Source organism: Mytilus trossulus, chromosome 11 (genome assembly GCF_036588685.1).
Source record: "Mytilus trossulus isolate FHL-02 chromosome 11, PNRI_Mtr1.1.1.hap1, whole genome shotgun sequence".
Classification (NCBI taxonomy): domain Eukaryota; kingdom Metazoa; phylum Mollusca; class Bivalvia; order Mytilida; family Mytilidae; genus Mytilus; species Mytilus trossulus.
In genome coordinates, this window is record NC_086383.1 from 52,101,912 (window position 1) to 52,246,090 (window position 144,179).

At 33.4% G+C, this 144,179-nt stretch overlaps 1 protein-coding gene and 1 long non-coding RNA gene across 2 annotated transcripts; both read left to right on the forward strand.

The window, feature by feature from the left end:
- The first annotated feature begins 28,109 nt into the window (after nt 1–28,109).
- LOC134690152 (uncharacterized) lies at nt 28,110–91,082 on the forward strand. Its single transcript, XM_063550129.1, has 16 exons — nt 28,110–28,125; nt 30,247–30,269; nt 32,031–32,111; nt 39,794–39,892; nt 40,229–40,330; nt 41,211–41,318; nt 43,422–43,493; nt 55,112–55,133; nt 55,592–55,903; nt 58,709–59,401; nt 61,884–62,065; nt 64,337–65,575; nt 75,966–76,052; nt 88,528–88,608; nt 89,474–89,927; nt 90,650–91,082. Exons 1-16 carry the CDS (start codon nt 28,110–28,112, stop codon nt 90,679–90,681), a joined length of 3,603 nt encoding a protein of 1,200 aa, XP_063406199.1. The 3' UTR covers nt 90,682–91,082.
- A 27,481-nt stretch (nt 91,083–118,563) lies between these two features.
- On the forward strand, nt 118,564–135,655 carry LOC134691301 (uncharacterized). Its single transcript, XR_010102110.1, has 6 exons — nt 118,564–118,630; nt 119,341–119,416; nt 120,719–121,019; nt 121,734–121,798; nt 134,470–134,492; nt 135,572–135,655. It is a non-coding gene; the product is annotated as an uncharacterized LOC134691301 (long non-coding RNA).
- Nucleotides 135,656–144,179: the final 8,524 nt, after the last annotated feature.

The window sequence follows — 144,179 nt, forward strand, 5'->3', positions numbered from 1 at the left end:
AGACGTGGTTCCTGACTCCCCCTTTTTTTATCTCGATTAGTGGACGGGTAATACGACGAACGTTTAACTTTAAAGTAACAGTTAGAAAAAGATACACAAATCAGTTACCATCATCAAACTTTTATGGATGCCATAAATTTATATAATAGGTATTGAACATATTTTATCTTCTTTGTTTTTAATGGAATATCGTGTTCGGAAGACTGGGTTATACCAAGGAGGTTATATTAGATTTAACCTCCTTGTGGTTATACTGATTTCGAATAAAACTTCTTTTCATTGGACTCGAAATGATGGTACTTAAATGAATTATTCAAAATACAGCTTTTAATACTTGCAAATTTAGGACGGGTGATATCTTTTTAAACTCTACATGCATAGATTTCATGATTCGGGACAGTCAAATGTACAAAAATCAGACAGTGTAGCCACCATAAAATGGTCTTGAATTTTGTTATCACGCAGATCACTAAATAAATAGTACTATACGTTTTTACCAATTACTCCTCATTGAACTAATAAAAGACTGACTCTGCCTGAAAAATTAGTTTACCAACATACTGCATTTGGTTTTCTAATAGTTTCTTAAGGATGAAATGTTATTTCGTGTGAAAATTCTTGAAACTCCATCAAACCTATTTTCTGGTTCTGTTCTTCTATAACCATAGTCTAAAATTCGTGTTTATTAAAGAATGTCTGTTTTTTCAGTCAGCATGTAGTGTCAAATATTGCGGATATTTTCTCTCTTTTCCTTTTATTTTCATTTCTAATAGACTTGTATTTGTGGGGAATAACTTTAGCGACATTTTACTCACTTTTATTTCGGGTCGTAAGTCACTTGTAGTTTTGAAGAAAGAAAAAAACGACCACAGAATTGAAAAATAATGAAAAAGTGGAATAAAAAAAAATAACGTAGTATTATAAAATACAAGATTCTGGGGTTCTGTTTCTTTGCTATAAGTCTTTCTATCTGGAACGAACCATCAATGATTTGTCTGTTTACTACTTCATTCTTGTCACTACGAGGCTGGCAAAGGTTCACCAAAGCATAGACTTTTCCAGTCAAGATCATTCATCACGGCGACAAAGATTATGTGCAGATGTCAGTTTTTTTTTTATAAAGATAGCTTTTATTATCGAGTCTGCAATAGTTCAAATATTCGTGTGCAGCAATTTATTTAATTGCCTTCATTTTATTGGTTTGGTAAAATTAAGAATATTCCAGGTGACCAGCGCCTGCTGGGGACACTTCAGGTAACACACTATCATGTCATAATTCACGTGTACATGATTTACGTAGATGTCAAGTGACTTAATAACGATTTCTTAAATAAGTTTTCATCTGATTAACATATAAACTCAATTCAATGAAGGAATGTATAAACAAACATAATAATAATATTATGCCTTATAATTAAAGCACATCCATCATTATTTTCATTTTCTGTAAGTTATATGTTGTAAGTAATTAAAAGACAAAACACTATCCATGCATTATTCTGTGAAACATGATCTATAACATATTATACACACAGACTACTTACTGTCTTGCTGAAATTATATCAACAAATAAATAGTACCTCTGATGCGATAGTGTGCAAAAATACCCATTTTTTAAATATTAAACAAAATTACGGGGGTTATCATTAGGATATTTTGAAATAAAAAGTACCATAATATTCCTCATTTCCCCCCGTTTTTCATGATCTAAGGGAAAACTTTACATTCCTAATGCAAGTTATATTAATTTATTTTTTAAAAAGTGCCATATACAAATAATCCAACAATGTCTCTATATGGACAGTCATTTTTTTCATGACTGCATTACTTATTTTCAAATAAAAAAATACGGGTCAGTCATTAACTTTATTTTAAATTTGAAAACATTTTTTGAAAGACAATAGAATTGTTTTGTTCACTATCACAGGGAAACTGATGAAAAGTGTACTGGAATCATGCTACAACCATTAAAAGAAATATATCCTTAATAATCTATATGAATTTTTCATTTTCCTTATTGACTGATACTAATTAAATGTAACGCATGCGCGGCAGGGGAGGGACACATTCTTGGACAGTAAATGTTATTTTTCAAATATTTCATTATTTGTACATACATTATTAGGGCCGTAAATTGCCTGCCCTGTAAGATCCTGTAAGGGGAGGCAGTTTATTATTGCTGAGTGGAACGAGGCAAAAAAAATTTGGACCCATTTCATGCAGAAAAGAATATTTTTTCAGGCCTTTTCCTTGTATGCAATGTACCGTGGGTCCCAAGAAAACACGACTTGTTAATTTTTTTTTACATTTCAATAAATATGTGCCTGGAATATATTAAAAATAGTTGTAAACCAGAGTTAGATTACGTGTCCCGGTAGAGTAAGATTTGTTTTCGCTTTATCCTGCTTTATGACTACAAGCTTTACTTAAGTTTAGGGAAAATTTTGCAAAGACTTAAAATGAAAGCCCTCTGAAGTTAGGCATTTTTTGTGGTTTATCCGGCTTATTTGGCTGTCCAAATCGAACTAATTTTGACTTCGTTTCAAAGACACAATTTTTAAACCTTAAAATGAAAATGCCAGGGCCGTAACTACATTGAGGCTAATGAGGCAAATGCCTCATGTTTGAAATTAAAAAAAAAAAACCAAAAAAAAAACCAAAAGATTGTCTTCATATCAAATTGTTTCCACGGAAAGTGTCTTGCAAGAAGCAAGTTCTCTTCACTCTCTGGTGTCGCCCCTGCATGTTTTACATAATCCATGTTTCATTTTACTTTTGGTTTTGAGAGTTGATGGTCTTTTGTTTTTACTTCTGTGTCCCGGATTTGTCTTTTGTTCATTTATTGTCCTACTTAATGACTAGTGTTGATTTTCATTTGTAAACGTGTCACACTGTGTAATGTTGCATGATCACCGATGTCCAGGCATTATGCGAGAACATATTTTCAGAATATACGATGCTACTGGACACAGAAAAAAATGGTCGTTTCTACATGGAGAATCAATTGAACTTGATATCAAAGAATACAAAACTGCCTTTTTTGTATATAAAACCACAGGCGCTTGGGTATATGATACAGATATTTTTTTTTATTTTTTGTTTTTGCTTAAAATATTCAATTTTCTATAATTATAATACATATCTATCACTTCTGTGCATGTCTCACCTAGTTCCGAGTGTTTAAAACGACTCGGAGAAAATATCCAATTTTTCTTGGTAAGGATTGTAAAATTGGGTATTTTCTCTGAGTCGTTTAAATCACTCGAAACTAGGTGAGATATGCACAGAAGTGATAGATATGTATTATAAATATAGAAAATTGAATTTTTTTTTATTTTTTTATCTGTATCATATACCTAAGCGCCTGTGGATAAAACTAGATATGTGACATGGTTTAAATTAAAGTAAGTCCACAAATTTCCCGGTATCAAATTATTTTTGGAAAAAAACATCAATGTATTGCCATATAACCTTTAATTTTACATCAAGGGTTAAATTTGCATTAAGTCGGGTTCAGACCTTTTAACAGAAATAAAGGAATATGCAGTACACGTGCACGGGAGCTAATCGCACACTATGTCAATGTATTGAGAGAAAAAACTGATCAATGGTCAAAGTGTTTATTCCTGTTCTTCATCTTGATAGTTGCTGGAGGGTCTTCAATAATGAAAGAATCATAAATACCGTAAAACAAAGTCAATATGGTCCCTATAGTGTAGACTTAAGCAGTACTAGTACTTAAAGTATATTACTCAGACTGCACTGTCACTATATCTAAATCTAGTCATAAAAAAATCACAAGTCAGTACAATACAAGACCAGAACAGATAGACAGATCCGGTATTAATGATTATGAGAATTACGATTTTTGCTTTATCCTACATATCGCCGGTCTTTTAATGTTTTCCCTAAAACCTTAAAGTCTTATATAACAATGAAGCTATGTTTTTTTTAAGACCAGAATATTGTCGAAAAAATAGCTAAAAATTATTTGCGTTTCTATGTAAAAAAGAGTCCGGGAAACGCTCAGAATGCACGATTTTGTGTTATTTTTCTCAGAGCTTCTGGGGGCCTTGAGCGCCGGCCCCCAGACCCCTCGCCAAAATTTTTTCGCCTCGCTACGCTCGGCGAATATAGTTTTCCTCACTATTAAAAGAGGCTAGTTACGGCCCTGAATGCATACTCAATAACTCATAATTTTATCTATCAAGTTCAAATTATTAAAACGTAACAATGTTTGTATACACCGAAAAGTTTTATTCTGGCTTTGTCAAATGCTAAGGTGATTTTTTCTGACTGGACGAATCCCATCTTTTTAGCACTTCTATGCATTCAATATTGCCAACATTGTCACTTCTATCAGAGACATAAAATTGTAGTATATGTCTCTGCTTCTATTTATGCAGATGCAATAGTATTTGGTGGGAAAATTTATGTATGCAAAGGATTTGAGTTGGGTACCGACCGTTCAGATCCAAATATTGAACACACCTGCATGCCATTATGATTAACCACCTTGTTGATTTAACTTACAACCAGTGCTATAAAAATAATGCATGATTTTAACCAATTTTTTCTTTTCAGTGTTTTTTTACTCCATTTTTTTTCTTTTTTTTGTCAGCCCACAATAGGAGGCAACTGCCTACATGCCTCTATGTAATTTACGGCCCTGATTATATATATATTTTGATTTTTGGTTTTGTTTGAATTTTTTCTTGTTACCTTGTAATTATATAAATTTGTATAGTCGACACCCGGCGATTAATCTTCAATAATTAAAGGATCGCTAGAAACTGAAAGAAGAAGACTGTCATATCGTTAGTCTCGATCATCCAGCCGCTTTTTTTTTTTAAGTAGAGCGTCTGGATGACAAGTGATATAAAAATGGTAATTTATGACATTCGGAATAGTATCGGATTTTTTAGCTTGTATTTAAAGATAATGTCCAAGACGAATAACCAAGAAGTTGGTTATTGACTTCGGAAGAAATTATATTACGATAATACTATTGAAAATCCCGAGTGTACCGATTATTGTTTAAAGCTATTTATATTTTTCTGTGACGACATACAAGTCGTGGAAAACACCAGACAGCATGGCTTCCATCACCGCAAAGGAAAATAACAGCACATCAAACTTTGGTAAGATATAATCATGATATGACAACACAAACTGTTGCATACATTTTAATACAACCTGAAACACCGAGTAGTTATATTCTTTCATGCATGTCCGTGCTACGCAAGCAAGTTAATAATATATATAATAAATGGCATTTTTTGTATTGACTGGGACCACTCGAATAGTCGTGTGTACGCTATAAATACATTTTGTGGTTGATTTGTATTATCTTTAACTTTATAAATACTTTATTGAAAGTGGTATGAAATATGAACTTCACCCAGGATAAGTTTGTTGTATCTGTCTGCATTTTATAATGGAGTTCGCCTTTTGATATGTGTAAAAAAAAAGGGGGGGTATGATGCGCAATGTTGTACACATTTAAAAGAGGGAACGCAATCCAAAACCATTAGCAGAAGAAAACCAAACAAAGTATATCTAGAAGATGCCAATTTGAACATACACCAAACGGTGTAAATGATTTGTGCTCGATTTTTTTTTAAACAAATGCATTAGCTTATACAAACATAGAAGAAGTGGGACACGTTGTTATAAAAAGTAGTTTAAATATACTGTAAGTAAACAAAGTCTGGACTGGTCAACTGGACAATACTTTTTTTGCACTTTTAAAAGGCATTTTTTCCACACTAAAAAAAATCATATAAGAATACATGCAATGTTGTCGGTTAATATATACCAATTGGCTTTCTAAACCTTAAAATAAAACCATGGCATGAGGAAAACACTGAAAATTCGATTTTATGCAAAACAATAGATCCAGCATCAATGAAAGGAGGTCTCAATGAGGCAACAACCGGTGACTGATCCCAGTGATATACATTAACAAAAGTAGACATCAACATAATTAAGAGGATATACTGTTGACTTAAACAAAAATTGAGAATAAAAGTACCAAAAGGTCAACATTATACAAATAAGAAGATGTGGTATGAATACCAATGAAACAGTTATCCACCCCAAGTTCAAACAAGGTGGATGTGAGCACTTATAGGCAACGGTATGGCCTTCAATAATGATAAAAGTTCATGCATGGTTTTAATAGAGAATACAAACAGGGAATGTGTCAATGAGACATCAACCCGACAAAAGAACAAGAAACAACCCAATGCCACCAATGGGTTGTGTCATCAACACAGCGAGATAATCTTGCATGCCGTAGCGGAATTCAGCTTGCACAAAGACATTTTAAAATGTATTTTTATATATGATGTTTTTTCCAAACATTTTGTTTTTCATATATGCTATGCTGGTGACCAAAAATTAATATGATTTTAACATTTACTTTCTTTTGTAGACAAACCAATGAAGATTTCTGGACACAGATATTATGTGTAAAATGTGAAGAATTAAAACAAAATCTATAATACTTGAATTTTCATTGTCTCATAAACAGCTCCAATTTTATAAGAAAAAAAGATTTTATAAGAAAAAAAGATTTGCCAGCAATCATTATAATCACAGTATAAACATTATTCTGACAGCAACCATAAAGCCGAAAAAAGGTACACAGACATTCATTAAGTAAATAAAACAAAAACCAAGAATCACATTGTTGTCAGATATGTCAGAGAAATTAAACATGTCTGACCCTTCTCAGTTATTTATATGGTATGGAGTTTTCTTAATATTGATGGCCCAGCAGTGATTATATTTGCGAACATCCATGTCATTTGAACTTTGCTAGGTTGTTGCCTCATCAGCAATTATACCAATCTACTAATTTTATATAAAGGTTCACATGTACAGGAGAATTTTTTTGAAGCTGCCCATTAATACATGATGGATATTGGAATCAAATTCGTATTACCTGTGAACTCAACATAATAGTTTGTAGTAGGAGAATACACTTTTCAGTTATTTTTTTTACAAGTTATGCAGTATGGGACAAATCCCATTCCATCTTTTCCATGTGATTGATTCAAACATGTATTCAAAGGGTATTAAATTGGGTTTCATGAATGACTGGTTAACTTATGTATTTCTTCATGGACACAGAGACTGACAAAGTGGTATTGTGTGAAGATTGGTCCCTACATGTTTTCTTCCCTGAAGGATTAGGCGACATAGATTATTGTGAAACATTCAGACTATTCTGTCGTTTGCAATTTTAAGATCAGTAAATTTTGTAAATAAAAAGTTGTATGATCTCACTGATCTGCCAGTGATAAGTTGTTATGGAGGATTTTTTACATTGAAATCTTAGTATTTGTATAAGTTGTTTTTCTTTCCATAAACGTAACTTGATGTGTGCTTTTCGAGTTAGGTAAGTGCGTCAGATATCTGAAAGATTATATAAAAAGGAAAGCATAAATTATAACAAGGATTTACAGAAATAAGAATAACGAGACATAACTAAGAAAAAAGGGGGAAAATAAAGAATACAGACTAATGTTGATACAATATAGATTAATATACCGACTGTTGGTTGCTTGTAACGTCAAGTGGAAAATATTTCATAGAATAGAGAGTGTATGCTATAATACAAAAATATAGAAAATTGACATTTTATCGAGCATTTTATAGTATGAAGATAAGAGAATATTAAACGTGGTGTGTTATAATATACAAAAAGATTGATTTTGGGTTGCTTGGTTATCGTCTTGTGGTAAATATTGGTATTAAATGTTCAGGACTGAAAAAAGGACAAGAAATATAAAGATGAGGTCCTAGATTATAGGGCGTTCGGGATACATGTCGGAGAAACTATAACTCACCAGAAAATTAGGGTACATTGTATGGCTTTATGTACAACGGTCCACCTATACGGATCCCTGGGCTCTCTTAGCGCATAGCGGAGTATGATGCCCCCTATACACAAACAGTGGCTGATCCAGACCTTGTTATAATGAGGACACTCTACAGTCATGCTACATTGTTTCTTTATATAATCAACCAAATTTTTCCCACGAAAAAAAATTCTGTCTTAATTCTTAAATATTTTTTTTACATGTGTCACAAAATTCAGGAAAAAAGACCATCGCTATTAATTACAGTTTTCGATCGTTCTTTTAAATTTGCCCATCTGCAAGTTGGGCAAAATAGGGTCAACTACAAAATGTCAGTTTTAATAATCACATAACTTTTATACATGTAACGTTACACTGTTTACTTATAAATAGAATGGGGATACCGGAAGTGCTATTTATAGATATGTTCTATATTTAATTATTTGTTACGCCCCCTATAAATATCTGACCAGTCCGGTTAATCACCCCAGACGCTATATTTAAATATGCGTCTGGGTTATCGAGACTATCATATCGTAAGAATTTCCGGAAACAAGTCCCGAAACGAGCTGTATATTATGCGCATTAGTTTTCGCGCCCCCTGTCATAAATATGTTTCCTGTTACAAAACACGAAAGAAAGGACAACAACAGACGGTTTGGTCAAATATACTCAAAGACATAACCAAGATATTGCGACAACTCTAAGAAGTATGTTTAAATAAGACGTGTATTTTGAAAATTGTCCCAGTAACAGTGGCGGATCCAGGAATTTTCACAAGTGGGGGCCCGCTCCAGTCACGCATCAGTGTTTCCCTATATAAGCAACCAAATTTTTTCCCAAAAAGGGGGGCCCGGTCCCCCTGGCCCCCCATAAATCCGCCTCTGAGCAAGGATTTGTAGATCTTACTTCCAGGGGTTGTCCCACACAAGTGTGGATAGGCCCCTTTACGGTTTAAATAGTGCAGCCATGTTGAATAAGGGGTAGATTTTCATAAGATAAATAGAGAAAAAAATGATTTGGAAAAAAAGGAAAACATCATTTAAACTGAACAGTTGGTTGAAAACATGCATAGGATTTTCTGTACTTCCATCTCAGGCTGTCAGACTTGGGCATCTGAACTATTATGGTTCATCATAACAAATGGACAAAAATAGCTGTATTTATCGTCGTGTCATATGTTTTCGTATGTCATATGTTTTCGTATCAACCACATTTCGTCGGTTTCGACTGCATACGCATACATTGTGGCGTGTTTTTCGGTTTCTATATTTAGAACAACAACACCACTACAACTTGACATATTTTAAACATATTCAACGTCGCTTTTTAAAGACGTTTGAACAAATTTGATAAAACCGACCTATTTAACCAGTTTTATTTAATGTCAAAAATATGCATCACTAGAATAGTTGTGGAAAAAAATCCTGAAGAGTTTAAATAAAGTCCAGATATGTTTTTTGACTGTCAGACACCGTATCTTCAAGTCATGTGACTGTCATGTGTTTGTTTGACCGTTTTAATTACAAACCAGCGAGTTAAAATTAACAGGGTTCTTATATAAAATGGTTGTTCAAAATCTAATAATTATTCAATATTTTATTGACAATTCTTTTTATACATCCTTGATATATGAAGATGAAAACAGTCTTAACTTTTTAGCTCACCTGGCCCAAAGGGCCAAGTGAGCTTTTCTCATTACTTTGCGTCCGTCGTCCGGCGTTAGCTTTTACAAAAATCTTCTCCTCTGAAACTACTGGGCCAAATCAAACCAAACTTGGCCACAATCATCATTGGGGTATCTAGTTTAAAAAATGTGTGGCGTGACCCGGTCAACCAACCAAGATGGCCGCCACGGCTAAAAATAGAACATAGGGGTAAAATGCAGTTTTTGGCTTATAACTCAAAAACCAAAGCATTAAGAGCAAATCGGACATGGGGTAAAAATGTTTATCAGGTCAAGATCTATCTGCCCTGAAATTTTCAGATGAATCGGTCAATCGGTTGTTGGGTTGCTGCCCCTGAATTGGTAATTTTGAGGAAATTTTGCTGTTTTTGGTTATTATCTTGAATATTATTATAGATAGAGATAAACTGTAAACAGCAATAATGTTCAGCAAAGTAAGATCTACAAATAAGTCAACATGACCAAAATGGTCAGTTGACCCGTTTAGGAGTTATTGCCCTTTATAGTCAATTTTTAACCATTTTTCGTAAATTAAAGTAATCTTTTACAAAAATCTTCTCCTCTGAAACTACTGGGCCAAATCAAACCAAACTTGGCCACAATCATCATTGGGGTATTTAGTTTTAAAAATGTGTGGCGTGACCCGGTCAACCAACCAAGATGGCCACCACGGCTAAAAATAGAACATAGGGGTAAAATGCAGTTTTTGGCTTATAACTCAAAAATCAAAGCATTTAGAGCAAATCTGACATGGGTAAAAATGTTTATCAGGTCAAGATCTATCTGCCCATAAATTTTCAGATGAATCGGTCAATCGGTTGTTGGTATGCTGCCCCTGAATTGGTAATTTTGAGGAAATTTTGCTGTTTTTGGTTATTATCTTGAATATTATTATAGATAGAGATAAACTGTAAACAGCAATAATGTTCAGCAAAGTAAGATCTACAAATAAGTCAACATGACCAAAATAGTCAGTTGACCCGTTTAGGAGTTATTGCCCTTTATAGTCAATTTTTAACCATTTTTCGTAAATTAAAGTAATCTTTTACAAAAATCTTCTCCTCTGAAACTACTGGGCCAAATTAATCCAAACTTGGCCACAATCATCTTTGGGGTATCTAGTTTAAATAATGTGTGGCGTGACCTGTTCAACCAACCAAGATGGCCGCCACGGCTAAAAATAGAACATAGGGGTAAAATGCAGTTATTGGCTTATAACTCAAAAACCAAAGCATTTTGAGGAAATCTGACATGGGGTAAAAATGTTTATCAGGTCAAGATCTATCTGCCCTGAAATTTTCAGTTGTATCAGTCAACCCGTTGTTGGGTTGCTGCCCCTGAATTGGTAATTTTGAGGAAATTTTGCTGTTTTTGGTTATTATCTTGAATATTATTATAGATAGAGATAAACTGTAAACATCAATAATGTTCAGCAAAGTTAGTTTTACAAATAAGTCAACATGACCGAAATGGTCAGTTGACCCCTTTAGGAGTTAATGCCCTTTATAGTCATTTTTAACCATTTTTCATAAATGTAAGTCATCTTTTACAAAAATCTCCACTGAAACTACTAGGCCACAATCATCTTTGGGGTATCTAGTTTGAAAAATGTGTCCGGTGATCTGGCCATTCAACCAAGATGGCCACCATGGCTAAAAATAGAACATAGGGTAAAATGCAGTTTTTGGCTTATAACTATGAAAGCAAAGCATTTAGAGCAAATCTGACAAGAAGTTAAATTGTTAATCAAGTCAATATCTATCTGCCCTGAATTTTTCAGATGAATTGGACAACTGGTTGTTGGGTTGCTGCCCTCCAATTGGAAATTTTTAAAGGAATTTTGCCGTTTTTGGTTATCTTGAATACTATTATAGATAGCGATAAACTGTAAACAGCAATAATGTTCAGCAAAGTAAGATCTACAAATAAGTCAACATGACCTAAATGGTCAATTGACCGCTCTTAAGGAGTTATTGCCCTTTATAGTCAATTTTTTAACAATTTTCATTAATTTGGTAAATTTATGTAAATTTTTACCAAATATAGTTCTCTGTTACTAACGGGCAAAGTTCATTATAGATATAATTGTAAGAAGCAAAATCGTTCAGTAAAGTAAGAACTTCAAACACATCACCATCACCAAAATACAATTTTGTCATGAATCCGTTTGTGTCCTTTGTTTAATATGCACATAGACCAAGGTGAGAGACACAGGCTCTTTAGAGCCTCTAGTTATATTTAATCCTAAATTTTGAAAACAAGATTTTATTTTAGAAAAAATAATGTATTTTGTACAAACCAGGTGCCAATCTGAATTAATCAAAATCGAACAATTTCAGCACGTCATGAAACACCAACCTAAAACTATTTTCTAGTAATTTTTAGTACTGAAAAGTTTTAAACAACTTTTTTTATGATTGAAGCAATCACCAGAACCACGAGTTTAAAAAATATTAATTTCCGGATTTTATAGTCATGTCCTGTCCGTGTGCTGATCCAATTTTTATTTCATACGAAAACATATGACGCCTTTTCTGGCATACAAAAATCGCAAAGTAATCAGAAACAGTAAAAAAAATTGTAGTAAGCCTTGACAAAAAGACTAGATACCTAAAATCAAGCTACAGGACATGCTTTTTAAATTTGAGTAAAACATCTGAATAAAAACTCAACAGTGAAAACCGTAAGCAGTGAAAATTGTTATTAGTACGAAAAACCCATGACACGATGATACACCTCGAAAAATACTCTTGAGTGCAGACTAACCTGTCCAGTTGGAAAAGTTGTAAGGCCTAGGCCAAGTAAAATAATATGATATGTGTGTTTCCTGTTGCATCTTTGAAAAAAATAGGGTGCAAATGGAAAATTAGTATGGCGTTCGTTATCACTGAACTAGTATAAATTTGTTTAGGGGCCAGCTGAAGGACGCCTCCTGGTGCGAGAATTTCTCGCTACATTGAAGACCTGTTGGTGACCTTCTGCTGTTGTTTTTTTCTATGGTCGGGTTGTTGTCTCTTTGACACATTCCCCATTTCCATTCTCAATTTTACATTGTAGGTACATGAAGTTGGGAAATTTTTTTATGTTACACATTTTTTTTGCATTTGAGTCTATGGGAGAGAAATTCTAACCTTAACAGTGGTTATTGAAAAATAACCCAAAAAACATGTTTAATGTAAGCTTAAATAAAGGGTAGGTAGGGAAATAGGAAACACACATATTTTTTTATTTGGCCCTAGCATCCACTAGATATTCCAGTGGTGGATCCAGAACTTTTCATAAGGGGGGGGGGGGCCGACTGACCTAAAGGGGGGCCATTTCAATTAAAAGTTTTTAGAAGTTTTATGAATCATACTTTTTTTTACAGCGTCCCCCTACTTTTATCATCCTGAAAATATTTCAACCTTTACATGTCATTTTTAACACAAAGCGGGATTTTGGTGATTAATAACAACAGTCAAAGATCGAGGTATCTTTTATCATAATATCATAATGGCAACCGTGTTTACAGAAAGGATTATCTTTTAAAAAAAACTATATAAACAAATTACAGAAATTATCAGGGATGATTCCACTATATAGTTTAGGGCCACTTGGCGTCCCTAAAATCGGCCAGCGGCCCCCCAAAAATATTTGTGAATACAGTGTCTTCCCTAGAAAATTCTTGATGCATGGTGGGTCTAAGATGAATTTGCAACGCGGCGTGAGGCGTTGTTTAGTAGAATTATTTTTATTACACTAGTGACATGAATTGTGCATGTTAGTTTAAAAACTTCACATAAATCTGCAATACACTCAGGAACAATACTTAACATTTTCTCCCAAGGCCAACCTGGTTCCAAAAGTTTTTTTTCAAGGATCCTGTAGATTTTTTTTATGCTCTACCAGGTTTGTTTTTTACTAAAGGTACATACATTTTTATAGTATGGAATGTTCTTACATAAAAGCCAAAAATATATGTTTGAAATACCTTATACATGTAGCTTGTTTCTGATTATGATGGAAATAATAAAGGAATTTATAAATAAACATGAGTTTTTCAGATTAAAATCTATTTAACCATGTATTTTAAAACTGGTGAACTTTATATATTTGTAATATTATTGAAAAAAAAACAAAAAAAAACAGCCCCCCTTTCCATACCCCTAGATGTAAATTATTTAAAAAAAAAAGTATTATCAGTTTCACTCCAAGAAATTATTAATTTTTCATGAATAAATCTTAGCAGTTAATCAAAATGATTTTCAAATGAAATTCCTACTGCCTATAAATAACAATGAAATGTAACTGTTTCCTGTTAATAAGGGGTTTCCCGAATTTTCCCCGCCAAAAAGCACATGGCTTTCAACAATTGTTAACAAATCATTCGATTTGTGATCATGGATTACAGCTTTAATTAATTTAATTTGGATATAGATATTCAACTTAAGGTAGAGTCAATCAATGTTTTTACTTTCTTCTGGATTAAAACTAGTTTGAGGGATCAGTTTGAAAAATAAAATAATTTTTGACATCAAAACAAAAACGATCTAAATTGTTAATATTCAGTGACCCATAAATTTTTTGAACTCTGCTACGAAGGTCAAAGTTACATCATGTTTCAATCCAATGATGTTTATTCTATGTTGCAACTAATCAACTGCATTTGATATAAATATAGACTTATGATTTCTAAACGTAAAATTTATACTGCAAAAAGATTACTTTTTATTTTTTCACGAAAGGATATTTGGAAGCTGTATCAGGCTATAATATTTATCATTAAAACAATTTGAACTCCCGATTTCTATTATGCAATCGAAGTCTTGAATGTTGTTCTATCTAATCAACGTGGTTGTAAAATCAGAGTGTTGCATCTAATTATGATCAATTATCAGTCAAGTGAGATTGAAACACCTGTAGAGTTTTGTCAATTGTCACTGTATATAATAAGATAATACAAATTTCACACATAGCGGGATGCATAGCGGGTATGATGAATGCATGACGGCCGAAATTTTATGCGTAGCGGTACCGCAATGCATGAAGAGCCTAGAGAAAACACTGGAATATAAATTCCCAATTCATGAAAATAGAATAAAAAAGTTTCGGACTTTATACGTTCTTAGGGTTGAAAAATATAGGCAAAGTATAGATGTTTATGGAGTGTCCTTTATTTTGACTTTTTCAATATATAAGACATCTTATGTAAATGAAATTATCACATATTTGTTATGAATACCTTAGGTTTTGCATATGCAGTTACCTCAAAATTGCCCGGGGCAAAAAACAGTATACCGGTATTGATATTGTGCCCTCATTCCAAGTGACCTCATGTCATTGCATCCTTAACGACAATTGATAACACTTTTTTGATGAAATGATTTTACCTGACTGTTATGTTTCATTTTTCTCTTTTTGGCAGAACTTAAACATTTTGTTAAATATGTGATGAAAAGATTATAACATGTCTTTTCCATATTGTCCCTGGTATCATCCCTCGACCCATATCGGACCTCGGCTAAAGCCTCGAGGCCGATATGGGAGTCTCGGGATGAAACCAGGGCCAATATGGAAAAGGGCATTTTATAATCTATACTTATAGAAGATATCTTATATACTAAATCAGATATCTTATATATTACATGAGATATCTTGACATTTGATTAAATAGTAAAACGGCTTGCCATAGATTAATGTTAGCTGGTATATATATATGTTTATGTATATGTAATATGCCTAGGTTACTTCGAAGTAAGGCGTCAAAAAAATAAATAAATATATAATAGCCTTTCAAGACGTCATAATTATTTGGACTAGTGCATCATGTGCAATGATATTCATGTAATACAACTTCCCTGGTCTCAATCCAATAACTTTCAAGTAATCTGGTGATCTTATCTATGAGATCAGAACCATATATATCATTATCCGTAGCCCATCCATAATTATTCAAAATGTTACAACTTCTTAAATCAGTGTAGAAGTTAAACTTAATATACATTTTCCGTTTTTACAGGAAAATGATATGATTGCGTCTTAGATTTTATGCATAAAAAATTCCCAATAGGGATAAAAATTCCCAATTTGATGTTCAAGAGACCCATTTGAAAACACCTGGAATCATTCCTGATTATACAATCAAGGCAAGCTGTCACTGTCAAAACAATATGGCAGATCAACAAATCTCGCACAGGTAATCATGTCTTGTTCTAACAGTAAACGGACTGAAAGTCACAGGACAAAAAGTCACAGGTTATAAAGTCACAAATTTGATAGGACAAAAAGTCACAGGACAAAAAGTCACAGGACAAAAAGTCACAAATAATTTGTTGACAATCATTTGAATATATAGAGAAATGTATTGAAATGTTTACTTTTTAATACATATATTCATATTAAAGTTTAGGAAATGTGTCATTATACTTGAAAAATGATTATTTATTTCATTTTGATCATGGAAAACATATATTTCTTGGCACCATGAAGCCATTAAAGTGCCTAGCCACTTTGACATTTTGTTTTTTTAACATTTATTTGATCAACTTTGATATTTTTTTGATAAATTTTGTCATGTTTGTTGACCAAGTTTGTTTATGTACATGTACAATAGTTTAAGAAAATTACAAAAATGTTTGTGTAAAAATAATTGTTTTCTTATTCAAAGAAAATAATCATAAAAAATTAACTGTGACTTTTTGTCCTGTGACTTTTTGTCCGTGACTTTTTGTCTGTGACTTTTTGTCCTGTGACTTTTTGTCCGTGACTTTTTGTCCTGTGACTTTTTGTCCTGTGACTTTTTGTCCGTGACTTTTTGTCTGTGACTTTTTGTCCTGTGACTTTCTGTCCTACATTCGTTCTAACGACCCGTCACTGTAATGTTGAGTATAATTACAGATTGGTGTAATGGCTTCCAGTCCTGTAAGTATAATAGTCTCAGCTTCCATACCATTTCCATCTCTATCCAGAAAATCTGCCCTTATTCAATATGGCTGAAATAACCGTGAAGTGGCCCTCGCGGTAAGTGCAGCCATTACATTGAATAGGGGGCAGATTTTCATAATGGAGATAAAAATGGTTTGAAAAATACAGGAAACCATCATTAAAAGAGAACAGTTGCTTTGAAACATATTTAGGCATGGATTTTTCTAGCATTCCACAGGGTCCGGTTTTCGTACCCATTCCCAACGGCAAAAACCCTACATTTTTCCCAATTTTGGGAGCAAAATTCCCAAATGATCACAAAATTCATTTCCATCTTTATTATTAATGACAGAGATGATTATTTTATTCAACTGCTAGCTTTATGTCAAAAATCGCCAACAAGTAATGTGTAAATCCAAGTTGAAACATATTGAACATTTTTGACAAACAATGGCTGCCATAAATAAACAGGAAGTGTGGGTAACTAAAACCAGATCAAATCCGGAAACGGACAAGTATATAATTCCGGGTTTGTCCATCAAATACAGTAAATAAAAAAATTAAAATAACCAAACATGTGACAGCTGACTTAGCAACACTAAAATTGAAAACTAAAAGATATATAAAAAAAGAACATAGAAACAGGATATATTTTATACAGAACTCAAAATATTTCAGTTTACAAATTTTCATGTCAAAATCAAAAAAATGTAACAATCCTTAAGAAGTTAGAACTCATTATTTTGATACTCAAATGTCATGTTGATATATTTAAAAACAAAGAAGTTGTAGTCCTTACTTTATTTTCACCAACAAAAAAATGTTTAATGAATTAAACGCACTAAAACTAACATCTGGTATATTGGTTGTTTTTCCCAATCTCATTGAAAACCGTGTTAAAAAATTCCCAAAACTGGCCAGGGTCCTTTTTCTTAAAATACCCAGATAAACCCCTGTTAGGATTCCCTGTACTTTCATACCATTTCCACCTCTATCCAGAAAATCTGCCCCTATACAATATCATGGTAGAAATAAATTGAAGCTGCCTATTGTAAAGAAGAGGGAAATTTACATGTAAAATCATCATAATTTATACCAGTATATAACGACCTATTAGCGATGGTAGTATAATAAAGAAGCTAGTTTTGTTTACTTAATCTCTGAATCTCAAATTGTAGAGAACAGAAGAGACTTAATGAGTTTTTTTCCCGTAACTTACACAACTATTTAAAAAAAAATCACAATCTGGGTTCTTACTATATTAATATCATAAATATGTGACAAGAAGATGACAAGAAAACAAATTTAGAGAAAACGAACTATTTAGTCTATGAATTATTTTAAATAAATTTATATAGGTTTCGATAGACCTTATTGCTTTTTCTCATCACTTGGCATCCATCGTTGTGGTCCTTTAACTTTTACAAAAATCTTCTCCTTTGAAACCACTGGGCCAAATAAAACCAAACTTGGCTTTAATTATCCTTGGGTATCTAGATTAAAATATGTATCTGATCAACCCATCAACCAAGATGGCCACCATGGCTTAAGATAGAACATGGGGGTAAAATGCAGTCTTTATACGACTCCAAAAACAAATTGTGTTCGTATAATGGTATGATGTCGTCTGCATCGTCCGAAGACACATTTGGTTTCTGGACAATAACTTAAGTTTAAATGAATTGATAACTAAAGGAAGGTTGGAATTGATTTTGGGGGTTATGGTACTAACAGTTTAGGAATTAGCGGCCAAAAACTAGCATTTTTGTAGTTTCCGGACAATTACTTCTGTGTAAGTATATGGATCTCTCTGAAATTATACCGCAAGGTTCCATATCACAAAGGGAAGGCTGGGATTGAGTTTGGGGGTATTTGCCCCAAATGTTCAGGAATTAGGGGCCAAAAAGGGGAAAAAACCAGCATTTTTGTAGTTTCCAGACAATAACTTGTGTTAATGTGTATGGATCTCTCTGAAATTGTACTTAAAGGTACCATACCTCAAAGGGAAGGCTGGGATTGAGTTTGTGGGTAATTACTCCTAGGGTAGGGGGGGGGGGGTTAAAAAAAAAAATTGGGGAGGGATTTTTTTATGGCCCCGCAACGAAGTTGTCAGTGCCATATTGTTTTATCCTTGACCGATATTCCGTAATTCCGATATTTCGAAATTCTGAAACTCCATAATTCTGTAATTCTGTAATTCCGTCATACAGCAACAAACCATTTTACAGAGTTTTTTTCTAAACGCCTTCAGATAATGGGCTGATTTTTGGTATGTGAGTTAACCATGATGAGTTACAGATCAAGTTTAAGTTTCGTTCTGCTCCACTAATTTTTGTTGAAATTACGGGCATCGAACTTTGAGAAATTGTTGAAAATCGTAGTTATACAGACTTTTTTCTAAGCGCCTTAAGATGTTATACAGATTTTTTTCTATATACCTCCAGATTTTGACCTGATTTTTGATATGTGAGACGACCATCATGTTTGTGTCCACATGTGTTATTGAAATTGCAGATTTTTCAACTTTTTGGGACGGGGCCATACGTGTCGCTTTGACATATCTAGTTTTCATAATTTTTGGTTTTTTTTTTTATTTTTTCTTTCATTGATTTTAATTTTTGATTTATATATAAAAGTAACAAATACTGATATGGCAGGAGATACACACCAAACAAGATGTGTAAATTATTATATTTATAACAGATTAACTAAGTATTGTGCAACAGCACAGTATTGCACAATAGCAAGAAATCTTCAATTGCGCAATAGCAAGAAATCTTCAATTGCGCAATACAAAGAAATCTTCAAATGCACAGTATTGCGCAATAGCGAGAAATTTTCACTTGCATAGTATTGCGCAATAGCACAGTATTATGCAATAGCTAGAAATCTTCATTTGCACAGTATTGCACAATAGCAAGAAATCCTCAATTCCACAGTATTGCACAATAGCAAGAAATCTTCAATTGCACAATAGCAAGAAACTTCAATTGCACAGTATTGCGCAATACATTGTAGCAAGAAATCGCACAATAACTTTAGTATACTAAATGGTATAAGTAAATAGAAATCTGTGAAATTTAAACACAAGGTTTATGACCACAAAATGGAGGTCAGAATTGATTTTGGGGGTTATCATGGTTATGGTCCCAACAGTTTAGGAATTAAGGACCAAAAAATAACCATTTTCTAGTTTCCAGACAATAACTTGTGGAATGGTGTATGGATCTCTCTGAAATTATACCACAAGTTTCCATACCTCAAAGGGATGGTAAAATTGGCTTGAAATGTAATAAAACAGATTGTAAACTAAAAGCAAATATTTTCAGCAAACTGAAATCCACAAATAAGTCAACATCCACAAAGCATCAATTAACCCCTTTTATCAGTGTTCCAACTGTCTTATATCACCTTCCTCAGCTGAGCTCTTCATAAAATTGCTTATCGCGGCATTGTGACGTCAAAACCTTTAACCCAGCCTTTATAACTTTGACTGACATATAATTGAATCGTTTTTGTATCATTCTATTGAATGTATATCAGTATACTTCTCCTTTTTGTCCTTGTGGTTGAAATATTGATATTTTTAGGTCTGACCTTTGACCTTAATTTTACAAAATTGTGACCACTCTGGATTTTTACAACCCAACTTTTCTTATTGTACATGTTTTCCTCTTTCCATGATGGCATCGATATAAAATTTAGGTGTGTGTTCTTCCGGACCATTAAAGTTTAAAAAAATGAACTCTGGTTGCAGTACTATATGAAAGGTTATACTTTTCTTTTTTCATCCATGACAAGTAAATACAATTTCAGGAAATTTTAGCAATGCTATATAATCATGATAATTAAGTTACATGTATTTTATATTTTCAGTTTGAAGATCTGCAATTGATATTTATTTGATTCAAGGTCCATATAATTAATTACTATACATTTTATCTAGGTGAGTGAACATTATATTTATATATTGGACATTGAATGATTTATTTTATCAATTGAAGCTGGGAAATATATTGAAATTTTAAATGTAAAATTTTTTAAATGGGAGATAATCCAGAGCTAGCGAATTCATTCTAAGTAGCATTACACCAGTGTTTTTAATGTTGTTGGAACAAGATTAACACAAGTTGTATTCAGCAGCTTTTGTATAAGGGGAGACAAAAAATAAAATGACATAATTCCGAAATTAATTGCATTTGGATGTCGAAACTAATTAAACATTGCAAACATTACAAATAGAGTTATTAACTAAGAAATCAAATTGTGCTTTATGAATGCAAGATTGGAGGTCTATGTCAATGAGACAGCAACCAATCAACAAAAGAGGTCAACATGGTATTTAACAATGCAATAGACAAGTGTCTCTATAAAGTGTTGTTTTTATTGCATTTATATTTTCAGTTTCAACATCTATAATGTCTATTATTGATATTTATTTGTTCATTGTCCAGTCCCTGTGATCATTGTCCAGTCCTTGGGATCATTGTCCAGTCAATGTGATCCTTGTCCAGTCAATGTGATCCTTGTCCAGTCGATGTGATCCTTGTCTAGTTGAGTTACTATTGTAGGTAAGTGAACTATATATGATCATTTACTACTGAAATTAATTAGGGCCCGCCTTTAGGCTGGTCGCCCTATAGTGATCAGTCCGTCCGTCTGTCCGTAACACTTTGTGTCCGCTCCATATCTAGAGAACCATTATGATTTCATACTTTATAATTTACATGTTTATTAACCACTACCAGAGGGCGTGTCATGATGTATGTACAACTTCCTAGGTCAAAGGTCAAGGTCAAAAAACTTTGGTTTCAGTTGAAAACCCTGTGTCTTGTGGTGAAGATCGTGTCCGCTCTATATCTTGAGAAACGTTATGATTTCAAAGTTTATACTTGACATCCATTTTAACCAACACCAGAGGGTGTGTCATGATGTATGTACAACTTCCTAGGTCAAAGGTCAAGGTCAAAAACTTTGGTTTCAGTTGACAACCCCGTGTCCTGTGGTGAAGATCGTGTCCGCTCCATATCTAGATAACCGTTATGATTTCAAAGTTTATACTTGACATCCATTTTAACCACCACCACAGGGCGTGTCATGATGTATGTACAACTTCCTAGGTCAAAGGTCTGTCTGTCTGTTGGTCTGTCCATCGCTAACAAATTTGATCCACACTATAATTTGAGAGGACAGCTGTTATTATTTCATACTTTATACCTGACAAACATTTTCAACTTAACATATATATTAACCAACACCAGAGAATGTGTCATAATGTATGCATCCTAGGTCAAAGGTCAATATGTCGGTCTGTCCATCCGTTCGTTGTTCTTGACAAATTGTGTCCGCTCTACCTCTCGAGAACCGTTAATATTTCATATTTTATACTTGACCGTCTGTCTGTCGGTTTGTACATGACACCAGAGTGTGTGTTACCAGAGTGTGTGTCAAAGGTCCGTCCGTCGGTCTGTTTCATCCGTTTGTTGTTCTTAACAAATTAAGGAAGTTGAGAATATTTATCAGTTTTAACTTAAAATCTTAGAAAGTAAGTATCAGTTTTAACTTAAAATCTTAGAATAAAATCACACATGAGACTATGTAATAACTTCAAATAATGCTTCATATCAGATTAACCATACAACTTATTTATCCCACGTTATTGACAGCGGGGCCCACAGAGATGGCTCCCATCTCAATGGTATCTAGTTTCAAAAGAGAGGTGAATATAGAATTAAAACTCTAATAGGGGGAGATAATTAACAGATACATTTCACATTCAAAATATCACAACACCTGTGTTTTTATGTAGTAAACAAGACACAAAAAACAAAGAATGCATCTTGTAAAAGTAAAGATTTAGAGGTCTATATCAATGAGACAGCAACCAATCAATGAAAGAGGTCAAAATGGTTTCAAACAATACACAAGCATCTTTATAACATGTGATTATTATTTCAACCTGAAATAGAAACATTTATATTCTCATTTTACACATCTATTATTAGTATTTATTTGATCCCTGTCCAGTCAAGTTGATCCCTGTCCTGTCAAGTTGATACCTGTCCAGTCAAGTTGATCCCTCTCCAGTCAAGTGGATCATTGGCCAGTTTATTGGATCCCAGTCCAGTCAAACTGTTGTTATAGGTAAGTGTATATTTGTATGTGAACTATATTTTCATATAGGATCATTTTCTACTGAAATTTGTTTCAAAAGAGTGGCAAATGTAGAATTTTAACTCTAACAAGGGAAGATATTAATTGACAGATATATTTTACATTCAAATATCACAACACCTGTGATTTTAGCTCACCTGGCCCAAAGGGCCAAGTGAGCTTTACTCATCACTTGGTGTCCGTCATCCGTCGTCATCCGTTAACTTTTACAAAAATCTTCTCCTCTGAAACTACTAGTCCAAATTTAAACAAACTTGGCCTGAATCTTCCTTAGAGTATCTAGTTTAAAAAATGTATCCGATGAACCCACCCATCAACCAAGATGGCCGCCATGGCTAAAAATAGAACATGGGGGTAAAATGCAGTTTTGGCTGAAATCTCTGAAACTAAAGCATTTAGAGCAAATCTGAAAAGGGGTATACATGTTCATCAGGTCAAGATCTATCTGCCCTGAAATTTTCAGGCACATCAGACAACTCCTTGTTGGGTTGCAGCCCATGAATTGGTGAGTTTAGAGAAATTTTGAAGTTTTTAGTTATTATCTTGAGTTTTATAATAGATAAAGATAAACTGTAAGATAAACTGTGACAGCAAAATTATTCAGCTAAGTAAGATCTACAAATTAGTCAATAGGACCAAAATTGTTTATTGACCCCTTAAAGAGTTATTGCTCTTTAATGTCAATTTTTGACAATTTTTCTACGCATTTGTCTACAGGAGAGTTGTCAGTGGATCTTATGGATATATAACGGCCGTCTTTTTGTGTGAGGTTACAAGAACTTACCAAACATATAACTAAATATTGCCTGTTGTTGTTAGCTTGCTGCTTAAGTTTGCTTTCAGCCAGTCGTAACGGTTTTGAAAAGTTTCACCACCTTTGCACCACCATTGAATATGTTGAGTAACAGGATGGTCCAAAAATACTTTATTTTTTAATTTAATTCCTTTACTATCTGATAAAACCACTGGAGTATAAGCTCTTGTATTTGATGGGGATATTTCTGGCTTGCTAAGCTGTTTGTGAAGTTTATTGAGTGACATATGTTAGGCAGAAGTTAGTGATTCTGGATTTGTTCAATGTTAGATATAATATATATATATATATATGTCAAGCACTATATTGATATAATTATGGCACTATATATACTACTCTATATGCAAGCTAAATATTGTATATAAGCACTGGAAGCAGTAATTCTTATATTAATTTTGGGCAATCTCTGTGAAATGGGGTCAGCCTTAAATACAATTTAGAAATTTAATATATATCGGTATATTACAAGAGTTTATTTGCAATTACGTATATAATATAACTGAAAAAGTTTAATAAAATCTTTTTATGTTTAAGACTGTTTGAATTTCGCGCCTCTGTGAAAAAAAATGGCTTCAAGATTTTCTGACAAGTATCGTCAGTTGATTTTCACTAAAACACTATTTAATTGTGGGCTTTTTAAATAAATATTAATGCTAGGATATAATGACTTTGTATGTACAAAAATATCACAATGTAACACAATGTAACTAAAGGTAAACACAAAAAACTTTCAAATATTCGCTCCAAGTCAGATTCACGTCTTCACTCTTCAATCACACAATCACTTCCTATAGTGTTTAAATTTTCGTGTTTGCCTGTGTTTTTAATAAAAATGCCCCAGGACTTGAAACTCAATTGTCACGTATTTTACATTGCATGTATAAATGATCTGTATGGAAAAACTTGGCGATTTTACTGCCAAATATTCTCCACTTTACACACCTTTGGTTCATGTCAGATATAAATAATATTTCAATGCTGTTCGAAGGCATCGTTAACATAATCATCCTGATCTATTGATCACCAAAGGCCATTCCTACATAGGATACAACGTCCGTTTACAAAATAGATTGTACACAAATTGATATTGATTGTATTGGACGAACTTTAAAAAAAAAAAAAACCTGCTCTTCAAGTATAAAGACACAGAAACGATCATATCATGATTACAAGCTTTCCACATAAATTTCAAACAAATGCTTTGAAACTCTAAATGCAAGTGTTCATGTCAAACGCTCACGTGATACCAAACGGACTAGACCATATACGGGAAAGATAAAACCTGAGAATTCGGCTAAAAAAGTTTTGAGCGGGAAATACAAATATAAGATTTTTGGTAGGAACGAAAAATTAAATAAAGTAAAATCTTGCTGGTAAATACAAATAAAAGATTTTCAGGCGGAACGAATTTATATGGTCGGTCAGTAAAGGGCAAACAAACAATATTTTAATTTAAGCCTCATGACAAGTAAATACAATTTCAGGAAATTTTAGCAATGCTATATATAATCATGATAATTAAGTTACATGTATTTTATATTTTCAGTTTGAAGATCTGCTATTGATATTTATTTGATTCAAGGTCCATATAATTAATTACTATACATTCTATAGGTGAGTGAACATTATATTTATATATTGGACATTTAATGATTTATTTTATCAATTGAAACTCGGAAATACATGAAATATGTTGAAATTTTAAATGTAAATTTTTTCAAATGGGAGATAATCCAGAGCTAGCGAATTCATTCTAAGTAGCATTACACCAGTGTTTTTAATGTTGTTGGAACAAGATAAACAAAAGTTTTATTCAGCAGCTTTTGTATAAGGGGAGACAAAAAATAAAATGACATACTTCCGAAATTATTTGCATTTGGATGTCGAAACTAATTAAACATTGCAAACATTACAAATAGAGTTGTTCACTAAGAAATAAAATTGTGCTGTAAGAATGTAAGATGGGAAGTCTATGTCAATGAGACAGCAAACAATCAACAAAAGAAGTCAACATGGTATTTAACAATAGACAAGTGTATCTATAACATGTTTTTATTTCATTTATATTTTCAGTTTGAACATCTATTATGTCTAAAATCAATATTTATTTGAGAATTGTCCAGTCCTTGTGATCATTGTCCAGTCAATGCGATCCTTGTGCAGTCAATTTTTAATCCTTGTCCAGTTGAGTTGCTATTATAGGTAAGTGTACATTATATGTGAACTATATAGGATCATTTACTACTGAAATTTTATTTCAAAAGAGAGGCAAATGTAGAATTTTAACTCTAACAAGGGGAGATATTAATTAACAGATATATTTCACATTTAAAATATCACAACACCTGTGTTTTTGTATAGTAAAGAAAACACTAAAAACAAAGAATGCATCCTGTATGATTGAAGGTTTAGGGGTATATATCAGCGAGACAGCAACCAATCAATGAAAGAGGTCAAAATGGTATCAAACAATAAATACACAAGCATCTTCATAGCATGTTATCATTATTTCAACCTGATATAACTCTCATTTTGTCTTGTCACTGCTGACAGCTGAATATTTGGGGTCCCTTTTTAGCCCCAAACACATGTTATTTTGTTTTCTCAGCGACTTGCGGTAGACCTACATTCAGAACAATATATATGTGAGACACGCCTTTAATAGATTTTATTTAGCTATGGGACCAGGGTTCTTTCCTTTCCAGGCAATTGATTGAGTTAAGCTATTTCAATTGATATTTTATAGTTTGTCTTTATATGTTTGGATGTTTATACACTATTGTTTCAAGTGAGGCTGAAGGTTGGCGCCTATTAAATCGTTTAAACCGGCTGCATGTGTCTGTACCTGTCCTAAGTCAGATGTTCAGGATGTGTTGTTTGTTGATGTGGTTCATTAATGTTTCTCGTTTCTTGTGTTTTATATAGATTAGACTGTTGGTTTTCCTGTTTGAATAGTTTTACACTTGTCACTTTTTGGGCCCTTTATACCTTGCTGTTCGGTGTGAGCTAAGTGGGCTCCATGTTGAAGGCCGCTCTTTGACCTATAATGGTTTACTTTTACAAATTGTGACTTGGATGGAGAGTTGTCTCATTGGCACTCATACCACATCTTCTTATATATAATGAATGTCTTATCTGACACTGACTGTCTTTGTTTAAATTTAGTACTACTTTCATCAAAGAAAGAAAGGACACCGTCGATGGTTTCGTCTAAAATGTGACATATATAGTTTTTTTCTTCATAAACGAATTAATAATGTGACTTGCTTACTTTCTTGCTTCTGCACAGCGGTCTGTTGTCAAATAGATCATTCAGAGCTCAGACATAAATAAGTCTGAATCTGCTTTAACTCATAGAGGTCTAAATTTGTAAGTTTTAGGATTTTTCTCCCTTAAATGCAAGACAAAATACGACTTTAATAAGTCAAATATTGTTAAGCAAGAAATAATTGACCAGAATCAAAAAGTTGCAAATATCAACTCCTACAAGTCGATAAGTTATCCAAATTGGTTCACTTCAAGACCCACGCATATTTATAAAAAGGTCATACATCTAAATCAAATAATGACAACATTGAAAGACAATGCTTTGTCTTCTAAGGAAAAATATAAATGAGAGTCTAAAAAATCGGAGATAATGTTAATTAACTTTACAATGCAACCACCTGGAACCACACTTAATGAGGTAAAACATCTGTGTTTAGTAAGGATGTTCAATTAGATAATTAAATATATATAGATGGCTCAAGTCCTTGTGAACTCTCAAACAGGTGTTTGCTGTCATAGGTGGTGTACTTTGGCCACCAAGTAAAATTTAGTTTTTTCAACAAGATAAATAGAACTAAACAAGTCTGTCATTTTCTGACTTAGATAAGTCTAAAATTGAAAACACATTTTTATAATAAATACATGTTTTGACTTCTTTAAGTCAAAAACAAAAATCGACTTGTTTATGTCTGAGCTCTGACTGTAGATCAACAAAATATACGACTTTGTTACTTGGCAATGATTTTTCCCTGCCCCTCAGACTCATGGTCTGCTAAAGAAAATTTTATAAACTGGCTCCTTATGTTTATCAGGGATACAGCTTTGGGTAACTGATAATTTCTTCTAACAAAGACCTAGATCAGACATTTGATGTAAACATACTCAGGAGTCTATTTCTAGAACGAAAGAAGCACGACTAATATCATGAATATTACAAAAATAGATTTACGCACAACAATTTATAGATAATGGTAAATAACACTCACAATAGCAACACATAGGGTTGAGAACACATAGTTTTGACATATAATTGGGTTTTCCTTTGCATGAATTGGGTTTTTGAACCATGCAATTGTCAGTTGAATTGGGGTTTCAATTGTTTTCATTGCTTAATCGTGCAAATATGCAGCTTATCTAGAGCTCTGAATAGTGAAGGTTTAGGGGTCTATATCAATGAGACAGCAACCAATCAATAAAAGAGGTCAAAATAGAATCAACCAATAAACAAGCATCTTTATAACATATTCTTATTTAAACCTGAAATAGCAACATTTATATTCTCATTTAAAGCATCTGTCATCAGTATTTATTTGATCCCTGTCCAGTCAAGTTGTTCCCTTTCCTGTCAAGGTGGTGTTATAGGTAAGTGTCCAGTGCATTTGATCTCTGTCAAGTCATGGCTGTTATTATAGGTAAGTGTAAATCATATGTGAACTATATAGGATCATTTAATTACTACTGAAATTGGTTTCTGAAATTAGTTTCAACTGTAAAATATTCAAACTCTTAAAGGGCAGATAAGGCCATAGTTGTTTTTTTATTTGTTTTGCGTCCGCGTGCGGGTAGATTTTCGGCCAATTTGTGTCAAAAACAAACACAAACTTTTTTTTGTTCGTCAGTAGAAAATCCGTATTTTCCGGGTTTTTCCAGCCGTGTTTTTGTGTATTCTTATACTCAAATCTATTTTGCGCATTAAATAACAAGTACGCTCCTTATTTAAAGCGTTTAAGCGATCTTGACTTCGATACATGTGACAGCAGAAATGGCCAGTATAAATGTGCCGGCGAGCGAGATCGTTTGTGTTTCACTTTTCAAAGATAAAAGGATCGTTCTGGCTCCATATGCCTTTCCGCTCGCCGGCACAGAAACTTTTTCTCAGATCCTAGAGAGCCTTTACGTAGCCAGCATAAGAGACACGTTAAATACAAGATTCAATGAACCTATCACCATAGGGGATAAAACTCTGATAAAATGTTATGTTTCATCTAGCTCTAACGGGGAAAAAATTGAAATGAATACATCTCTCAAGGCTATAGATGCTGTTAAAATGTTTGGTGCATATGTAAGCTTTGAGCTGACTGACAAATTTTGTGAAAAAACTAATTCAAATCAACAAAAGAGTGCCTTTGATGTGCTTATGTCTTCAAAAACACCTTTATACTTTAGTTCTCATGTTAAGTTTTGATTTATTTGTTTTAAATTTTGTTTTAAGAATTGTTTTCAATTAATAAAACATTTGAATGTATCAGAGCTTTTATTTAATATTAAGATTCACTAAATTTGATATTGAAAAGATCAACCAATTTCACTGTAATGGTTCTTCCTTGGTACAGGTCTTACAGTAGGCGTTCCTTACTTGCTTGAAGAAAGAGTTACCTCCAATTTGCAAAGTTATCTTATTTTATAATTGAAATAAATTTTTATACTTTTTTAAATGAAAAATAGTAGTTTTTGCAAATATTTCTAATAAATTTCTTTAAATGATATCTACTGTCTGATAGGATAGGATAAATTAGTATGTACATTTTTAATTCCACAAGATATTAAGATATAAAACATAATTTCATTAGTTTATTTTCTGAAAAAAAGGTATGCAGAACAAAATATTAATATATTGCCAAAAAGTTTACATAAAGTATTTAAATTATAGGAAGATAACTCTGCAAATGGGAGATAATTCATGCTTAAAGCATTATTGATTTGATACAGGGAATTATTGATTATACATAGGTTTTAACACAACATGACACATCTCAGATCAAAACATGTCTCTTCTCAAAGGCTTCAGTATAAATGGGAAATGTTTGAAATACCAAGGCCATGATTTCTCAGAATATAGTCATATCAAGTTTGTACATTGCTAAATTTCCTGTTTGTCATGTTTGCTCTTTCACTTAGATATGACAGTATTGATCTAAAGTCACTGTTAATCAGTCCAGAACTTAAGCAGACTCTTGTGTTATTTTCTTTGTGTGTGTTTTTTTTCCTTGCTGTCTGGTAGGTTTTCTCAGAATCAGTTGACGCAAAACAAAGAAAAAAACAGACACGGCCTAATCAACAAAATACCCAAGACCAATACTTTATAGTAAACAAGACACACACATCAGAGAACATTATGACATCATTGCAAAATTATTTTCCTTCAAAAAAAGATTGGTATAACTTACGTGTAAACTTGGGGTAAAGGATAACAATACATGTGAGGTATCTGCTGGAGCTAAATCAGCTATAAACGTAATATAGAAAGCAGAACACAGTCATACTGTTAAACGTTTACTTCATCTAAATTGAGTGCTAAGGCTACATCCCACACTGACATCAAGCCTATATAAAATAGGTAAAACACATCATAATTCCCACAATATTGCCAACAGTATTAAGTCAATGAGCACTAAACACAGGTGAGGCTCAGTATCACTCATTTCAGTATTTACCATTTCAGAGTTGTGGTTAGTGATAATTTTCAATTAGCAGAAACAATTCGCCTGGCAATTATTACTCAACAGATTTATATATTAATTTTTCTATTTTAGGAACTATGGAAGATTGGAATGAGGTAAGATGTTTTCATCTTTAATGTCAAACAGTCGAGTGATTTTTTTTAGCCTGCAACATTTATGTCGTGAAAGCGACACAATGTGATCCTAGATTTCCTTGACGGTGTCAACATTAAGGTTAATTCTGTTGTTAAATTTTTTTTTAGACATCAATTTTTTTTGTCAAACCTTCATGGAATTTTAAGAAACTTGGACAGAAGCTTTTTTATGAACAAAATACTGTAACCATTATAACTCGTGCAATACAGCCAGTGTTCCAGCTAGGCCGTTTTCAGAGGGCACAGCGCCCGCCCTTTTCCGAGTGGCGCCCTGTGCCCTTTTTACAGTTTCCAGGGCGCCCTGCCTTTTTTGAAGATCGATTGCATATTAATTTGCGTTTTGATATGATACGCTTATTACGAAATTTTACCTAGGGAAAAGTTTATGACTTATTATCTTTGAAGAAATGTGCATACAACAACTTGGGCACAATTTGCGATGATTACTGTAGTTTCATGGAAGAAACGTAATGACAGAAAGTTGGAAAACCATTATAAACTCGTTGAAGGCATTGTTTTACTTGTTTTCTGAAAAAATAAACAGAAAATTCAGACGTATTTGTCATTGACTGCCTTCATTTTTGATACGAAAATAACAAAATCGGCCGCCATATTGTGATCATATTTACATCATATTTACGTACTGTTTATAATCCTCCAAAGAAGGAGCACACCCGAATAAAGAAAGATAACTCAATCTGATTTTTTTCCTAGCATTGAGTAACCCATTTACATATTCTAAAATGTGTCTCCATACTTCTTGCTTAAGAATATATATGTTTAGGTATTTATTTTGAGTTATGGGAAAAGTTAAAGAGGGTCTTAGTAGCAGTGTTGGTAGGGTGCCTTGGTCATCTTTTTCTGTATTCTTTATTTTTGATACTATTTTTCACTGTTGCTTTATATCCTAAAATTGTGAATTTACTGAGTACAGCTGTTTTGTGCTGTATTGCCATCAAGCACAGCAGGGGTAGAAAGGTGAAACTGGTAAAATGTGGTAGACCATAGAAACAGTATGAAACAGATCTCCTTTCAAAACACACTGCATATAAAGTTCAACTGTGCCAAGCAATAATCAAAAACTTGTGTGACAAGCTGCTTGACCAGTTTTTCAGCCTTAAAAGTAGAAAGATAGAGTTCTATATGGGCTAAAGATGTTGTTCTTGTATAACCTGTGATTCAACGAATAAACACAAATGTTTGATTAACATCTTTTATTAAAATATGCCCTTTTGATATTATCATATCGCGTGTTAAATGCCCTTTTTCAGGATTGGCACCCTGCCCTTTTGAAAACCTAGCTGGAACACTGCTGGCAGCATTATATTTTTTGACTTTTTTATTGAAAATATTGAAACACAATTTTCACTCAGATTAACTTTTTTATGTGAGAATGAAATGTTTTTAAAAAATAATTTTTCTTCTTCAAAACTTAGGAACAGTATACAATGTAATCATAAGCAGGGTTTCCCCTGGGTCTATTTTCTTTTTCACTACCTCTTTTGACAAAACTATATTTTTCGCCACTTTCAATTCCCCCCCTCCCCCCAACTATTATTTGTCACATTATTGTATACCAAAGACTACAATGTCTCCCTTGTATTAAGCAATCAAAATCAGGCATTCTAAAGTATAGTTATTTTCTGGCATTAGCTAGAAAAACATTTCAGTTACTACACTCTTTACATTCTGTTAAATATAAACTCTGTTTCTTACTTACAGCAACTCATTGAAGCTGCTAAAAATGGAAGAGTAGAAGAATTGAAGCTTTGCCTATCAAATGGAGCAAACATTGATTTTAAAGTAGGTAAACTTGTAACATTGAATATCAAATAGGTAAACTTGTAACATTGAATATGAAATAGGTAAACTTGTAACATTGAATATCAAATAGGTAAACTTGTAACATTGAATATCAAGTAGGTAAATTTGTAACATAGTAGGTAAACTTATCATGACACAACAATGGTGTTCAACACAAAACATGATACATTATGACTTAACACTGATTTTCAACACAGAACATGAGACACATCATGACACAACACTGGTGTAAAACACAGAACATGTAACATAACAGGACACTACAGTTATGTTCAACACAAAACGTGAGTCACATCATGACACAACACTGGTGTTCAACACAATACATGAGACACATCTTGACACAACACTGGTGTTCGACACAAAATATGATACATTATGACTTAACACTGATTTTCAACACAGAACATGAGACACATCATGACACAACACTGGTGTAAAACAAAGAACATGTAACACATCAGGACACTACAGTTATGTTCAACACAAAACGTGAGTCACATCATGACACAACACTGGTGTTCAACACAATACATGAGACACATCTTGACACAACAATGGTGTTCAACACAAAACATGATACATTATGACTTAACACTGATTTTCAACACAGAACATGAGACACATCATGACACAACACTGGTGTAAAACAAAGAACATGTAACACATCAGGACACTACAGTTATGTTCAACACAAAACGTGAGTCACATCATGACACAACACTGGTGTTCAACACAATACATGAGACACATCTTGACACAACACTGGTGTTCGACACAAAATATGACATCTTGACACAACACTGCTGTTCAACCCAAACATGAGTCTCATCATGACACAACACTGATGTTCAACACAATACATGAGACACATCTTGACACAACACTGGTGTTCATCACATAACATGAGACACATCTTGACACAACACTGGTGTTCATCACATAACATGAGACACATCATTATACAACATTGGTGTTCATCACATAACATGAGACACATCGTGACACAACATTGGTGTTCATCACAGAACATGAGACACATCGTGACACAACATTGGTGTTCATCACAGAACATGAGACACATCGTGACACAACATTGGTGTTCATCACAGAACATGAGACACATCATGACACAACATTGGTGTTCATCACAGAACATAAGACACATCATGACACAACTTTTGTGTTCATCACATAACATGAGACACAGCATGATACAACATTAATAATCAAACACATAACATGAGACACATCATGACACAACATTAATAATCAAACACAGAACATGAGACACATCATGACACAACATTGGTGTTCATCACAGAACAAGAGCCACATAATTACAGAACATTAAAGATCAACTTGGAACACGAGCTACATCATAACATAACTGTTGTTCATCACAACAAATGAGCCACATCATGATACAACCATGGTCTTCAACACAGAACATGAGACACATCATGACACAACAATGGTGTTCAACACAGAACATGAGACACATTGTGACACTACACTGATGTTCAACACAGAACATGAGACACATCATGACACAACACTGATGTTCAACACTAGACACATCATGACACAACACTGATGTTCAACACAGAAAATGAGACATATCATGACACAACACTGATGTTCAACACATAACATGAGATACATCATGACACAACACTGATGTTCAACACTAGACACATCATGACACAACACTGATGTTCAACACAGAAAATGAGACATATCATGACACAACACTGATGTTCAACACATAACATGAGACACATCATGACACAACACTGATGTTCAACACAAAAAATCAGAAATATCATGATGCAACACTTGTTTTCAATGCAAAATAGGAGACACATCATTAAACAACATGCATTTAAAGATAACATGTGACATATTATGACACAACACTGATGTTTAACATGGAGCATGACACAACACTGGTGTTCAACACAGGACATGAATCATATGACAGAACATTGATGTTCAACACAGAACATGAGAGACAACAGGACACAACACTTATGTTCAACACAGAACAAGACACATATTAGGACACAACAATGATGTTCAACACGGAACATGAATCACATGACACAACACTGGTGTTCAACACAGAACATGAGACACAACATGACACAACACTGATGTTCAACACAGAAAATGAGACAAATCAGGACACAACACTGATGTTCAACACAGAAAATGAGACAAATCAGGACACAACACTGATGTTCAACACAGAACATGACACAAATCAGGACACACCATTGATGTTCAACACAGAACAGGAATCACATGACACAACACTGATGTTCAACACAGAAAATGAGACACAACACTGAGACATACATGTAACCAGATTACTGCACTAAATGTGAAACCTACCATTTTTTAAAGCATAACACTGTCATAATAATACTAACATATGTTCTGCACCTGACTACTCAGAGTAAATAGACAAACAAATATTACAACACACAACACATAGTCTGGACCTTACCTGACTACTCAGAGTAAATAGACAAACAAATATAACAACACACAACACATGGTCTGGACCTGACTACTCAGAGTAAATAGACAAACAAATACCGTATAGCGGGTTATTTTCGCGGGTGTAAATTTTCGCTTATTTTCGTGGATAGAACAAAACCGCCAAAATAAATTTCGCCAATTTAAAAGTGTACATGCAAAGGTAATGTTAAAAATGTTGAATCCGCCAATATAATAACCGCGAAAATATTTCGTATACCTTATTCAATGAAAATCGCGACATTTTACACCCGCGAAAATAACCCGCTATACAGTATAACAACACACAACACATGGTCTGGGCCTGACCTGACTACTCAGAGTAAATAGACAAACAAATACAACAACTAACAACACATGGTCTGGACCTGACTACTCAGAGTAAATAGACACACAAATACAACAACTAACAACACATGGTTTGGACCTGACTACTCAGAGTAAATAGACAAACAAATACAACAACTAACAACACATGGTCTGGACCTGACTACTCAGAGTAAATAGACAAACAAATATTACAACACAACACATAGTCTGGACCTGACCTGACTACTCAGAGTAAATAGACAAACAAATATAACAACACACAACACATGGTCTGGACCTGACTACTCAGAGTAAATAGACAAACAAATACCGTATAGCGGGTTATTTTCGCGGGTGTAAATTTTCGCTTATTTTCGTGGATAGAACAAAACCGCCAAAATAAATTTCGCCAATTTAAAAGTGTACATGCAAAGGTAATGTTAAAAATGTTGAATCCGCCAATATAATAACCGCCAAAATATTTCGTATACCTTATTCAATGAAAATCGCGACATTTTACACCCGCGAAAATAACCCGCTATACGGTATAACAACACACAACACATGGTCTGGGCCTGACCTGACTACTCAGAGTAAATAGACAAACAAATACAACAACTAACAACACATGGTCTGGACCTGACTACTCAGAGTAAATAGACACACAAATACAACAACTAACAACACATGGTTTGGACCTGACTACTCAGAGTAAATAGACAAACAAATACAACAACTAACAACACATGGTCTGGACCTGACTACTCAGAGTAAATAGACTAACAAGTATAACAACACACAACACATGGTCTGGACCTGACTACTCAGAGTAAATAGACAAAACAAATATAAAAACACACAACACATGGTCTGGACCTGACTACTCAGAGTAAATAGACAAACAAATATAACAACACACAACACATGGTCTGGACCTGACCTGACTACTCAGAGTAAATAGGCAAACAAATATAACAACAAACAACATATGGTCTGGACCTGACCTGACTACTCAAAGTAAATAGACAAACAAATATAACAACACACAACACATGGTCTGGACCTGACCTGACTACTCAGAGTAAATACACAAACAAATATAACAACAAACAACACATGGTCTGGACCTGACCTGACTACTCAGAGTAAATAGACAAACAAGTATAACAACACACAACACATGGTCTGGACCTGACCTGACTACTCAGAGTAAATAGACAAAACAAATATGTATAACAACACACAACACATGGTCTGGGCCTGACCTGACTACTCAGAGTAAATACACAAACAAATATAACAACAAACAACACATGGTCTGGACCTGACCTGACTACTCAGAGTAAATAGACAAACAAGTATAACAACACACAACACATGGTCTGGACCTGACCTGACTACTCAGAGTAAATAGACAAAACAAATATAACAACACACAACACATGGTCTGGACCTGACTACTCAGAGTAAATAGACAAAACAAATATAACAACACACAACACATGGTCTGGACCTGACCTGACTACTCAGAGTAAATAGGCAAACAAATATAACAACAAACAACACATGGTCTGGACCTGACCTGACTACTCATAGTAAATAGACAAACAAATATAACAACACACAACACATGGTCTGGACCTGACCTGACTTCTCAGAGTAAATACACAAACAAATATAACAACAAACAACACATGGTCTGGACCTGACCTGACTACTCAGAGTAAATAGACAAACAAGTATAACAACACACAACACATGGTCTGGACCTGATCTGACTACTCAGAGTAAAAAGACAAAACAAATATGTATAACAACACACAACACATGGTCTGGACCTGACCTGACTACTCAGAGTAAATACACAAACAAATATAACAACAAACAACACATGGTCTGGACCTGACCTGACTAATCAGAGTAAATACACAAACAAGTATAACAACACACAACACATGGTCTGGACCTGACCTGACTACTCAAAGTAAATAGACAAAACAAATATAACAACACACAACACATGGTCTGGACCTGACTACTCAGAGTAAATAGACAAAACAAATATAACAACACACAACACATGGTCTGGACCTGACCTGACTACTCAGAGTAAATACACAAACAAATATAACAACAAACAACACATGGTCTGGACCTGACCTGACTACTCAGAGTAAATACACAAACAAGTATAACAACACACAACACATGGTCTGGACCTGACCTGACTACTCAAAGTAAATAGACAAAACAAATATAACAACACACAACACATGGTCTGGACCTGACTACTCAGAGTAAATAGGCAAACAAATATAACAACAAACAACACATGGTCTGGACCTGACCTGACTACTCAGAGTAAATAGACAAAACAAATATAACAACACACAACACATGGTCTGGACCTGACTACTCAGAGTAAATAGACAAACAAATATAACAACACACAACACATGGTCTGGACCTGACTACTCAGAGTAAATAGACAAAACAAATATAACAACACACAACACATGGTCTGGACCTGACCTGACTACTCAGAGTAAATAGGCAAACAAATATAACAACAAACAACACATGGTCTGGACCTGACCTGACTACTCATAGTAAATAGACAAACAAATATAACAACACACAACACATGGTCTGGACCTGACCTGACTTCTCAGAGTAAATACACAAACAAATATAACAACAAACAACACATGGTCTGGACCTGACCTGACTACTCAGAGTAAATAGACAAACAAGTATAACAACACACAACACATGGTCTGGACCTGACCTGACTACTCAGAGTAAAAAGACAAAACAAATATGTATAACAACACACAACACATGGTCTGGACCTGACCTGACTACTCAGAGTAAATACACAAACAAATATAACAACAAACAACACATGGTCTAGACCTGACCTGACTACTCAGAGTAAATACACAAACAAGTATAACAACACACAACACATGGTCTGGACCTGACCTGACTACTCAAAGTAAATAGACAAAACAAATATAACAACACACAACACATGGTCTGGACCTGACTACTCAGAGTAAATAGACAAAACAAATATAACAACACACAACACATGGTCTGGACCTGACCTGACTACTCAGAGTAAATACACAAACAAATATAACAACAAACAACACATGGTCTGGACCTGACCTGACTACTCCGAGTAAATAGACAAACAAGTATAACAACACACAACACATGGTCTGGACCTGACCTGACTACTCAGAGTAAATAGACAAAACAAATATAACAACACACAACACATGGTCTGGACCTGACTACTCAGAGTAAATAGACAAAACAAATATAACAACACACAACACATGGTCTGGACCTGACTACTCAGAGTTGATAGACAAACAAATATAACAACACACAACACATGGTCTGGACCTGACTACTCAGAGTAAATAGACAAACAAATATAACAACACACAACACATTGTCTGGGCCTGACTACTGAGAGTAAATAGACAAACAAATACAACAACTAACAACACATTGTCTGGGCCTGACTAATGAGAGTAAATAGACATACAAATATAACAACTAACAATACATGGTCTGGACCTGACTACTGTGAGTATATAGACAAACAAATATAACAACACACAACACATGGTCTGGACCTGACTACTCAGAGTAAATAGACAAAACAAATACAACTAACAACACATGGTCTGGACCTGACTACTCAGAGTAAATAGATATATATAACAACAAACAATACATGGTCTGATTTGGTACAGGCATAAAATATGGAGGGGTTAAACCATATTTGTTTTTGTACGATTCCCCCTTGGTCTATCTAGGCCATTGGTATTGAAAAAAAAACACAATAATAAAACCTGCACTGTTCCAATACCATTGGTCTGTATTGAAACTGATACTTAATCATTATACTGAATCAACATTAAATCAAAATTCTGAATTTAATTAGACAGTTTTAATGGAAAAAAATGCATGCAGGGTTTAATTTTAAAATATTTGTCTTTTTGTTTGAGTTATGGATGGTGAAGTTCTTATTTTGCTTCTTGACAAGAAACATTTGTTTACACTGAGGTTTCACTTGATGTTGTGGTAACAACTTTGGTCAGATAGTGATATGTATAAAGATCTAATGTAGAAACATCTTGTAAAAAGGACAAATAGTCGTTAGATTTATATAAAATGTAATTCCGTTTCACTCATATAATTGTTCTGTAACAGAAAATACTACTCTTTTTCACTTTTCTTTGATTTTTTTTAATGAGTATACTGAATATGCACTAAATCCTGTTGTTAATTAGACATGTTTAATGGACAACAAATACTTGTATGAATAATAATAATAATAATAATAATAATATTTATTTAAAGAGGGTCTCATTTTCTTTTTGTTGTACTAACTCAGGAAATAAAACTTTTTCATGCTTTTTTGAATGATTTATTTTATTAAAATTAATGATTAAATGGAATCTACACCTAACATGCCTAATCCTTTTAACACACAAAATCATGTTGTTAATTATACAGGTTTAATGGACAACACATATTTGTCAGAGTTATATAAAGTGGGGTCTCATTTAACTCATAGTATTGTTCTGAATCAGAAAATATATCTTTTTTCATTTTTCTAAAAAAAAAATGATTTTATTAAAATTAATGATCATACTGAATCTACACTAAATCCTGTTGTGAATCAGACAGTTTTAATTGATGTAACTACTTATTTCTGTTTATATTTATTACACAACATTGTCCAGTTTATCAGACAAGTTTTGATGTCAGTTGTATTATTCCAGGTTGGTGGATGGACAGCATTAATGTTGGCTGCCTTTAGTGGACATGTGGAAGTGTGTCAACTTCTCCTGGAGAACAGATGTAACAAAGATATCACAAATGTATGTTATCTACTAAATCTGATCACATTTCTTTTAATCAACACAAAATCATGTTGTTAATTAGACAGGTTTAATGGACAACTAATGTTTGTAATAATCATATAAAGTGGGGTCTCATTTTACTCATATTATTGTTCTGAATCAGAAAATAAAACTTTTTTTCATTTTTCTTTAAAAAAACTTTTTTTTTAAATTTATGATTATACTGAATCTTCAATAAATCCTGTTGTTAATCAGACAGTTTTAATTAATGTGACTGGTCATTTCTGTTTATATTTATTACACAACATTGTCCAGTTTATCAGACAAGTTTTGATGTCAGTTGTATTATTCTAGTATAGTGGATGGACAGCATTAATGTTGGCTGCCATTACTGGACATGTGGAAGTGTGTCGACTTCTCCTGGAGAACAGATGTAACAAAGATATCACATCAAAAGTATGTTATCTACTAAATCTGATCACATTACTTTTAATCAACACAAAATCATGTTAATTATATAGGTTTAATGGACAAATATTGTTAGTAATAATTATATAAAGTGGGGTCTCATTTTACTCATAGTATTGTTCTGAATCAGAAAATATAACTTTTTTTCATTTTTCTTTAAAAAAAAAAAATTCTTAAAATTTATGATTCTACTACTGGATCTACACTAAATCCTGTTGTTAATTAGACAGTTTTAATGTATGTTATCTTCTAAATCTGATCACATTACTTTTAACCAACATAAAGTTGTTAATTAGACAGGTTTAATGGACAACTATTGTTTGTAATAATTACATAAAGTGGGGTCTCATTTTACTTGTCTCCTCGTACTTAATCAGGAAATGTAACTATTTTTCATATTTCTTTGAAAAAGTTTTTTTTTTTAAATTGATCATTTTTCTGAACCATGTTAATCAGACATATTTCATTATTATATCAACAAATACTTGCTAGAATTATATAAAGTGAGATCTCATTTATCTCAGTACATTGCACTGAATCAATTGATATAAATATTTTATGCATTTCTTGAAAAAACATTTTTTTTGTTAACATGACATTTCTGATGGAAGTTCTGACATCCCACAAAAAAACTTGTTGTTTATTTGTTGTTTATGTAAAATATGAAAACAAGTGTGACTGGTCATTTTGTTCAGTTTTGACCACTGATTCATGTGATATACATTTTGTTTTTATTTATTACACAACAACATCTAGTTTATCAGACAAGTTGTATATCAGTTGTAGGATATGTTGTATACTATTTATATTGGTAACACTAATCAAAGTAGTATCCATGATATTTACATGTTATTTGGTTATATTATAGAGAGATGAAAGAACAGCTTTACATCTGGCTGCTCAGTGGGGACATCTACAGGTCACAAGATGTCTTGTAGAACAAGGAGGTAGCAGTCCCTTGGTTAAAACACATCAGGTAATATTATATAGTTAATGCTCAGTATTCAACTAGTAAATAATGCATCACTAAAATGATGTTTAAGATATTTTTGGTCAAATGGACTTTTTTCTCAAGGTTAAAGTTAGTCATATGTCATATGATCCTTAAAATTGAACTAAAAATATGAAAGTGTTTTATAGACTTAGATGGCTAAATTTTATTATAAAACACATGCACATAGACAATCATATAAAAGAAATCATTTTTTTCAAAATCTTCTAAAATAAAATGACTGTGTTTATAGACAACTAACACATTTTGGGTGATTAGTTAAACTAAAAGGGGAGAATTTTATTATTCCATAATTCCATAATTTGTTAGCCAAATTATATGAATATCTCAGTTTTAGGGAAAATAAGCAATAGTAATAACCTATAAGTAAATGGATAAAATAATTTTTGATATCAAAAATAATAATTTGTATTTATTCAAAATTAGACCTGGCAATATCCTGAATATGGTACTTGTTGTTATTAAACAAACTGTAAACAAACAATCTGTCAAAAGACCCATACACCAATCTGTTGTCGTGACAATGATAACAAAATTATTAGATCGTATCAAAATAGTCTTAAGGATGTTCGCTGCTCAGTTTCAAAATAAATAACTTTTCATAAAACTAGTATGTATTGATAGGGAATAAATTGAGGAATGCAAACAGCAAAAAAAATTTAGGGGTCAATGTGCTTGTTTTCGAGATATTAGCCATTGTAATTTTAGCGGGAAAATGTTTTCTCTTGATTTTTCATAGCTTTATCATTGACCAGTTAAAGATCTCAAATACTATTAAAAAATAAATAATATTTTATAAGACTTTTACAAATGACTTATAATTATACACGTAAAAGATTTATAAAAAGAAAAATGGGGTTCATGGGCCAAATATTTTAAGGTATTCAAATGGTTTAAACCAGGGGATTCCGAAAATTTTACGAAAATCCAAAACATGACAAGCAGACATCCTTAAGCAATACATTAAATAAAGGCAACAGTAGTATACCGCTGTTTGAAATTCATCAATCGATAGAGAAAAAAACAAATCCGGGTGACAAACTAAAACTGGAGGAAACGCATCAAATATAACGCATCAAATATAAGAGGAGAACAATGACACAATAGAAACACAACCTTAAAATGTAACACACACAGAAACGAACTATAATATAACAATGGCAATTTCCCTGACTTGTTACAGGGCATTTTATAATAAAAATGGTGGGTTGAACCTGATTTTGTGGCATGCCAAACCTCCCACTTTAATGGCGATGTTAATTACAACATTGAACTGACAACATTACTTGACAGGACTACAATACAAAAATATTGGAGAAAATATAGGAGAGAGAAACAAATAAATAATAGCCAACAAAAGGTACCAGGTTACAAATTTAATACGTCAGACGTACAAGTTCATAATATATTTAAAATTAAATTGTTAAAAAAATATTCTATTGTAAAAGTTACTTTATCTAAGTTATCTCTCCTTATATCGAAGTTATCTCCCCTTATATGGCAAAGTTTAAAAAAAATAATAAATCTGTTTTGTTGTAAAATATAGCAGTAAATATGATAAATCACATTATTCTCTATATTAACATGAAAAGTCTTACACATAAATTACATACAACTTTCGAAATTTGCACATTTTATTAAAGATCTCAACTGTTTGTTGTCCGTTTTTTTTCAAAATCCAATATGGAGGAAGACACCGCAGCCTCCTCAAGACTGCAAATTTCTTCAAATTCTTGTTTTTAAAAGCTATATAGTTGGAATAGTTGCAGAAAAAACTCTCAACTGTGCTATAATTTATGTATTTCCTTATTTATACGATGTCAGTGATAACACTAAAAACTATGAAATCTGTAAAATAACAATAAAGGCTACAGAAAAAGTTATAAAAATATTCAGAATGTTCATGACTTATATTTTATAATTGAAAATAATATGGTTAGCACCTGTAAAAAGAAAATAACACACCACTCAGCTGCTACTGGTCTTGTTTATTGTATGATATGTGTTACAAAAGTCTTCTTTGTAATTAACAGATGAAGGCAATATAAAGATTTGTCTATATTTCAGGGTAAGACTCCATACGATCTAGCAGCAGCAGGAAAAAATGGGCAGTATAAAGAAGTGATGGAATACTTACAGGTACATATACTTTTGAATTACATATGCTTACACTTAGAACAAATCAGGTACAAAACACAGTCTGTTAGGTAGAGGATACACTTACCAGCAGTAAAACTAAACACTGTTGGGTTCCAGATAGCGGGTTATTTTCGCAGGGTGTTTATTTTCGTTTATTTTTGGCAGATAAATGAAATTAGCAAACAATGTATGCATATGCTTGTTAATTTCAAATAGTTAAAAGAGTTTTTTGAACGATCTTTTTTTTCTGGTCAGCAGGTCAATAACTATATATGGTCGTTTTAACAACATAAATGCAAAAGGGCATTGTACTCACTTGTATTTTTTTGAAATGAGGTTGTGAAGCTTAATTAAACTGTATACCCTTTTTGATTATATTTCTTGTGTCAAACAATTAAATTAGGCCCCGCCAAATGGCAGACCCCCTATAGTGATCAGTCTGTCCGTCCGTCTGTAACAAATTGTGTCTGCTCTATATCTAGAGAACCGGATTGATTTCAAAGTTTATACTTGAAATGTATATTAACCAACACCAGAGGGTGTGTCATAATGTATGTACAACTTCCTAGGTCAAAGGTCAAGGTCAAAAACTTTGGTTTCAGTTGACAACCCCATGTCCAATGGTAAAAATACAATTTTTTACCACACATTATTCACAGTGGGGCCTACAGAGATGGCTCCCATCTCAGTGATGTCTAGTTAATTGGTAGATACTCTGTTGGGTATTTTTGTCACCTGCGTAATGTTTTGCTGGGACCATGGAAATACCAGGCGTCTGTCCGTCCGTTTGGTCTTGTTAGCACTTTCACAGGTACAATTCTTGCCAGATTTTTATAAAACTTATACTATAGGTTAACATCAGCAATATTTCAGAAAAAGTTATATAATGATGTCCGATCGACTTTTTTTAAATATATGTAGTATCTCGGACAAGTTCTATAATGGTGTCCAATCAACTTTTTTGAAAAGAGTTATGTTTCTTGGAAATATTAAATTTATTGAGAATGGCCTTGTAAGCCCTCTTCCTGGTACCAATATTGCCATATTTGTTATAAAATTTATACTATAGGTTAATGTCAGCAATATCTCAGACAAGTTATATAATGATATCCGATCGACTATTTTTATGCCATCACTTGGCGTCCGTCGTCATCTGTCGTCTGTCGTCCGTCGTCTGTCGTCGTAAACTATTTCAAGAATCTTCTCTGAAACTACTGGGCCAAATACTTTCAAACTTTAACTGAATGTTCCTTAGGGTATCTAATTTATAAATTGTATCCGAAGTTTTGATCTATCAACAAACATGGTCGCCATTGCTAAAAATAGAACATAGGGTCAAATGCAGTTTTTGGCTTATAACTCAAAAACCAAAGCATTTAGAGCAAATCTGACATGGGTTAATATTGTTTATCAGGTCAAGATCTATCTGCCCTGAAATTTTCAGATGAATCAGACAACCCGTGGTTGGGTTGCTGCCCCTGAATTGGTAATTTTAAGGAAATTTTGCTGTTTTTGGTTATTATCTTGAATATTATTATCGATAGAGATAAACTGTAAACAGGAATAATGTTCAGCAAAGTAAGATTTACAAATAAGTCAACATGACGGAAATGGTCAGTTGACTTCTTTAGGAGTTATTGCCCTTTATAGTCAATTTTTAACCATTTTTCGTAAATCTTAGTAATCTTTTACAAAAATCTTCTCCTCTGAAACTACTGGGCAAAATACTTTCAAACTTTAACTGAATGTTCCTTATGGTATCTTGTTTGTAAATTGTATCCGAAGTTATGATCTATCAACAAACATGGTCGCCATTGCTAAAAATATAACATAGGGGTCAAATGCAGTTTTTGGCTTATAAATCAAAAACCAAAGCATTTAGAGCAAATCTGGCCTGGGGTTATATAGTTTATCAGGTCAAGATCTATCTGCCCTTAAATTTTCAGATGAATCAGACAACCTGTTGTTGGGTTGCTGCCCCTGAATTGATAATTTTAAGGAAATTTTGCTGTTTTTGGTTATTATCTTGAATATTATTATAGATAGAGATAAACTGTAAACAGCAATAATGTTCAGCAAAGTAAGATTTACAAATAATTCAAATGACAGAAATGGTCAGTTGACCCCTTTAGGAGTTATTGCTCTTTATAGTCAATTTTTAACCATTTTTCGTAAATCTTAAAAATCTTTTACAAAATTCTTCTCCTCTGAAACTACTGGGCCAAATACTCCCAAACTTTAACTGAATGTTCCTTAGGGTATCTAGTTTGTAAATTGTATCCGAAGTTATGATCTATCAACAAACATGGTCGCCATGGCTAAAAATAGAACATAGGGGTCAAATGCAGTTTTTGGCTTATAACTCAAAAACCAAAGCATTTAGAGCAAATCTGACCTGGGGTTATATAGTTTATCAGGTCAAGATCTATCTGCCCTGAAATTTTCAGATGAATCAGACAACCTGTTGTTGGGTTGCTGCCCCTGAATTGATAATTTTAAGGAAATTTTGCTGTTTTTGTTTATTATCTTGAATATAATTATAGAAAGAAATAAACTGTAAACAGCAATGATGTTCAGCAAAGTAAGATCTTCAATTAAGTCAATTTGACCAAAATTGTCAATTGACCCCTTAAGGAGTTATTGCCCTTTAAGGACTTTTTTTGCAATTTGTTCATCATGTTGACTTACTTTAAAAAATCTTCTCCTTTGAAACTGCTGTATCAATTTCAGCCAAACTTAGGCTAAATGAGTTTCAGAGTATTTAGTATAAATTTTATATTTTATTTCCTTGTATGTCAAGAAACATAGCTATTATGGCTAAAATAGAACATAGGAGAAAATGATTATTTTTTTTGGCTTTTGAAGAAAATAGGACGATCCAAAAAACATTTAAATAAATTGAAAAGCCAAAATAATCATTGATGAGAGATTTAACCAAAAGAATTAAGGTGAGCGATTCAGGCTCTTGAGAGCCTCTTGTTTAAAAGAGTTATGCCCCATGGAAATATTAAATTTATTGAAAATGGCCTTGTTAGCGCTCTTACGGGTACCATTATTGCCAGATTTTAATAAAAACTTATACTATAGGTTAATATCAGTAGTATCTCGGACAAGTTCTATAATGGTGTCCGATCAACTTTTTTTAAAAGAGTTATGTCTCTTGGAAATATTAAATTCATGATAAATGGCCTCCTAAGTGCTCTCCCGGGTATAATTTTTGCCAGATTTTTTTATAAAACTTATACAATAGGTACATATCAACACTATCTCAGAAAAGTTATATAATTGTGGACAATCGACTTTTTATAAAGAGTGTATGCCTCTTGGAAATATTAAATTTATGGTAGATGGCCTCGTCAGTATTCTCATGGGAACAATTCTTGACAGATTTTTATAAAACTTATACTATAGGTTAATATCAGCAATATTTATTAATGATTGACTTTTTTTAAAAGAGTTATGCCATTTGGAAATATTAAATTTATGGAAAATGGCTTCGTTAGTGCCAGATATTTATCAAACTTATACTTTAAGTTACAATCAGCAATATCTCAGACAAATTCTATAAGGGTGGACGATAGACTTTTTTAAACATAGATATGACCCTTGAAAATGTAAAGTATGTGCAACGCGGGGGACATAGGAACTCTGTTCTTTTATATCTTTATTAATCATGTTAATTAGTGCCAAATTTCTAAATAATTTTACAACCTAGTTAGTACATCAAAGGTCCGCTTAATTTCGAAACTAAGCAACTGTAGTTTGTACACCTGTGACAAATATTGAAGATACTGGTATTCTTTTGATTAACTGCATCAAGATATAATCAATAACTAAGGTGTCATTAAAGTGAATAAAACCAAAAAAAACAACAATTAAATCACAACAATCATTGACAATGGTCAATTGTTTGATTGACATTTTTAACTGCAACCTTTTCAGTCAAAATATTGAATGGAGAATTATGAATCCGCCAAAACCGTTCGTATACATGGTTGCCCCTTGATCAAGATGTTTTACACCCGTGAAAAAAACCCGCTATACAGTATATAATACCCTTACCTACATTGGTACTTCATATTGTCAAGAAGATGGGGGCCTTACCAGCAGTGATACTAAACACAGTATGTTAGGTAGATGATACCCGTACCAACAGTGGTACTTAACACTGTATGTTAGGTAGATGATACCCTTACCAGTAGTGGTACTAAACACTGTATGTTAGGTAGATGATACCCTTACCAGTAGTAGTACTAAACACAGTCTGTTAGGTAGATGATACCCTTACCAGTAGTGGTACTAAACACTGTCTGTTATGTAGATGATACCCTTACCAGTAGTGGTACTAAACACAGTCTGTTAGGTAGATGATACCCTTTCCGTAGTGGTACTAAACACTGTCTGTTATGTAGATGATACCCTTACCAGTAGTGGTACTAAACACAGTCTGTTAGGTAGATGATACCCTTTCCGTAGTGGTACTAAACACTGTCTGTTATGTAGATGATACCCTTACCAGTAGTGGTACTAAACATAGTCTGTTATGTAGATGATACCCTTACCAGTAGTGGTACTAAACACAGTATGTTAGGTAGATGATACCCTTGCCAGCAGTGATACTAAACACTATTTGTTAGATAGATGATACCCTTACCAGTAGTGGTACTAAACACTGTATGTTAGGTAGATAATACCTTTACCAGCAGTGGCACTAAGCACTGTCTGTTAGGTAGATGATACCTTTACCAGCAGTAGTACTAAACACTGTATGTTAGGTAGATAATACCATTACCAGCAGTGGCACTAAGCACTGTCTGTTAGGTAGATGATACCCTTACCAGGAGTGGTACTAAACACAGTCTGTTAGGTAGATGATACCCTTACCAGTAGTGGTACTAAACACTGTCTGTTAGGTAGATGATACCCTTACAAGTAGTGGTACTAAACACTGTATGTTAGGTAGATGATACCCTTACCAGTAGTGGTACTAAACACAGTCTGTTAGGTAGATGATACCCTTACAAGTAGTGGTACTAAACACTGTCTGTTAGGTAGATGATACCCTTACCAGTAGTGGTACTAAACACAGTCTGTTAGGTAGATGATACCCTTACCAGTAGTGGTACTAAACACAGTCTGTTAGGTAGATGATACCCTTACAAGTAGTGGTACTAAACACAGTCTGTTAGGTAGATGATACCCTTACCAGTAGTGGTACTAAACACAGTCTGTTAGGTAGATGATACCCTTACAAGTAGTGGTACTAAACACTGTATGTTAGGTAGATGATACCCTTGCCAGCAGTGGTACTAAACACTGTATGTTAGGTAGATGATACCCTTACCAGCAATTGTACTAAACACAGTCTGTTAGGTAGATGATACCCTTACAAGTAGTGGTACTAAACACTGTATGTTAGGTAGATGATACCCTTGCCAGCAGTGGTACTAAACACTGTATGTTAGGTAGATGATACCCTTACCAGCAATTGTACTAAACACAGTCTGTTAGGTAGATGATACCCTTGCCAGCAGTGGTACTAAACACTGTATGTTAGGTAGATGATACCCTTACCAGCAATTGTACTAAACACAGTCTGTTAGGTAGATGATACCCTTACCAGTAGTGGTACTAAACACTGTCTGTTAGGTAGATGATACCCTTACAAGTAGTGGTACTAAACACAGTCTGTTAGGTAGATGATACCCTTACCAGTAGTGGTACTAAACACTGTCTGTTAGGTAGATGATACCCTTACAAGTAGTGGTACTAAACACAGTCTGTTAGGTAGATGATACCCTTACCAGTAGTGGTACTAAACACAGTCTGTTAGGTAGATGATACCCTTACAAGTAGTGGTACTAAACACTGTATGTTAGGTAGATGATACCCTTGCCAGCAGTGGTACTAAACACTGTATGTTAGGTAGATGATACCCTTACCAGCAATTGTACTAAACACAGTCTGTTAGGTAGATGATACCCTTGCCAGCAGTGGTACTAAACACAGTCTGTTAGGTAGATGATACCCTTGCCAGCAGTGGTACTAAACACTGTATGTTAGGTAGATGATATCATTACCAGCAGTGGCACTAAATACAGTCTGTCAGTTAGATGCTCACATTACCAACAGTAGCACTAAACACAGTCTGTTAGGTAGATGATACCCTTACCAGTAGTGTTACTAAACACTGTCTGTTAGGTAGATGATACCCTTGCCAGCAGTGGTACTAAACACGATCTGTTAGGAAGACGATACCATTACCAGTATTGGTACTAAACACAGTCTGTTAGGTAGATGATACCATTACCAGTAGTGGTACTAAACACTGTCTGTTAGGTAGATGATACCCTTGCCAGCAGTGGTACTAAACACGATCTGTTAGGAAGACGATACCATTACCAGTATTGGTACTAAACACAGTCTGTTAGGTAGATGATACCATTACCAGTAGTGGTACTAAACACTGTCTGTTAGGTAGATGATACCCTTGCCAGCAGTGGTACTAAACACGATCTGTTAGGAAGACGATACCATTACCAGTATTGGTAATAAACACTGTATGTTAGGTATGTGATACCCTTACCAGTGATGGTACTGAACACAGTCTGTTAGGTAGATGATACCATTTCGAGTAGTGGTACTAAACACTGTTTGTTAAGAAGATGATACCATTGCCAGTAGTGGTACTAAACACTGTCTGTTAGGTAGATTATTCCATAACCAGTAGTGGTACTAATTTCTAAACAAAGTCTGCTAGGTAGATGATACCATTAACCAGTAGTGGTAGTTGACGCAGTCTGTTAGGTAGATGATACCCTAACTAGCAGTGAAACTTCACACTGTTATGTTCCATATAGCGGGTTATTTTCGCAGGGTGTTTATTTTCGCCTTTTTAGGCGGATAAATGAAAATAGCGGAAAATGTATGCATACCTTTGTTAATTTTAAATAGTTAAAGCGTTTTTTGAATGATCTTTTTTTGTCAGCAGGTAAATAACGATACAATGGTAGCTTTTACAACATAAATGCAAATGGGCATTGTACTCACTTGTCTTTTATAAAATGATGTTGCCAGGTCTTAAACTGTATATCTTATTCAAAAGTGTCAAAATATTTAATTGTTAGATACTCAGTCGGGTATGTGTGTCCCCTGCGCAATGTGCTTCAGGTGACATGGAAATACTGGCGTCTGTCTGTCCTTTTTGGTCATTTTAGCAGTTTCACAGGTACAATTCTTGCCAGATTTTAATAAAACTTCTTCTATAGCATGTATAGGTTAATATGAGCAATATCTCAAACAAGTTCTATAATGGTGTCCGACCAACTTGTACAAGTGTAATTTATTTACTTGAAGAAGTGAAAAAAAATATACACATATAAGTAAAAAATAATGTTTCAATAATCTCCCCTTAATTTTCTGAAAAATTTACTTGTATAAGTAAATTTTTCTTACAATCCCACAAAAATTTTGAGATGTAAAATCATGGCTTTAATGATTTTTTCCAGGTTTGCTGAAATTTTTTCATTACAGTTCAATGTTTCATCTTATTAATTCATCAAAGAAACTGATTGAGCAAAGATCTTGTATATTTGCGCAAGGCAATCAAAAATTGCTCCTTTGGGGCTTGTAAATGAGCAGTGTTAAGAAGATAACAGCCAAATGGGACTTTCATTGTCCATGAAATTACACTTAAATGATTAGTAAAGACATCTGCAAAGGGTACACAATTTAAAATTCTATTAGAGCAAAAAAATCTTCAGAATTCAAGAAAAGAAGAAAGGATGATTTTTTTACCTATACAAGTAAAAAAATCTGATTGCTGCAAGGGACATAACTAAGTCAATTTTTTTTACCTATACAAGTAAATAAAATTCACTTGTATAAGTATCCTACAAATTTACTTATATGTTTATTTTTTTTTTTACTTCTTCAAATAAATAAAATACACTTGTACAAGTAGTACCCCTGACTGACAATGAGATAAGATATATCACAACGCTAAAAACAGACATAGGGAGCTACATTGTACATTGTACCAATTGATATTCCAGGGGAGGGGCTCAGATAAAATTTTAAAAAGAAAGAACAGAAAAAGATCCAAAAAAATCCGGATGAGGAACCTCAACTTTGCAAAGATGACTGACAATGTATGAAAAAAAAAAACCAGTCCAGGGTTACAAACGAAAAAAAAATCCTGAACAAAATTCTTCATCCAAGGGACACGCCCCCACCAACTTCCAAACCCACCCTTAAAAAAATAAATAGATGACCCCTTCTGACAGGGGTGGATCATGCCATTTTAAAAAGAGGCAGGGTGCCCAACCTAGGACGAAAGGGGGAGGGTCAAACCATATGTCCCCATTCAAATGCATTGATCGCCTAAAAAGGGGGGTCAACCCCCCCCCCCCCCCCTGATCCACCACTGCCCTTTCACAAATTTCATTATAAATTAAAAATTGTTTGAAAATGAATTTTTTTGCGAGTAATGAAAAATTAAAAAAGATAATGTAAAAATTAAAATACCTCTATTCTTTTTCTCTTTCTGACCGCTCCCGATTGCCGAACATTCTTTCTCTTTTATCTTCTGCTGACACTGACAGTGTTGTGTCATGTAGCTTTTTGGGGGAAGAAAAGTCAAAAATAGTCGGCACTGCGTCTGATTTTAACTGTATTTTTAAAAATTTGTATCCAATTGAAGCTGCAAATAGTGGATTTACCACAAACTGATCATTGCTAAAATGTTTAGCGCACAATCCGGATCAATCAGCAATATCTCAGACACATTCTATAATGGTGGACGATCGACTTTAAAAAAAAAGAGTTTTAGAAATATGAAATATGTGCAACACAGAGGACATTGATACTCTGTTCTTTATTATCTTTATTAATTAGTGTCAAAGTTATAAAAATAAATTTACAACCTAATTAGTATATCAAATGTCCGCCTGTTTCCTAACTAATCAATTGTAGTTTTTACACCTTTTACAAGATCGAAAATACTGGTATTCAATGGATTACCAGCAGTGAAAGTAAACACTGTTCCATATAGCGGGTATAATATGTATAGACGCTTTAAGAACATTTTGAATTTGAGAATTATTTCAACATCATAAAGGGCCGAGATTTATATAAACTTTGTAATTTCCGAACATCAAATCATTCACTGCCAATAGAAAAATGGAGATTGCATAACATTGAAAAAGATGAAAGAAGAAGATTTATTCCAAATGAGCTAATACTCAGTTGTCTCATTGGCACTAACACCACATCTTCCTTAATCTAATACTCAGACACATTATCAAATTTAACACACTGTTTATTTTCAAAACAACCAAAGACAATAAGAAATCTCTGCAATTTTATATGATGTATTAATACTAAGCTTACTCCTTCCTAACAAGCATAATTTATTTATCATACTTAGGCCACACCAATTTGATTCCATGTTCGACGGACCCGCCCGCACCTCTTTTTTTCAAAACAGATTTTTTTTTTTTAAATTTATATTCCCGCTTCCCGCATCCGGAAAAGTAATCATGTCCATTTCCCGCACCGGTTTTTTTGTTTGTAAATATTATAAAAAGATATCAACATTTGTTTTTAAAAACACAGTCTAACCTGTATATAACAATTTAAAACATAAAAGCACCCCACCACACTGTAAATCTGTGAGAATATTTGTTTCAGCATGAAACCTATTTATCCAAAGTGGGAGTGCTTCGATATAAATTTATAACAGCGGAAATACATGGAAAGAACAAAAAACTTGTTTCTTTCCCCTTACTTATATTCCCTATCAAAAAATGTTTGTTGTTAGAATAAAGTACAAAGAACTTCTGAAGGATTTGCCTTCAACTGCAATGATATTGTATGCTGGCGAAACAAAACTATCCATAACTGCTGCATGTTTATGCACCTGTGTTGATTGATTCAGAGGCCTGTCGTTCAGCAGTTATCGTTTGTTGATGTTGTTGGTATTTTCCCGTTTCGATATATAAATTAGATCGTTGATTTTCCTGTTCGAATTGTGTACGCTAATAATTTTGGGGTATTTTATAGCTTGCTGTTTGGCCTGTATCAAAGCCCTGTGTAAAAGACCGTACTTTGACCTGTGTTTGTTATTTTCAGGTTGAGAACAACCCTCAGACAAAGGTCATTTTACTGATGTAGAAAAGAAAATAGAAATACCAAGGATGTGTATAGTTCTTCTATACAAAACCTTGAAAACTTAGAATTTTGTACTCAAAATGAGGAGAGTTACATCATATTTTAAACAAATTTTTCTAAACATGCTACAATAGTGGTCCACTTATTTTGAATAATAGTAAACTTGTAAAAGTAAATGTGTTAACATGGTTAAAGTCCAGGAATATTACAAAATTCTTGGACATGTGTTGACCATTTAATACCAGATAGATGTATAGTTCTTTGAGAAAATATGGGCCCTTTCGTACAACCAAATGTATTATAACTTATATTGATCCCTCCTAAAACATGTAAAAGGGATATTTATAACATTAAGGGGTTGCCCCAAAACTGTTTATGACTTGGATGGAAAATTGTCTCAATGTCAGTCACATATACATAGATATAGGAAGATGTGGTGTGAGTGCCAATGAGACAACTCTCCATCCAAATAACAATTTAAAAATTAAACCATTATAGGTTAAAGTACGGCCTTCAACACGGAGCCTTGGCTCAACCTAATAGTCCAGATTTAATTATTTCTTGGTGAACATGGAAAAAATACTTCAGAAATTAAAGAAATGTCAAAGTACAAGTGACAAATCAAGTTTTAATATTGTCAAAACCTACTATTATATGTTTACAAAAAAAATTTATAATCGCTCGCCTTTACTTTTCAGACTTCGCCTCAAAAATTTGCAAAATAATTTTTTTTTATTAAAATTTTCAAATCGCTCGCTCGCCCCAAATTTTGGAGTCCAAAAATACGTAGAACAAGAAACTTAATTGGTGTGGCCTTATACACAAAAAGTATTTTTTTATACAATTTTAGCTTTCACATTTGACTGTATAAGTATATATATATTCTTTTATATGTTATCTCATCCGAAATTTTTTACGCATTTTTAATGCATTTTTATTTTTGTTATTATGCATATTATTTTTTTAACTTCTCTGTAACCTTTGTACTTGCATGGTTTTATGATAATAAACTATAATAATGATAAATGGTCGTTTGCACAACATATAGGCAAATGAGCATCGTACTGGCTTGTATTTTATAAAATGAGGTTGTGAGGTCTACTTAAACTGTATACCCTTATTGGTTAGTGTCTATGATATAATGTGACCCCGTCCCCTTAGTCATGATCTACATTGATCTAGTGGATGTCAAACTTCTGTCAGTTTTCTTGGCAAATTAATGTTGTTCTTTTTGTGTACTTTGGCTTCCTCACCTAATAAAAGTTGGCACGCAAGAATTAGCCTATAGTTATACAGAAAGTAGCATTTAACACGAAAATTCAATCAATTACAGTCAATTTGTTTTCCATAATTGGTTATGCAGACTATGTTTTATGGTTTTATATTGTATATCTAACATTTCTACAAGTTTTCTTATATACTCACAATATTTACTACTTATTTTACAGACTGCTGTACTAAGGATTAAAGGTATGTTCTTTATTTTATTATTAGACTTGAAACGATTGATACAAAGATGATTTCACTAAAATTGTTCTAAATTGTTGTCAAACACTATTGTGTAACGATTAACAGCTGTCTATTTGTTACACATTTTATTTCATTACCGTTACGGAACCGTCCCCTGTTTAGATATTAATTTGATCATTGGGACGCTTCAACTTTGGTTATGATTTTGTAACAATAAGGCATCATAGATGTCGTAGGCATTCTACCTTTTGTTCCCTGTTTAAAATCCACAGTAAGTCCGCAAGCACGGAGCAAAAAATTTCAACTCACGACATTCTTGCTTTATAAGCGTTTGAGCATATTTACTTTACTTTAGACGAAATGTTTGATAGTTTCCTACATTGATAACATATAATTTCAAATAAATAAAAGAATAATGTTCTAATTAATGAAAATAGCTCTTTATCATATCTTTGTAGATAATAAAGTTCCAACTGAAATAGAATTAATGGCTGACAAAAGATCTGTTCCTTTGTACCTCAAATTACTCGAGTCAGGATCTGAGAAAAAAAGAGACATACGTTTAGTAATAGTTGGGAAGAAAGGTGCGGGTAAGACTTCATTGGTTAACAGGTTATTCAAAGAGGGAAAGAAAGATGGTGGACCCACATCATTATTTAAAAGATTGTTTGGAAGAAATAATGCAGATGTTTCAAGCACGAATGGAATAGAAATTCATGTGATAAAATGTAAAGCAGAATTTGGTGATAGCATTTGGAATAAATTAGAAGGTATGGCATATATGGTATTAAAATTTAAGATGTTTTACCTCTATGACTTCATTTTCTCAGACAGGTTTACATGTATGAATTAGAAATTATATCATTTTAAAGATCAGAGCTGTTTTGATATATATAATTAATTAACACATATGGATGTAAGTCATTGTAAGTTTCAACCTGAATAAAAATGAAGACTAATTTCAAGTTCAGATTTATTAAGTCACCATGTCTATTGGAAAATGCTTAAAATGTATAGCACTACCCACTTTCCACTATTGCTAAATAAAATTAGATTACTGCTTTTTAACTTTGTGCAGCTCAGTTTCAAATTTTGGCCGATTTTGTGGTCTCATGGAGCTTGTTCACCTCAAGTGCGAAAGGTAGTAGGTTCGAACACTGGCCTCATCAAATCAAAGACTTCAAAATTTGTTTTTGCTGCTTCTCTGATAAGCAGAAAGCATTAAGAAGTAAGAGCAAAGACTCATCATCTCGGAGTAAGAATAATGTGTCAAGGTAGGATGACATGTCTTCCTGTGCTTCTTGTGAACTAGCATGTTAACAAACAAGACCACCTGTACTGAACAATGAGAATCAACTTGTCAAAAATGAGAATGTGGTACGATTGAAAACCACAACACCCCATTATGAAAAAAAAGTTCTGTCAAAAAGAAATTATAGCTAACAGTACGGTATAATTTGTTTTTTTAAAGTTTGAATGACAAGAGATGTCCAGCATGTGAAGTGAAAGTGGGACACTATAACATCAATGACGTCTGTAGCTTAATGTAATGACTATAAATAAAAAGATATGGTAGGAGTGCCAGTGATCCAATTCTCCATCCAAGTCACAATATATAAACAATAAACAATTATAGATTAATGTAGCCAGCTTGACTAGCTTGCTTATTAAATGCCGGCATATTGATATCAATGAGTAAAACAAATATAGTACAATGTATCTATCAAAGCAAAAATGCCATAAATTCGAAAAAGTAAAAAAAGTAAACATCTGAATAAAGCCTGTGTTATATGTATGATGTGTGTTGTAATTCTGTATATGTCTATTATTTATATACTCTTTGTTAATGAACGATTTTTATTCCGCAAACATACTGTAAATTTTCTTATATATGTATTTACATAAATAAATTGGAATTGGTCGCTAGGTTGAGTCTGGTCATTAACAATCCAGATCAGCAGGTTCATCTATACAGAGAAGGATAATTTTTCACATTACATTAAGATGTTCTCATCTCATCTCTACATTTAAAGTACATTAAATATATATGAAAGAATAATTGATGGTTAAAAAACCTTAAAATCTTTAAATTGGTTGAAAAAAATGCATGTTTATGTAAGACTTCCCTTAATTCGAATAGCTCTATTTACAGGCATAGGCTCATATAAATTTGACTTTGGAAAAATTGTTATAAATCTGATGTATAAAATAAGTGTTCAGATGCTTATAATACTTAATATATAATACTCAAAAGCATTTAAAAAGCTAATGTTTGCAATATTTAAATTGTTTAGGCCTACATTTTGACAAATGAAAATATTTTATTTAAACGTAAAAAAACCCATCTACATGTCGATACTAAAGTGACCCTATAATATAATTCCACAAAATTTGGCCAACTATATATCTCATTCCCTAAGCGTATGTTATGTAAAGTTTTATTAAGATTGTTCAAGTTTTTCTGCCCTACTAGGTTCAAGGACACAGTTATTAACCTTTGGTTTTCGTTGTCTACGAATAAAGTCCCTAGTGTGAACAGTGTATAATTATTTTTTTTATAAATTGCCCCAATTTGTTTCTTAGTATTTAATGCATGCAATAATAAGTAGGTGGATTATATATTAAAAAAAAATGGGTGCTGAATCTTAAGGTAGATGGGGTGTCTAAATTATAATCCATAGAATCTTTTAATAATTTGCCAAAATGTAGTTCATATCCTGCTTGTTTAAAAACATTAATAAAAAGAATGGGTCACCGGACTTATTTTCACGCTACAGGTTGTTCAAAATTGTCAAGATTTTGTATAGATTATGCATGGATAACCCATTTTTCGCCATAAAACGCAAACCACACCATAGAATTTTGAGATAAGATATGAAAAAGATAGCTCTAATATTATGCTTTCAGACAAGAAAAAGAAAAAAATGGGGTCACTGGCACGTTTTCTTGCTACATGTAAAAATGGGTAAATTCCTAACACATTCTATTGTAAAAGTAACACTATCTGAATTATCTGCCCTTGCATTTGAGTTGCCTCCCCTTATTTAACAAAGTTGGAAAAAAATGAATCAAACAAAAAAATTCTTATTTTTGTAAAATACAATCATAAATATGATCAAAAATGGCATTTTCTATATTATAATGAAAATAAATTCTTACACATGAATTACCTACTACTATTAAAATTTGCACATTTCATCAACGATCTGGACCTTGTTTTCTAGTATTTCAAAATCCAAGATGGAGGAAGACACCCTATCTACCTTAACACAGAATTGTAAATATTTTGAGATAGCTGGTAGAAGTTTCTGTAATTTTGGTATTATTTGTTCCAATAGTACATTTGTAGTAGAACACTACACTATAAAATTATTTTTGAAATAGAGAAGGTGGGATTATTTTAATTTGAATTTATTGTCTTAAAGAAATGCACTACGAAATAACTGTGTTCTCGGGCCTATTGGTGTCATCAAACACATATTCCTTTTAATTTTTGTTTACTAATAATTCATCTCATATCTGTTTTAACACGTTTTAAGGAAAACATATAGCAGTTAAATTTGTTTTTATTATAGGTAACTATAAAGAAACTGAACTTAATGCAAGATTATTAAAACCATACGAAGAAAAACTAGCCAATAAGCATAGCTTAGCCAGCATTGTAAAAGCAGTCCACAATACCTTTAAGGACACCACTTCACCGACAGGTTTTGATGAATCAAAGGTACCTTTATCAACATCTCAGCCTACAAAACTAAAACATCCAGTAGACACTGAATGTAAAGAAGAAACCCAAGAAGACTCTCAAATCGAAGGCCAAGTAGCCACTGTCTATACTGATAATCCCTCAGAAGACACTCAAGTTAAACATTCAGACGGAGCTCATGAAAAGGTTAAAGACAATACCCTCATAACCAATTTTTACAGACGTGTTGATGAATCAAATGATTCAACAATTTTTTCTCAACAGCGTGAAAAAATAAAATCTCCAGTAGTCACTCAAGTTGAACCTCCAGTAACCACTAAATCTAAAATAACCAACCAAGAGCAAGAAAACCTACTATTATCAAAAGCACATATGGATATCAAAGCCATGATGGACAAATCTAAAATTGATTTACATGACAAAGAGGAGTATGTCAACTTTTTATTATGGGATTTTGCAGGTGATGAAGAATTTTACCACACACACCAGACATTTCTGTCCCAAGATGCAATTTATCTCGTTGTTACAAAACTGAATGAGGCTGATGACAAAAATGCACAAGGTAAGTATTGATATATGATGTTTAAAACTTTTTTTAAACCAGATTTTCGAAAGAAAAAATCGGGCGCTGCTAAACAGTGTTCGTCCATTAACATGAAAATGCTGTGCTGAAATTATTTTCAAATTCAGGATGTCCACCTCTGATGAGCCAAACATTTTGTGAATTCACATTTTTTTCTTATACTGATTTTTAGATCTATATGACTACAAAAAAATAGTTAGTGAAGAAAAGCATCATATTGAGCTTCATTTGTTTTTTACAATCCCCCTTTGAAAATACCTTTTTTTCATGATTTTCCCATTATTCATCATAGTTTTCCTATTTTCAGGCTATAATCGTGAAAAAAAATCTCATTTATACAACTAAATTTTGTTTTTATACTTTCAATAAAGATGAAGTAGGCCTTGGAATAAATTAACTTAAAAAAAAATATAGATAGGTGTTAAAATCATAAAGTTGTATCATATTGTGATATTTTTTGTGGGTGAAATTACCATGTTGTCAATTTTGCTTACCCTTCCGGAGCACCTGATTTCACTCCCGGTATTTAGTGGAGTTTGTGTTGTTTCTTAATTATTATTTATAACTGTTGATGTAAATGTCCTTTGGTTTTGTGAGTCTTTATTTACTCTTTGGTTTTGACTGTTATCCTCTTTGTACATTTAGTACTTTTAAGTACCAGGTGCATATTATTCAAACGTGTTTGTTATAAGTAATTGAAAAATACATAAATTTGAAAAGATTTTTTTTTTATATGTGATGAACATGATTCTGGTTTAATCATTACTTGTACCACTCACCAGTTTTCACAAAACTTGGCTAACAAGACTGACTTGATTACATTTACTTTAGTTACATCTCTTTGAACAGAAACTGGGGTTCATGTATATCATGTATATATTAATTCAAATATATTTCCTTCTGTGCATTCGTCTGTAAGTCTTTTTTTGTTTGTTTCCTTATGGTAGCTTCAGTTCACCTTTATCAGCACTTCTGTATGGATATTGTGTAATAGGGGCATTTATTTGACGAAATGTATTTGATTTTTGTCGAGCTTTCGACTTTAGTCGAAAAAGCGAGACTAAGGGATCCTTCACTCCGTCGTCGTCGGCGGCGGCGTCAACAAATATTCACTCTGTGGTTAAAGTTTTTGAAATTTTAATAACTTTCTCCAACTATCCTGGGTTTGTACCAAACTTGGACAGAAGCTTGTTTATGATCATAAGATAGTATCAAGAAGTAAATTTTGTAAAAATAAAATTCCATTTTTTCCGTATTTTACTATAAATGGACTTAGTTTTTTCTGCGGGGAAACAAAACATTCACTCTGTGGTTAAAGTTTTTAGAATTTTAATAACTTTCTCAAACTATCCTGGGTTTGTACCAAACTTGGACAGAAGCTTGTTTATGATCATAAGATAATATCCAGAAGTAAATGTTGTAAAAATAAAATTCCATTTTTTCCATATTTTACTTATAAATGGACTTAGTTTTTTCTGCGGGGAAACATTACATTCACTCTGTGGTTAAAGTTTTTAGAATTTTAATAACTTTCTTAAACTATCCTGGGTTTGTACCAAACTTGGACAGAAGCTTGTTTATGATCATAAGATAGTATCCAGAAGTAAATTTTGTAAATGAATAAATCTATTTTTTCCATATTTTACTTTTAAATGGACTTAGTTTTTCTGCGGGGAACCATTACATTCACTCTGTGGTTAAAGTTTTTAAAATTTTAATAACTTTCTTAAACTATCCTGGGTTTGTACCAAACTTGAACAGAAGCTTATATATGATCATTAGATTGTATCCAGAAGTAAAGTTTGTAAAAAGATTACTCCGTTTTTTCTGTAATTTACTTTTAAATGGACTTAGATTTTCTTACAATCATAAAATAGTAACAAGAGGAATATTTTTATTGATTTTTTTCCTCATTGTTGTTGAGCCTGCGATTTACAGCAAAAATAGGCGAGACACTGGGTTCCGCGGAACCCTTACAAATTTTTTATTTTATAACATTATACTACATCAATCCTTCCGACAGACAGATGTGAAATCAATAAATATACTAGCTATGCAGTTTTAACTTATACAGGTTTAAGATTCAGCCTGTACATAATACTTATACATTTATATATTTTGCATTAGTATGTTATTATGCATGTTCCTTGAGGCATCGAGTTTTTTATTATTATCTTGAACATCTATCATGTCTATATTTTATTACGCATAATGTTTACGTATAATTGGATTTTCTTACTGGAACTACAAGCCAGGGCTTTCTGTAGTTGGTATCAGGCTTCATATGAAAATACTATTCTATATTAGGTATTTCCCTATTCATCTATTAAACACAAAAATATTCGATGCTTATTAAATTCTTGTGGTATCAGGTGATAATATGATAATGTAAGCAACGGGTGGTATTAGCTAAAATAAACACCTGTAGAAATTGCTGCATGCTACAATCATTTTTTTGTAGAAATGTTTCAGTTGTGGATGAATTCAATACATTGCTACTGTAGACTTGATGATCAGCAAAATAAACCTGAAAGTGTTAAAATGGATGAGAGTACGGAAAAAGAGGAGACAAATATGTGTGATCCACCAGTAATTCTTGTTGGTTCACATAAAGACAAAGTCAGAAATTCAAAGGGAGAAACGGTATGTGAGATCACCAGCATACAGTATTAAAATATTCATATCAGGTCAAAGCAGAAAAAAACATTTAATTGTATCACTGTACAAACAGAGTTAACTTTACATGACTGAATAAGATTTGGGTTACTATGATGGCAAAAGTCAAGAAATCAATATTTATGAAAAGGAAGAGGCAAATTCGTTGAAAGTTGATTTAAATTATTAGAAAAACAAATGATACTTTCCAACAGTGTCATCTGGTTGTTTGAAGGAATTTAAACCTTTGTTAGTTATATTGTCCAATTTAATTTATACCATTACATTTGTCATGCTTGTTCTCTGTGTTCTTTATTTAAATTTGTTCATAGAGAAAGTCAACCCTTATTGATTTATTCACCTGAATAAACAAAATAATGTTTAATTAGATCAATTTATGTCTTGTTATTTTTGCGACAAAGTTCACTGGTTTGATGCTTTGCCTTGACAAAGAACAGTACAGGATAACATGTGTTTAAAGCACACAAACCCTTAAAACATAGAACAATATGTTTTCAAAGCATACAAACCGTAGCAGCATACTGATTTTCATTTGCATATTCACACCACATCTTGAAGGATGTTAGATAAGATAAGTTCAAGACCAAACAGTCCTTCTTTACCCCTGATCGAAACGAGACTACTAGCCTTCGATTTTAATAACCACAAAAAAAAAACGATCTTAAATATATAATATTTTAGTAGTTAATATTAATAACTGTGTTGGTAAAATTGACCAAAATAATGAAATGAACAGCAAAATACTCTACATCTACCAACGGTGTCATCGACCCTGTTGTTTTACCATGTATACCAGACTTTAATGTAGTACTCTATACATATTAAAATAAAGTGTTAAGAGAGAAATAATCACTAAAATGATATAACATACATTGTTTCGATGTCACATTATTGTAGACATTTGGTGTCGTACTGATTCGATTGTGGATTAAATCGATGTCCTTGACCAATATGTATTATTGTTGACTACCAAATATGTGCTCTATGTAATTTCTTTTATTTTAAAAATGCATGTATTTTTGGAAACACTTAAATATTTCAGAACCTTTGTAATTGAATTTGGATAACCATACAAACGATAGTTCAGCACGTCCTGAAATAGCTTAGAAACTCCATATTTAAATTCAGGGTATCCAAACATATAATCACCTAGCATCCCGGAAATAGTTTAGGAATACATATTTGAATTCTGGGTATCAATATAAAAAAGAAGATGTGATATGATTGCCAATGAGACAACTGTCCACAAGAGACCAAAATGACGTTAACATCTATAGGTCACCGTACAGCCTTCAACAATGAGCAAAGCCCATACCGCATAGTCAGCTATAAAAGGCCCTGATAAGACAATGTAAAACAATTCAAACGTGAAAATGAACGGCCTTATTTATATAAAAAAAAAATGAACGAAAAACAAATATGTAACACATAAACAAACGACAACCACTGAATTACAGGCTCCTGACTTGGGACAGACACATACATAAATAATGTGGCTGGGTTAAACATGTTAGCGGGATCCCAACCCTCCCCCTAACCTGGGACAGTGGTATAACAGTACGTACAACATAAGAACGGACTATAAAAATCAGTTGAAAAAGGCTGAACTCGTGGACGTGGCCGGGGAACTTATACATCCAAACACAAAAAGACACAATACATATTATCATTCAGCACCTCCAGAAAAAGTTCAGGACCTCGAAAATTTGCTTGCTGATTGCCTTTTATCCTGAAATGTTTCAGGACCTTCATTATTCTATTTGAGAATAATTCGAGTATGGACTTACACAAATAATTGATGATAGGATAGAAATTGCTTTATTTCAGGAGGCCGTTTAATTCATATTCATTAGGTATTAGATGATCAACAGAATTCGAATCCAGGATATCCTAAAGAATTGATGAAAGTATTTCAGGTCATCCATAATTTGCTATATAAATTATGACGATTTACAATACTATATGTACATAACAGACGGACTTGAAACTTCTAGAATGCCCACCCAATATGATGAGTCAGAAATAAAAAGAAAGGTCGCCCATCGATTTTTGAAATTTTCAAAACGGTCATAAAAGAGGGGCGAACGATACATGAGGGATATTAACTATACATGTATATATCCTTCCCTTTCTAATATATTTATGTCAGTTAACCTCATAGTATAATTTTTAACATTGACATGTTTTTTTTAGGGTTTCTTTATCACATACTTAGTAATTAAAATACTTTTATTACAGATAGGGATTGAATGCAAGAAGCAGATTGAAAGCTACGTGAAAGGTGTTTCAGATGATGCCTGTGGACATATACGATCTGAATACTTCATTTCAAATACAAAAGATGATGATAGTGTATTCCAGAAAATAAAACAGGACATATTAAACTTAGCCAGAGGAATGAAATCATGGAATAAAGCCTACCCATTGAAATTTACACAACTGGAAAAAAGTCTTCAAGAGAAGATGCTAGAGTTACAAATTCCAATTATAACTTTTAATGAACTGATGAAAATCTCTCTTGAAACACCAATGCCAATGAATGATGAGGAACTTGTGTTGTTTTTGAAACTTCACCATGAATTAAGAGCTATAGTTTATTTTGGGGATCTTCCTGATTTTATTATTTTAGATACACAGTGGCTGTCGGACGCTTTTAAATGCATAGTAACAGCAGAGAAATTTCAATTTGATGTAAGCAGACATAAAATGAAGGACAAACTGGAGGATTTAAATGTTAGAGGAATATTACATACTGAGGTTTTGGACGATATCTTTAAAGATAAAAGAAATGTTTTGTATAAACATGAGCAACATAAAGATGATATCCTTAATATTATGGAGAAGTTTGATATCATTATACCTGCAACCCGAGAAAGTGCTGATGAAAAACCTTGCTACTATGTTCCTTGCATGGTAAAATCACAATCCGAGTATGACACATTTAAGATGTTGAATGTAACCAAAGATACCTGTCAGAAATCCACATGGTTATGTTTCAAATTTAGGTTCTTACCACCACATCTAATTAATCATTTAATTGCTTCACTGAGTCGAGTGTTCGAAGTTGCACAACTGACTGTCCCTAATCATAAGAAATTGCAAGTTGCTCTTTTTAAAGACAATGTGGTATTTGAGTTAAAGCAGACAAAATTGAGAAAATTGCTTTTAATGAAATTTCAAAATATCATTCAGGTTCAGGTTCTGGAATTTGGAACAGGTGCTGTTATCAAAAGAGGCTTGTTCAAAGACATTGGTGACTTTGTGACAGACGAATTACAAAAGATAATACATACAAGATTCAAAATGCCAAATGTAGAGTTTGAGAAAAAGTTTGATTGTGGCCTTACAGAGCCCGAATTAGTCACAGGATCTAATGAATTTAGTGAGGAGGAGATAACAGAATATCTTTGTGGGTCATGTACAACACTTCATCCATTTATTGGGGAATGGTCAAAGGAAGGATATGAAGTGCTGTCTGTAAGTGAAAGTTTAAATTAAATTAAAAGTTTGATAATATTTTAATTATATATATACGTACATCTGAACTCAGCAGCTGTCGAGGCTGTAAATGTCGAGGTTAACTTCTAATATCGTATACAGAAAACAATATCAACCATACAGTTTGATGTTAAGGGCATACGATACAGTTTTGATCCTGTATTTACAATTCGTGAACATTTGCATATAGGCTATTTTTTACCTGATTAAATCAAATATGAAATAAAAAATATACCTTCATGTGCTACTTTTTGAGTAAAATGAGGTCGAAATTTTGTATATTTGCTCAAAATTCAGATTTGTGGCCGTAATTTCTTTTTCGAAAGAAAGACATAACTTTTTTGTTATAAGAGATATACACAAATTGTTTTTTGTTAATAATCGGTAATTTCTGTATTTTATATTTATCCTAAAAAATGATGCATTTTTTATTCAGAAATAACTCATATTTATCAAATGTTTATGAATTGAGGAAAAAACGTCATTTTTTGCTGCATGTTTATCAAAATTTAAAAAAATCCTCTATTTACAGTTTTATCAAATTTGGGTCATATAATCTTCCTGCAAAATGAAACAAATTGCTGTTTTGAAAAATAGGGGTCCATGAACTCGTTTTCAAATTAAATCAGTTTGAATGATAAAAATCAGTCGAAAAATGCATCTTTTCCCGATATGTCACAGTTTGACGTCGCGAAAATAACATTTTACGTTAGCAACGTCATTACCTCTCCTGTAACTGTATCGTATGCCCTTAACTCCATTATATCAGAACTGCTAAGGCGACGTCTACCACTGACGTCAACCCTAGATACATAACAGTAAAACGCGACGTCTTGAATCCCGCGGTATTCTCGACATTCTCCGGGCGGCGAAAAGTAAATATCAAAATTAAATTACAATCAAGAAAAAAAATGAATTAAAATTACTGTCTCTCAAATTCAAACTTAAACTTAAAACTTTAGCACAGTCACTTGCTTCCAGACTAGTTATCTTTCGATTAAATCCCAATTAGTCTATTTCGATAATTAACAGTGTCTATATTTTCCGCGCACTTGTTCACATAATAAATAATTGTTTTTTGCACTTAGCCAATTAAATCAAGCATATTCGTAAAGTCCATAATAAATCTGAACAGTTAATAGGTTACGCATTATTTAGTCCATTTTTTTTATATTTTCCCTGGCTCTTCAGGCTGCTTCTCGGTTTGGTAATATCCGGCTTGTGGTCGCACTTGGTTCTTTCTTCTGTCGAGCTTCTTCGTCCTTTGATGTTTCGATGTTTGTACAAAGTTCAAAGGGATACAACTTGACAATCGGACGTGATGTAGTTCCAGTTTTGGTTCGAATAAAAGCGGAACGAACTAGTCCATCGTTTCTTTTGGTTAGGTTTTCCACTATCCCGGTTTTCCACAATATTCTTCTGTTTTCATCATGAATCTGAACTATATCGCCTATTCTGATCATAGTGGAATTGTTTTCCGTTTTTTTGTGGAATTCACGCAATGACGTCAAATACTCTGTTTTCCATCTGTTCCAGAATTGTTGTAAGAGTAATGATTGTCTTTGAACACATTTGATAAACTTTGTTATGTTCATAAATGTCTCCTTAAACATGTCAATTTCACGAGTATCCATGTACGGTAATGTATTTAGCCTAGATCCATAAAGAAGATGAGCTGGTGTAAGTTGTTGAAGATCCTCCGGGTCTGAAGACACATATGTTAAGGGTCGATCATTTAAGACGGATTCTATCTCTTTAACGATTGTCTAAAGAGTCTCTAAATTTACAAGTGATTTTTCTAGTACTGTTTTCAAATTCGTTTTCGTCATTCCAATAAGACGCTCCCACCATCAACTAAACCATGGAGCTCGTTTAGGGATGAAAAACCAGTCGATTCCTTGTGCTGATAATGTCTATTTTAACGTTTTTGAATTACAAAGTTGTTTGATGTCTTCTGACGCTGATTCAAAAGTAGAACCATTGTCTGTCATAACTACTTTTGGTAACGATTTTCTGCTTGAAAAGCGCAGAAAGGCTTGTAGAAATGTTTCTTCTGACAAATTTGTAACGACTTCCAGGTGTATCGCTCTAGTAGAGGCGCAAGTGAATAAACATATGTAGACTTTCTTTATGACATTTTCGTTATCTTTTACTTGTAATGCGCCTGTGAAATCTATCCCTGTAGCTGTAAAAGGGTCAGCATCTTGTAGTCGAATTTTAGGCAATGGCGGCGGATCCGGTGCTGCATATGGTTGTCCAACAATCTTTCTACAAGTAACACATTTCCTGAGTGTTTTACGAACAAACTGTCGGATTGCGGGTATCCAAAACCTTTGTCTCAAATGTACGATTGTGGCATTTACTATGGAATGACAAATTCTTTCATGGGCATCTAATACAATAAGTTTAGAAATTGTATGATCGTTAGGTAAGATATACGGAAATTTGGTGGACTCCGATAAGGGTGCATTCTGGATTCTTCCTCCACATCTGATGATGTTTTTGTCGTCAAGAAATAATCTTAATTGTGTGATTCTCTGTAAACTGTTCCGTGATTTACTGTTATACTTCAATGCGTTATATTCCGTAGCAAAAGCCGTTTCCTGACAATGTCGAATCCATAACTTAACAGATTTGGATAATTCACTAATTAGTTTTAAATGTTCTAGTGTCCTTAAACTTTTTTCAATTCTACAGTTTTCTATAAATCGTAGTACATATGACGTGATAACTAACAGTTTCTGGTACGACGAATAACGTTCAATATCAATAATAAAGTTAATTCCAAATTCCAAATTTTACAAGTCGAATCGTCCTTTGGTTGGCTACTACGTGTACTTTCATTTTCTGTTAACAAAACTGATAAAGATTAATGTTGATTTTAGGTATGTTGAACTGTCTGTTAACCAATGCGGACCTTTAATCCATAATGTGTTGTTTGTGTATTGTTCGGCCGTTATCCGTCGTGTTTCTAGATCAGCTGGGTTATCGCTTGTAGGGCAATACTTCCATTCCCATGATTTTGTGAATTCGTTTATTTCGTTCACACGATTTTGTATGAAACGTTTTAATGTCTTTTTTGATCTAAGCCAGTGTAAAACAATCTGGCTATCCGGCCAAAATGTGATGTTTTCGCACTCCAACATTGATTGAAGGTGTTTAGCTAAGCGTGCTCCGATTACGGCTGCCATTAACTCAAGTTGTGGGAGTGTCAGTTCCTTTAACGGAGCTTCTTGTGACTTTGCCATTGCAAGTGCTGTCTCTTGTCCATTACATATATATCCTATCGCACCATATGCCTTTGTACTTGCGTCAACAAATATGTGCAGACTGTGTTGTGTTGATCCTGTAGTCTCAGTGAAATAATATCGAGGAAATACTGTTTGTGTAGCGGTCTCAATATTCTCGCGTATACCGATCCATTGGTTACATAGGTCTCCTTCTATTATACTGTCCCATTGTAATCAAAGTTTCCATATTTCTTGCAATAAAATTTTAGCCGTTATTGTCACTGGACTCAGTAATCCTATCGGATCGTAAATTCTTGACGAATATCTCAATATTTCTCGTTTAGTTACAAGTTTTGTCGTACTTTCTTCCTTGCATTTGTGTTGATAGAAAAGATAATCTGTGTGACTATTCCATCCCATTCCCAATACTTTCGTGTCTGTGTCCGTGTCTTAAACATTCTGAGATACTGTTTGTTGTTGACCTTTATGCTGTTCGAATTCCAAGACCTCAAATTAAATCCTGCCTTACTCATCATTTCCTTTGCTTGCTCAACGAAGTTTAAAGCGACACTCTCTCTGTCAATGCTAGTCAAAATGTTATCCACATATAAATCACGTTCAAGCATTATTACTGTTGGTTTGCTGTAAATGTTTCAACAGAGTAGCGCTCAAGATAAATGGTGAGCAAGTTGCTCTTAATAGTACTACTTTGAATGTATACGTCATTAACGGACTGGTTACGTCTGAAGGGTTACTTAACCATATAAATCGTGTTACACCTCGGTCGTCTTTGTTGAGTCCTACATGTAAAAAAGCCTTCTCAATATCGGTAGTGATAGCATAACGATGAAGTCTAAATCTTACCAAGATCTTGGATAAGTCGTTACATCTGGAGGAGTCTTTTTTGAGCAATCATTCAGACTAGGTTGATTTTGATACATCTTACAACTGCAGTCATACACTATACGTATTGGTGTTGTACTTGAATCTTTCTTAACAACGGCATGGTGTGGTATATAATGTACCTTGTTAATTGTTGGTTCTCATTCATCAACCCTCTCAATAAATCCGCGACGTTCCTGTTCTTTTATAATATCTCCGTATTTCTTTAACATGGTCACATCTTTGCCTATTCTTCTGATAACATTCTCCGTTCTCCTTTTTGCAACATCATAATTTGACGGTAATTCTTCGTAATCTTGTTTCCATGGTAATTTCGCCGAATACCTATCTCCTAGAAATTCAATTGATGACTCCTGATTGTCTTTCAAATAATTTGTCTCTTTCTCTTGATTTTCGGATGAGTATATGCCTAGTTAAAGATGCCAGCTGTCGTAGACGAACGTGCTATACCTGACTGTAAGGGTCCTGACAGCAAATACCCAAGCTTTGATCTTACCGCGGTCGGTCCATCTCCTCGTATAACTTCGTCTTCAATAAGATATCAATAATAGTCGGCACCAATAGGTAAAGAAATTTCAAAAGAATCTTCTTTGGTAACTGGATGAGCGAGTCTCAATCCTTTTAGATAGTTCATATCTCGGTTAACGTTGCGCATGTGATTCTGAAGTGGGACTGCTATTGTAGGTACAATTAGAACTTCAATTGGAAATTTACGTTTATTTCCTGTTTCAATGTGCACGGTGGATTTACGTAGTTCTCTCGTACTGGTGTTTTCCTTTCCAAATGCCGATAGGTGTACAACTTCAAGTCCTTCAGTTTTCAAATTCAATTTTTTCGCTAGAACATCTGTTAAAAAAGATCTTTGTGCACCTTCATCAAATAAAATATTCGTATCCGTACATATACTACCTGACCATACAGGAGCTACAGCCGTCTTCAATAGCACAGTTGTGCGCATCTGTGTCGATGAATGTAAAATGTTCGTATCTTCCTTGTTTTCAGTAGTATTGATGAGACTTACAGATGTAGATTGATTCTGACTTTGATTATTCTGTAGATCTGGGTTGTTTGTAGTTTCCCTGTTACCATGGTTACTTACATTACATAAGCTGGAATGGTGTCTCTTGTCACAATGTCTACACGTTATTTTAGATTTACACTCATTAGCATGACGATTTCCTAAACAAATACAGCACAAATTGTCTCGTTTGACTTTAGATATGCGGGCTTTATGATCACTAATCTTGGTACAGTATGTTGGTGGATATATGTCTCTCACATGGTCTCTCCTAAATATTCTGGGGCTGGCTTTTCTTCGCGTTGTGTGTTGTATTTCCTTGTGGTGAATTATTTTCTGTGTGAAATGTGCTTATAGATGAGTTCGCAAACTGATGATATATAGAAACAAGATAAGTACCTGTATTTTGTCCTGCCTCTATGATTTGAATTTCGTTCTGTATACTCTTCCTCAAATCTTTCAAATTCCAACTTGACGGTCCGTGTTGTCTTGCTAGGTTTTGGCGTATTTCTGCGGGCAACATGTTCAGAATAACTGGAACCAGTAGTGAACCATAAGTGTCTGTAGTCTGTCCGAGTGACTCTAGACCTCGTACGTAAGTTTCAGTTTTGTCATAATAATTGCGGAGGCTTACTTAAGTATAAATCGGCGGCGAAATCTCAAGTAGAGCTTGCATGTATGTTTGTATTATAGTATGTATCTGTCCATACCCCTCTTGTAACAACGAAATTGCTTTGCCGTAGTTAGTGTTTGTCATCGAAAAACCTGATATGGTCTGAAACGCTTCTCCCTGTAGTAGTGACCTTAAGTAGTTAAACTTCTGTGCGTCGCTGAGTGTTGGATTTGTGTGTATATATGTCTCATTTGATTCCCAAAAGGATTGCCAATCTAAAATATTCCCTTTAAACGTTTGCAAGTTCAACTTTGGTAATTTGTGGTACTGATTATTTGTGCTAGAAGACGAATGTAAACTTGGAATATGCATAGACGGGTTCGTAGAAGAATAATCTCTGATATAGCGGGGTTACTTGTATAAAACGAGGCTGCATTCGATTGTACATGAGATGTCGACGTGAAACAATTGGCGTGCGGGTTCAATTGAGAGGAGTCGCTTGCGGGTACACTATTTGCTGTAGGTGAAATCAAGGTATGCATGGGTGTATAAGAGGGAGTAACGTGACTAGCTTGAAAAACTGTAGTATTGACGGGTAAATTATGACTTTTCGACTGGGAGGGATTAATGAGTTTTCTAGTTTGACGAATTTTTTAATCTAAATCAAACATGTATTCATCTGTTTGTTGAATTTCATCCACCACGTCTTCATCCGAGCTTGCTTCCACAATTTTATTATTCAAATCTTTAAGAATATCCTTTTTCTGTAACACGGAATCTAAAATACCTGTGACGTCCCCAATTTCTATTTCGGAAAGGTCTCGTATCTCACCAAAATTCTTCCAAAGTCTTGTAATTGCTCCTTTATGTCCGGAACGAACGGCTTTCAGCTTTGTGTCCATTTTCTCTTTTGGTCACCATAAATGTCGAGGCTAACTTCTAATATCGTATACAGAAAGCAATAACAACCATACAGTTCGACGTTTACTCCATTATATCAGAACTGCTAAGGCGACGTATACCACTGACGTCAACCCTAGATACATAACAGTAAAACGCGACGTCTTGACTCCCGCGGTATTCTCGACAGCAGCAGATACATACAAGTCACAGAATTATAGGTATATTATAAGTACCTCTGAACCACTGATGACTCTACAATAAATTGCATCATTCGGATCACCAGCAGTGATGGTGATACAAGGCTGACAATACATTCTGTATATATAACTCATCATAACATCAGCCCAACAATGTTATATCCTATTTTTAGCTCACCTGGCCCGAAGGGCCAAGTGAGCTATTCTCATCACTTGGCGTCCGGCGTCCGTCGTCGTCCGTCGTCGTCGTCCGTCGTCGTCCTGCGTTAACTTTTACAAAAATCTTCTCCTCTGAAACTACTAGGCCAAATTTAACCACACTTGGCCACAATCATCTTTGGGGTATCTAGTTTAAAAATTGTGTCCGGTGACCCCGCCAACTAACCAAGATGGCCGCCATGGCTATAAATAGAACATAGGGGTAAAATGCAGTTTTTGGCTTATAACTCAAAAACCAAAGCATTTAGGGCAAATCTGACATGGGGTATTATTGTTAATCAGGTTAAGATCTATCTGCCCTGAAATTTTCAGATGAATCTGACATTCCGTTGTTAGGTTGCTGCCCCTGAATTGGTAATTTTAAGGAAATTTTGTTGTTTTTGGTTATTATCTTGAATATTATTTCAGATAGAGATAAACTGTAAAAGCAATAATGTTCAGCAAAGTAAGATCTACAAATAAGTCAACATGACCAAAATGATCAGTTGACCACTTTAGGAGTTATTGCCCTTTATAGTCAATTTGTAACCATTTTTCGTTAATCTTAGTAATCTTTTAGAAAAATCTTCTCCTCTGAAACTGCTGGGCCAAATTATTTGAAACTTGGCCACAATCATCATTGGGGTATCTAGTTTAAAAATTGGGTCCGGTGACCCCGCCAACTAACCAAGATGACCGCCATGGCTATAAATAGAACATAGGGGTAAAATGCAGTTTTTGGCTTATAACTCAAAAACCAAAGCATTTAGAGCAAATCTGACATTGGGTTAAATTGTTAATCAGGTGAAGATTTATCTGCCCTGAAATTTTCAGATGAATTGGACAACCTGTTTTTGGGTTGCGGCCCCTGAATTGGTAATTTTAAGGAAATTTTGCTGTTTTTGGTTATTATATTGAATATTATTATAGATATAGGTAAACTGTAAACAGCAATAATGTTCAGCAAGGTCAGATTTACAAATAAGTCAACATGACCAAAATGGTCAGTTGACCTCTTTAGGAGTTATTGCCCTTTAAAGTCAATTTTTAACCATTTTTCGTAAATTTTATATATCTTTTACTAAAATCTTCTTCTCTGAAACTGCTGTGCCAAATTGATCCAAACTTGGCCACAATCATCTTTGGGGTTTCTTGTTTAAAAAATGTGTCCGGTGACCTTGCCATCAAACCAAGATGGCCGCCACGGCTAAAAATAGAACATAGGGGTAAAATGCAGTTTTTGGCTTATAACTCAAAAACCAAATAATTTAGAGAAAATCTGACATGAAGTAAAATTGTTAATCAGGTCAAGATCTATCTGCCCTGAAATTTTCAGATGAATTGGACAACCTGTTTTTGGGTTGCGGCCCCTGAATTGGTAATTTTAAGGAAATTTTGCTGTTTTTGGTTATTATATTGAATATTATTATAGATATAGGTAAACTGTAAACAGCAATAATGTTCAGCAAAGTAAGATCTACAAATAAGTCAACATGAACGAAATGGTCAATTGACCCCTGTAGGAGTTATTGACCTTTGTAGTCAATTTTCAATCTGCTTCCTTTGTTTAATATTCACATAGACCAAGGTGAGCGACACAGGCTCTTTAGAGCCTCTAGTTTTTTGTCAGGGGCGATTCCAGGATTTTGGAAGGGGCAAATTTACTTTCGTTATTTATGTACCAAAAGTTTTTCCCTGAAACATAAATTATCTTTTATCCTGAAAAAATAGGCTTTATGGACATTTATATGTTTACAAAAATATATTCCTCGTGACATAGAATTTGTGAATAGAGTAGGACAGTGTTATTTGAATGTCATTATAAGTCAATCATTGAAGCATTGACCTTTAGCTCTGTACTCATGTTTTCAAAGTTTTCAATACATTGACGTGCCATTTTAAACAAATCATATCTTATGTCTTCATACATAGGGCAAACCATTTCGTGTTCAATAACAAACGTGTATACCATAATGCGGAAACGTAAAATCTAAAATTTATAAAACAAATGGAAGCTTACGTCAATAGATATAAACAATTCACCAAAGTTGTATGCAAATTGAATAAAGCATTTTTGAGTCAATGTCCTACATGTTGACGACGGATGGACGGATGGACATTGGAAACTATCAACTATACATGTACATATATGTTACAGTAAATTTGTAAAATCATGGATTTGGTAAAACAAAATTTAATATAGGGAATTCTTTGATATGCTGAATCTAACCAAGTATTAAGTTTTTGGATTTTGGGCCCTGTTTTTAAATTGGTTCACATTGAGATCCAAAGGGTCCAAAAATTAAACATTGTTTGATTTTATCAAAAATTAAATTATTGGGGTTCTTTGATATGCAGAGTCTAATTGTGTATTTAGATTTTTTATTTTTGGTCTTGTTTTCAAATTGGTCTACATTAAGGTAAAAAAATAAACTGTGTTTGATTTGAACAAAAATTGAATTCTTTGGGTTCTTTGATATGCTTAATCTTAACATGTTTTTAGAGTTTTGATTATAGGGCCAGTTTTCAAGTTGGTCAAAATCAGGGTGCAAGTCATTCACTTTTGTTTGATTTCAACAAAAAAATAATGTTTTGGGTTCTTTGATATGCTGAATCCAACCATGTATTTATAATTTTTATTTTTTGACCCTGTTATCAAATTGGCCCTCATTGAGGTCAAAAGGGTCCAAAATAATACTTTGTCTATTCAAACTGAATTCTTGGGATTCTTTGATATGCTGATTCTAACCATGTATTTAAATTCTGGATAATGGACCATAACAGGTAAATGTCCAGTTTTCAATTTTTAAATTTTAGACCAAATTCATTCTGTGTCAGAAACCTATGCTGTGTCAAATATATAACATGTATAATCACAATCCAAATTCAGAGTTGTATCAAACTTGAATGTAGTGTCCATACTTGCCCCATCTGTTCAGGGTTCAACCTCTGTGGTCATATCAGCTGCACCCTCTAGAGCATTTTATTATGTTTTATGGCGGCCATCTTTGAAATACCTGATGTATTGAAATGTCTCGGTGGCTCGCAACACCTTGAAATACCATGTCAATTTTAGTGCTTTTATCATGTTTGTCATCAAACACATATTTGTTTACAAATCTGCAGAACTATTGTTGTCAAATAGCAAATTATCCAAGTAGACTTGAAGCAAATGTGATTTCCTTGTTTGGCTTTGGAAAGCTGTAATGTGTTTCAATAATGTTTTATAGATTTAAGTACAGTGCTATCTTTTTTAGAAAGCGGTGATTATCAAATAATGATAATGTTTATTTTCAAATAATTTTAGTTGTCAAAGAGTCCTGAAGATGTTCCCAGATATTATCCTTACGCAGAAAGCTTGGGACAAATCCAAACTACGGGTACATCCACCAAGGTAACAAGCTACTTTTTGAAGCTTATAAGTTAGCATAGATTATTATGTATATAACTTGCAGTAATTATTACACATTTAAGATAAGATAATCTAATGTTGATTGTATTACTTTATAGATTGATAAAGCATCCTATGACATATTGGTAACTGTTGAAATGAAAACCAGTCAGACAACTCATGTTAATTCAGTATAAGCTGAATTAAGTTGTTTCTTGTGATAATTCTTATCTTATCTGACCATTGGAACTTTAGCTATGATTTTCTATATCCGTTGTCCTTGAACGTTAACGAAATGTCATCTGGTTTCATAAAAACCACACAGTTTAAACCATTTTATCTATACTAGTGAAAATTGATTGTAAGCTATCATTTTGAAAAAGTCTTTTGTTTATCAGTTTATCTCAGAACCAACGACATAACGAAGATCAGCTAGAAGGCTGTTATTCACACACACACTGTTCATTTCAAAACTAAAACAAAACCAAAGTTCAGTCTACAGTGGTGTCATTTGACCATAAGCCAAGTGTATGCATATTCTTTTAAGCTCGCTTAGTTTTTCTCATCACTTGGCGTCGTTTACTTTTACAAAAATATTTTCCTTTTAAAACACTGGGCCAAAGAAAATCAAACTTGGCCACAATCATCATTGGGGTATCTTGTTAAAAAAAATCGTCCGATGTCGGATGACCCCGCCAACCAACCAATATGGCCACCATGGCTAAAAATAGAACATGGAGGTCAAATGTAGTTATCGGCTTATATCTATGTAACCAAAGCATTTACAGCAAATCTGACATGAGGGTGAAAATGATAATCAGGTTTAGATTTATTTGTGAAATGAATCAGACAACCCGTTCTTTGGTTGCTGCCCCTGAATTGGTAATTCTTAGGAAGTTTTGCTGTTTTTGGTTATTATCTTCAATAATATTATAGATAGAGATAAACTGTAAACATCAATAATGTGCAGCAAAGTAAGATCTACAAATAATATAAAAAAGAAGATGTTGTATGATTGCCAATGCTACAACTGTCCACAAGAGATCAAAATGACACATACATAAACAACTATAGGTCACCGTACGGCCTTCAACAATGAGCAAAGCCCATACCGCATAGTCAGCTATAAAAGGCCCCAATAAGAAATGTAAAACAATTAACGAGAAAACTAACGGCCTTATTTATATAAAAAATGGAAGAAAAACAAATATGTAACAAATAAACAAATAAGTCCACATTACCAAAATGGCCCCAAAAGAATTTTTAACAAAGTTCTTAAATCAAACACATCACCATCACCAAAACACAATTTTGACATGAATTCATCTGTGTTCTTGATTCATATGCACATAGACCAGGGTGAGCGACATAGGCTATAGGTCCCAAAATATAGCAAACAAACTCATCATAGATACCAGGATTTAATTTTGCAATTACGCCAGACACGCGTTTGACTACAAAAGACTTATCAGTGACGCTCCAATCTAAAAGAATAAAAAGGTCAAATGAGTACAAAGTTGAAAGCATTCAGGACCAAAATTTTCTAGATTTTGCCAAATACAGCTGAGGTAATGTATTCCTGAGGTAGAAAAGCATTAGTATTTCAAAAATTCAAAAGTTTGGTAAACAGTTAATTTGAAGATGTGACCATATCAATGATAATTCATGTCAGCAGATAATTGCTGACAACTTGGCTGGTGATACCCTCGGGATTTAAAACTACCCCAGCAGTGGCATCGACCCAGTGGTTGTAAATAAACTCATAGATACCAGGATTACATTTTTCATTTACCCAAGATAGTGGAAGATATTATGGATATAATTGTGCAAATCGTGATACAAGCATGAAATTTGGTATATGGGTGGACTTAATGATAATTAAAAAAATTCAGCTGCTGGCCATAAAAAAAAATCATTTTTTTCAAAATGGCCACAGCTTATTTTGCAAATGGCGTCATATCCAATTGGTTACATTTCGTAAATCTTTTGAAAGCTGTGTAAGAGGTATAATCCAATGTAAATTTTGATAAAACTTAAATTACAGTTTCTAAAGTAGGAAAAAAACAATACCTACATGTAGAAAAAAGTGACTTCCGGTCCCAAAATGGCGACAAAACGTGGAAAATGTCATTTTTATCATTATATCAACTCGCTGACTTTGTTAAGTTCAAATGCATATATATATAGTTTGTTTAGAAGGACAGGTTACTTTTATTTTAATTATCTGCATGCATGCATGACAGTTACCAATACAAAACACGGAAAGCCAGAACGATAACATATTCAGTTACCAAGACAGCTGAATTTCATCCCCATTTCAAAAATTCATGACACGAGAATAAGCGGCCACCAAAGAAGTCCATTTTAGTTTCCAATTGCCATTGTATTTTTTCTTTAACCCAACTCCTGTGTTCATGACTTGGTACACAATCCTGTCGAATGCATAAATCCGGACGAGCCCAAACATTTCCAACTTGATATGCTTCTCTTTTGAATCGTTTGCAAGGAAGCCGCAGCCTTATGATGCTATTCCGCCTACCACAAAATCGTTATCATTACCTGTGGTAGGCGGAATAACATTATTAGCCCACAGCTTCCTTGCAAACCATTTTAATCGTGCCTCCTTAACAGCAAACGGTGATGTTTCCGTACATGATGCAAACAAAACCTTCTATGATGTCCATGTCCATGATGTCTGTGTCTGCATATAAAATCGGACAAAAACGTCCGTTACATTGGAGAATACTGCCAAGCTGACCTCTCCACTTTGTCAGTACTACTTACAATAATTAATTTTTACAACTATTTTCAACAGCATGCTTATCATGGACACTCATTTGTTGATCTGCTTTTTGATGGTTACACGGGGATAGCTGGGAAGTATCCATATTGAAATTGCAAAGAATATATTCACCTTGAGTAGCATAAGCATTTTCAATAGTCTCTAAAGAATCAATTATGTCGGCAAGAAACTTGAACAATTCCGTTTTGTTGTCATCTTCACAGAGAAAACTACTCCAAACCCTTGGCGTTCTACCAGAACCAACAATTTTCCGTCTAGCACCAGTACTTTGCCTTTGGTTTTCGTCCCTGTCTTTAAATAATTAATTTAGTAAACATCAAATCGATATCTACTCTTGGATACTTATCGAAGGGAGATGTTATGTAAGTCAATATAATTTCATTTGCATAATCATCAAAATATGTTTGCCCCAAGCGGTGGCAATAAATTAACCATTGCTGCCTCACCAACGATAAATGCGCCAGAATTTGGATCAGTTGATGGCAAATCGCAAAATGTTTCAAGAATACCCATTTGCTGCGATAAAATACCACATCCTGGCGCAAAGATGGAGGAGCAGTTTGGTATTCATGGCTAAAGAAGAAATGAAAAGTCTAGAAAAGAGATCGCAATCAGTGTCGAGGTTCTCTAGATTTGTTTTTTTTTACAAAGAAGTTTCCAGTTTCATTTTACGGTTTTTATATGGAAACGTTCTTTTTCATCTGGTTAAAAAAAAGCAGATTCTCCTTCGTTTCGCCTTTGCTTCAAAAGATTGTACTGTTTGGACCCAATAAATTGGTGTTTATATACATATCTTACCTACTTCTGAATCAACAACTTCTGTAAGAGTACAGTTTGTACAAATCTGACGACTTTTCTAGAAATGGATTTCCAAACTCGTAAATCACTTTAGAAATCCTTTAAAGTTTTTCTTATAAATCCTTTTGTGGTTTCCAAGAGTCTTCATGACGTCGTTTACCTGTTGTAGAATGACTCAAACCACTATTGTTTCAAATTCATCTACCGTTCTACTAACTTTTGGTCCAGCTACCATCCACCGTCTTGAATGGATCTTCGATTAAACGTATGGTACCAAAATCGCCGTTCACGACTCATTATACTGTGTTTATGCCTGATCAATTGTAATATAAAAGATACACTTGCTGGCCTTACGTACGGTAAAAATTACCATTTGCAAATTTCATTGTCACCTGTGGGTGGTGTTCGTAAAGGGAAGCCATATCTTGGAGATAGATCGGTAACCATCGAGCATAATTTACACGATCAAGACCAAGATTTTCTTTTTTATAATGAATTTTCTTTATTGTATCAAATAGGCTAGCACAACATGTATGAACAAAGGTATATATACAGAATGGCATTTTCACACAAAAGAAGTATATATTAAGGCGAAGTGTACGTAAATAAACTACACAATGGATTTTTTTTTAAATTTCACATACAAATGTATGAATTCTTCTTGTATGATTACACCAGAAAATAAAATAAAAAAAGGGGGTAACCGTTTTCGTTTTTGAGATACGAGCCGTTGAAATTAACAGCATGACACTCCAAAAATACAAAAGATATATAGGGGAAATCATCAAAACTAGCAGATATTTTTACATTATCAAGATTTTCTATTTTATTGGTCAATAGAATTTTTTTTAAATTGATATAAGATTCAAAAATGAAAGACGAATCCATCGGTGCAAAGAAAGTCCTTAGCAACCGTGCTACTTTTTACGCTACTCCTTGTTGATTTTTTTTTTTTTTTTGCCGGAACATTAGAATAATACGGCGACGTCATTGTCTACAGTAACGTCGCCACAACTTCTACGTTGTAACTCTATTATACCGTACAATGTCGTGCGTGTGTATTACCCATCTTCCTATGTATTACAAATGATCTAAGGTTATAAGTTGATAAGGAAATAAACTAACTGATTTTAAACAATATTTCTGTCGCAAAAGAAAATGCAAGTTTGTAAATAAATTTACCGCAAATGAAAGAAATTTACCGTAGACTGTAATTTCATCTTTTCTATATATCAGAGTGATTTCCGAACCCTTTTTTTAACGCTTGCATGGATTGTTTAATTCTTTTATGAATCAAATATCGAGTTTGAATTTGTCCCGGTTAACACAGTGTTGTCAGAATGAATTGATCGGTTTAATATTAGGATCGGGCATACACCTCGTTTCCAATCTTACTTCTGCATGTTTGTATTTAAAAAAGTAGACCTATTTTTTGCATATTTTTATGTTCGTCATTTCTGCATGTTGTTAATCTGAGGATTTGCACACAATATATTTTACATTATAAACCTATTTCATTAGTCATGTTTACACACATGCTCAAGACGCATCTCTGCCAAAACATATTTTATTTTACAAAATTTCCCGTCTCGATCACTTTCCCTTTTCTCTAACTAAATGACAAAGAATGATGTAATGTTTGCTAAATGAAGTTTCAGTAACATAAGAAAATATTTGTTTGTTCCATGCATTATTTGTTAAAAATCCACATTTAAGGATTTAAATTGATTGATTGATTGTTGGTTGCTTAACGTCCAGTGGCAAATATTTCATGCTAGTTCAGGACGAGAACAATAAATACAATAGGAAGTTTTGTTCATAACAGAGGCCATCCGGATGATGGTCGGAGAAATTTGGAGTGCCACTGACTGGAAAATGAGGGTATATTGGATAGGGACCGAAATTTTGCCGTGCAACAGTCCACCTACGCAACCCTCAGATTATAGTTGTTGCAATGGTTTATAACGGGCATAGAGTGCGGCACTCTCTTTACACGAGGCATCGGATTTAACTTCCCCATTCTGACCTGACGTGACTGCGAGCTAAATACATCCTGCACAGCCAAACGGACGATCCTCTTCGGCAAGTGTTTTACTGCCGGTCGGGAGAAGACCAAGCGACCATATTTCGTTTCCCCAGTCACCCTTGGGGTAACACGGTTTTAAACAATAAGCATAATGGATACTATGGCTCTTCAACTATTTTAGTTCTTATACATCCGTGGCTTTAAAATGTTCTGCTTTATTGTTCCTTATCTAGGTTAATCCAGAAAAGCGCTTCGGATGCTTGAAATTTATAGCGTGTTGATTTCATTTAATCTTCAGAATTTTTTAGACTGCAATGAGGTTAAAAAGTAGGACTCGCTTATGTATACATTTTAACAAAATAGAAAAGATCAGAGTATTTGGTATAACTACCCGTTGCAGATATTTCATACATGAATATTCAAAATGAAAACCTTACACCTTAGTTGATCCTTTTGAGATCGACGTACCTAGTGCAACAATGACTGGAACATACCCAGTGTTATGAAATAATATTTGTATAGAGAAATGCTTTAAATAGCGATGAATATTGTGTAATGCTTTAAATTAACTGGTGTAAAATTAATGATATAAGAATGCGACCTTATGAGAATATCATGTTCGATGCTTTAAAAATTTGCCTAATAAAATGTTATAAGAATGTACTCGGTGTAATGCACGGAGATTATGCATACTGTATTGCTACACGGGTTTACCTAGCGTAGTGCCGTACGAATACTAGCCTCTACATAATGCAAATGCATAGCTTTCCTATTTATATAATATAAAACAATAAGGAGATGTGGTATGACATCTAATGGGACAACTACCCGCCACTGGTTAAATGAAGTCGATGTAAGCAATAACTATTAACAACCAAACTGTTTTCAACAATTAAAGGGACAAAAACATAATGTGTAGGCCACAAAATACTCCGATATGAAAAAAGCAAAACATTTCAAACGAGAAAATCAACGGCATTCATAAACAAAATAGTTACGAAAAACAAATACCATGTTGTAAAGTGACACACTCGAACCAAAGTGAATAACAACCAGTAAACCATTAGTCCAATAATACAAGACTTTGGATTTTAAAATTATTTCCTTTCAACGATTTTTATCGGATACACTTTTTTTGGGGGGGGGGGGGGGGTGGTCAACGTTGATAATAAAAAAAGTAATATCCGATAAAAAAAAAGAAAGTTGAATGTAAATGATATGAAACTCCAAATTCTTATATTATTCTAGTCATTGGCGGATCCAAGGGGGGGGGGGGGGTCCGGGGGGTTGGAAACCCCCTTTTTTGGCCAATCAATGCATTTGAATGGGGACATGTAGTTGGAACCCCCTTTGTCCTGGATTGAGACCAAAAAGCTGGATCCGCCCCTGCTAGTACACCACAGGCTTCTCAATTTTTGTATTATCATGAACTAGGTGAAAGCATAGAGCTGACCGACTACGATATCTTCCTGGATGATCATTGAGGTCGTTTAAGCATCCCTTGCAGTAGACTTCGGTTAAATTAAAAAAAAAATCTGTAAACTGCTTAAAAGCTATCGAAATGTATTAAAAGTCTGAACTCATTCCACCTCTAATTCCACTAAACATTAAATTGCAGTAACAAGTGTCACAAAACTTTCCTGATCTCTTTTCTTTAGCCGTAATTATGTATTCTACTCATTCATAATCTTGAATTGAGACTTGAGAATAAAAAAACGTTACTTCAAAATCACATTCTCTAATTTGAAATGATGTACACATGTCAGGCACAATAAAAGAAAACAAATTTTGCAATCTCTTCGAATTTGATATCAATAGAAGTAGAATTGTCACATGTTTATTTAGTTATAATTCTGTTGTGAGACGTTTTTAAAATCTGTTGATATCATAAGTTTTACACGAAATGCCTTCCATGTCCCACGTACGCATCTAAAACAAAAACAGTCAACTGATATTAAAGTCAAGTTTGCACGAAACAATAGAATGCTTAGGTTTTAAGGCAGCACAGGCGTGCTTGTTGGATTCGTGATAGACCGCACGAAGTAGTTTCTCTTTCGTGTGTCCTTTCTTGGAGTAAGGGAGATAACTTGCGTAACTAACGTCGAACGTAATTAATCCTGTATTCCGCTAGGGGCGTGCAATTACGTACACTTCGCCTTAATTAATAAAACAACAATTGAATATATATGATGGTGCACTAATAGGTTGAAAATAAATAAATATCTTATAACATTGAAATCTGATGTGTTCTTGCAATATACATAGGTGGTGTTTCGATCAAGATTTTAACATTTATTATTTATTCTATGATAGGGGTCCAGGGACTCCAGTATTTATTATATTCCTATACAGAGAGGTTTTTAAATGAAATGTATTTTTTCTAAGTTCAAGTGTTCCTTTAAATAGTTTTTTAATGCATTTAAATTTGGTAAATGTAGTATTTTGAAAGTAGAATAATCTAATTCAATTTAACATTTTCGTAGTTAACAAATAAAATAATCAGAATAATAAAAGGCAGTTCAATATTTGTCATTTAAAAAATACAGATGTTTAGTGCATGCCAGAGACTGGCAACCATCGGACAGCTCCAAAATAAATGTTCTATGGTCTCTGGTCCTTCTTTAAAAAACGTACATATGTTGTTACTATTTATTTTCAATTTATAAAGTAGTGAATTAGTTCCTAAAATTCTATGGATAATTCTATATTGGAACCAGCAAAGCTTAGTGCTTTAACTATATTTTGTACACGAAGTGTCTATTTTTTTCCAGTTAATACCACTCATATTAAGATGGTTCTCCCATTTTTCCTTTGCAGCAAATGTAACATATTTTTCATTCAATATTTTGTACATTTCCTTTGAACCTTTTTTTGATTCAAAAAAGATACTTATGTTAAAAGGTAGTATTGCATGATTTTTTGTCTCCTTTACTTCAATATTGATCGTGTTTAACCACTCATTAAGCGAGTGCGCTATTCCATAATAATGTAACATATTTGGCCTAAATTGATATAATTGTTGGAAATTTTGAAATGACATAACTTTACCCTGGTCATCTAACAAATCTTGCACCAAATTTCCGCAATTGCCCAGTTTTTATAGTAGACTCTTGAATCACCTATTTTAAAGTTTTCTACCTCCCATAAAGAATACATCTTGGTTTTCTAATTTGATGAAGGGTTTTCCAAGCATCAAAAACCTCTTGCCAAAATTAATTTGAGGACCTTTTAATAGGCCCAATTTAACTTATTTCAATAAAATTTATTTGCTCCACAATGGAAACTTATCTCACCCACTTTGAATTTGAATTATACAGACGTCTTACCCATGTAATTTTTAGTCCTTGTATAAATGCTTTTATATTTAGCATTTTTAAACCACCCTTATAATAATCTTGACATATAAGATCTCGCTAGACCTTATCTGGTTTATTATCCAAGATAAAAGCATACATTTTATTGGTGTTTTACCAAGACTAAAAAAACGTTGACATCTCAGCTTATATGGTCCTTTGGCTTTTTTTTTTTTAAACTTTGCGTAATTTTTGTACCAAACAAAATGCCTTCTTGGTTATTCATACTCTTTTTCAAAGCGATTGGGTCCGTTAATTTGAGGGAAATTATCAGAAAAAGCGATTTCGGAAATTTGATTGAAAAGGGGGAATGTGTAAAAGTGTATACAAGCCAGAATTATACAGTGATAACGATATGTTTTAAACGAGTAATGAACTTTTGAATAATTCAAACATCATTAATTGGGGTTTCAAGCCGAAAATATCTAAGAAATGAAGAAAAGTAGGAAAATTGGCACCATTTTTATTAAAAAATCCAAAAATCTTTTTTTTTTCGCAAAAATGTTAAACGTACATAATTTTTGCATTGTGACAACAGAAAATAAAGCTTCATGTCAAATTGTCACGCTTCAACACTGTTCATGCTGTTGGTCATTTTTCAATTTGGAATTATTTCTCGATTTTAATTCAATTTTTACAAAAATTGCCCCGTATGATTTTTTTTACGACCGACCAAAAATGGAAGTTTAGATATTATACTATAACTTATAAAAATTCAGCTGTGTGTTAGGTGGGTGTATTAAAGTCACTAACTAAGCGTCTTTTCTGAAAATGTCACTCGCCTATTACCAGGCCTTGAAGGCATAAAACTGTGCTCAGTGCTCGGAACGCAAAAATCATGCTCGAAACATGAAATCCAGCAATTTGATTGGTTGATTTTTGAGTCTGAGTACAAAAATCATGCTCGAAAGTTTTATGACCGTGAAGCCAGAAGTAAAGGTTTTAAAGAAATCTTTCTCATACATTGTATCCATGAGAAGCACCAAAGAAAGGTTCCTGCATTTTAACATATTTCAATTAACCTCCCTAAAAAATAAGCTTATTTTAGTACAATGTCCGCTGTATTAGATTTTAACTGAAGTATTGGTTTTCAAGATTATATATCTAAAAGAAGTAAAAAAACAAAGGTTTGTACCAAATATTATGATAGTAGCTTGATTATAACACCTTTTCACATACCAGTCTTCGATATATTGGGCTGATTCGAGTATGAAGTCCGCCATTTTGGATTTTACCGGAAGTGCGACATTTTTTTAAATGCCTCCCTATCTGAAATAAAAGAGTAATGGTTGAGGAAGGTCTATGCCAAATTTCATGATTGTAGCAGGATGTGCACAATTTTTCACAAAGCCGCCGTATTATTATCCAATACCAAAGGGTTTATCTGTAGCTATAATTGATGTTTGCCCGACATTATGAACGTTTACACCTTTTTCGCTTTATCTATCGAATGCTGGATCATTGCAACTGAAAGGGCGTGTTTTCAAGCAGTGGCTCCAAAGAAGTAACACTTTATACTCAAACAGAATAGCCTAGATGCTTAAGGGAATGAATGACGACCACGATATGTTTAAGAAATTCAAATCCTCATCTAGATCTTTTAGATGAACTACGATTTCCATCATTGTATCCTTGTAGTGCTTATAATTTGTTCTTAATTTATAAATAGTTTGCGCATGGGCAAAATTGTTAAACGCATGTGTATTATAACTTTAAAAAATGTCATCAAACAAATTCATAACATCATTAAAAATTCAAAAGCGCTAAGCATGTAATGAATAGTTCAAGTGTTTGTGTGTGAATTGGTAAAATACTTACGCATGGGCAAACCCACAACTTGTCAAACATTCATTTCTAGTATATACGTCACATATAAAGAATGTATCCACCAAACCTGATTACATTTTTTTACACAAAGAAGGTCAAGGAAAACGTTCTCCAGAGAAATAAGTATTTCAATCTTGAAAAAACAGCCATTTTAGAAAAGGTGGTGGCCATCTTGAAAAAATGAAATTTGATTATGGCCAGCAGTTTTTTCTTAAAAAGTATACAATTCGTGCTAAATTTCATGCTTGTATCATGATTTGCACAATTCCCTTGATTTTGCTTGCTTATGTCTTCCACTAAGATGGCGTTTCGTTTATAAAAGACTCATCAGTGACTCTGGAATCCAAAAAAGTTAAAAAGGCCAAATAAAGTACAAAGTTGAAGAATTGAGGACAAAATTTCTTTGAAATTTAGCCAAATACAGCTAAGGTTGTCTATTCCTGAGGTAGAAAAGCCTTAGCATTTCAAAAATTCAAAAGTTTTGTGAACAGTAAATTTATAAATATGACCATATCAATGATAATTCATGTCGACACAGAAGTGCAGAGGAGAGCTTGGACATATGCAAGTTTTACATCGGATGAGGGTACTTGAACCTCACTTTCAGGTATGCTTTTTCTTCTGAAACAATGTGAAACAAGTGCTTGTGACCATCCACAAGAACTGGCGGTCATCCGATGTTCAGTGTTCAGTACTTCAGTACTTTGATTGAAAATGTCATTTATTATTAATAAACTGAATCTACATAGAACATGAGTTCATCTTTATAAGTGTTATAAGGTCTCAAATTGATTTTTTTGGAAAATTTTGATTTGATTATTTAGCCGGATAACTGGAACTTTACTTTGTTCTTCCATTATATGGCAGTATTCATATCACATGTGAATAGACTTGATATGATCATGACTTTGTTTTTTCATGGCCTGTTGGTCAACATAAAATGTCCGTGAAATGACTTCCAGTGGACGTAAACGTTTACTATGAAAACGTATAAAATATTCATAAACAGGAATGTAAAGAAATTAAATGAAGCAAACCATGCAGACATGTTCCTTAGAATACACTAAGTGTTGCTTACGTTGTCCGGAAATGCTCTTTATACTTCCAGCTGAACCACGCCTCCGGGTACGGGAGTTTCTGGTTGCATCAAAGACCCATTGGTAGCCTTCGGCTGTTGTCTGCTCTTTAATAGGGTTGTTGTCTCTTTGACAAATTTCCCGTTTCCATTCTCAATTTTATTCCAGGTGCCAATACTGATTCAATGGTTCAATATTCTAGAACCACTTAATCAAAACTGGCGATCATAGGTTATTGTGAAAGTTCCTAACAAATTGAATAACTAAGACATGTTAGTTGCAGAACTTTATTATTCTACGTTAAAAACCTACAAAACAATGTTTACAGGATTAAATTGGTGAAAAGACATGTACCATTAAGAAGGCACATACCACACTTTTGTAACTCTTTGAATTTACTGTTGTCTTTTTTTTTTTTTATCTCTTTTATAAATGAGCCAAAGAATTTAGACAGTGCATGCTTGATCGTGTAGATTTATCAAACCAGTTTATGTTTTAAAAGTGTAAATTAAAATGATAGGTGCCACCCCCATTGACATTTTTCTTCAAGTTTATACTTTTTTCTGTTGATATTCTCTTCATATTTATTTTGCAGGTACGTGTCCGTGTCCAAGCTGGTGAAAGAGTATTTTCAAATATCAATGATGAAGCAACAGGAACAGACAGTTCGTCAATGGTAAGTAACATGAATTTCCATGACAGATTCAGTTCATCAAAAAGAAAGAAATAAACTGGTTCAGTTTTCTGTTATGGACTTCCTCTTTTATGAATTTACCTTGGAGCTTGGTATTTTTGTGTTAGTCTTTTTCAGAAAATGTGATGGAAACAAACAAAAACAGCTTAACTGAATAAGTCTATGTATTGATATGCAATATGTGAAGTGAGTACTATGTATTCAGCATTGTATGTAAACTTTAAGAGGGTAAACACGTTAGGAGCCTGTAATTTAGTGGTTGTCGCTTGTTGTTGTATATTTGTATGTTTTTCATTGTTTTTTCCAAAATCAGCTGGCCGTTAGTTTTCTTGGTTGAGTTGTTTTACATTTGTCATTTCGGAGCCTTTTAGAGCCGCCTTTGTGATATATGGTTTGCTCATTGTTGAAAGCCGTAGAGGGACCTATAGTTTTATAGTTGTTGATTTCTATGACATTTGTTTTCTGATAGAGAGTTGTCTCATTGGCAATTATACCAAATCTGCTATCGAGTTGATAAAAACATAATAACACAAACTGATCTTCATTGTACTAGTACTCACGTGAAGTATAGTATGTAGTGTGTGGTTAGCATAGGAATTAAACTGTACTCCTGTCGATAAACATGCACAAACATCTGTACTATAAAAGTCTTAATATGTGAGGTTATAAGTGTGTGTTCAGCATTGTATGTACACTTTTATGAGTCGACAAGAATACACAGACAGCCTAACACGTGTGGGTAGTATGTGTTCAGACGTGAATTGTCATTAGGTTGATGAACGTTAAAGTACATTGACCTTTTTCATATTTTAAATCACTTTTCGTTATAATCATATATTCATTTCAGTTCACCAAAGAGGAAATAAATTTTACAAAGATGGGAATGATTGCGCTGAATATTTTTGCTGATGTTTTATATGACCTCTTAAAACAAGATAAAGCAAATGTATGCACAAGGACCGATTGTGATATAACATATTTATATCGTGAACACAGGAAACTAAATAAACACATTCCTAGTAATTCTTGGGGAGGATCATGGCAAACAATTCAGACAACAGACATAGCGATTGGAGATGATATTGAGCGCATTAGACTTACGAGAAATGAACTACAACACTCGAGGATATTTAAACTTGACGAAACACGTTTTAATGAGCTAAGTAATATGTCAGGTGACATTTTAAAAAGGTTTGATCGTCATAACACACCAACAAGGCTGTATACAGATCATCTAAATGACATTTTGGCTAAAACTATTTCTGCAGAGGAAGTGAAATCAATTGAAAATGAAATATTAGGTAAATATACGTTTAACAATTTTTTTTGTTTTTTTTTCTATTTCTGAGCCTTTTTTGTTTTTCCTGTAATGTTTGATGTCCATTAATATAATCTGGGCTATTTTCATGATTTCGTTATAATGACAATAACCATTACTAGAATTGTTTGTATAAGAATAAGGCTGAATTGAGACTTGTTTGTATTAAAATATAAATGTATGCAGACTTAATTATTTATCAAAGTTTAGTTTTGCTTAGACCATGTTTCGATAAGTTGTATGCATTCCGTAACCTGATATGAGTAGTCATTCTGGCTGCGCCTACTGATTCTACCAGTGATAGAAGAGTTTTTCTGGAAAGCTTGTATTTGAAGTATAATTTGAAACAGTTATAACAAGGGTGACTCAGGAATAGAAATATGGTCATGTTTAGTCTTCTTCAAACTGATAGTAAAATTGGGCATCTGTTTGGTTGTACTTAGTTGATAAATTGAAACGTAGCCATTTCGGGTAAGAATGGATATGACAATACAGATGCTTTGTGTAAGAACCCTTACAAAGCCATTTATTAATTCTGTATGTTGTATATTAAAATGTGTTATTAAATACGCCCTCAAATTCCAGTGGCAATTCTAATTTCTCGTAATTCATTCTGTTGGACACCTATGGCATGACATACCAATTGCACTTTGTTAAACTGTTCTCGTCCTTTCATTCAATAAGGAGCTTGTAATTTTATTTTAGGGATGACGATTGAAGTTGAAATTGAGCACTAAATCAATGTTCCACCACAATAGAGAAATATATCATCAGAAGTACACAGTCTACCAAAGCAACAGATATGCAGTCGATCTTCTTTAATAGAAACATAAATTTGTGAAATTCAGGTTGAAACTATTTATTCATAAAACTATAGACAGCAAGATGAAGAATGTGAACCAAATGGAAAATATTGGACTAACGTTAAAGATTTGACCAACATGTGAATGTATAATTACTGGGTTTTTTTTTCTCAAAAGGATTCAAATGCAACTAACACTGTAATAGTAATATTGGTAATACCTTACTACTCATCTAATTGCTATTTACATACTATAACAAATATATGTTAAACTTTATAAACATGTATCTATTCTTGCATGGAAATCAAGAAAACTTGTATATTACAGAACTGAAATGTTCGCAGCAGATTTGCTACAAACTTGCTGCAGGTCTGCTGCAAACAAAAAACTTGCAGGAACCCTTAAAATAATGTTTGCAGGTGTTTGCAGCTAGCTGCAAACCTCCTACAAATATTGCAGCTTTTTGCAGGAAAAAACTAGAATTTAAGAGAGGTTCGCAGCTAGATTGCAGAAATCTTTGACAATTTTATATGTTTGCAAAAGCATTGCAAAAAACTACATAAAACGACTGAGCATGCCTATTGGTAACTTCCTGCAAGATAAAGATTTGAAATTTAAAAATGTTGGTGATGTTTGTGTCGTGATATATATTAGTTTTCAAAAAGGCTTATGAAGGGGAAATTAACAGATAAGTTTTCAAAGACATTGATTTTGAGTTCAAATTGAGCATAGAATGTTAACTTGTGAAATTCTTTCCCGGCGGCTCCACAGATATCTGCATGAGGTTTGAAATACATTTTCAAATAAGTAGACATGCAATATACAGTACTCCCTCATATGCTTATAGATTATAACTTAAAAAATATTTTGTTTTAAGTCTACTTGAATTTTTTGACAATTTTAATTTAACTAGCTGTTAAATATATGCACAAAATAAATTTCAAATAAACCTTGTTTTGAATTTAAGATTCATGCATGTAATTCATTTGAGAACGTACATGAAATTAATCTAACTTATTGAAAGGTATAAACTTATGCTATGATAATTTTTCCGATGATAAAGTAATTGAATTATTATATGTATGGATGTAACATAACTTTTTTCAGAATTTGCTGTGTGATATAGTAAATATGATGTGTACACAGTATGACATTTGTTAATTGTATAACGTGTGTAGTTCTTGCAAGTTTGCAGCAAACACGCAGGAAAAAGATTGATTTGAATAAATATGTTTGCAGCAGGTCTGCACCAAATACGCAGCAAAGAGATTAATTTGCATTAATATGTTTGAATCAGGCCTGCAGCAAACACTCATTTGCATATTAATATTTGCAGCAGGTCTGCAGCAAACACGCAGGAGGGAGATTAATTTGTATAAATATGTTTGCAGCAGGTCTGCAGCAAACACTCATTTACATATAAACGTTTGCAGCAGGTCTGCAACAAACACTCATTTGCATATAAACGTTTGCAGCAGGTCTGCAGCAAAGACTCATTTGCATATAAACGTTTGCAGCAGGTATGCAGAAAACACTCATTTGCATGGTAAATTGTTTGCAGCATATTGGCAGCAAACACCACGGACTCTGTGTTCGCTGCAAGTCTGCTGCGAGTTCGCAGCAGACTTGCAGGAAATGTCTGCAGGAGGTTGATTTTTTCAGTAAGGGAATAGTGCCTTGAGAAACATGAGACAAAACCAGAAAACATTTTCTCTTTGTTTTTGATAAGAAAGATATAAGAAATAATTGTCAATAAGGGCATCAGGTGTTGATGCCATATATATATTCACAGAATTATCATTTAGTTACCACTTCATGGCTGGAATATTGTTTTGTTATGTATCTGTCCCACAATTTTTAACATATATCCACCATCTTGTTTCATTAATTTTCATAATAAAAGGAAAATTTTAATAATAATTGGTAGCTGTTTGATAGTCTGACTAGTTCACTGTTTTTCTTGAAATATTTGCCAGTTGTTTTTATCAAAATAAAAACAAGCAATAAACCATGAAGGGACAAAGCTGTTGCAATGTGTGCATGTAAACCATTTTAATGAGTGTAAGTTGATGATAACACATATGATATTACAGAAATAATTTTACATCACCATGAATATAGTGAAGTGTCTAAGTTTTTCAAATATTGTTCCTTGTTGTTTGCAGAAGAAAAAGCCGTGGACTTTTTCATACATTGTCCAAATATTGAGTTACATAAAGGCAAACATAGTATACCGCTGTTCGAAATTCATCAATTGTCAGAAAAAAATCCGGGCTCCAAACTAAAACCGAGGGAATCACATCAATATAAGAGGAGACCTACGACACAGAAACACATTACTAAAATGTAACATATAAAGAAACAAACTATATATAACAATGGCCATTTTCCTGACTTGGTACAGGACATTCCAAGTAAATAAAATGGTGGGTTGGACTTGGTTTTGCAGCTAGCCAAACCTCGCGCTTTTATTGCAATGTTAAAATATGCAATCTGAATTAACCAGTATAAGACAATGTCTGGTCATCATGTGCTTTGGATCAATTAAAAATAACAATTATCAGACAATATCTGATTATTATGTTCTAGAGATCAATCGTAAATCACTATTATCAGACAATGCTTGGTTTTCATGTTTTCGGGATAAATCGGAAATCACCATTTTCAGACAATTTATTGTTGTCTTGACTTTTTGTCCTCCAGAGAACCCTGCAATCTCCTGTATCAATTAATACCTGGTAATCGTGTTCTCGAGATCAATCAGAAATCATCTGTATCCTTTAAGCATCTGCCCTTGGTAACTCCTGCATATGAACACCAATTCTATTTGTTCAGATGCATCAGCCACAAGAAAGGACTTGACTCAAAAACTATTTTTATAATGGATATGATGCTGCTTCTGGTTCATGGTTAATAAACACAAAACATAATGGTTTACGTGACTCCATATCTTATTCAATCAATTCGACATGTTTTTTTTTGTTTTTTTCTATTCTTATGTATTGTCTATTGCAATTGTTTGATATAAAAATTAATATACTGACTAAGCCTATGAAGGGTCCCCTATTTGAAATAAAATTAATCTATCTAAATGTATTAATCTATTCCTGATGTTTTTAATGCACTTTTCTCTATTCTTGCTTATCTCATCTGGCTGCTGGTATCTATGATGAGGTTTTTTTTTTAACATTTGACTGGGAATTGATCACAAACTGAAACTTACGGAAGTTATGTTAATTTGTATAATAGTCTGAAAAACTAACTTCAACGTTAAGTTGGATGCCAAATGAATATCTCGGCGGGAAATACATCTTGACAAAAAAGTTAAGTTGCACATATTTATAAATATCAAATCCTTGATACAGTTGAGCGGTATTATTTTTTTCTTAATCCGTCTAGTCCAGTCACGAGATGTTGAACTCGCTTTATTTTTCGACCTCTGAAAACGACATTTTTATGTGTGAAAAGGGACGAGAGGATGATAACATTTTAACATCAAAGACCAGAGAGTCACGTTTCATTAGTTTAAACATATTTATTTATAGTGGATTAGGAAACAAGTTTTACAACTTATATTAATCCCTTTCCACTTTGCGGATGCGAGTGCTGCAGTGTAGCGACATTAGCCTACTCTTTTTCGAAATGTACAAGGAACGTGCAAGAGATATGGCTCTTTCCTAACACGGATCAGCCATTTATCGTCCCCGTCCGATGGACTATATTCGTTTCCTCCAGACCATACTCGCAAATGATGTCAAGGGAGAGCCGAAAATTGAATTCCTGAAATTTTCATCCCAAACGGGAATCGAACCAGGTACATTTGTGTTAGTAGTCCGATGCACTTACCACTACACCACGGTTCGTTTCATTATTGGCACAAGGATTTTATCAATGACACCAAACAATATCAAGTAATGATATTCGATCGACGGAGTTGATCGCCAGTAAAGTTACAAACCAATGGTACCCTTATTAAACAATCTGGTCCGATAGGATGAGAAGACCAAGACATTGTATTGATATTCCATCAACATGACGAAATAACAACAACTATCATTGCATTCTTATTCATACTGATGCTCTTTTGTCTGTAAAACCACGAAAGAACTGTATTGACAATACAGAACTTTAATGTTTAAACAATATGCATCCAGTTTGCTGTGAAAATATATAGCCTAAATGTATATTCCAACCAAGACTCATTTGATCTTTTATTTATTGTCCATTTTTAACCCAAATTTTCCTTTTTGTAATTTGCACTTTAAGCAAGTCAGATACATGTATCATGATAGTATATTTGACGTTCAATTTAGTAATATATGATGATCATCCCCTTTTTTTTTTTAACAAAAACAAGTTTAGCATTCACGAAGATCAGTTTTGTTACGTTGCACACTTTTCAAGCAAGAAAAACAAACACATGAAAATATGTACTTTTTCGTCTAATCAATTTCTGTCCGTTTATGTGAAATTAATATGTCAATTAAACAGCAACCTCACGACATAAATAACTAAAATACACCAACATACGAAAAGCTTTAATTAGACAGAAAACCGACGACACACATAACCAACATACATCGACATAAGAAATAAGTCAATGCGACAGAAACCTGACGATACAAATAACCAAAGTACATCAACATACGAAAAGGTCATTTGGACAGAAAACCGACGACCCACATAACCAACATACATCGACATAAGAAATAAGTCAAGGCGACAGCAACCTGACGATACAAATAACCAAAGTACATCAACATACGAAAAGCGTCAATTAGACAGAAAACCGACGACCCACATAACCAACATACGAAATACATCAACAAGACAGAAACATGACGACACAAATAACAAAAATACATCAACATACGAAAAGGTCAATAAGACAGAAACATAACGTCAAAAATAACTTTAATATATCAATCAAAATGCGAAATACGTCAATTAGACAGAAAACTGACGACACACGTAATACATCGACATAAGAAATAAGTCAATGCGACAGAAACTTGACGACACAAATAACAAAAATACATCAACATACGAAAAGGTCAATAAGACAAAAACATGACGACACAAATATCTATAATACAGCAATCAACATGCGAAATGCGTCAATAAGACAGAAACCTGACGACACAAATAACCAACATACATCGACATCAGAAATAAGTCAATGCGACAGAAACCTGACTACACAAATAACCAAAAGTACATCAACATACGAAATAAGTCAATGCGACAGAAACCTGACTACACAAATAACCAAAAGTACATCAACATACGAAATAAGTCAATGCGACAGAAACCTGACTACACAAATAACCAACATACATCGACAAAAGAAATAAGTAAATGCGACAGAAACCTGACTACACAAATAACCAAAGTACATCAACATACGAAATAAGTCAATGCGACAGAAACTTGACGACACAAATAACAAAAATACATCAACATACGAAAAGGTCAATAAGACAAAAACATGACGACACAAATATCTATAATACAGCAATCAACATGCGAAATGCGTCAATAAGACAGAAACCTGACGACACAAATAACCAACATACATCGACATCAGAAATAAGTCAATGCGACAGAAACCTGACTACACAAATAACCAAAAGTACATCAACATACGAAATAAGTCAATGCGACAGAAACCTGACTACACAAATAACCAAAAGTACATCAACATACGAAATAAGTCAATGCGACAGAAACCTGACTACACAAATAACCAACATACATCGACAAAAGAAATAAGTAAATGCGACAGAAACCTGACTACACAAATAACCAAAGTACATCAACATACGAAATAAGTCAATGCGACAGAAACCTGACGACACAAATAACAAAAATACATTAACATACGAAAAGGTCATTTGGATAGAAAACCGACGACATTATATATCAACATACATCGACATACGAAATAAGTCAATGCGACAGAAACCTGACTACACAAATAACCAAAGTACATCAACATACGAAATAAGTCAATGCGACAGAAACTTGACGACACAAATAACAAAAATACATCAACTTACGAAATGCGTCAAGTAGACAGAAACCTGACGACACAAATAACCAAAGTACATCAACATACGAAAAGGTCATTTGGACAGAAAACCGACGACCCACATAACCAGCATACATCGACATAAGAAATAAGTCAAGGCGACAGCAACCTGACGATACAAATAACCAAAGTACATCAACATACGAAAAGCGTCAATTAGACAGAAAACCGACGACCCACATAACCAACATACGAAATACATCAACAAGACAGAAACATGACGACACAAATAACAAAAATACATCAACTTACGAAATAAGTCAATGCGACAGAAACTTGACGACACAAATAACAAAAATACATCAACTTACGAAATGCGTCAAGGCGACAGCAACCTGACGATACAAATAACCAAAGTACATCAACATACGAAAAGCGTCAATTAGACAGAAAACCGACGACCCACATAACCAACATACGAAATACATCAACAAGACAGAAACATGACGACACAAATAACAAAAATACATCAACATACGAAAAGGTCAATAAGACAGAAACATAACGTCAAAAATAACTTTAATATATCAATCAAAATGCGAAATACGTCAATTAGACAGAAAACTGACGACACACGTAATACATCGACATAAGAAATAAGTCAATGCGACAGAAACTTGACGACACAAATAACAAAAATACATCAACATACGAAAAGGTCAATAAGACAAAAACATGACGACACAAATATCTATAATACAGCAATCAACATGCGAAATGCGTCAATAAGACAGAAACCTGACGACACAAATAACCAACATACATCGACATCAGAAATAAGTCAATGCGACAGAAACCTGACTACACAAATAACCAAAAGTACATCAACATACGAAAAGGTCATTTAGACAGAAACCTGACTACACAAATAACCAACATACATCGACAAAAGAAATAAGTAAATGCGACAGAAATTTGACGACACAAATAACAAAAATACATCAACATACGAAATAAGTCAATGCGACAGAAACCTGACTACACAAATAACCAAAGTACATCAACATACGAAATAAGTCAATGCGACAGAAACCTGACGACACAAATAACAAAAATACATTAACATACGAAAAGGTCATTTGGATAGAAAACCGACGACATTATATATCAACATACATCGAAATACGAAATAAGTCAATGCGACAGAAACCTGACTACACAAATAACCAAAGTACATCAACATACGAAATAAGTCAATGCGACAGAAACTTGACGACACAAATAACAAAAATACATCAACATACGAAATAAGTCAATGCGACAGAAACCTGACTACACAAATAACCAAAAGTACATCAACATACGAAAAGGTCATTTAGACAGAAACCTGACTACACAAATAACCAACATACATCGACATACGAAATAAGTCAATGCGACAGAAACTTGACGACACAAATAACAAAAATACATCAACATACGAAATAAGTCAATGCGACAGAAACCTGACGACACAAATAACCAACATACATCGACATCAGAAATAAGTCAATGCGACAGAAACCTGACTACACAAATAACCAAAAGTACATCAACATACGAAAAGGTCATTTAGACAGAAACCTGACTACACAAATAACCAACATACATCGACAAAAGAAATAAGTAAATGCGACAGATATTTGACGACACAAATAACAAAAATACATCAACATACGAAATAAGTCAATGCGACAGAAACCTGACTACACAAATAACCAAAGTACATCAACATACGAAATAAGTCAATGCGACAGAAACCTGACGACACAAATAACAAAAATACATTAACATACGAAAAGGTCATTTGGATAGAAAACCGACGACATTATATATCAACATACATCGACATACGAAATAAGTCAATGCGACAGAAACCTGACGACACAAATAACCAAAGTACATCAACATACGAAATACGTCAAGTAGACAGAAACATGACTACACAAATAACAAAAATACATCAACTTACGAAATGCGTCAAGTAGACAGAAACCTGACGACACAAATAACCAAAGTACATCAACATGCGAAAAGGTCATTTGGATACAAAACCGACGACACACATAATCAACATACATCGACATAAGAAATAAGTCAATGCGACAGAAACCTGACGATACAAATAACAAAAACACATCAACATACGAAAAGGTCAATAAGACAAAAACATGACGACACAAATAACTATAACACATCAATCAACATGCGAAATACGTCAATTAGACAGAAAACCGACGACCCACATAACCAACATACATCGACATAAGAAATAAGTCAATGCGATAGAGAAATGACGACACAACTAACAACAATACATCAGCATACGAAATGTGTCAATTATACAGCAACCTGACGACACATATAACAAAAATACATCAACATACGAAATGGTCAATCAATCTCGGCACTACAAAGATGCAACTGGGTATTAATTGAAAGAATTGTTTCACGAAGAAAATACCATTTAAAACATTATTTATTGGTTTGAAATTTTGCTTGAGGAAATTCGTGCGACTTTTTTCTCAAAACAGATTGTGGTAGACTTACATACTTTTTTGGATTTGTTATATGAGGATCAATCATGAATTTGTAAAAAAAAAATGAAGAAAATGTGTGTCGCGTTTTTAAAGTCCGTCAGTATATTAGATTGACACATCATATTAGATTTATAGTTAAAAAAAAAGAGCTCCAGCTACTTCAACCGGACACACGACCAACAGTCGAGATTTTAAACTCTTAATCTGAAATGCCAAGTGCTTACGGAGTAATTCGGGAAAGCTGCAAAAAAGATAGTTGATGGTACGATTAGATTCGGCCGTCGTTTGTCGAGTCAAATCTTAATAGTACAAATACCCATTTAATATGTAAAACTACTGTCCAAGACATTTCCTATTCCTTAGCTTATGTTAACAACTGATGATTGACTTTGATGTCAAACTGGACAATGTTTTACAAACAAAACTCTATAGTAATAGAGTATGTCTCAACACGATTCCAGTCCTCGAATCCATATACCAAAAATGGTAAAACAAAGACTTTTGTGCGTTTCATTCTTTACAATTTTGACTTATTTGATACTTCATACAGCAGATCAAACTAAATTCATCTTTTACTTAGGTAAATAATTCTTGTTCGTTTGGTATCCCCTTTCGTTTTATAAAACAACAGATAATGTCGTTTGCGGAAAACTTAAACTGGTGCATAAAAGTTACGAAACTGATCCACATGACGTCCAAAGGTGCATACGACTCTTAGACTCTAGTGTACAACTTTTAAACTGATATGCACGGATTCAAAGAAAGTATTCAAACGACTATAACACTCTTGTGAATGACTTTAATATTGTTACATGCAACTTGGCGCTTCAAACTAATACGCACGACTTTCAAAATAGTTTGCATGAGTTTCATTATAGTGCACATTACTTTAAAAGGTATGTCCATAACTTAACAACACGAGTTGAAATTTGAGTTTAAGTTGAAGAAAGAGTTGATTCAAAAGTTGAGTGGAAGTTACATGTTATGTATCGATATACTTTTCCAGATAAACTTTAAGTTCAAGTATAATTTAAGTTATAATTATCTGGGTTATTTTATTGAAGTTCAGGTACCTGCTTGTGTGATCAAAAACTACATGGTAAACTTTAACCTGAAAATGTTGTTTTTCAAACTGTCCAATTTCTCTTCTCAGTTTCCATGTAATCCGAGATCAAAAGCTATATCAGTAACACAACATTTTGATGGATGTGACCTTCTTAATAAAACACTTAAACGAAAACCGTAAACCAATACTGGACGAACTACCAAACAAACGCAAAGACCAGAAAACAGCCCCCTATATATTGAATGATGGCATTGTAAGGGATGTTAAAACAATCACAAACTCTTCATTATTTCAGATAGGAAATATCAACTTTAAGTTTTGCTTTCTAAAAGTCAACGTTTATACATTTGTTCTCAAAACATGTACTGAATCTTTTATTATTCATTAGGATATACATATAGTTATTACATTTCTGGCACGTGGTTTTCATTCATATTTAATGAGGGGGCAAGGGGGTCCCAATAACAGCAAATTGATTTGGCTTATAACCGATAACAAGGAGTTAAAATGGACAAAAACATATAACAGTAAATAAAATATTAAAATAAGTCAGGTCCTTGACTGCTTGAAAGATTATGTCTCCATCATATGAAAATCAAGCACAATCCTATCCGTTGCTGATTTTTTTTTATTTATTGTAACTCAAAACAATACAGAAACAGGTCTGCAATAATTGGTGCACAGTTATTCCCCATTGGAATTCTGATAGCTTGAAAATTATATATACGTAAACTCCATAGCAGACAAAAATGATATATAGTAAAAATTAAAGGGCAGTTATGGTATCAAAGCAGGTCCAATTGACATAGTTCCTTTGTTTGTTATTACTAAAAAAATGGCCCGAAAGAGTTTGGATATATATATTTGCATTCTGGTTTTTTTTAAATGCACGTTCAATGCATTAGGTGTGTGATTTCTTTTCTTAATAAGACTACGAGGCACAGTGGTAAATAGGGTAAAAAAATCGAAAGCACAAATTGTAAGCATGCAATTTTTCAAGTACTTCAGAATAATTTTGACACTCCAATGATTCCACTATTTTCAAAGGCCTTATTTGAACAACTTATTATCAGGTGGTTGAGTGTACCAAGTGTACTATTAAGTAGAATACATAGTTTAGTAGTGGAACAATGGCTTAAAGACGAAATATATCTTTGTTTGTTATGAGTTATGTGCAGCTTCGAAACCCAGTACATGGTTTATGTATACTTATAACATTTCCGTGTTTTCTGTCACGTGGTCTTCATTCATATTTAATCAACAATAGTCAAAAGTTCAAGTACTGTCTACAATTGTTGTAACATAAAAAAGAATGTTGCGAAAAGTGATCTAGCCGCTTATTTTCGCTTTTCTTTATTTTGTTTTTATTTTTTCTCTACTTTGTTTGCAATGTTTTTTTTCTCTTTCCTGTGTTTATGAACATTTAGCAAAACAGTCTTTACTCTGTACACCCTACTTAGACCTTTGTCTATAAAACAGTATTCAAGCCGCTTGGTTTCTGTTATTTTTTATTTTTGTTTGCAATATTTTTATCTTATCTTTTGTTCAGTATGTATCTCCTATCAGTCGTTATTCTGTAAACCCCACAAACTTTAAAAACTATCGCGTTACGTTGTTTCAATTGTTTTCTATCATCTAGATCTGGTTTTCATTCATATTTAATCAAACAATTGTCAAAGTTCAAATAATTTCTATAATGGTTGTAAAATTGCGAATAGTACTGTGTAGGCAAACAAATGTAAGCAATTAGTTCCCAACAAGTTTAATTTTGCTGTCAGTTAATTCACATTATTTGACAAGGTGCTATTTGATAGTAGATCTGTTAATATTGCAAAGACACCTCGCTATTGTCGTAAAATATACTAATATGTGTCTCTTGGTTGCTGTCACACTGATAGATATACTGTTTTCGTTAACATGCTTAAGCATACTCATTTGTTTGATTTATCATTCAAACATTTAATCTCAGATTCGAAAGTGGCTTATATTGTATAGCGTTCTCTTGTTGATATCGAATGTTGTTCTCTATTCAAATACCGGAATCTAATAAGGGAAAAAAACTAACACCAACACCTTAACCAAATACGTAAAAAGATAGACGGGAAATACATAATACGAGCAAATCCTCTACCTTTAATGGGAAAAATGCAGTAATTAAAATACGGGAAAAATATTGTCAAATGAAAGTCTGGTAGAGCTAGGTGTGACCAAAACTTCATGATAATCTACAACCTGGTAATATACTCATGTCAACCTACTACATTTCTTTTATCAGTGAACCATGTAATCAAGATCAAAAGCTATACAAACAACATGATATCAAAATTTAAAAAATCAAGCGGATGAGACCACATCTTTCTTACAAAATACTTGGACACCATCCTTAATCTAATACCAGACGTACTTTTAAACGGACACACATACTAGATAAAACCCCCCTCTTTTATCGAATGCCGTCATTATTATGAATGTCACACCAATTATAAGCTGAAATATCAAGTTTTGTTTCTGCTTTGTAAAAGTCAAAGTTTATACATCTGATCTCAAAACTAAACTTGTGTATTATTATTGAATTCTATTTTCATCATTCATAAGGCGATGTTTACTACTAACATTTCCGGGTTTTCAGTCACGTGGTTTTCATTCATATTTAATCAAACAATTGTCAAAGTTCAAGTACAGTCCTTTCTTCTATTGTTGTGAAACTGGGAAAGATTTTTGAGAACAGTATTCAAGCCGCCTTTTTATTCTATTTTTATTGTGTTTTTTTGCAATATTTTTCTCTTTTATTTGTTTAACCATTAGTCTTTATGCTCTGAACCCCACACACTTTAAAAACTATCTCATGATTCAGTAGTCTTCTGTCACGGGGTTTTCATTTATATAAAAACAAACAATTGGCAAAGTTCAAGTATTGTCTTCAATTATTGTGAAGTTGTGAAAGTACATTGTAGGCAAACAAATGCAAACAATTCTTTCCTTACCGTTGTAATTGTCCTTGTATAAGTTTCATATTGTTCCATATAGATAGTAATATATTTTATAAATACATGGCCATTATCAAACGGAAGCACCTTTTTTTTTTAAAGAATGTCGATATTGTAATGCATGTCACAACAATTATCCGAAATTCTTGTATTTGGTTTTGATGTTATATTTGTTATCCTCATCGGATTTTGTCTAATACTTAAAACGTTTCTGTGTGTGTTACATTTAAATGTTGTGTCATGGTTTTCCTCTCATATTTAATGCGTTTTCCTCTGTTTAAGTTTGTTACCACAATTTTATATGTTTGTCAATAGATTTACGAGTTTTGAACAGAGGTATACTATTGTTGCCTTTATTTATAAGCTATTTATTAGTTCAGAAATATCAAGTTTGGTTTCAGATAAAAAAAAATACCATCTTTTGTGTCTGCTTTATAAAACTACATATGTCCTCTATACTAGACTGGTGTATTGTAATATTTTGTCAATTCTATTTTAATCATTTATTAGGAGATACAAATACTTATATCATTTTCCTGTTTTCTATCACGTGGTTTTCATTCATATTTTAATCAAACAATTGTCAAAGTTGAAGTACTGTCTTTAAGTGTTGTGAACTCGGGAAAGTATGTTGAGAACAATGTTGTAGCCGCATATTTCCTCTATCATGGTTATCCTTTTTAAAATTTTTCACTATTTTTCTCTATTTTGTTTGCAATATTTTTCCTTTTTATGTTTTTCTATAGATTTGAACAATCAGTCTTTATTCTGTAATCCCCATACCGACCCTTGCCTATTACAAATATCTCGTGGTTTCGATTGTCTTCTGTCACGTGGTTTTTATTCATATTTGAACCAAAAAAAATTCAAAGTTCAAGTACTTCCTACATTTGTTGTGAAATATTGATAGTTCTCAATGTAAATGTAAACAATTATTTTAGCACCAGTTAACGAAAAACTATAGCAATATATTGGTAAAATACACATAAACTTAATTTTAAACAAGTTTGTGAGTCCAACAAAAAAGTCGGGAGTGCACTAGAACAGTAAAGGGATTCTGCACCACATTGGAATCTTCTTGTGTTACTCTTTAAATACATTGACCAGACATTTGTATTTCTTACAATATTGATTTGATGATCCTGTATAAACCATAATACTTGACAAAATAACATTAACCACCGGTATATGTTTTAAAATTGTCAAACCCAACAATTTGACCGAATATGGAAATTTGACCCAAAAAAAATTTTAAGGAACAAGTTAGAAACCATATTTTGTTTACCGTTACTTAACCCAGAAATAGAGAATTTATATTCATGTATCACGAAATAACACTGAACACTATAGCAAACACAGTATGAACCAAAATCGAGGTGCCAAGAAAGGTATACATGGTGCTTTAGTAATATATGTAAAGCGTTCAAATCTGAAATGATGTGTATGATAGTTGTATATATATATATATACATTGTACGTACACTAAGAGGGAAATAAAATAAATATTTGTTTTATAATATCTCACTACCCAGCTACTTTTGCATAGGTACTGTTTATGTTACAAAAATCTGTTTTACTGGGAATCTACTTTTTATATTCGGTACTATTTTGTTACATTAAAATCATTGTTATATTTAGGTATCTGTATTTTACAGTACTTATATTTTAGTAGTACATATTTTTTGTTACACCTTTAACTTTTCCGCATTTTGAAGGTTTGTGTATTTTTAATCTTTGAGATTTTCAAACATGAAATATTGTGATAACTATTGGTATTATTTCTGTACCATTTTTTTTGTACAAATCAAGTACTGTATAATATAGGTACCTAAATATTACAATAATTTTAAGATAAAGAAATAGTACGAAACATCAACAGTAAATTTCCAATACTAGAGATTTTTAGTACAGAAATAGTTCCTTTACAAAAGTAGCAATGTAGACCTACAATATTTTTCAAAATTACAAAAATCATGTTTGAAAACAACAAATCCTCTACCTTTTTGTCTTCAACATTAAGTCAAGAACAATCTTTGTGCTTGAAGAGTGCCAAGTGCTATGCATGTAGACAGATCAGGAAAAAACCCAAGATATATTGGGTCTTACGAGATAACAGGACGAGAGTACTTTTAGTATTTTGTTTTCACTACCTATGATTTTCTTCCTGTGTTCATCATTAATCGTGATGAGGCCTTTAAAGGCGGCAGGGCGATTTTTCTTAGAGATCGAGTCTTTCCTAAGCACAACAAAATCAATATTTCCAATGATTCAATAATGAACATTTTGTGGAGGTGAGAACCCAAGCCAGATTTGGTAGCTGACTTGGGCTCTCATGTGGAGGTCCATGGAGACTGGTAGTGATTGGGTGATTATTTCACTCGGCCCTTCCTTTGGGCCTGACAAGTTCTGCAATTTGCAGGTTTGGAAAATGTGTTTAGTGGTAACGGTGCGGTATACAGATGGGTAACTATCGGACCTCCTCCACCTCATCTTATAGTGGGGAGGCCTACACCTGCCAACTGGTGGGGCAGTTATAACTGGAGCATTGGTAATACGAGTGTTTTACCCGTCACTCCCAATGGTAGGTGGTGGTGTAATCGTGTTTAGCTACCAGGGGTTTTATTACACTATGTCAACAAAGGTCAGCTGATAGCCATTGTGTATAGGTAATCTGTATAGTCACTCTGGCGCCTCCACAAAATAGTATACAATACTCTGTAGCCAAAGTAATGCCACAAAGTGAAAAAGGTATATTCTAGTCATGAAAATGTAAATACAAGTTGGTGTATACAATAAGTGTTTAAATCAAAGGATTGTTTATGTATAAGTTGTAAAAATGGAGCCTCTACACAAATGAGTATAATATACAGAAAGTCTGTAGTATTTTAATTTTGGTATTTGTGAATTACAATTAACAACAGACACAGAGAGACAACTCTGTATTAATTTTGTAACTCTATTATTCTTCACATCATTGTTATTCGTTCAGTATTAATATAGGGTCGTCTTCTATGAGTATTGCAATTAATCGAGATGAGGCTTTTAAAGGCAGCAATGCGATTTTCTAACATATTTCTAAGAAAGGTACATATGATAAGTAATATAGCGGTATGATGTTTTTTTCTTTCACAATGCTTAGTTTGAATCAAACTTTAAACAGAAATGATAGATGGTCTCGTACGAATCATTGGGCAATTATTTTAAAAACAATATGTTCAAATATGTCATAAAACGAATATCTATTGATACATGTATCAAGGGCAAAAAAATGTATTGAAATGATTTCTAAGATAAACAATCACAAACAAAGGTCGACCGGGAGATTTAATTGAAAAGTGTGTAAGAAATTTCAATTTTTGAAAGAAATTTCCAAAAACACTAAGAGACCAGGTAAAAACTGTGTTTGGTAAATTGAAAAGGAAAGGATCGTTTGTTGCTTATAAGTATATAGTATATATCCCAAAAAGTGTACATCAATTTAAATAAACACACAGATAAAGAATCAATTTTTGTGTAGAAGCCTCTCCTGTTGGGGAGTGGGGGAATTAAGATTTTTAGCTGAATGATTTTAGTTTGGACAAAATGCTTAACCCTGTCATAAATTGGTAAGGTATACATGCTTGATAAGATAACTTTTCAGTTAACAAAATGTGTTGAAAAAATAAAAGGACCATGCATAGACTAGCGGAAACCTCTACTCATTTAAACATATACAAAGCGGATGTCAATATTAAAACTTAAACTTTGAACTGTTTTATCATTCTACATCATAAAAACGGAAATTTATAATTAAAGCTCATTATCATATCAATTTTAAAGAAAGATCTATTCATAGGTAATTGAAAATTTGATTATTTGATGACAATAATATGAAGGTTCAAGCCAATTTAAATGCTTGTAATACAGTTGTGATTTTTTTATCTAAAAAAAAATACTCCTGAATTAGTTATTACTCAGAAAATAAAACAGACTAATAAAAGAATCGGAGTCCAAGTGCTCCTGAATGGTAAAGCAACAGTACCATCTCCACATTGGAATCCTGTCGTGTTACTCTACATATACATTGATCAGTCAGTTCTATTGATTAGGTGTTTTACAAAAGGAACTCGATACAAGGCTCTTGTTTCTAAGACGTAACCAAATACAAAACAATTTAGTACATGTTAATTCTCCAACACAAAGACTTGAACGAATTTAAAAGTTTAGATTTAAAACAAATGCTCACCAGAATTAATGTTAATAAAAGCTGTTTACGCTGACAATTTTTTTGTTTGTAGATCTCATTTGTTCTACAATATTTATAAGAATTACAAAAAAACATATACTAAAACAGTGTATCGAACCCTTCTCTCCCTTCAATTTTCCTCATTTATATAAAGTCAAATACAATTGTTTGTACTTAAAGCGTGCAAAGCGGTATGAGTGTAAATAGGCCAAGACATAAACTCAGAGTTAACAGTACGTCAGTACTTTTATTGTCGTCTTGTTTTAACTAAATATTTCCTCTTCCTGTTTTCATTACTAATCGAGCTGTGGCCTGAAAGGCAGCAAGGCGATTTGTCTAACGTACTGCGCAGAAAGGTAAATATGATAAGTTTAATGACAGCCTGATAATTTTTCTTCACTATGCTCTTTGATGCTGAGACATTTTTTTCCATCTTTTAAGAAATGTGATTAAATGCCTTAAAAAAAGTTTTCAAACCGTGCGAAAATTGGAATTTTAAAAATATATTATTTTCAAATAATTTTATAGAAAGACTAAACATAGTAAGGTCGTGACTCGAAATTGTAAATCTCATATCAATGAAAAAAAATAATAAAGTACACAATTACAATGAAAATCCGGAAGAATTCATTTACGACAAGTAAAAGAACGAATTATTTTTTCTGAAGCCTGTCCTATCGGAAACGTCAGAAATCAAGATTTAAGGTTATTTTTTTGAAAATTATCTAAACCCTGTCCAAACTGTATAGTAATATGATTGTCAAAAGATTTTTTTTATTTATCAACATGTGTTCTACTTCACTTCATGACATATATGGTTAAAGAGCTAATTCCCGGAGAAGCGGAAACCTCGCATCCTACACGTAGTAAAATGTAGGAAGACGACAATTTGAAAATAAAATTTAACCTTTGACAATGTTTGAACTGTGTCAATATTTCAAATTATCAAAACGGAAAAATATTTATCAACAATATATAAATTTTGAAACAATAATCTATGCATTAGTGATTGGCGATATGGTTATTTTAAAATTAAAAATCAAAAGTGTTTGCCTGTTTAAAGAAATGTCTGTTTGTCTTATTATTTTTAACCCTGGCGTTGTCAGTTTATTTTCAATCTATGAGTTTGACTATCCCTCTGGTATCTTTCGTCCCTCCTTTCTATATAAATGCACTTCTTTTTTAGAAAATTAAATTGATAAAAACATTCCGTTTTTTCCAATTTTAGTTGAACGAGCCAAAGTTGCATGCAAATTTTTACCAAAATATGTGACATAACTAATTTACTTTACCTTGACCTAAATGGATTTGACTGTTTATCAAATCTGCATATCGACAGAGTATTACCTATTGGTAATTGAATTGTATTATATAGCTTTTTTTAAAGTAATTCCCTAAATTGCAATGAAAATAATATCGTTATGGATAATTCATGTGCTCGATTTAGGACTTGAGTAAAACGGTTCTTCAGTATGGTGTTACACCACCAATAATTCATCCAATCAGCATTTAAAACATATAAAACCTACGCTGACAAAACATAATCCTTTGGTCGTTGTTGTTATCTATAACTAGCAATAAGATGGACAGAATTGAAACTTCACTGAATGAGAAATTTTGAGGCCAAATTAACTTTTTCGTGAATTTAAATTACTCCTTTCGGGTTAATATACTATTTTTTTACTTGCATGAAGCAAACAATGGTAAAGATTGTTAGCAGTAAGCGACTTCCGGAATGTCAATAAACTAAATAACCTCTCCCTAAATATGTGAAATGTTTTTTATTACATTTTGTTCATATGCAAAGTTATTTTAAAAACTTTCTGTAAATCTTACTTTTACACATGATTACAAACCAGAAAGTCTAAAATTCGCAGTAATTGTACTCTACTGTACTGATATTACACGATCATTTTGAATAAGTCTAAATTTTACTGGACATTTACTTGACCCCAATCTTAACCATACTTGTATGTATTGATTTGCACTCGACCACAATCTAGACAATACTTAAAAGTCTTAATTAATACTCGATTAGTCTGAAACATTAGTAACTTTAAGACCCTTTATAGCTTAATATGTAGTGAAAGGTTTTGCTCATTGCTGAGGATCTTATAGTGACCTATAATTGCTAACTCCTTCGTCATTTGGTCTCATGTAAAGAGTTGTCTCTTTGGCAATCATACTGCATCTTCTCAGTACTAATATAAGTATTGCATGCAATTATCTAACCAAATGTCAGGCTTTTCATAAACTTTTCTATGTGATCTCAAATCTGCGTGGCCAATAATATTTAGGTAACGGTTATGCAAAATTTTTCATTTTTCAGTATACAAAACATACGAAGGATCATAAAACGGATTTCTAAAGCTAAACATTCTAATTAATGATGCATACCGTTTCTCGATACAAAAATGTACGTGATTGTCAAAGATATATCTCTCCCATCAAAGACAACTCTCCATCAGAAACAACTCTCCATCAGTGACAACTCTCAATCAGTGACAACTCTGCATCAGTTACAACTTTCCATCAGTGACAACACTCCATCAGTGACAACTCTTCATCAGTAACAACTCTCCATTAGTGACAACTCTCCATCAGTGACAACTCTCCATCAGAGACAACTCTCTATTACAGATAACTCTCCATCAGAGACAACTATCCATCAGTGGCAACTCTCCATCAGAGACAACTCTCTATTACAGATAACTCTCCATCAGAGACAACTCTCTTTCAAAGACAAATCTCAATCAGAGACAACTCTTCATCAGTGACAACTCTCCATCAGTGGCAACTCTCCATCAGTGACAACTCTCCATCAGTGACAACTCTCTATTAGTGACAACTCTCCATCAGTGACAATTTTCCATCAGTGACAACTCTGCATCAGTTACAACTCTCAATCAGTGACAACTCTGCATCAGTTACAACTTTTCATCAGTGACAACTCTCTATCAGTGACAACTCTCCATCAGTGACAATTCTCCATCAGTGACAACTCTGCATCAGTTACAACTCTCCATCAGAGACAACTCTCAATCAGAGACAACTCTCCATCAGTGACAACTCTCCATCAGTGACAACTCTCCATCAGTGACAATTCTCCATCAGTGACAACTCTGCATCAGTTACAACTATCCATCAGAGACAACTCTCCATCAGTGACAACTCTCTATCAGAGACAACTCTCCATCAGAGACAACTCTCCATCAGAAACAACTCTCCATCAGAGACAACTCTTCATCAGAGACAACTCTCCATCAGAGACAACTCTCTATTACAGATAACTCTCCATCAGAGACAACTCTCCATCAGTGACAACTCTCCATCAGTGACAACTCTCTATTACAGATAACTCTCCATCAGAGACAACTCTCCATCAGAGACAACTCTCCATCAGTGTCAACTCTCCATCAGTGACAACTCTCCATCAGTGACAACTCTCCATCAGTGACAACTCTCCATCAGTGACAACTCTCCATCAGAGAAAACGCTCCATCAGAGACAACTCTCCATCAGAGATAACTCTCCATCAGAGACAACTCTCCATCAGAGACAACTCTTCATCAGAGACAACTCTCCATCAGAGAAAACGCTCCATCAGAGACAACTCTCCATCAGAGATAACTCTCCATCAGAGACAACTCTCCATCAGAGACAACTCTTCATCAGAGACAACTCTCCATCAGAGATAACTCTCCATCAGAGACAACTCTCCACAGAGACAAATCTTCATCAGAGACAACTCTCCACAGAGACTATACTCTCCGAGAGAGCCAACTCACCACCAGAGACAATTCCTTATCAGAGACAACTTCCCCTATACACAACTCTTCGTCAAAGACAACTCTCCACCAGGGACAACTCTCAATCAGGGACAACTCTCCGCAGAGACAACTCTCCATCAGAAACAACTATCCATCAGAGATAACTATCTCCACTCTCCTTCAGAGACAACTCTCCATCAGGGACAACTCTCCGTCAGAGACAACTCTCCACCAGGGACAACTCTCCACCAGGGACAACTCTCCGCAGAGATAACTCTCTGTCAGAGACAACTCTCCATGAGGGACAACTCTCCATCAGAGACAACTCTCCATCAGAGACAACTCTCCATCAGAGACAACTCTCCATCAGAGACAACTCTCCATCAGAGGCAACTTTCCAACAGAGACAACTCTCCTTCACAAACAACTCTCCATCAGGAACAACTCTTGGCAGAGACAACTTTCCATCAGAGACAACTCTCAATCAGGAACAACTCTCTGCAGAGAGACAACTTTCCATCGAATACAACTCTCCATCGAAGACAACTCTCCATCAGGGACAACTCTCCGCAGAGACAACTTTCCATCACAGACAACTCTCCATCAGAGATAACTCTCCATCAGAGACAACTCTCCATTAGAGACAGCTCTCCATCAGTGACAGCTCTGAACCTTCATGGAATATTTGTCACTGGGCGTTAAAAATAACCAACCATCGATCAATCAATTTAAACTTGTGATAAATAAGGTGAAAACCATTTGATCTTTATTTTTTCAAGGGTGGGGTAGGGGACAGGATGATTTTGAATATGAATATGATGGTCTGGTAAGAGCTGAAAAAGGGCAACAAATTGAGGGTAAATAAATGATCAAGACACATGCATTAAAGTCATTTTTTAAAGGGTTGTTGTTTAAAAATGTAATGTAGCAACTATTCAACCTAAAAAAATAGGGGGGGGGGGGGCATGGGTTTTTGTCTGAGTCCTTCTGAGCAAAGCCTGATTTTATTTAGTTTTCATGTTTTTCAATGCTATCTATCAAATCAGGGAAAATCTGGATTCAGAATATTTTTTTTTTGTCATCTGCTTGATGTTTTTTCATCAAATTTGGGATCTAGGAAAAAACCATAAGCACCCCCCCCCCCCCCCTCCCCCCCTTGAATTTAAATGGTCGTTCCCTTAACTGGAGATATAAACGTAGACTAACTGTTATAAAAGGATAATGTCATAATATGAAAATAAGATGTAGTTTGAATGCCAATGAGACACTCATATGAAGGGGATGTCAGCAAACATAGGCAACGGTAAGGATTCAACAATGAGAAAAATCCATACCATATAGTTGGCTTATAAAAGCCCCGACATGAAAAATATCCATACCATATACCTGGCTTATAAAGGCCCCGACATGAAAAATGTGGAACAATAAATTCAAAGGAGAAAACAAACGGCCTGAATTATAACAAAACAATTTATGAAAAACAAATATGATTGACAGAAATGAACAGGGTTGTGGAAATATTTGTTGTGATAACTTGTCCCTATGCAAGTAAAACTAAATTTTACTTGTCGAGAAAAAAGTCACTTGTCCTGAATTTCCCAATAAATATTGAAGTAATTTATTGTAAGCTTGTATGATTCTTAATTTTTAACTGTATCAAAAAAAAGTATGTTTGTGATATTTGTTTATATGTCCTGTGTGTATGAATAAAAGGATGTAGGATGGTTAACTTCAATAAGTCAGAAACCCAACAGCAAAACAACCAAAAGACATCTGAAGGGCAATTGTGCAATGTTTTTTGAATGATAGCCAGTATACATGGTATAGATAGATCCATGATATTTTATAAGATTTGAGACGAGCGAAGAAATGACTAATTAATACATGTATTTATAATAAATGATTAAGTCTCCCATTTATCTCTTAACATGATTAAATTGACAACAAATTAATACATTGTAATAATTTGTAGATACTTTTAATTAGCAAGATGTGGGTGTTTTCTACAAATTGTGCAAAAATTAAATTTATTTCAGAAGTGTCTTTACCATGTTTACTGGAGAGTCAAGGGCAGGGGAAATCTGTTAAGCATGACTTTTCAAATTCTCGTTCGTCCTGAATATGCATGAAATATTTGCCACTGGACGTTAGGCAACCATCAATCAATCAATCAAATTCTCTTTTTAATTTTTCCATATTCTCTGTATTTCTACCTCTCCGTTTTTATGCCCCTGTCGTAGCAGAGGGGGCATTAAGCTTTACCCTTGTCCGTCCATACGTATGTACATCATGCAGTACGTCTCAAAGTTGGTTTCCATTCTCAAGATTAAGTTTGCCTCAACCAAATGTTATGAATGCTTATTACCACAAAATACAGATCTAGTTGAATTTTTGTGATGTCAGTTTAACCGTTCTAGAGTAATGCCCCTTTACAAAAGCTGATTTTTTTGTTTCTGTTCTCTAACTTAAGTTTGCCTCAACCAAGTGTTATGAAACTTATACACAATGCTTATAACCACAAAATACAGACCAAATGGTTTAATGAAATGAATAATAAAACAGTAAAAAATCATTCTGCCCCTCCCCTCCCCAGACGATAAACCACATTCAAACATTTGGCTGGGCCGATCTTTGGCACTCAAAGGAAGCATAACAAGATCGGCCAAATCAGCCCTATGGCACATAGGAGGTTAAGTTTGCCTAAACCAAATGTTATGAAACTTACAATGTATACACAAGGAGCCTCTGGCCTTTGTTAGTCTTGTATTATTAGCTCACCTTTCCTAAAAGGAAATGTGAGCTTTTGCCACCACTTGGCGTCGTCCGTCGTCGTCGTCCTTCTGTCGTCGTCGTAAACTATTTCAAAGATCTTCTCCTCTGAAACTACTGAACCAATTACAACCAAACTTTAGCTGAATGATCCTTAGGGTATCTAGAATAAAGATTGTGTTTTATTTTCCATTTTGTGAAAAAACATGGCCGCCATGGCTAAAAATAGAACATGGGGGTAAAATGCAGTTTTTGGCTTATATCTCAAAAACGAAAGCATTTAGAGCAAATCTGACAAAGGGTCAAAATGTTCATTAGGTCAAGATCTATCAGCCCTGAAATTTTCAGATGAATCAAACAACTCATTGTTGGGTTGCTGCCACTTTATTGGTAATTTTAAGGAAATTTTGCAGTTTTTGGTCATTATCTTGAATATTATTATAGATAAAGATAAACTGTAAACAGCAAAAATGATCAGCAAAGTAAGAACTACAAATAAGTTAATATGACCAAATTTGTCAATTGACCCCTTAAGGGGTTATTGTCCTTTAATGACAATTTTTCACAATTTGTTCATCATATTTACTAACTTTAAAAAATCTTCTCCTCTAAAACTACTCAACCAAATTTAACCAAACTTCAACTGAATGATCAGTAGGGTGTATAAAATAAAGTTTGTGTTTTATTTTCTATTTCGTCAAAAAACATGGCCATCATGGCTAAAAATAGAACGCAGGGTAAAATGCAGTTTTTGGCTTATATCTCAAAAACTCCAGCATTTAGAGCAAATAAGAACGAAGTTAAAGTATTTATTTGGTCAAGGTCTACCTGTCCTGAAATTTTTAGCTGAATTGGGTAACTGCTTTTTCAGGTATAATGCCCCTGAATTGATGATTTTAAAGATATTTTGCAGTTTTTGGTTATTATCTTGAATATTATTAAAGATACAGATAAACTGTGAATAGCAAAAATGTTAAGCAAAGTAAGATCTACAAATAAGTCAATTTGACTAAAATTGTCAATTGACCCCTTAAGGAGTTATTTCCCTTTAAAGACTTTTTTTCACAATTTGTTCATCATGTTGACTTACTTACTTAGGCTAAATGAGTTTCAGAGTATCTAGTATAACTTTTATATTTTATTTCCTAGTATGTCAAGAAACATAGCTCCTATGGCTAAAATAGAACATAGGAGAAAATGATTTTTTTTTTGCTTTTGAAGAAAATAGCAAGATTCAAATAGAGCCTCTTGTTTTTAATTTTAGTTTCTTGTGTACAATTTGGAGTTTAGCATGGCGTTCATTATCACTGAACTAGTATAGTTGTTTTGGGGCCAGCTGAAGGACTCCTTTTCTCACTGCATTGAAGACCTGTTGGTGACCTTCTGCTGTTGTCTTATCTATGGTCAGGTTGTCTCTTTGACACATTCCCCATTTCCATTCTCAATTTTACAATACTTACATGACTTATCACTACAAAACACAGATTCCATGGAGATTATTTGGCCCTGCCCCCTTAGTAATGGTCTATTGACATTAAAACTTTTGCTTCATTTACATGTATTTGTTTGTGATTTGGTCAGTTCAAGCGGACCCACAAGTGGTAGACCAATGTTAATTGGTATGCATATATATAAGCATTAACACATCTCATTTTCATGGAGAATATTTGGCCCCGCAACTTGCATTAATCTTCTTGACTTGAAACAGACACATGTCTAATGTGTTTATAAAGGGGTAACTATTTTATTTTAGAATTGAAACTGGGACTATATTTGTTTTTTTTCTTCAGTACAAACAAAATGTTGTTTATACTCAACTCAATATACTCTTTTTTTTTAGGTCTAAAACGTTGAAGAAAAGAGAACAGAAACATAACAAAAATAATGTCCTGTTAGATATATACATGTGGACTACATAGATCTGTTATATAAAAAGGAGGAAAGTGATTAAGGTAAATTGTGCAGTTAATTCAGAGTATTATGAACCTTTATCATGTGTTTATATATAAACAGTATTAATTTATAATGAAATCAGCCATTAATGATTTAATTTACTACAGATCAGAGAAAAGTGATCTAAGTGGCATATATAAAAACTATTTAAGCCTTTGACCATGCAAAACATTTTTAATGATAAATCTATTAGCTATAATTATGTTTTGTGTCGAGCATAAAGCAATACACTATTTCATATCCATGTTGTTGAAATATTCATACACTGTAGCTGTAAACTATAAATGTGACGAATTACTAAATGCAGTTTATCAGGCAATAAACAAAAATCATATTAACTGTTTTGAGTACATTCACTACTCAGTGTCTGAAAAGACCATTTTTTTCTCAACCAGTAATGTTGAGTACAAATTTTAATTATCAAGCTCAGCCTAATCTTGGCAATACCTAATTAACAGTACTTAACTTTGGCAAGAAATATCTAGTTGCACAGTATTGTACAATAGCAAGAAATATCTAATTGCACAGTAGTGTGAAATAGCAAGAAATCTCCGTTTGCACATTTTTGCGCAGTATCACAATATTGCACAATTTCACAGAATTGGACAATATCACAGTAATGCACAATATCACAGTATTCCACAATAGCAAGAAACCTTTAATTGAAAATAAATACAAATATTTTAACCCATTTCAAATTTTTCAGATCTTTCGCCAAATTAATTTTTTGTCAGAATCCTATATGATGTTAAAAAAAAATAGATCAAATTCCAAATTCAGACGGTACCAGACTTGAGTATTGTGTCCAAACTTGCACAAACTGTTCAGGGTTCGACCTCTGCGGTCGTATCAGGTTGCGCTCAGGGAAGCCTTTTATTGAAATAAAAAAAAAATATATTTTTCAAAGTTGGAGTCTTACAGCATATGTTAGTGCCATTTTTATGCCTCACTTATTATGCCCCACTTTGATCTGTACCTCCGTTCGCAGTCCATCCCGTCCGTCCCTCTGTCACTCTTTAGGTTAAAGTTTTTGGTTAAAGTTTTTGGTTAAGGTAGTTTTTGGTCAAGGTAGTTTTGATGAAGTTGAAGTCCAACCAACTTGATACTTAATACATGTGTTCCCTATGATATGATCTTTCCAATTTAAATGCCAAATTAGAAAATTTCATGGTCCACTGAACATAGAATTTAGAAAATGATAGTGTAAGTAGGGCATTTGTGTACTATGGACACATTCTTGTTTACATTTAGTAAAGATCTTTACTGCACTCAGCTAAAATGTGGCTATATTACAATAAACCATTTGAAATAATGATGTATTCTTAGGACAGGGTTGTGTAATTTGTTGGTTTACGAATTTTTGATGAGAAAATGTCAGGTTTGTCGGTCAGAACAAAAAAGAAACAAAATTCTTACAAGACAGAAAAATATGCACAAATTTGATAAGTATTTCAATAATTTTAGTACGCTGCATCTTAATTTTCAGTTCCAAACATTATTGTGCAGCTGTTTTAAACGAACAATGCAAACCATCGCCACATAGGTTTGTAAAATTGGGTATGTCCACGGACAATCAGGAAATAATTGGTCATTTCGCGAACAAACAAATAAAAGACCAGCTTCTGGTTGCTTTTTATCAACTTTCAGAAAACATATTAATAAGCTCATGTTTAAGCATGAAAACACGTAAAATAAAAGTTTCAAACATGCGAACGAAAAATAAAACTTGACCATCCATGTCATAAACGAAGTAGACTCTCTAATGAATATCGGTTTCATCCTTTGGCAGGCAATCTCGCTTTTGAAATCCAAACAAACGAAAATAAAATTCAATCTATGAACAATAGCATTCCAAATTGTTAATGGATATTTGTTACTTTTAAATTGACGTCTTTCACGTTTGTACGGGTCCATTTCATCGGAATTATGAAACAAAAGGAAAACAAACTGATGGTAATGGGCTTTTAACAAAGGTTTAGTTTCGCAAAATTATTTGCGTGAGCAACGTTTCAAGGTCAGTTTTGATTGTCTATTTTTAGGCACACAAACACAACGGATTATGCTTAGATTTCTTAATATTTATTTATATTTAGTTAGTAGTTTTTCACAAAAGGAATAAATATAATTGACCGATTAATAGCCAGTGAAGAAGATGCAATCGAAGTTTCTCTTTGTGAAACTACACATATACAAAGACTTAATAATCCAATTTAAAAGGTTAACTACATGTATTAATGTTAGATAAGCAGGACACAGAATAATGTCATGCTATAATGAATATGTCCTAAAAACTTTTCCACTAATTAGCTTTGTATGGTACATGTACCTTTTCTTTTTTTAATTCATGACAGGTACATAAAAATTCAGGGAAAGTTTTACCAGTATTTATATCAATGTGAAACGAACTGAAATTGAGCTACATGTATTTTTTATATTTTCAGATTGAAGATCTACTCTTAATTTTTATTGATTCAAGGTCCAGTCAAGTTATTACTTTCTATAGGTAAGTGAACATTACATTGATATTGTATTGGAACGTTAAATGATTTTTTTATCAAATGAAAATCAGAAATATATTGAAATTGTAAATGTGAATTAAAGGGGAGATAATCCAGAGCTATAGGATTCATTCTAAATAGCATTAGACCAGTGTTTGTATTAAAGGGGAGATAATCCAGAGCTATAGGATTCATTCTAAATAGCATTAGACCAGTGTAAGTATTAAAGGGGAGATAATCCAGAGCTAAAGGATTCATTCTAAATAGCATTAGACCCGTGTTTGTATTAAAGGGGAGATAATCCATAGCTGTAGGATTCATTCTAAATAGCATTAGCATGATTAGACCCGTGTTTGTATTAATTCTTTTAGAACAAGTTTAAAATTTGCACTTAGCAACTTTTGTGACGGGATACAAAAAATAAAATGACACAATTACAAAATTAATTGTACTTGGAAGTTGAAACTAATTAAACATTGCAAGCATTACAAAAAGAGTTGTTAACTTGTAACATGTAGAAATCAAATTGTTCTTTATGATTGTAAGATGGGAGGTCTATGCAAATGAGACAGCAACTAATCAACAAAAGAAGTCTACATTTTATTTAAAAATAGATAATTGTCTGTAACGTGTTGTTTTTATTATATGTATATTTTCAGTTTGAACATGATATCTATAATGTCTTTTATTGTTTTTTTATTTGATAATTGTCCAGTCTTTGTGTTCATTGTTCAGTCTGTGTGACTATTGTCCAGTCAATGTGATCCTTGCCAGTTGAGTTCCTATTATAGGTAAGTTTAATTGTATGTGAACTAGATAGAATCATTTACTACTGAAAATTGTTTAAAAAAAGAGGCGAATGTAGAATTTTAACTCTGACAGGGGGAGATAAATAATTAACAGATATATTCTACATTCAAAATATCACAACTAGTTTTTATACCCCAGGCAACCAGTTGCGGAGGGTATAATGTTTTTGACCCGTCAGTCTGTCCGTCCGTCCGTCCGTCAGTCCTGTTTCTTGTCATCGCAACTCCTCTCAAACCGCACAACAGAATTTCACGAAACCTTTTCAGATAATAAGGACATACTATGTTGTTGTGCATATCGATGGGAAATTGCGATTCAATTTTTTTCTAGGAGTTACACCCCTTTGAACTTATTTACTTTAATGTACTACTGCAACAGTTTGTCATCGCAACTGCTCTCAAACCACTCAACAGAATTTCAAGAAACCTTTTCAGATAATAAGGACATATTATGTAGTTGTGCATATCGACAGGAAATTGCAATTCAATTTTTTTCTAGGAGTTATGCCCCTTTGAACTTATTTACTTAAATGTACTACTGCAACAGTTTGTCATCGCAACTCATCTCAAACCACACAACAACATTTCACGAAACCTTTTCAGATAATAAGGACATACTATGTTGTTGTGCATATCGATGGGAAATTGCGATTCAATTTTTTTTCTAGGAGTGACACCCCTTTGAACTTATTTACTTTAATGTACTACTGCAACAGTTTGTCATCGCAACTGCTCTCAAACCACTCAACAGAATTTCAAGAAACCTTTTCAGATAATAAGGACATATTATGTAGTTGTGCATATCGACGGGAAATTGCGATTCAATTTTTTTTTCTAGGAGTTACGCCCCTTTGAACTTATTTGCTTCAATGTACTACTGCAACAGTTTTTCATCTCAACTCCTCTGCAACCACACAACAGAATTTCATGAAATTTTGTAGATAATAAGTACATACTATTTAGATCTGCATATTGGTAGGAAATTATTTTTTCTTATACAATTTTTTTTTCTTACACTTATTTAATTTCTCCAATGACAATGTAGGGACGTTGGGTATGTGAGCGTGCTCACTAAGGTTCTTTATTTTTTATGTAATAAACAAGACCCTAAAACATCTTGTAAAAGTGAAGGTTTAGAGGTCTATATCAATGAGACAGCAACCAATCAATGAAAGAGGTCAAATTTGTATCAAACAATAGACAAGCATCTTTATAATATATTATATTTATATTTCAACCTGAAATAGAAACATTCATATTCTCATTTTAAACATCTATTATCAGTATTTATTTGATTCCTGTCCAGTCAAGTCAATCCCTGTCCAGTCGATTTGATCTCTGTCCAGTCAAGTTGATCCTTGTCCAGTCAAGTTGATCCTAAGTGTCCAGTCAAGTTGAACCTTGTCCAGTGGATTTGTTCCCTGTCCAGTCAAGTTGAACCTTGTCCAGTGGATTTGTTCCCTGTCCAGTCAAGTTGATCCTTGTCCAGTGGAGTTGATCCCTGTCCAGTCAAGTTGACCCTTTCCAGTCAAGTTGAACCTTGTCCAGTGGATTTGATCCCTGTCCAGGCAGGCTGTTGTTATAGGTAAGTACATCATATATGAACTATATAGGATCATTTTAATACTGAAATTTGTTTCGAATGTAAAATATTCAAACTCTATAAGGGGAGATAATCAACTAAATAGTTTCAACATTCATAATACCCAAGACCAATATTTTATAGTAAATGAGACACACACGAACATGAAATCATTGCAAAATTATTTTTTTTTAAAAATAGATAGATTAAACTTATGGGTAAAGGATAGAAAAAAAGTAAGTGCTAAGGCTACATTATGTACATCACACTGATATCAACCCTATATTAAACAGATACAACACAACATTATAACTCCCGCAATATTTCAACAGTATATACCTATGAGAACGCAACCCAACAAATCAAGAACTATATAAAGCAAGGAAATATGTAGAGGTCAATATATAGTCAATAAATACAAAATATCTACAAATGACAAGGTCTAGATTTTCATGACGCTGGCAATAAAATTAAGGGTTTATTCATGTTAATCATTTGTTAATGAAATAATTAATAAATATACCTTTATTGTTCATAGTTATTTTGTTGAAACAGGAAATAACACAAACATTGATATGTTTATAAGATATAGAAAAAATCATATATATCACAACAGTTACTGAAAAAAGAAGTACTGGTAAAGTAATTTGAAGTGATTCATATATTTTACATATATCAGGCTTAAACAAGTAAATATGATTTAGAAATATTTTTCAGAGATGCTTTAGATGATGGCACTTTCTTATTGATAAATATAGCTGACCTCAGTTTTCATCAAATTAGTATGTATTGTATCATATATATGTTTTAGTTCACCTGGCATACTCATCACTTAGCGTCAGTTGTCTATCGTTGGTGTTGTTAAATTTTACAAAAATCCTCTCCTCTGAAACTACTAGGACAAATTAAACCAAACTTAGCCACAATCATCATTAGAGTATCTAGCTTTAAAAATGTGTCAGATGACCCTGCCTGCAAACCAACATGGCGGACATGGCTAAACATAGAACATTGGTGTAAAATATAAGTTGTGTCTATCATCTGAAAAAATGCCTTACAAACAGAAAATCTGAAAAAGGACAGAAATTTTCCTAATGTTGAGAACTGCCGGCTGTTTATTTACATCAAAACTTTAAAAAAGACGACTTCTTAAAGGAGTCATTGCACTTAAATGTCAAATTTACTGATTTTTTTTTTATTTCCGCCGATTATTGTCCAGACTATAATAGATAGGCAGGAACTTTAAAAAGCAAAAATTATCAGACAGACAAATCTACATATACGTCAAACATGACTGAAATCATCAGACGACTCCTTATTTGAGTTATTGCCCTTTTATGACCTATTTCCTGTGTTTTGTGAATTCACAGTATTTGCATGCAACGACACATGTAATTTTGTCTCCGTCCAAATTACGCTAGGGTCTCAGAGCATAGGCTAGTGCCATATTCGAAAAGGGCTTTAAGTGAAGGCCTTTATAGCAATATAACACACCATTACATACTTTTCAGGGGTTTGATTTGTTTGGGCCCAATGGTCTGGGCCCTTTCATTTCTGAGAGGAAACCTTTGAAATTGGAAAACAAATGTCCAAGACCTGCCTCCAATCCTTTACGTTAGTGCTTATTTTCAGTACCATTATTTGAGGAGGGCCTTTCACTTGAAAAATTCAAATGGTCTACATGGTCCAGGACTTAACATTCTTTTAAGCAAATTTTAAAGCGTACTTATAGAAAATGGCTGTGGGCATGAATTCGCTATCTATCTATTTATATCTATATTAATGTTTATAGATATCGCTTACATGACCGTCGGCAGTTTTTGGAGGTCAACTCGATTCTTATTTGAATGCCGTCAGGACTCAAATACACACGAAACGATAATACATATTATGCCTTGTAAATTATCGATTGTAGGCTGTGAGGTGACCTTTAGTTGTTAAATTCTATGTTATTTGGTCTCTGGTGGAGACATGCATCACTGGCAATCATACCACATCTTATCTTATGTTGAAAAACATTTGCAAAAGTTCATACTTTATTTATGTTATTTTATTTAATTTACTTTTTGTTTTTAATTAAGTTGGGGGTGTTCACCATGTTTATGTATGGCAGGATGTTGAAATGCTATCCCCAGCTCGTATATTTGAACAACCTGACAAGTAAAGTTTTTTGTCTGGCTTGCCCTTGGACAAGTAAAAAATAACACTGAACTAAATTTAATTTAATAAAAAATATAGAATTATTTTCACAGCTCATTAAGATATATTTTTGTTAATTGAAACCTATGCATGCCATTATCTTGCCTGCGAAATGACGATTTAAGTCGCCTAAGAATTTTGAAAATTGCTAAAATTATAATGATCATCATGTGAAAAACATATTTAAGCCAAAACAGCAATGTTCTTGAATTAAATAAATCAGGAAGTAGATTAATTACCAAAATAAAAAAATAATAAGTATGCAATCCCAGTTATCATAAACATTACGTTATCTTAGACCATTTACCAGTAATCGTCTATTAAGATTTATGCCTTATCCAAGGGAGGTGTTAGAGAGGCCGGCAACGTCAAAATACGGCCGCCATTTTGTTTTCTTGGAGAAAAAATCCACAAATCATGTCATCTTTGAATTGAAAATTTACTACTTTTTCGTATATTTTCTTCAAATACAATTGTAAAATTGTCTTGTTTAAAACATAAATATTTTAAGGAGATTGTTTTCTTTAAAGTATATTACTTTGTGTTGAACGGTTATTGTTAGCTTTCTAGCTGCATTTTTGACGTTTTTTGTTCAAACGGCACTGGAAAACCCGAAATTGTTTGTTTTCAACTTAAAATAATCGTATGTTCCTGACGTCACATCTCGATAAATTTAGTAACCAATGAAAGAGGAGATTCCCTTTCACCTTGTTCTCAAGGATGAATTTTTATATCCGGTCGAAATCAAGGTCAAAATTTAGATTGAAATCTTCAAATCAATTGTTCTTGAAACAGACAAAAAGTAAGGAAATTCCTCTTATTTTATCTTCAAATACTATTGTTTTTCTTTCAAAATTGGTTAATTGTCCTTAGAAAAAGCGTCAGGAACATACTTTTATTTTTCAGCGAAATCTATAAACAACGGCGGATTATGGAAGTGAAAATTACTAGTATCGAGACGAACGTTAACGTCGGTAACAGACAACCAGCTGTCAACGCTATGACTGTGTGGAAGGACAACAATATAAATGAGAGTTTTATAGGTAAAATATGTTTTGTTGTTACATTTTATTAATAAAATCTTTTTAAAAGGTGAATGGATGGAAGCTCATGTTTTATAAATGGGCCTGCCCATCATCCGTTGTCTTATCTTTTTAAAATTAGTAAAGTTCCCACCCGTTAGGTCTGGGTTATATTGGAAGGGGGCAATATAAAATGTGCTGCGTGCAGGGGAAGTGCTGTCCATTTTTTTTACTGTTAAGGGGAATTGATGTCCATTTCTAGCTCTTTATTATTTCAATTGTATGGGGGGGGGGGGGGGTATGAAGGAACTCCAATGATATCCTGGTAGTACTATTGATATGAACATATTTCTTGAGTACCTGCTAAAAATAACTTTAACTTTCAGTAGAGACTAGAGTACAGATTTTGTCTTCTTATAAAGTTCTGTTATAATAAATGCCTATTTAAGATAAAAAGATATTTATCATTAAATACTTAATTGAATATTTTTAATAAATAATGATATTTAACGACCAAATTCACATAGAAAGAATGGCAAATATGATCAATTTTATACTCATCTATTTTACAGTATCAACTTCATTGGAATTATTGGCTTCAAAAATCGATACAACTACATTGAAAGGCCTGCTATGTGAAAAGGATTATACCGGTTAGTTTATATTAAATGCATGAATTTTAAATTAAAGAGTTATGGGGGCATAAATCAATGAGACAGCAACCCAATGCAAAGACAAAAACTGTTCTTGTTAACTAAATATTCTATTATTTAGTATAACTTTATCATATGACAATCATTATCAACTAATAAAGATAAAAAAAATGTCATTTTTGAATCAATGTAACATGCAATAATAAAGATTTAAGATATATTGCAAATGTCATGAGCTAGATGTTTTGATATATTGGTGATTGCTTTACATATATATATATATACTAGTAATACTTATAGTAGTAAACCGTATACTATAGTTAACAATGGTTAAATTTAACATTGCAAACATTTATATATATATATACTGTTAACATTAATATCATTTTAAAATAATCACTTTCAACAAATAAACAACAGCCAAAAAAGGTTATCATTATCTTGGCATAGCATGTAATATTAACCACTGGAGATTTAGCAAGCAACCGTCAATTTTACTTTCATCACTAGTTGTTTTCGAAGTTTATACAGTTGCATTTGAAGCTTGCTTCTTTTAATTTTTCAATATTTCCCGTTGCTTTGTGGTCCTTTTTTTTCTTTTGCAGAAGAAGACCCCTTGGCCTTTCATTGATGTCAGCTGGACTGAAAACATCAGATGTCAACGTATGCCTTTTGTTAAATAAATTGTTTTTTTTATTGTCAGCTGGCGGACTTGTTTTAAGTTATATATATTTTTTTTAATTTGGTGATCGGAAGTTATTTCTTATGCATGCATATTTTTTGCAGATGATTGGCCACTTGGAAGAATTCAAGACAAAGTTTTTCAAGTGGCATTATTTTGGATATGCATATTAGATTATGTTGATTCTGACCCACAGCTTACATACAAATATCATGTACAAAATTGTATTGAAAATGTCCATCTTCATTGTTCAAATGTCTCTGCTTTTGTAAGGAAAATTAAAAATTTGAAAGAAAAGTACAGAAAAAGAAACAGAAAGAACTTCTATATAATAGTGTTCTTGAAATTACAAAAATTGAGGAATTAGGCGTTGAATGCAAAAAACATGGCATTACAGAAAAATGGCTTCTTAATCCTGAAGAAATAAACGTCGGTTTTGTGTCTAGAAAATTAATTTTTGAACTTAGACATTATAAAAGGCGGAATAATATAACAGATAAAACATGTGGTCTTTGGATCAAGCATATATGCAAGCTTGAATCAATACCTCACTTAGGAAGTTTGTGGATTAATATTGATATAATGTTCAATAAAAAAAACAAAATAAAATTAGAAGAAAGAGATAATTTCTTAAATGGTGCATATCACCCACCATTGGCACCGAAAGAAGTTGACCCTAATATTGAACTCCACTGCCGTGAATGTTGTAAACAAGCACAAGTAAATAAGATAACATACATCAAAGGGAAAGTTGGAAATGAGAATAAAATAACTAATTTGAAAAAGGAGAAATATGAGGCCCAATTTCAGGTCTATAAACTAAATAAAGAAAAGAGGACTCTTTCGCAAAAACTAGACAAGTGTCAACAAAAATTGGGATCTTTGTCAATGAGAAATGTAAATAAGCGAATAAAACGTAGAAATGAAAAAATACAGACACTAATGGAGGAAAATAAAAAGCTCAAAAATCAGAAACAGCATTTGCAGGCACTTACGCGAAAAATAAGATTAAAGTATAAACAAAGAGCGGCTATGTTAAATTATTATAACAACAAAGTTAACAATTTCAAGAACAAACAGGTTAATAAAGTAATAAGTCGAAATATTGAACAAAAAAATGAAGGGAAACAAATGCTAGAAGAAAATCAAAATTTAAAGCAACATGTTTATTTTCTGGAAAATGAAAATGAAGAAATGAAAGAAAGATTAGAAGAACTTATGAAAAATAAAGAGATAACAACATTTGAAAATGGAAAATATAATGACACCGTTCGTGAAGTTTATGCTGTTTTATTGGCCGCAAATGTAGGTGTAAAAAATGTCGAACACATCGTGAAGACAGTTTTGAATAAACTTGGTGGAGTTAAAATTGATCGTCTTTCTAAAAAAACTTTTGCGGAAATAATGCTTGTAGAAGCCAAAGCTTTAGCGCAAATTCAAAGTGTTGACGCAATGATTAACTCGGATGCATGCACATTACATACTGATGGTACAAAGAGAAAAGGACGGGAATATGGGGGGCTACAAGTTGGGACATCATCAGGGCAATACAGTTTGGGTATTTTGGAATTGTCACAAGGAACAGCAGAATCATTTTTAAATATGATTAAGACAATATTTACAAATTTGGGTGAACTAACAGATAAGGAAAATAAAAATAAAAAAGCTGCAGAAATTATTGTTACAATTAAAAACATGATGACAGACAGGCATATTGTTAATACTTCACTAAAAAACTTATTAGAAAAATGGAAGTCAGAGTGCCTCCCCCTAGTTATAGAAAACTATGACACATTTAATGCCGATATGAAAAAAAGTCTGTTAGACATTAATCATTTCAAATGTAATTTACATGTTCTTGTAAATTTAGGGACGCAAGCTGAAGCTGCACTTAAGGAATGGGCAAAAACAATAATTGTTTCGGATACATTGCCAAGTGACTCGTTTTCTCACAGTACACCAGACTTTATTCGTGCTTCCACCAAACTATGTGTTCCTGGTGCTGATCATAAATCCGGTTACGGACTGTTGTTCAATTCATATCTAGAAAGCTTGACTCCACCAATTAAACAAAATATGTCGACTTTTTACGGACATCGAATCAATGTTTTATTTTCAATGGCAGCCTCCGTATTTTATCATGCGAAACACATAAAAGAATTTATAGAATTATATTTTGATGATAAACAGAATAATCTTGTGTCATGCGTAGCAAATTATGTTAACAATAATGTGTACTTGGCAGGTTGTCGTGCTTTAGGAATCATTGATAAATTATGTACCGGTCCTTTATGGAGACAGATCGAAGAGTCTAAACATATTCTCGATTTAAACAACGTGTGGCTAAATTTCTACATTTTTTTAGATGAATTTTCGAAAGATTCGTCTGATTTACTACGCGGTAAAGTCATATATCCAGATTATACAATTAAAGACGAGGTTTATAACAGTTTATTTATGGAGTGTGAAAAAGAAATTGATATTTTAACAATAGAAGCTTTGCAAATTCTTTGTACAAACTTTTTAATTATTATTAAACGTCAGCTTGGTGATAATCTTCCCGGTGGCAAATTTAGCGTGGATAGTGCAGAAAATTTTGAAAATTTGAAAAACATTTCTAGAAATGTATCGTCAACTAACATTATTTCTGAGCGTGACTTTGCAAATTTAGATCGTTTAACAAGGGAGAAACCAAATGCGAATACAAATGCAATAGTGGTTGAAGGAATGATTTTATTTACTAACAATAAAACTTTACAATGGTTGGACAGTTTAAATCCTGATAAAAAGACAGAAGTTTTAAAGATAGCTCGGGAAAATGCTCCTAAAATGATTAAAAATTATAGAAAACAGAAAATTGTAATTAAAGAAAAACACATAGAATTAACTCAATAAAAGGAAAGAGGAAAATCTGAGGCTGCAGCAAAATAAAATGGACGAGCTGAATAAAATAAGGGCGGATGTTGAAAAAATCGGTGGCGAATGGAAATGTTGCAAAGCGCTAGATGATAACTTAATAGTATTGCAAAATCAAAGAAGATCGAAGCTGTAAAAGCTCAAATAAAATTTCAGCGTCTCATTTTGAAAAAAAATCCATCTGACAAAGCCATATTTAAATTTTCAATTCAAGGAAGGCAGTTAGAACTTTGCGAACTTTTAGAAAACTTAACAAATTTGATGTAATTGTCTGGTTCCCCTGAAAAAGTCCAGCAGTCAGAAATTCTTACAAAACTTATCATAAAAAGTAAAGAAGAAAGAGAGCAATTCATGGCTGAGCAGAGAGGTTCTATAATGGAATAAATAAAGAATTTAAGGGGGAAGATTTCAGTTAACAATAACACTATAAAGGAAATTGATTATGTACCTCCAAAAAAGGCTCTGTTACACTCTGTACATGAAACAGATAGCGACAATGTGTCAGATTTGTCAGTAGTGTATAACTTTAAGTTAGGAGATGTCGTTGCAATTGCATATTCAGATAGTTGGTATCCTGGTCAAGTTGAGGAAATAAGTGATGATAGTTTTGCAAAAGTCAAATGTCTGCATCCGACAAATTCAAAAAAAATTGCTTTTCATTGGCCAAATAAGGATGACATAATTTTAGTGGAAAATATCTTTATATTTGAATCTGAATTTGAGATGGTGCCAAAGGACAGTAATTGTCGATCATTTGCCATTCCTGAAATAGAAAACATCAACAAAAAATATGAAATATATAAAGCAAAGTATTTTTAAATTGTTAAAACAATTTGACAGTTTGTGTGGTTTTTTTTTAGATATTAAAAAGAAGATGTGGTATTACTGTCAATGAGACAACTCTCTGCAAGAGACCAAATTCACAGAAATTAACCTCTATAGTATAGGTACACATCTGGAATGTAACAAGGAGCAAAGCAGAACAATATCAAATAAGAACACATAGTAATTTATGCACAATAATGAAAGTGAAACAAATATCTAATACAGCAACAAAAGTCATCCACTGAATTACAGGTTCCTGATTTAGGACAGGCTGTGAGGAAATTCATATTTTGATTTCAAATGAATGTCTATTTTATCTACTTAAGTGGTCAAAATTGAAATCCATGTTTAAGACTCAGTCTTTGGATGTGTAGGCAATTCCTGTTGCAAGTTTGATAACTTGTGTTAAGACATTTAGTTTAATACCATCATTACAAGACTGAGCTGAAAAAATAAGACTAAAATGGAGATAAAACATGAATCGTGATGTAATAACTTGGGTTTGCCTTCAAATGGGAGCCTTTTTGAATCAAAATGGCCACCATAGTGAGTCAAAATGTCATAATTCATTAAAAATCTAATACCTTGTACTAAAACAAACAATTTGATACCTACATTGCAAAAATCAGTTGAGAAATGACTGAGTTTTGATGAAAAATGTTAAATCGAAACGGAAAAAACTCCAAAATGGGAGCCATTTTGAATCAAATTGGCTACCATTTTGAGTTGTATCGTCACAATTCATTACAAAATTTGTACCTTGTGTTAATACAAACAAATTGATACCATCATTTCAAAAATCAGTTGTAAAATGACAGAGTAACGACAAAATGCATTTTATCGGGATATAATATTTCGAAAACGGGAGCCATTTTGAATCAAAATGGCTGCCATTTTGAGCTGGATTGTCACTCGAGAAATATTAGAGAAGGACTATAAAATGTGTAAATTTCAGTCAAAAGTTTTGAAATTGGCAGCAATTTTTATTCAAAATGGCCGCCCTTCTCGCTCTTCAAGGTACACAGAAATAATCATCACATGCACTGATAACTGTTTTAACACCATAAAAAATTATATGACTGTATCTTCAGTAGTTTATGAGATATTTCCATTTTAGTGCTACCATTAGACACTGCAAAACTTATTTTTGTAATATTGACTGGTGCCGTTCATCATTTTAATGTCAAAGAGTCTGAGAGTGCAAACTGAGCCTTGATTTTTTTTTAAGTCCTTCAACCTACTTGTCCAATTACTCTTAAATGGTCCATTTGTGATGAGTTGCACTGCAGTGTAGGACACAGCCGGTCGCCTGGTCGCCAAATGCGACCAAAACCTTGATTGGGCGATTAGAAAGTGTAAAAAGATAGATAGTTACTGACCCAAAAATAAATCATTGGGCGAGTGCATTATAATTCTCAAAATCGTAATTACTTCTATAAATAACACATCCCAACTTCGGAACAATCATTTTCGGAAATCCTCTGGTTACATCTTTAAAACGTACAAGTTGAGGAGGTGTTCCATAATTGGAAGGATACACATGTAGAAGAAAAATAAGTGCATTGATTAGAATATTAACCAGTTAACATGGCGTTGACAAACATGTGTGTGATATTGCTTGTTAAGTGGGTCAAATAACGCTTAACTGGCAATCGCTAAACAAATTGTGTTTTATAAAAAATAACGACAGCCATTTACAGTAAAAGCTCGTCTGACCCACTAAACCAAACAAGGACAAGGGAACTCCAAACACGGATACAACCACAGGCACTCAATCAGTGTTTCTATCCGTATTTAGTCTGAGATTACTCTGACGTCCAACGGCTGTTTTGCCAGACAAGTTGGGGCCGTGGAATATTTTTCATACGATTGTGGATGGTACACCACCAAAGACAGAAACAAGTGATAAGAAAATATTACGTTTATAAAAGGTCATTTGATTTTGTTTTGCACTGACATTTTGAACTGAAATACAAACTTTTGAAATGACTGACCGAATAGACTATCGCGGAAATTCCCAGTTCTAATTTTAATAGATCAATTCGCAGAAAACTGTTTAATTTTAAACGCAAGAACAAAATCTTTAGTGATGGGCACGAAATCCCCATGCAATCGAATGGAACTTCACTTCTCGCTACTCTCATGGCATGAGAGGTCACTTTTTCCACTTCAAAACCCTATATTGATCTATATTATATAGGCACTCGTCTGGACAATGAGGTTTCATTAACTCAGTGACAATGAAGACTGGGAATGTGTTGTTTAGGGTTATGTGTCAGCAAGGTTTGATGTAGAATTAAGAACATCAATTTATATTGTTTTTTTTTCATTTTTTATGGCTCAACACGGAAAAAAATTTGAGTAAAATAATTGGACTACCAATTTGCAGTTTGGGCCTGTGAAGTAATTTTTTTACTGGCCCAAAAAAAAAATTTCGGGCCAGCCTTCGGCTGGCCCGACTGTCCTACACTGCTGCAGGGTGAAATCAATCTAGATCCCTATATGCATACCATCATTTTTGATAATTGATAGAGCTATATGGTTATCGTGTCCAATTATGCAAGACAGAAAACAGCACTTTATGGTAATTTGTGCAGCATTTAATTTTTTTGAGAGCAAATAATGGACTATTCTAAACTGTACTATAATAGAATGTGGTATACACTATCAGAAAAAAAGCAATATGTGGTTGATATATGTCAATGTGGATCAATATTAACCTTCCAAAAGGGACTTCAATGTCTAATAAATGGCGGCCATCATGGATAAAAAAGGGGGGATGAATTGGAAATTTTGAACAACCGTAACTTTTGAACCGTATGTCCGATTAAGAAAATTAAAAGCTCAAAATGTTTGTCCAATAACATACTTAAATGACAATATATTCCCTGTCAATAATAAGGCCTGGCCTCTCTAGAGGTGTCATTTTAATTTTTCTCGACTGAGTTTCTATCGAGATGGATAAAACCTGCTAAAAACAGATACATCGGGTAATCAAGACAAAAGGAACGGAAATACTTTTGATGAGTCGAGTAAAAAACAGAAAATACAGGCAGAGAAAGACCGGCAATATAAAAAAGAAAACAGAATCAAGAATTCTAGACGTTGTAGTCTATAAATTTCCCCTGGCTCTCCAGTGAAGAAATGTCATTGATGTTTAACCCCATACCTCCTTTTATATATACAAAAATATTACAAATATCATTTATTTTGCTTCAAAACAAGCTTATATTGAATTACTTTCATTATTTCTTGGGAAATTCAGGGCAGGTAAATTTTTTTCTGCACAATTAAAATTACAATTATACTTCCCCAGGGACAAGAGCTCCCAAATAAATTTCCAGACACATGATATATTTATAAATTATTTGCTAGTTCCTTTTGGGTCTTGAATGATTCTGCCTTTTTGAAAAAATCTTATCTTTTGTCAAATTGTAAAAATCTGTCTCATGTTTGGGAGGCTGATGCCATTGTCCAGTTAACCCATAATTAAAAAAAATATATTTGCTGCTGCTTTGCCTTTCTATCGTGATAAAGCTGAAGTCAACAGTTAAAAACCTGGCTCAGATGGTTTATAATTCAAATATGGATTGTTTTGTTTAATACTTTGTTGATTTCATGATAAATAAGTATATAATTTTGTATAGACTTAAAATATTCTGAATACTAGTACACATGTAAGATAAAAAGGTATAGGTAACTAAGGTCTTCACTTCTCATTGTTGAAAGCTGTGCAATAACTTGTCCTTTTGTCAAAGTACCATACGCTCTTTAATAGTCTGACTTTTGTAAGACTGATGAGCTGTAGGATGTGTGAATGTTTTTTCTTACACAAATAGTATTGCCGAATATAGATATAAGACGATGTGGTATAAGTGCCAATGAGACAACTCTCCATCCAAGTCACAATTTATAAGTAAACAATTATTATTTAAGGTTAAATTACGGTCTTCAACACAGAGCGTTGACTCACACCACTCAGCAAGCTATAAAGGGCCCCAAAAATTACTAGTATAAAACCGTGGAAACCAACAAGAAATGAGAAACACTTATGAACCACATCAACAAACGACAACTACTGAACATCAAATTCCTGACTTGAGACAGGTGCAAACAATAGCAGCGGGTTTGAACATTTTAATGTATGAATGAATTGTCAGACTTTAATAAAAAAAAAAAAGAGTGTTAAAATACGGAAGGCCAACTCTTTTTGATATCACATTGAAAAAAACAATGTACATTTTTAAGAGACTATCAGTTGTTGATGTTTTTTTGCCAGCGTAGCGCCAAATTATTTATACAAACCCCCTCCTTGGCTGTATTTGGTGAAGTTCCTAATCTGTAGGATTACCAACAAAAGACCTGCTTAATGAATAATGAATAAGGGATCACATTGGTATATTAAATTAGCACAAAGGACACAAAATATCAGAATGTTTATAATCATATGGTATGTAATAAGGACATAACATATCAGAATGTTTATAATCATATGGTATGTAATAAGGACATAACATATCAGAATGTTTATAAACATATCATGCATATGGTATGTAATAAGGACACAAAATAGCAGAATGTTTATAAACATATGGTACGTAATAATGACACAAAAACGCAGAGTGTTTATAAACATATGGTATGTAATAGGGACACATTTATGACACATTCTGTAAAAAGTTATTAGTTTAACAAATTAAAATTCATATTCATTCACCATGATTTATTTACAACTAAACTAGCGCATGTTGGGAAGGTAGGCAGTCTTTCTTTCTTTTTACCAGAATTGGGTTTCCAGATGGTAAAAAGGGAACCACTTTATTAAATTTTTCAGTAAGTTTTTTAACCTTTAAGCAATGATGAAATTTTATTTAGTCATTTTGGGTTGTTTCTTTCTAGAATTATGGTCCTTGATCATTGGGAAAATTAAAAGATTTTTTGGTCTCTGGATGATAAAGAAAAACAACTGAAATGGTGTATACATTATGAAATGTTAAAGGTATGTTATTGAGCACTAAACACAGGCGAGGCTCAGTATAACTCATTTCAGGATTTACCATTCCAGAGTTGTGGTTGTTGATAATCTTCAATTAGCAGTAACAATTAGCCTGGCAATAATTACTCAACAGATTTATACATTTATTTTTCTATTTTAGGAAATATGGAAAATTGGAATAAGGTAAGATTTTTTCTTCTTTATAGTCAAACAGTCGAGTGATTTTTTTCTAGCCTGCAACATTTATGTCGCGAAAGCGAGACACTGTGATCCTAGATTTCCTCGAGGGCGTCAACATTAAGATTCATTCTGTTGTTAAATATTTTTTTTAGACATCAATTTTTTTTGTCAAAACTTCATGTAATTTTAAGAAACTTGGACAGAAGCTTTTTTATGAACAAAATACTGTAATCATTATATCTCGTGCAATACAGCATTATATTTTTAACTGCTAGCTCACCATGGGAAAGAAGTGACGAAGACCCCTAAACGCATGAATGATGTTCACTAAAACAAAAAGTTTTTGACGGAAATGCAACGAACTCAAAAGAGGTCTTTTCATTTTAAACACCCAAGCTTACCTATTGTTTGTCATAAAACTTGGAAGTAGTGATTAACTCCTGTAAACACACATAATGTCAAATATGTCCCCACTGACAAAAAGGCTACTTGATCATTGAATAGTCACTATTTATTGATTTCTTTTTCTTGATTAAAAATATGTTTTGGGGCTAAAATATTAAAAACAACACTGTTATTTCTTTAACAGAGTAAGCTCAGAGACATTCAAAGTAAATCTGTCAAACAAATTATATCATTAAATATACAAATATTACACTGCTCCTTTCCAAGTTGTAAAATATTGCATGTTTATATTGAAAATATTGAAACACAATTTTCACTCAGATAAGCTTTTTCATGTGAGAATGAATGTTTTAAAAACAATCTTTTTCTTCTTCAAAACTTAGGAACAGTATACAATGTAATCATAAGCAGGGTTTCCCCTGGGTCTATTTTCTTTTTCACTACCTCTTTTGACAAAACTATATTTTTCGCCACTTTCAATTCACCCCCCCCCCCCCCCCCCCCAACTATTATTTGTCACATTATTGTATACCAAAGACTACAATGTCTCCCTTGTATTAAGCAATCAAAATCAGTCATTCTAAAGTATAGTTATTGTCTGGCATTAGCGTGAAAAACATTTAAGTTACTACACTCTTTACATTTTGTTAAATGTAAACTCCATTTCTTATTTACAGAAACTCCTTGAAGCTGCTACAAAAGGAAGAGTAGAAGAATTGAAGCTTTGCTTAGCAAACGGAGCTAACATTGATTATCGAGAGGTAAACTTGTAACATTGACTATCAAATAGGTAGACTTGTAACATTGAATATCAAGTAGGTAAACATGTAACATTGAATATCAAGTAGGTAAACTTGTAACATAGTAGGTAAACTTATCATGACACAACAATGGTGTTCAACACAAAACATGATACATTATGACTTAACACTGATTTTCTACACACAGAGCATGCGACACATCATGACACAACACTGGTGTAAAACACAGAACATGTAACACATCAGGACACTACAGTTATGGTCAACACAAAACGTGAGTCACATCATGATACAACAATGATGTTCAACACAATACATAAGCCACATCTTGACACACCACTGGTGTTTAACACATAATATGACATCATGACACAACACTGATGTTCAACACAGAAGATGGGACACACCATGACACAAAACTGATGTTCAACACAAAACATCGGACACACCATGACACAACACTGATGTTAATCACAAAACATGAGACATATCATGACACAACACTGATGTTCAACACTGATGTTCAACACAGAACATGGGACACATCATGACACAACCATGGTGTTTAACTCAATAGGAATAGGAATCATGACACAACACTGAAGTTCAACACAGAACATGAGAGACAACATGAAACAACACTGATGTTCAACACGGAACATGAGACACATGACACAACACTCATGTTCAACACAGAACATGACACATCATGACACAACACTGATGTTCATCACAAAACATGCGACACATCATGACACACCACTGATGTTCCACACAGAAAATGAGACACATCATGACACAACACTGAAAACATACATGTAATCAGAGTACTGCACTAAATGTGAAACATACCATTTTTATATGACTGCCAAAATTTAAAAAAAAATTGTCGTATATTGGTATGACGTTGGTGTCGTAGTCGTCATCCGAATACATTTGGTTTTCGCACTATAACTTTAGTATAAGTAAAAAGAAATCTATGAAATTTAAATACAAGGTTTATGACCATCAAAGGATGGTTGGGATTCATTTTGGGAGTTTTGGTCCCAACAGTTTAGGAATTAGGGGCCACAAAAGGTCCCAAATAAGCATTTTTCTTGGTTTTTGCACAATAACTTTAGTATAAGTAAATAGAAATCTATGAAATTTTATCACAAGGTTTATGATCACAAAAGGAAGGTTGGGATTGATTTTGGGAGTTTTAGTGTAAACATATTTTATTAATTATATTCAGGTACATACATAGGCATTTACATAATAATACAAGTGAAATAATTAATAGGATTCAGAAACAAGCTCTTAGCTTATATTAATCCGTTTCCTAATAAGAAAATTTCATATTTTAATACTCAAAGGGTAAAATGTTATAAAAAAAAACAATGTTACACTAGATGGAAAGAAGAAAAAAACATATAATAAGGTTTGTGACACACACGAAAGAAGAAAAAAATATATACATCGGAATAATAAAGTGTATGTTTCTGAACGGACACAATTTTAGATATAGAGTTGGGAGTTTTGGTCCTAACAGTTCTGGAATGAGGGGCCAAAAGGGTCCAAAATTAAACTTTGTTTGATTTCATTAAAAAATGAATTATTGGGGATCTTTGATATGCCAAATATAACCGTGTATATAGATTCTTAACTTTTGGTCCTGTTCTCAAATTGGTCTACATTAAGGTCCAAAGGGTCTAAAATTAAACTGAGTTTAATTTAAACAAACATTGAATTCTTGGGGTTCTTGATATGCTGAATCTAAACATGTACATGTACTTAGATTTTGATCATGGGCCCAGTTTTCAAGATGGTCCAAATCGGGGTCCGAAAATTCAATATATGGGGTTCTTCAATACGCTGAATCTAACCATGTATTTTGATTTTTAATATTTGGGCCCGGTTATCAAATTTGTCCACATTGAGGTCTAAAGGGTCTAAAATTGAAAATTATTTGATTTCACCAAAAATTGAATTTTTGGGGTTCTATGATATGCTGAATCTAACCATGTTGAATATTGGACCATAATATGAAAATGTCTTATTAAGATTTTTATATTTTTTTAAGTTTAAGTTCTTAGACCACATTCATTCTGTGTCAGAAACCTATGTTGTGTCATCTATTTAATCACAATCCAAATTCAGAGCTGTATCAAGCTTAAATGTTGTGTCAATACTTGCCCCCACTGTTTAGGGTTTGACCTCTACGGTCGTATAAAGCTGCCCCCTGCGGAGCATAAAGTTTATGGCATAAGACTGACAAATTAATACTAACATATGTTCTGCACCTGACAACTCAGAGTAAATAGACAAAAAATATAACAACACACAATACATGGACTTGACCTGACTACTCAGAGTAAATAGACAAACAAATATAACAACACAGAACACATGGTCTGGACCTGACTATTCATAGTAAATAGACAAACAAATATAACAACACACAACACATGGTCTGGACCTGACTACTCAGAGTAAATAGACAAATAAATATAACAACACACAATACATGGACTGAACCTGACTACTCAGAGTAAATATACAAACAAATATAACAACTAACAACACATGGCCTGGACCTGACTACTCAGAGTAAATAGAAAAATAAATATAATAAGAAACAACACTTGGTCTGGACCAGACCTGACTACTCAGAGTAAAAAGACAAACAAATATAACAACACACAATACATGGACTGGACCTGACTACTCAGAGTAAATAGACAAACAAATATAACAACACACAACACATGGCCTGGTCCTGACTACTCAGAGTTAATAGACAAACAAATATAACAACACACAACAAATGGTCTGGACCTGACTACTGAGAGTAAATAGAAAAATAAATACAACAACACACAATACATGGATTTGACCTGACTACTAAGAGTAAATAAACGAGCAAATATATCAACATACAATACATAGTCTGGACCTAACCATACTACTCAGAGTAAATAGACAAATAAATATAACAACACACAACACATGGTCTGGACCTGACCTTACTACTCAGAGTAAATAGACAAACAAATATAACAACACACAACCCATGGTCTGGACCTGACCTGACTACCCAGAGTAAATAGACAAACAAATATAACAACACTCAACACATGGTCTGAACCTGACCTGACTACTCAGAATAAATAGATAAACAAATATAACAGTAAACAACACATGGTCTGGACCTGACTACCAAGAATAAACAGACAAATAAATATAACAACACATGGTCTGGACCTGACTACTCAATGTAAATAGACAAACAAATATAACAACAAACAACACATGGTCTGAACCTGACTACTCAGAGTAAATAGACAAATTTAACAACACACAACACATGGTCTGGACCTGAATACTGAGAGTAAATAGACAAACAAATATAACAACACACAACACATGGTTGGACCTGAATATTGAGAGTAAATAGACAAACAAAAATAACAAGAAACAACACATGGTCTGGACCTGACCTTACTACTCAGAGTGAATAGACAAACAAATAAAACAACTTACAACGAATGGTCTGGACCTGACCTGACTACTTAGAGTAAATAGACAAACAAATATAACATACCATAACACATGGCCTGGACCTGACCTGACTATTCAGAGTAAATAGACAAACAACTATAACAACAGACAAAACATGGTCTGGACCTGACTACTCAGAGTAAAGAGACAAACAAATACAACAACTGACAACACATGGTCTGGACCTGACTACTCATAGTAAATAAACAAGTACAACAGCTTACAGCACATTGCCTGGACCTCATTTCTCCCGAGTAATTAGACATACTCATACAACAACTAACAACACATGGTCTGAACTGGACTACTCAGAGTAAATAGACATAAAAATACAACAACTAAGAACACATGGTCTCGACCTGACTACTCAGAGTAAATAAAAATACATAAATAACAACACACAACACATGGTCTGGACCTGACTACTCTGAGCAAATAGACACACAAATACAACAACTAACAACACATGGTCTGGACCTGACTACTCATAGTAAATAAACAAGTACAACAGCTTACAGCACATTGTCTGGACCTGACTACTCAGAGTAAAAAGACAAACAAATATAACAACTAACAACACTTGGTCTGGATTTGGCTACTAAAGAGTAAATAGACAAACAAATATAACAACACACAACACATGGTCTGGACCTGACTATTCAGAATAAATAGACATAAAAATACAACAAATAAGAACACATGGTCTGGACCTGACTACTCAGAGTAAATAGACCTACAAATACAACAACCAACAACACATGGTCTAGACCTGACTACTCAGAGTAAATAGAAAAACAAATATAACAATAAACAACACATGATCTGGACCTGACTACTCAGAGTAAATAGAAAAACAAATATAACAACAAACAACACATGGTCTGGACCTGACTTGACTACTCAGAATAAATAGACATACAAATATAACAACTAACAACACATGGTCTGGACCTGACTACTCAGAGTAAATATAAAAACAAATACAACAAACAACACATGGTCTGGACCTGACTACTCAGAGTAAAAAGACAAACAAATATAACAACATACAACACATGGTCTGGACCTGACTATTCAGAATAAATAGACATAAAAATACAACAAATAAGAACACATGGTCTGGACCTGACTACTCAGAGTAAATAGACCTACGAATACAACAACCAACAACACATGGTCTAGACCTGACTACTCAGAGTAAATAGAAAAACAAATATAACAATAAACAACACATGATCTGGACCTGACTACTCAGAGTAAATAGAAAAACAAATATAACAACAAACAACACATGGTCTGGACCTGACTTGACTACTCAGAATAAATAGACATACAAATATAACAACTAACAACACATGGTCTGGACCTGACTACTCAGAGTAAATATAAAAACAAATACAACAAACAACACATGGTCTGGACCTGACTACTCAGAGTAAAAAGACAAACAAATATAACAACACACAACACATGGTCTGGACCTGACTACTAAGAGTAAATAGACAAACAAATACAACAAACAACACATGGTCTGGACCTGACTAGTCAGAGTAAATAGACAAACAAATATAACAACAAACAACACATGGTCTGGACCTGACTACTCAGAGTAATTAGACAAACAAATACAACAAACAACACATGGTCTGGACCTGACTACTCAGAGTAAATAGACAAACAAATATATATAACAACACACAACACATGGTCTGGACCTGACTACTCAGAGTAAATAGACAAACAAATATAACATCACACAACACATGGCCTGGACCTGACCTGACTACTCAGAATAAATAGACAAACAACTATAACAAGAAACAACACATGGTCTGGACCTGACCTGACTACACAGAGTAAAAAGACAAACAAATATAACATCACACAACACATGGCCTGGACCTGACCTGACTACTCAGAGTAAATAGACAAACAAATATAACAACTAACAACACATAGCCTGGACCTGACCTGACTACTCAGAGTAAACAGACAAACAACTATAACAACATACAACACATGGTCTAAACCTGACCTGACTACTGAGAGTAAATAGACAAACAAATATAACAATAAACAACACATGATCTGGACCTGACTACTCAGAGTAAATAGAAAAACAAATATAACAACAAACAACACATGGTCTGGACCTGACTTGACTACTCAGAATAAATAGACATACAAATATAACAACTAACAACACATGGTCTGGACCTGACTACTCAGAGTAAATATAAAAACAAATACAACAAACAACACATGGTCTGGACCTGACTACTCAGAGTAAAAAGACAAACAAATATAACAACACACAACACATGGTCTGGACCTGATTATTCAGAATAAATAGACATAAAAATACAACAAATAAGAACACATGGTCTGGACCTGACTACTCAGAGTAAATAGACCTACAAATACAACAACCAACAACACATGGTCTAGACCTGACTACTCAGAGTAAATAGAAAAACAAATATAACAATAAACAACACATGATCTGGACCTGACTACTCAGAGTAAATAGAAAAACAAATATAACAACAAACAACACATGGTCTGGACCTGACTTGACTACTCAGAATAAATAGACATACAAATATAACAACTAACAACACATGGTCTGGACCTGACTACTCAGTGTAAATATAAAAACAAATACAACAAACAACACATGGTCTGGACCTGACTACTCAGAGTAAAAAGACAAACAAATATAACAACACACAACACATGGTCTGGACCTGACTACTCAGAGTAAATAGACAAACAAATACAACAAACAACACATGGTCTGGACCTGACTAGTCAGAGTAAATAGACAAACAAATATAACAACAAACAACACATGGTCTGGACCTGACTACTCAGAGTAATTAGACAAACAAATACAACAAACAACACATGGTCTGGACCTGACTACTCAGAGTAAATAGACAAACAAATATATATAACAACACACAACACATGGTCTGGACCTGACTACTCAGAGTAAATAGACAAACAAATATAACATCACACAACACATGGCCTGGACCTGACCTGACTACTCAGAATAAATAGACAAACAACTATAACAAGAAACAACACATGGTCTGGACCTGACCTGACTACTCAGAGTAATTAGACAAACAAATACAACAACTAACAACGAATGGTCTTGACCTGACCTGACTACACAGAGTAAAAAGACAAACAAATATAACATCACACAACATATGGCCTGGACCTGACCTGACTACTCAGAGTAAATAGACAAACAAATATAACAACTAACAACACATAGCCTGGACCTGACCTGACTACTCAGAGTAAACAGACAAACAACTATAACAACATACAACACATGGTCTAAACCTGACCTGACTACTGAGAGTAAATAGACAAACAAATATAACAACACACAACACATGGTCCGGACCTGACCTGACTACTCAGAGTAAATAAACGTACAAATATATCAACAAACAACACATGGTCTGGACCTGACTACTGAGAGTAAATAGACAAATATGACAACAAACAACACATGGTCTGGACCTGACTACTCAGAGTAATAGACAAACAAGTATAACAACCAAACACATGGTCTGGACCTAGCTACTCAGAGTAAATAGACAAATATTACAACACACAAAAAATGGTCTGGTCCTGACTATATATACAGCTACTGAGAGTAAATAAATAAAGATAACAACACACAACCAAGGTCTGGACCTGACTACTCAGAGTAAATAGACAAACATTTATAACAACCAAACACATGGTCTGGACAACACACAACATATGGACTTGACCTGACCTGACTACTCAGAGTAAATAGACGAAAAAATAAAACAACACATGGTATGGACATGACTACTCAGAGTAAATAGACAAATATAACAACACACCACATGGTCTGGACCTAGCTGCTCAGAGTAAATAGACAACCAAATATAACAACACACAGCACATGGCCTGGACCTGACTACTCAGAGTAATTATACAAACAAATATAACAACACACAATACATGGACCTGACCTGACTACTCAGAGTAAATAGACAAACAAATATAACAACACACAACACATGGTCTGGACCTGACTACTCAGAGTAAATAGACAAACAAATACAACAAACAACACATGGTCTGGACCTGACTAGTCAGAGTAAATAGACAAACAAATATAACAACAAACAACACATGGTCTGGACCTGACTACTCAGAGTAATTAGACAAACAAATACAACAAACAACACATGGTCTGGACCTGACTACTCAGAGTAAATAGACAAACAAATATATATAACAACACACAACACATGGTCTGGACCTGACTACTCAGAGTAAATAGACGAAAAAATAAAACAACACATGGTATGGACATGACTTCTCAGAGTAAATAGACAAATATAACAACACACCACATGGTCTGGACCTAGCTGCTCAGAGTAAATAGACAACCAAATATAACAACACACAGCACATGGCCTGGACCTGACTACTCAGAGTAATTATACAAACAAATATAACAACACACAATACATGGACCTGACCTGACTACTCAGAGTAAATAGACAAACAAATATAACAACACACAACACATGGTCTGGACCTGACTACTCAGAGTAAATAGACAAACAAATACAACAAACAACACATGGTCTGGACCTGACTAGTCAGAGTAAATAGACAAACAAATATAACAACAAACAACACATGGTCTGGACCTGACTACTCAGAGTAATTAGACAAACAAATACAACAAACAACACATGGTCTGGACCTGACTACTCAGAGTAAATAGACAAACAAATATATATAACAACACACAACACATGGTCTGGACCTGACTACTCAGAGTAAATAGACGAAACAATAAAACAACACATGGTATGGACATGACTACTCAGAGTAAATAGACAAATATAACAACACACCACATGGTCTGGACCTAGCTGCTCAGAGTAAATAGACAACCAAATATAACAACACA

Coding starts and splice junctions, on each gene's coding strand:
- LOC134690152 (XM_063550129.1), top strand. Junction 55,134..55,591: donor TGCTGTACTAAGGATTAAAG/GTATGTTCTTTA, acceptor ATATCTTTGTAG/ATAATAAAGTTCCAACTGAA. Junction 62,066..64,336: donor GAAATTCAAAGGGAGAAACG/GTATGTGAGATC, acceptor CTTTTATTACAG/ATAGGGATTGAATGCAAGAA.